Raw genomic sequence first — 144,179 nt, forward strand, 5'->3', positions numbered from 1 at the left:
GAGGGAGAGACGGACTGGCAGATAGGGAGGAGAGGCAGGCAGAACTTGCATTGCACAAGAGGTACAAAGCAGACTGCAAATGTATCAGAAGCAAGACATCAACCATGTACAGTCACATCTGGTGCTCCCAGGACGCCGACACATGGCTCTGCAGTGTGAGCTTTTTTTAATGTGTCCATTGCTGACAACAGTGTTGCCATCTGCAGCCTATGCAGTCAACGCATAAGTCGCGGTAAGCCCAACACTTACCTAGGGACGACCGCCATAAGAAGGCACCTGAACTCACATCACCGAGCCCAGTGGGAGCAACACCGTCAGAACCCACAAAGCCACACTCCAGGCTCTCACCGTCCAGCCACTTCTCCTTTTCCTCTCTCCTCACAATTGTCCTCCACTCCACCTTCCATAATGCCGTCGTCACGTTGTTCTGGAAAAAGGCAGGCTTCTGTGGCCCAAATGTTGGAGCGGAAAAACATGATGACGCCGGATAACCCTCTTGCCCAACGTTTGACTGCTGGCTTGTCGGAACTGATAGCCCGCCAACTACTGCCATATCAACTGGTGGACTCGGAGGCCTTTCGTAAATTTGTGGCCATTGAAACACCACAATGGAAGGTCCCAGGCAGGAAATGTTTCTCGCAGAAGGGCATTACAGAGCTGTATGGCCATGTTCAGCGGCAAGTGAATATATGTCTGGCACACAGTGTTGGTGCCAAGATACATCTGACCACAGACACATGGTCTAGCAAACTCGGGCAGGGAAGGTATATCACTTTTACTGCCCACTGGGTGAACCTTCTGACGGCCGTCAAGCATGTTACTTGTGGCACCCGTGTAGATTTGGTTGTACCGCCACGGATTGCATGCTGGCCTGCCTCTTCTTCTCCTCCTCCTCCATCCTCCCTCTCCTCCTCAGCTGACTTCTCCTTTTCCGCTGCTACCGTCTCTTCCGCTGCGCCGCCCTAGTTCCCAAGAACCTATTCCACATGCCAGGTGAGACGTTGCCATGCTGTGCTGCATCTGTTGTGCCTGGAAGCCAAGAGCCACACTGGTCCTGCACTCCTTTCAGCTTTGTGTTCACAGGCAGATCAGTGGCTGACACCGCTGAATTTGACAGTTGGTAAAGTGGTGTGCGACAACGGTGCCAATCTTCTGAGCGCGCTGAAACAGGGCAAAATAACACATGTGCCATGCATGGCACACGTCCTGAACTTGGCCGTGCAGCGATTCGTTGCCAAATACCCTGGGGTCCAGGACGTCTTGCGGCAGGCCAGGAAAATCTCGGGCCATTTCAGAAGATCTTACACCTTGCTGACATTCAGCGGCGACACAACCTGCCCGTCAGGCGTCTTATTTGTGACTGCCCGACGCGATGGAACTTAACGTTGCATATGCTTGATAGGCTGCTCCAGCAAAAACGTGCAGTTAACGACTACCTGTACGAATTCTGCGGCAGGACAGGTTCTGGGAGCTTGGGTTTTTTTCACCTCGCCAGTGGCTGTTAATGTGCGACGCATGCAGACTTCTGCGGCCATTCGATGAGATCACCAAACTGGTCAGTCACGGCCAGGGCGCCATCAGTGACATCGTACCTTACGCTTTCTTTCTGGAGTGTGCATTGCGTTGTGTCATTGATCAAGCCGTCGAGGAGCAGGAGCAGGAAAATGAGGAAGTCGCAATGTTGTATGAATTCCCAGTGGATGCTACTCCATTTGAGACAAGTCAACAGCAGGAGTCTGAAGAGGAGTCAGACGAGGATGGTGCCGGGGGGGATGAGGAGGAGCAAGAAGAGCATGCTTTAAACCTTTCTGGGATCCCTGGTGTTATCCGTGGATGGGGGGAGGAGATCGAGGATGACATTATCCTGGATAATGAGCTGTAAGAAGGCCACTACACCGCTTCCAGTTTAGTGCGAATGGGGGCCTTCATGCTCCAGTGTTTTAAGGGGACCTCCGTATAAAAAGCATAAAGGCCAAGAAACAGTACTGGGTGGCAACGTACTTAGACCCCCGGTACAAACAAAAAATGGTGGAAATGTTACCACAATCACAGAGGGCAGTCAGAATGCAGCACTTCCAGGCCTTGCTGCAGGAAATGCTGCATTATGCTTTTGTGTGCACTGGCAGAGGAATTTCCAGTCACAGAGAGAAAGTTGCGGGTAGCAATCCATCAGCGCCTGCAAGAAGAGGGTGGTTTGAAGATGTCTTGGTCACTTCAGATATGAGATCCTTCTTTCAGCCGAACCATTGACAGCTGTACCCTGGATCCAGCAACAGGGAACGCCTAGACCGACAGATTTCCGACTACATCGGGTTAACGGCCGATGTGGACGCTCTGAGGAATGATGAACCCCTGGACTACTGGGTGGGCAGGCTTGACCTCTGGCCAGAGCTTGCACAATTTGCAATGGAACTGTTGGCCCTCCCCCCCGTCCAGTGTCCTGTCCGAAACGACGTTCAGCGCAGCAGGGGGGATCGTGACCGATAAGCGCACTCGCCTAGCTCATGACAGTGTAGATTACCTCACATTTATAAAAATGAATGAGGCATGGATCTCTGAGGAATTCAACACATGTGACCAGTAGACCATGTTTCATTGAAATTCCTCATGCCAGGCCACAAATATCCGTCAGACCGCCATCCACCCACAACAATTCCTGGTCCTTGTCTTCGCTAAATACAGCGGCATAAAAGGCATTTCATGTTTATTGAATGCCAAATTTTTGTGGCCTTTCAGGGCCGACAATTATTTTTTCTGTGAATGCCTAATGTACCTCTAGCCACAGAATACAACTTTCTTTGCTGTCAGGTAAACTCATGTGGGCTAATTTTTGGGGCCTATACAGGCCGACACTTACTTCTGTATCCTGTGAATGCCTAATGTACCTCCAGCCACCAAATACTACGTTCTTTGCTGTCAGGTAAACCCATGCGGGCTAAGTTTTGGGGCCTATACTGGTCGACACTTACTTCTGTATCCTGTGAATGCCTAATGTACCTCCAGCCACCAAATACTACGTTCTTTGCTGTCAGGTAAACCCATGTGGGCTAATTTTTGGTGCCTATACTGGCCGACACTTACTTCTGTATCCTGTGAATGCCTAATGTACCTCCAGCCATCAAATACTACATTCTTAGCTGTCAGGTAAACCCATGTGGGCTAATTTCTGGGGCCTATACTGGCCGAAACTTACTTCTGTATCCTGTGAATGCCTAATGTACCTCCAGCCACCAAATACTACGTTCTTTGCTGTCATGTAAACCCATGTGGGCTAATTTTTGGGGCCTATACTTGCCGACACTTACTTCTGTATAATGTGAATGCCTAATGTACATCCAGCCACCAAATACTACATTCTTTGCTGTTAGGTAAACCCATGTGGGCTCATTTTTGGGGCCTATACTGGCCGACACTTACTTCTGTATCCTGTGAATGCCTAATGTACCTCCAGCCACCAAATACTACGTTCTTTGCTGTCAGGTAAACCCATGTGGGCTAATTTTTGGGGCCTATACTGGCCGACACTTACTTCTGTATCCTGTGAATGCCTAATGTACCTCCAGCCATCAAATACTACGTTCTTAGCTGTCAGGTAAACCCATGTGGGCTAATTTTTGGGGCCTGGAATGGCCGACACTTCTTTATCCTGTGAATGCCTAATTTTTCAGTCTGGAATTGAAAATCAATGATTCTGTAAAGGTTCCGCCAAGTTGTGGAATGGATGCGGACCCATTTTACAGATGTGTGAATGGACCCTATATGTATCTGACATGTATTTACCGGCTGCTGTCAGTTCTGGCTGATTTATGAAAAAAAACAAAACATTTTTTTGCTGTAAAAAAATTAATAATTTTTAGGGCAACTTTTCCAATTGCAATACTTCTGTTATGACATTGTCCATGTGCTGGGACTATTTGTGCATAGCAGGTAAGTCTTTGGTGGCTGCAAATATGACCTAAAGGTTTTTAAAGTTCGCCTCCCATTAAAGTCAATGGGGCCCGTCACAAACTTGCGGTTCGAAACTTTTGAGAAAATTTGCGGCTGACGTTCGCTAACCGCCCCGGCCGATGTTTGTCCATCACTAATCAGAGATATGACACAATCATTTTTGATGAGGAATTTAATAAGCCTAATCACTGAAACCATGTATGCGGATTGATGCTTGTGGCTTCCAAGCAACCTGTAATAAATTATATGTAGCATGTAGGCTGCCATTGCTGACGTTGCCTTCTGAAAATTTAAAGTTGACTAGCCCTTTAAGCTTCACATTAAAAAAAGAATGTTGTGCCCTTAGGGCACTTTAAAGAGACTCACTGTTGAGTTGTGTGCCCTTAAGATGAGGAATGTGTTAATTTTATTGAATAGAGTAACCTACAATTATCCTGTAGTGTCTTGTTTATCACTTTAAAGGGTGAGAGGAAAAGCAAGCTTTTTATTTCAGAGAAGAGCAGTCCACTATACAGTAAAAATACCTCCAGTACCTTCTCCCTCCCCCTACTCCTAGGGGTGTATTTGTAAAAAAATAAACACCCAGTGAACATGCATGTATATTCGTTCTAGGAGAATGGGGTAAAAAAAAAAAAAAAAAAAAGAATCTTCTTGTATTTATTGACTTCTAGTGGCAAAAATAAGTATTTTCTATTTGAAATCAATTTAAAACATTTATCCAGCACACAAAAGCCTAATAAATTACTTTTTTGCCCTATTGTCACAGAACAAATGTGCATGCACTTTCACTGGGCAAATTAGAAGACGGACAGCAGAAAAAAGGCCAAGTGGTCCATCCAGTCTGCCCCATTTTTTAAAAAAAATATTTTTGTTTCTGCTTTTTACATTTTTGTCTGAGTATACTGTAGAACCACATTTGTTCCAATGTTTGAATCTACTTACTGTTGTCTGACTCACTACCTCTGCTAAAATTCTATTCCAAGCATCAACTACTGAACAATTTTGAATTTCCCTCCTGCTAGTTTGAGGTCATGTCCCCATGTTCTTGATCTTGGCTTTATATTGATAATACTGCCCTTCCGGACCTTATTCACTCCTTTGCTTTATTTAAAGGTTGTAATTGTGTCTCTTCTTTCCTTTATTTCCTCCAGACTGTACAGTACATATTAAGTTCCTGGAATCACTTCTGATATGTTTTATCCCTCAGACATTTCACCATTTTTGTTGCCCGTCTCTGGACTCTTTTTTTTTATCAAAATCTTTTTGTAAGTGAGGTCTTCAGAACTGGACACAGTATTCTAAATGAGGTCTCACTAAAGATCTATATAGGGGAATCAGGACCTTTATTCACCTGCTGGTGACCCCTCTAGTGAAGCATCCTAGAATTCTATTCACGTTTCCCACTACATGGCCACATTGTTTCCTAATTTTGAAGTCATCTGAAAAAAAGTACTCCTAAATGGTTTTCCTTTGTAGTTCTAGACAACACTGTACTCCCAATATTGTATTCTATTAAGGAATTATTTTTCCATTGGTGCATTATTCTACATTTAGAAACACTAAACTGCAGTTTCCACTGCTTTGACCAATCTTCCAGCAATGATAAATCATATTCCATGTTACAGACACCTCCAGGGATGTCAACCATATTACACACCTTTGTATCATCAGCAAAAAGACACACATTCCACACCAAACCTTTAGTTATATAAATTACATATAGAATAAATAGAACAGGACACTAGTTACTGGTTTCTGTTCCGAATGAACTCCAAACCACCCAAGGTTTAAGTTCTAGCTTGTGCAACCTTTTTATAAGATTATTCTGTGGGACTGTATCAAATGCTTTGCTAAAATCAACACCACCACCCTGGTCCAAAACATTAATGGTATAGTAAAAAAAATGTAATCAGAATAGTCTGACATGATCTGCCCTCAGTAAAGCAAGCTGTTTTGGGTCCAGTAAATTGTGTGTTTTTAAAGAGGAAGTAAACCTGTAAAGACAAAGGCATAATGAGCTAGTATACTACATGTCCGGCTGTTCACGGCATAGAGCTCTGAAGGAACGGCATGGGTGGCCGTTCCTTCAGAGCGCATGCGCCGATTACGTCATCTGCTGCATGCACTGTAAATATCTCCTAAACTGTGCATGTTTAGGAGATATTTATAGCACCTATAGGTATGCCATAATATAGGCTTACCTATAGGCAAAAGACTTTAAAATGGGTTTACAACCACTTTAAAAGACTCCATTAGCTTGACTACAACAGATGGTAAACTCACTGGCCTCTAATTGCCAGCTTCTACCCTGCTACCCGTTTTGTGGATCTGTATATTAGTAGCTGTCTGTCAAACATGGGAAAATTATTTTCATAGAAGAGGTACCTTGATGCCATCTTAGAGCTCTGGGATGAATACCATCAGGACCAATTGCTTTATTAAGATTTAACTATTAAGAGGTCTGTATGCTACACCATTTCCAAGGAAAGATCCCTCTCCAGTTGGAAGGCCGACCCTGAGGGATTCAAGTATTTCATTTGTTTTTTGAACCAACGTTTAGTCTCAGGCTTGGTTCACACTTATGCGATGCGGGAAGGCTGCAAATTTGCAGCCTGTTCCCGCATCGCAAACGCACCCTTGGCAGTTCACACTGCCATATGCGATACGCTGGGGGTGTCAATGTAATCTTAACGACACCCCCAGTTTGATCGCATATCGCTGTGCGATCTTACAGTTCGCAAAGGATCGGATTGCACAAGTGTGAACCACTGTGCGATCCGATCCTGATGCGGCTCAAAAAAAGGGTCCTGTGCGTCTTTGCTGCGGGTGCAGTGCGAATTTAGCCATACAGAGTGTATGGCTGAATTCGTACCGCACACCCGATCGCATATAATGAAGGAGCAGTGCGCTCCGATATTATATGCGATCGCTGCAGCCGCACATATGTGAACCGGCACTTATGCAATTTTTTTTTTTTTTACATATATGACAACTCCATCTTCTCTCTTTCCTATTCTCTCTTTCCTGTATAGTGTGTACCCTGCATGTTCAAAAAACTCCTGAAATCCATACTAAGAAGCTTGGTGCCTTTGTGTGAGGGATGCAGACCATCTCTTTTGTACAGCTCAATATCAGACCACCTGCAGGCATCATGGCTAACATAACCAAAACCTTCAATTTTGCACCAATCTTTTACCCAACATTGAACCCTGCTATATAAAGGACTTCTTCTTGTTGTGCAATATGTAGAAGTAGGACCTCTAAAAATTTAACAGTACACCCTAACTGATGAAGATACTGGCCCAAATTCTGAAAATCTTTCCGTATGGAACACACATCATTCTGGGACAAATCATTGCTGTCTATTGCTATGCATATTTTTTATAAATAAACACACCCATTAAAGCGTATGTAATAGAAAGTGTATTGTTATATACAGTATTTTTGATAAGTTAAAAAAAATAACTTTGATTTTGCCAGAAATATTGTGAAATTATAGCTTCCTGTGCCCTGTTAGTGTGGTGCTGATTGTTATAAGTTGCGTTGTTCTCAGCTATCTCTATTAACTACAGAACCAAACCCCTCTAAATTATGGAGATTAGAAGAGGGTTGGAGTTTCATACTCCTCTTTTGTTCCTGTTGTGATGACACAGAAGGGTGAGTAAGTGTTGTCATCATAGGAAGGAAAGTGTGTTACTAGCATTTTGAAATGCACTCTAATGCACAAAGGAACAGTTGCCGTTTGTCCTGCACTGTACTGTATGTAATGATGACAGCAGGAGGGGAATTGATATGACCAGGCAAGTGTGGAGGAAGCCTGTTGGACCACAGGGTAAAATAAGTAATACTATCTATATCCACCCTACACTAAAGCTGGTCAGGTGCTTAGTGAATTTCAGCTGATTCCTAATGAACTGTATACAATTCCATCAGTGGGTACCACTCCCTCCCCTCACCCCACATCCTTTGATTGAAAGATCGGAGCAGTCGAATGGAAAATTATTGGTTAAACAGCACCTGCATCCAGTCTGATACAGGCACTGTTCTGACAGCCAGCAGCACCTTTACATGTCCAGCTTTAGCAAGCATCAGATCTTAAATATACATGGGGGGATCTGGGCACCCAGATGTAATTTTATTATGATCAGAATTTCACTATACGTGATCCTAAGCCAAATTATAATTTGACTCCCAACCTCCTGAATGTAGTTAACTGAATCCAGAAAGCTAACTCTGGGTACTCTACCTACCTACACACAGAATGTATCAGAGCACAAAGAGTAGCATCAAAAATGATTGATCAGCACACCTTAAGAGAAGAAGTCACCATGGCCCAACAACTTCTGCTGATCAGGAGGTGTTTGATATACCTGTAAACTGAAATCTTTCATGCATGTTGATGCTGCAGGTTGCTGCTCACAAGGCAACCTGTCATGGAAATGATGTAGGCTTGTGGGCGGGGTCAACTGTGATGGTGCACGTGGGCGTACCTCTTGCGCGGAGATCACTTATCAATGTCCAGGACCAGGCAGAGACTGCAATCATGTGGAGATTTAAACATTAAAGAAGTTCAGCGACTTAGAGATGTAGTGATAAAGTGCAGAGTTCCTCTGAAAGTGACTTGTCCCATGTCACTACACATTGTATGCATCCATTGAAATAGTTTTGCTATCCCAAAATAGAAAAAAATCATATAGAATATCCACACCAAAACACATAAAGCAGCTGCTTAAGCAATTAGTGACACTAGATGTCCAAATTGTCCACGATTCACTTGCTCCACCAATGTCCCCAATCACAATTCGTAGTGCTTCTACCACTAGGTGACACCAAGTATTGAAGCCTCTTACCGGATCCTGTGGACCATCATATAGTATGGTCAAATGGCCAAATCCTTGGGCAATTGGTTTAAAAAAATTGCATATAGCAAAAAAAAAACAAATACACTTGCTGTCCCAAAAAGCAGCAGGCTGTGTGGCTGCACTGGACTCTCCCGCCGATCAACAAGCGTGCATAAATACGAAGCGTCGTAGCTACGCCTAACTAGTTTAGTCAAAGAGATGATTGGCTTACCCACTAGTAAGAGCACTGGTGGAGCAAGTGAATTGTGGACAATTTGTTTCCTTTGGACTTTCCTGTTTCACATATTTTTTTCTTTTCAGCCCTTGTGTATGGGCCCTTGTGGACACTTTTTATTTATTTGGTGTGATTTATTTTCCCATGTTTTTCACCTAATAAGTTTGATGTCATTATATTGATTCGCTTCGGTGTTTTCACAACATTAAGTTCTTTTTTAGCGCTGCTTCATATATTTATCACTACCCCAAAATAGTCCTTAAGGATAAACAGGATGAGATGGAGACTCATGCTCGGATGATCCAGTACTCGGGCATCCAAACATCCAATCAAAAAGAAAAAAATCCAGCACCACAATGTCTCAAAAATAAAACATACGATTTTATTAAATCCATACAATAAAAGGAATCAAAACCTGTTGTACTACAGGTATTGATTTATTTTATTGGATAAATTTAATAAAGTCATATATGATTTATTTTCGAGACATCTAGGTCCTGGATTTTTTTCTCTTTCACTGCACACTGTACTTGTATGTTTGCATTAGGAGGAATGTGTTGAGCCTGTGCCCACTCCACCAGTCCAGTGTACCTCAATTACATTACCCCCAGTAACAGAATGATGTCCCGCTGAGCACCTAGCGTGGATCTCATGTGTTCTCTCACTTAACTCTTCCCTTCCCATACCTTGTGACCAGGCCATAGATCTCCGTAACGCAGGTTTGGACCTGGTTGCTATTGGATACCGACTGCTAGGGAGGGAGTCAGAGCTTCGACCTCCTCACTACCGGAGGACCTGTCACCTTACCAGGTACCACGCTTAACAAATGCCTTGTGTCCTGAACTTGCACTTGGTTACTCATAGCAACTACACTCCTTCTCTGTCTTGCCGATTTAACCTCTATTTTAGTAGTGTTACTTCATACCCCCTAGTGCAGGGGTGTCCAAACTTTTTTCAAAGAGGGCCAGATTTGATGAAGTGAACATGCGTGAGGGCCGACCATTTTGCCTGACATTCTTTGGACCATTAAAATTTAATGCAAGTTAACTATTTTATGCAAAGTTTATTGTAAACGCCATACTTTTCCATTTCGTCACATGGAAGACAAATCTAAACAGGTGTTATGCCAGTTATCATGGAGAGGGCGCTGGTCCCGTCATACTAGCGCCAAATTTATTTGTGTTCTTTATTGCTCCCTTATCAGGCTAAAGCCTTGTATACATGTTCAGATTATCAAACGATCTTGCGTCCGATTTTTGTTGCATGCTAGTCTCATATGGAAAGTGAAGAGGTTACTTTCATACGAAAATTCCCGTACGACAGAATTCAACTTCAGAAGTGATGTCACGTGTTGAATTGTTTTGTACGTGTTCTTTCATTTCTGAGCATGCCTAGTCTTGCTCTTACCATTTTTTTTCGGACGAAAACTGTACTAATTAAATGAAAATCGGATGTTGTGTTGATGTACGATAAAAAATGTATAGTCTGCACATACAGATTTTGTCATCCGAAAATTCGTAATCGGCTGTCGAAAGCATCATACTAACGATCCGAAAATTTTACTTTCGATTTTCGTATCGTGTGTACGGGCCTTAAGTCTGAGGCCATATTGAGCAAGGGGTATAACGCTGGTGGGGACGGGCAGGGGGTTTTAACATTTAGTGTATTCACAAGTAACATGGATGTTAAAAGATCCAGAGATCCCAGTGGTCCTGAGCAGCACTCTGGGATTCACAGGGGCCACAACAATAGATTTTTACAAATTACCTGTGGGGCCATATTAAAGCGGCCTGGGGCCCGCAATTGGCTCACGGGCTGGACTTTGGACATGCCTGCCCTTGGGCTTTACAGATCCAAGTTCTTTAGATACATCAGTACCAACATGCACCCCATTGAATAACTTCAGACCAGGCTCATAATGGTTAATATAACTTTACTGGAGAGATGCAGCATAACAGTCCAATATGAACAACGTTATGTTCCTAATCCTAACTAGAATAATGTAGTGGCCCAGGCATATCTCTGTGAGGTAAGGGCCCATTAAGGAATTGTTCATGGCTTGGATGTCCTCCAAAATCCCCAGTTTCTTTAGCAGTGGCATCATGTGCTCACAGATAAGGCTCTTGGACCCACCGATACCTGCATTTCCTCTCTCCGGACCCTAGCTGGCTGGCTCAGGCAAAAAGCACAGGAACTGGTCTAAAAACATCTAACTCCTTCGTTTGCCTGGGCCAGCTGCTGAATAACTAAACTGTACACATTTTCAAGCAGCCATCAGGCTTCCTCATGGGCAGTATCCAATAAGCGGCTGTAGTATCCAGAATATATTATATTCACAATTCCCATAAGCTTTATAGAGATTCTCTTTAACCACTTGCTGACCGCTCACTCGAGCTCTATTGCGGCAAAGTGGTTAGTTATCGTCCAGCGACGTAGACCTACGTCGCTGGACTCCTCCCCTTGTGGGCGGCGCACGCGTGCCGCCGGAGGCTCGCTCCCGCTGTATTCATTCACAGCGGGAGTCGGGCCAGGAAAGGAGCGGTGGCGATCGCCGCTGCTCTTCCCCGATCGTCGGGGAATCGAGTTTGGAGATCCGCCCGCTTGTGTAAGTGACAGACAGTGACAGATTTCAGGGTTCAGCATAGCTGAACCTTTGATCTGTCCCTGTGTCACTCAGTCACCTCCCCCCACACATGTTAGTAAGCACCAGGCATACATTAACCCCTCCCTCCCCAATAAAATTAACCCCTTCCCTGCCAGTGTCATTTTTACAGTAACAGTGCATATTTATAGCACTGATTACTGTAGTAATATCACTGGTACCCCCAAAAGTGTCAAAAATGTTAGTCAAGGGTCCGATCTGTCCGCCGCAATGTCGCAGTCCCGCAAAATAAATCACAGATCGCAGCCATTACTCGTTAAAAAAAAAAAACACCAAAAATGACAGAAATCTTTCCTGACAGACTCCATGGCAGCACACGTATGGGTAGGCTCCGCCTCCTCTCCTACCCTATAGGACCCCACTCCCATAAATTTTTGCTCCAAGCCAGGAGCCGTGTTCCTTTTTTGTCCTCCTTCCGCAAGAGAAGTCTTACCTTATAGGATGCGTTTTCTTACATACCTGGTGGCGTGTGGCTTTCCTGGATGATGCCTTTCTACCTTAGTCCAGCAATCTCAGTACTACTGGGTGGACCCGGGCAATTTGAAATGATGCCGGAAGATGCCATAAATCCTGAATGAGAGGTGGGCTGCATCGCTTGGCCAAACGTCCTTGCTACTAGCGGGAGGCCCTTATGCCCTGACGCACACGCTAGTCTCCGGTTGAGGAGCGTTCCAGGTCCTTCTGTCGGTATTGGTGGTAATGTATTGCTTACTTTATACTTTATATCGTTTTGCTTCCTGGTTAGTATGGCGGCTGGAGCGCTCCTGCGTTCCAGGCCGTCGCTCTCGGCTCCTCCCCCTGCCTCCTGATTCCCAGTTGGGTGTTCATTGCGAGGCTTGGTTCCTAAGTGGTCTGCGCTTGTGCGCACGCCACTTCCGGTCCTCCATGACGCGGTGGCGTCGGGGGGGGCGTGGCTTTACGGCTCCCGGGAAATTTAAACGGCTGATGGAGCTGTCATTCTTGGGATGTCTGTGGGCTTTTGCGGCGGCCTCCCCACGCTGTGTCTCTGCCTGTGTTTGGTAAGTCCTGTGCTGGGTCAGTCCTGCTTGAATGGGGGAGGGGAAAGGCGGCTATGGGAAGGTAAGATTGAGTTCTTACATCCTTCCTATTGCAGGTTATCTCGCTGTGATTTGCAATGGATGCCTCACCGCCCCCCGGTGGCCAGTCCCTGCGCAACAGGTGAGCTTTAGCTTTTAACTCTCGCTTGTCTGCCAGCTGGCTTACTGTAGCCTGAGCTTTTCTTTCCTTTGTTTTCAGCCCTTTTAGGTCTGACCAACGTCCTGCATCGGGATCAAAGGATAGATCACCTTCAGGCCATCACCATGCATCATCCAAATCCAGGCACCATAGATCCAGATCTAGGTCTAGGCGCCATGATGATTGTCCAACCCGGTCTTCCCGACATGCTGACCGCCCCGCACACAAATCTTGCTGGGGTTGTAGGGCTGTAGTCCCTGAGGATAGATCCTTGTGTGATGCCTGCTATTCTCGGGCAATCAAGGAAAAACAAGTCCCAGATCCACCAGTGGAAACCCTGGTCAGGCGGATCGTGCAAGAATCCTTAAGGGATTGGGATTCCAACCGGCTGTCTGGGCATACAACTGATACTCCAGTTCTCCCTCAGAGGGAAGACGTAGAGCCAGGCACTTCCCAGCCGAGTCGCTTCTCGGATTCCTCTGAAAGTGAGGATGACCTAGAAGACCAAAGTTCAGGTTTTGATTTTGCCATGATCTCTCCGCTAGTAAGAGCGGTAAAAGAGGCGTTAAAATGGGAAGAGCCAGCAGACTCCCCAGCAAAACAGAAGAAATACTTTAAACATCTCAAGAAAGAACGGGATCATTTCCCTTTTCTGAATGAGCTGGGGGAAATCATTACAGACGAATGGCATGGAGTTGAAAGAAAGAATTCCTTATCGTCCAAATTTTCCAGGTTATATCCTTTTAAGACCGACAAAGTGAAGCATCTTGATTCTGCACCTACAATAGACGCAGCCTTGATGAGGCTAGTCAAACACGTTACCCTACCTTTGGAAGATTCCGTCTCATTTAAAGATGGTCTGGATAGACGAATTGATACGGATCTCAAAAAGATCTATCTGTTAGCTGGTATGACCTGCAAGCCAGCCCTAGCCCTTGCAGCCACATCCAAAGCTATGGAGGCTTGGGTAGATAACGTGGAGACCACACTGAAAGGTGTCTCAGAAGAAGCAGCCAGAAGCTCGGCTGTGTATGAACTAAGGTTAGCAACGGCCTTTTTGGGAGAGGCTTCCATTGATATCATTCGCCTGGTGGCGCGGGTCATGCTCTCTTCTGTCACGGCCAAACGTGCTTTATGGTTACGTCCCTGGCTGGCCGATCCTGCTTCCAAACAAGCCTGGTGCAGGATTCCGTTTGAGGGTGCGTCCCTTTTTGGCAACAAGCTGGACAGTGCCATTACCCGTGCCACTGGTGGTAAATCAGGTTTCCTCCCTCAGGATCGCCGTTTGTTTGACCGCAGAAGATTTCAGCACAAACCAAGTTCGGATCGATCCAGAGAAGCTCGATCTTACAGGCCTGGACGTGAGTTCAGAAAGAATTGGAAAAGATCTCAACCTACAGGTCAGAAGTTCAACAAGGGAACACCTTCTAGTGGTCGGGAGACCACAAAGTCTTTTTGATATCAGGCCTGCTCAAGCGTTGCGAGTAGGCGCTCGTCTACGTCAGTTTGCGCACGTTTGGGCAGCCTCGATTACGGACCAGTGGACCGTCAAGACTGTGTCTCATGGTCACGTTTGGTCTTTCAAAGAAACTCCAATTCTGCGGTTCATCCCTACGGCTCTACCTCGCGTGGAAGAAAAGAAGTCAATTCTTCTGTCATACGTAGATTCCCTGATCTCTCAAGGTGCTGTCATCCCAGTTCCGGCCGAAGAAAGGTTTCAAGGCCTTTATTCACCTCTATTCATGGTGCTAAAGAAAAACGGTTCTTGGAGACCGGTCATAGACCTGACTCATCTGAACTCTTTCATAAAGAAAGAGAGGTTCAGGATGGAGACACTCTTCACTATCCGCCAAGTGGTGCAACCAGAAGATTGGATGATCTCCATAGATCTAAAAGATGCCTATTTCCATGTCCCAGTGGCAGCAGAACTACAAAAGTTTCTTCGCTTTGCCGTGGGTCAAGTGCATCTCCAGTTTACCTGTCTCCCTTTCGGGCTTACCACCTCACCTCGAGTCTTTTCAAAGGTCTTACTGGCTATTGTAGCTCTGATCAGATCGAAAGGGATCCGACTGTTTCACTACTTAGACGATCTGCTTCTTCTTTCTCAAGACCAAGCACAGATTCTGCAACACAGATCTCAGGTAATCTCCACCCTTCAAGAATTCGGGTGGCTCTTGAATCTGGAGAAAAGCCATCTGGATCCGTCAAAATCCTTGATCTTCCTGGGGGCACTCTTCAACACCTCCAGAGGCACCATCTCTCTTCCAGTGGAGAAGATTCCGGTGATCCGCAGCAGAATACAACCGGCAATGTCAACTCCTTATCTTCGGGCATCACAGTGTCTGAAAATAATAGGGACCATGGTCTCCACGGCCCCCATGGTCAAGTGGGCACAGTGGAGGATGAGGCCCTTTCAAATCGGTTTCCTCCGCCAATGGAGCTCTGGGAATCCAGACACTCCTGTACGGATAACATCCTCTATGAGGGCGAGTCTGTCTTGGTGGCTACAACGGGAAAATCTCCTGAATTGTCATTCGATCGTTCCCGTTCCTTGGATCGTTGTGACATCGGATGCCAGCCAGACGGGCTGGGGTGCGCACTGCCTGTTAGAGGTGGCCCAGGGCAGGTGGGACTTTCCCACCCTCGGGTTGGTCTCAAATGTCCTGGAGCTTCGGGCAGCTTTTCGTGCCATCATGGCTTTCCGTCACTTGGTGAAAGGGTCCTCGGTCCTTCTACGGCTAGACAATACGACGGCAGTCGCATATATCAAGAGGCAAGGGGGCACCCGCAGTTCCTCCCTTCTGGAAGAAGTGAAACCGATCATGGCATGGGCCCAACGGAATCTTGCCAATCTATCAGCTGCTTATCTTCCAGGAGTCCAGAACGTTCAGGCAGATTTTCTGTCAAGAACCAATCTAGACAACAACGAATGGTCTCTTCATCCAGAAACCTTCAAGTGGGTCATCTCTCTGGGGATTCTTCCGGAAGTAGACCTGTTTGCCTCTCCAAACAATGCCAAACTGACGAAATTCTACTCGAGATGGCGTTACCCCCAAGCCTACGGGGTAGATGCTCTGACGGACCACTGGAAGTTCCACAAAGCATATGCTTTTCCCCCGGTCCCAGTGATATTCAAGTTCCTGCAGAGACTCAGGAGAGAGAGGGTAGAAATCATAGCAATTCTTCCGTTTTGGCCAAGGAGGCCCTGGTTTCCTCTGCTGCTCCAACTGAGCTTTCGGGATCCTGTTCCCCTGCCATTCAGGTCGGACCTTCTATCTCAGGGTCCAGTGCTGCATCCATGCCCAGCGCAGTTACATCTCATGGCATGGTCCTTGAGAGGGAAAGACTAAAAGCTCTTGGCTGTCCAAGTGCGGCAATGTCCACAATGATGAGTGCCAGGAGACCGGGCACCAACAAAGTCTACGAGAGGATCTGGTCTAAGTTTGAGGATTACATGTCTAATGAGTCCGATTTCATCACTAATCCTAAGATCCATCACATTCTGGGGTTCCTCCAGACAGGCTTAGACCTATCTCTGGCTGTTGGCTCTCTCAGAGTACAGATCTCAGCAATCTCTGCCTTCACGGGGACCTCATGGGCAAAACATCCTCTGGTCCGGCAGTTTTTCAGAGGTGCGTCAAGAATGAGACCTCCCAGGAAACCCAGGTTCCCCAAATGGGACCTTCCACTAGTCCTTGAGTTTCTCTCAACAACAGTTTTGGAACATGGAGATTCCTTCTTCCTTAAGAATCTGTCTATGAAGACGGCCTTTTTAGTAGCCATCACATCGGCTAAACGTGTCTCTGAAATTAGTGATCTAGGTTGCAAAGAACCTTTTCTGACATTTTTTCCTGATCGGGTTGTCCTGGTCCCTATGCTAGGGTCCAATCCGAAGGTAAATTCAGTTTTTCATGTCAACCAAGAGATTGTTTTACCTACATTCAAGTCTCAAGATGACCAGAGTACCCATCCGTTGGATGTGGGCGAAGTCCTTCAAACATACTTGAAGTTCACAGCTTCCTTTCGCAAGTCAGACTATCTATTTGTTCTCTTTTATGGAAAGAACAGAGGCAAGAGGGCTTCTTCCAGAACAATTTCTAGCTGGATAGTTCAGACCATCCAGTGGGCATATAGAGCCAAGGGACTGGCTCCTCCGGAAGTGGTGACGGCTCATTCCACCAGAGGGATTTCTACGTCTTGGGCGGCTTCCCTTCATGTTGCACCAGATGTCATTTGCAGAGCGGCCTCATGGTCCTCAATTAACACTTTCATGTCACACTATTGTGTTGAACCTGCTTCTTTATCCTCAGTTGATTTTGGTTTAAAGATTTTGTCTGTTGACGGTGCAAATTAAACCTATTTCTGTTTGACCAGCAGTTGCCCACCCGGGTGTGTATGGCTAGTTATTTCCCATACGTGTGCTGCCATGGAGTCTGTCAGGAAAACGGAAAATTTATATCAATACTTACCGTAATTTTCCTTTCCTGATAGAACTCCATGGCAGCAGGAGTTCCCTCCCATCTGCTGGAGTAGTCTATATATGGAACACGGCTCCTGGCTTGGAGCAAAAATTTATGGGAGTGGGGTCCTATAGGGTAGGAGAGGAGGCGGAGCCTACCCATACGTGTGCTGCCATGGAGTTCTATCAGGAAAGGAAAATTACGGTAAGTATTGATATAAATTTTCCGTTTTCCCTTAGTTAGTAAACGCAATAACTTTTGCGCAAACCAATCAAAATACGCTTATTGTGATTTTTTTTACCAAACATACGTAGCAGAAAACAAATTGGGCAAAAATGTAAAAAAATTTTGATTTTTACATTTTTTCGGGGGCAATTTCATATAAAAAAATGTGAAAAGTATTGTTATTTTTTCAAAATTTACGCTCTTTTTTTGTTTATAGCGCAAAAAGTAAAAATCGCACAGGTGATCAAATACCACCAAAAGAAAGTTCTGTTTGTGGGAAAAAAAGGACATAAATTTCGTTTGGGAACGGCGTCGCATGATCGCGCAATTGTCAGTAAAAGTCACACAGTGCCGAATCGCAAAAAGTGGCCTGGACGTATGACAGCAAAATCCTCCGGTGGTAAAGTGGTTAAATTGGCCAACATACGATATCATTTTGACTATCGCTCTGGTGAATATCTCCTATATCACATGTACACCATTTTCCTTAAGGTCTTACTAACACCTTTATCCATTACTGGACACCCAAAGCATCCCTTGCTTTTCTTCAGAGAGAGTTTATACATTTTATGGTTTAATTTACCCCCCAATTTTCTAAGGGTCAAGACATTTTGACAATTTTTTTTTTAACAAATGTTACTATGCTATTTATATGTACCATGCTCCTCGACCTTTTCAATAAAAATAAAGCACAAGGGAATTTTGTAGGCTGGCAATGCTGACTCTCCTGAAAATGTTAGTTGCCAAGCTTCATAAAATGCTTTGGCTTATGCACTTTGAGGCATTGACCTGGAACAAGTACAGACAAGGGGATTTCTGACTCTTGTCTGATTCCTAATAACTGAATGTTTATAGTTCCACAGAAGTCAGTCATTCAACTAGCGCTTCCAAAAGAATTTAGCTTTCATAATGCTCTGGTGTTTGTCAAACACTTCCCTGTGTTGCTTCATTGCAAAAAAATACCCTCCTTCCCTTTTTTTTTTTTCTCCAGAAGGAGGGTCCACAGGAGATTAGAGAGTAGAACTGTGTGTGTGGGGGGGATAAAGTATTTAAACCGGTGCTGGTGACAAACAAAGAGGAGTCCTGCAGACCAAATTCTATGCCCTCTTATTATAGGGTGCTAAAAGAAAAAAATCACACTCAATGGCACCAAAGTCACTGTTTCTACTGCTCACAGCATGGATATTGGCCATTCTTCATGCTTTTACAGGTCAGTAATTTTGCATTTTGTCTCTGTTAGAGAATTTATGTAGGGCTGATATGCACTATTTCTGGAAAGCATTATCACATGCATTTCTTTTCCTGTGCAATCCAGCCACTTGCATTGGACCACTCTGCAATTAAGCTTTCCATGCAATATTTGATTAACTATTACAACCACACATATAGCAATATTGGTTGGGTTGTAGGTACATTCTGGTTGCATTCAAAGCTGCTAAAAATACATTACAATGAAAGTGAACCTGTACTTTACAAAAACTAAAAACTGGAAACTCAATAAAACATCAAGATTCATAAATGTGCAAAACAATTCCAAAAAGATCTTAAACTGCCTTTAGAATTATTACTGAAATCATAAATCGTGTATGAATATTGATGTATATGCTATATGAATACAATATAATAATTAAGCCGGTGTATTAGAGAGCAGCACACATGAAGGAAAGTGGTTTAGATGCTTTTGCACCAACATTTTATTTTTTTTATTTTTGATGTGACCTATGGCCAACGACAATTATCTAAACACAGTAGCAACTGGTTTACTTGTATGGGTGAAGAGGAAGGGGTATTCCGCACACTGGTATACAAAACTCCCCAAGAAATATATTTTCCTACTCATGTGATTGGCTCACTGATATTCTCAGAGCTATTTGTGTTATTACAACACTGTCACTGATCACCCATTATCAGCATTCAGTATGTGGAAAGTGACCACGTAATAAGGTAGGCATGACTGCATACATTTCTAAAATCCTTGAACTGTATGTTACTGATCAATAAAGTTTTTTTTTTTTTTTTTTGTCTCGGTAACACTTTGGGGTTGATTTACTAAAACTGGAGAGTGCCAATTCTGGTGCAGCTGTGCATGGTAACCAATCAGCTTCTAACTTCAGCTTGTTCAATTAGGCTTTAACCAAAAAAAAAAAAAAAAACCTGGAAGCTGATTGGTATCTATGCAGAGCTGCACCAGATTTTGCACTCTCCAGTTTTAGTAAATCAACCCCTTTATGTAATAAGGTAACTTTAGTGTGCAAAATATAGTATCCCATTCCCAAGCCACAATGTATAAAGTACAATAGCCCAAGTCGATGAAGAAGCAACTGGTTTTAATTCTTCTGATTGCAGTAAAAATGTATCAATATTTGTTCTTTATTTTAGTTAGTTTATTTTAATGTGGAACAAATCAAAGCAACTATGAAAATCAATCACTTAAAATTGAAAGAATCCACCTCCTTCCATAGTGGAACTTTGCCCATAACAACCTGATAAAAAAAGAATGTTCTTTAGGAAAGTACATACATTCCACAATAATATTTATGCTACCAAAATTAAGGTGTGCTGTAAATTGCCTCCAGCTTTGCTCCTGTTTCTTTTTACTGGAGGCTCCCATTTTGTTGAAGCCCAGAGCCCCTTGAACAGCAGTAAATCATAAAGCAGAACTAAACACATCGATTTTGACAGTTTCAAAAAACATTTTTTGAAAAACCCCAAAGCTAGAATCCTAGGAGTCTAGTGAACCGGTGCCCGAAACCCTGTTATATCAGGGGAGGTGCTTCCAAAATATGTATGCACAAAAACAACCACCAAAGGAAAAAGGCACCTACCAGGGCTAGTGGTATCACAATAATTTATAATGCAAAAAGAGAAAAACAGACAACACTAATGCAAATAACCTTCATTATCAAGGGACTCCCTATTTATCTCCCCCCTCTCTTCCTCCCCACTCCCCCAACTCCACCCGTACCCTCACAAAAGCGCCCCACCCCCACCAAGTCACCCAGCCCTACCCTCCAAGAACCCCACTCTGGTGGGGAGGGGTACTGACCTCCCCTCTGAGGACCCCCCTAACATCCACTGTGGATGTTGAACGGTCTATGTGTCTGAATGACATGCAATGTATGTTCTTAGTATTGGCAAGAAAACTGTATGTGCCGTAATTCTGACTGTATTGATGAAATGGATATATAAGAGACTAGTACAACTGTGATTGTGTCATTATCTTACACTCCTATGGGTATCTAAATATTCTGAATTGTGATTATTGATGCATCATTCCACTCTCAAAGGCTAATGTCAGTGTAGTTATCTGATGGAAATGCCATTCGGTCTTTTTTTTTTTGTTCAGCAAAAAATAAAATAAAAAACCCCATTAGTGATTAAATACCACTAAAAGAAAGCTCTATTTGTTTGAAAAAAAATGCTAAAAATGTAAAAAAATTGTCATTCAAAGTGCGACAGCGCTGAAAGCTGAAAATTGGCCTGGGCAGGAGGGGGTGCCAAGTAGGCAAGTGGTTAAAATAGAAATGAAAGGCAAAACATTTTGTAAAGATATAAAAATAATAAACATTATAAATACCTCTTTTCCCTTTTTTATAAGTGATCACATTCCCTTTGTTCTCAGCTGCATAAGAGCTGGGGGGAGTAGAAGCAGCAGTACACTGAGCTTCCCAGTGAATAGCTGTGTAGCAGGGGTGTGTCTAGACAAGTCTGATCATTGGAGGAGACTACACTGAGTTCCCAGCATAGCTAGAGGACTGTGACCATGGTGTGTTCTCCTGCCTAGTGTGGTCAATTTTTAATAGGTAAGCATGGGGACTGCCAGGTACACCAGGGATTTTACATAAAGGAAGCAATACAAAGAGAACAGGATACTTTCTCGGACAAGTACATGGTATAGCAGGCACATATCAGGAATATGAAGTGTGAGGTAACAAACGCTTTATAGCAGGAAATTATTTAATGTAAAAACAACCTACGATTTCGTAGCATTGGAAGAGAATACTATATTATAAATAAATAGCACAGGTCTGGACTTGTTGTGTTGTCTTACACATACTTGTTATCTACTGATTAGAAACTTGGCCAATGTAAACTTTTGTCACAAAAACCAGTTCTCTCAATTCATGTCGCAATCACGCTATATCACTGGACTCTGATCTGAGCAAAGCCAAGGTTTCTTGTGACACTTGTCAATACGGCAGCTTATACATTTTTTTCTGAAAGAGACAGCTAAAAAAAATTGTAAAAGGTTTCATACACCTATGAGCATTTTCATACTGATAATAAACTCTAAACAGTGTTTTGACCCAATTGCCGGCAACTCGAAATGGTGCACTTCATGGCAAAAGCTTAGCATGACTTGGTGAAATTGTGCAAAGGTCATCAAGTCTAATGCACAAAAAAACATAAAAGCTCATGTCATTAAGCATAGTCAAAAAGCATGCTGAGCAGACAGGGCCAGATTAACGTAGGGGCTATTGGAGCTGCAGCTCCAGGCCCCTACCTTTATATAGGCCCCAGGTTGGCCATATTCACTGTTACCGCTCTTCTGTCACTTGTAAACACAGAAGTCTGGCTTCTATGCTCGCTTCCCCAGGCAGCTCCCTCAGAACCTCCCCACACAGCACGAAGGCCGGACAAGGAGGGACAGTTGCCGATGCATGGATGTGTTTATGGGCTTCAGAGACAGCATCCCATGTTGAATTAGGCATGCATGGCTGCACCCTTCCTCCTCTGGGTGCATACCAAGGCACGGCCCTTAAGGCCCTTCAAAATCCTCAGCACCAAGCCCATGATGCTCTTAATCCGGCCCTGTGAGCAGACACAGGAAGTTGTAGCGTGCACTTAGCGAGTGACGAGAGATGCCAAAATGCCATCACTTTCAGGATCTAAGAGAAGTGCTACTGTGCAGTGTCTATGTAAATACATTGTATAATATCACCAGTGCTAATATTTACACCTAACATACGGTGCAAGAGAAATGATAATGATAATGTGCAGTCTCATGCCTCCCAACTTTTTGAGATCGGAATGAGGGACACCTATTATCAAAAGTATGTAGGCAAAGGACGCACCCGCTGCCATGTCCCCTTTAAGGAGAATTATACAAAAAAACACCTCCTGCCCACCCACCATCAAATGACGGTGGAGCGGTGTGGCTCTTGTTCTGGGATGACGTCATATGACGGCGCCCCAGAATGGCCGCTCTCGTGCAGGGATAACTGCTGCGCTGTGTTCCTAGGATGTGGCGTGACCCCGATCTCAAAAAATTACGTGGCTCTTTACCCATGTGTACAATCACAGCCGGTCACATGTAAATGCGGAAGTGCCGTTTAGTGACTCTCCTTGTCTCACACTGACAGAGTGTGTAGCGAGGAGAGCCGATCAGCGGCATCTCCTCAAAGGGATGACCAGTACAGGTAATCAGGGCACTGATCATCAGTGCCCTGATTACAGTAAAGCCCCAGCAATGCCCATCAGTGACACTAATCAGTGCATATCAGTGACCCCAATCAGTACCGCCTATCAGTGCTCATCAGTGCCGCATATCAGTACCACCTATCAGTGCTCATCAGTGCGGCATTTCAGTGCCTCCTCATCAGTGCTACCTAATCAGTGCCTTTCAGTGCCTGCTCATCAGTGCCCACCAGTGCCGCCTATCAGTGCCCACCAGTACTGCCTATCAGTGCCCACCAGTGCCGCCTATCAGTGCTGCCTATCAGTGCTCATTAGTGCCACATATCACTGCCACCTATCAGTGCCCTTCAGTGCGGCATATTAGTGCCTCCTCATCAGTGCCACCTAATTAGTGCCTTTCAGTGCCGCCTCATCAGTGCCCATAAGTGCCACCTCATCAGTGCTCATCAGCGCAGCCTCATAAGCGCACATCAGTGAAGGAGAAAAATTACTTATTTACAAAATTTACTGACAGAAACTTTTTTTTTCAAAATGTTTAGTCATTTTTCTTTTTTTTTTTAGTAAAAAATAAAAACCCCAGTGGTGATTAAATACCACCAAAAGATAGCTCTATTTGTGTGATAAAAAAAGATAAAATTGTCATTTGGGTACAGTGTTGCATGACTGCACAGTTGTCATTCAAAGTGTGACAGCGCTGAAAGCTGAAAATTGGCCTGGGCAGGAAGGAGGGGAAAGAGCCCAGTGGGCAAATGGGTAAACCCATAAGTGCTTTTTTTTTATTTTTTACCACTATTACTCCTAATTGCTGGCTTTACCAATGCAGCAATTTAGAAATTGAATGAAAGGTTTAGCACTGGGAAACACTTTTTGAAAGATAAATAGTGTATTTTTTATACAACTTTTATAGATCAGACCAAAATGAGGGACAAATGAGGAGGAAAAAGGGGCAGAGGGACAGGCCCTTGAAATCAGGGACAGTTAGTATCAGTGGCGGCTGGTGCTCCATGGGCCGGGGGGTGGCAAACGGACCACACCAGCCTGCACACCATACCCCCCCCGGTTGCCAGCTCATTCACCCTGGACTTGTGGAGGGCAGGCAGGCAGCAGGGGCGACAGCGGTTTCCCTCTCAGTCTTCTGCGCCTCCTCCCTCCTCCTCCTCCTTGGCCAATGGCATGGCTTCTCCTTTCGGCCAATCGGGAACCAGGACCCGCTTCCTGATTGGCCAGAAGGAGGATCCGTGTTACAATAGTGAATATTCATTCGCTATTGTCACACAACTGGGTGGGCTCAGGGCGCAGTGATCTGCGCCCCGACCCCGCCCTTTTGTTAAGCCTGTTAGAGCCTCTGGCTCTAGTCACGTGCTTCAAAAAAAAAAAAACCCTATTGGAATCCATGCGTCCAGCACCCTGCATGTAGATTAGGGGGCCTGACACATGGACAATGGGCCACCACTGGTTATAATCTATGCAGACTGTATATATAGCTATTACACCAGCAGTAATAATTACACATACAATACAAGAGAAAACTTATTGTGCAGTCCAAATACAGATATAACACCAGTACGAATATCACCAAACACATGGTACAAGAGACATTGTATTGTGCAGTATCCATATAGATATTATACCAGTACTAATATTATTACCTAACATACAGTAAAAAAGAAATTATACTGTGCAGTCTCCATATATAATACCAGTACTAATAATATCCCTGAAAATTATACTGTGCAGTGTCCACGGCAAGTGGATTTGAGAAGTGATACTATGTCCGTACAATATTGAGTCCATAAATACAGAATAGAAAAAAAATAATCAAACACTTTGCCCAATTATGGTCAACCTCTAAGCAATACTCACTTATACTTACCTCCCACATGCTTCCCCACCTTTCTGTTGCTCCATCGATGTCTTTAGTAAATACCCAGTACATACATATGTTTGAAGCAGTACCCCGGCCTAAGGGGTCACACAGTCACCCAATAAGGAGGAAGAAGTTGATTCCCTGTGTAAGCACTGACGCCAACTGACATGGAGCTTAAGGATTGTTAGACTCCCACCTTCGACAAAGGAACACTCTATAGGGGGAGCATTATGAAGGTATGTATTAGTGGGTGTAGGTGAAGATTCCTACTGACAACCCACAGTGGACAAAGTGGCAGACTTTTTAAAATTGCACCTAGCGTACAGAGCATTGGTACTGTGCACGCTCCATATGTATAGAACTATGGACTCCACTCTGACAGCGCTGAAACTCACATAGATTGGAGCACATGCCCCTCCATACCCAGAAGTATCAGGAATCTCCTTTAGCTTCCAGTGCTGAATAGCAACGGTGATAGAGGGAAGGCAGAATGTTCTAATGGAGATGGTTGGTAAGGGGGAAGGTGGAAAGAAGAAAACCCGTTATTTTACCCTGGATGAGCAGAACCCAAGTTTGCTTTAACCACTTCTGGACCGGAAGATTTTCCCCCTTAATGACCAGGCCATATTTTGCGATTCGGCACTGCGTTAACGGACAATTGCGCGGTCGTGCGACGATGTACCCAAATAAAATTGATGTCCTTTTTTTCCCACAAATGGAGCTTTCTTTTGGTGGTATTTGATCACCTGTGCGATTTTTATTTTTTGCACTATAAACAAAAAAAGAGCGACAATTCTGGAAAAAAACACAATATTTTTCACATTCTGCTTTATAACATTCCCAAAAAAAAATTTAAAAATCAAAATCTTTTAACATTTTTGGCCAATTTGTTTTCTGCTACATATTGTTGGTAAAAAAATTGTAATAAGCATATTTTGATTGGTTTGCTCAAAAGTTATCGCGTCTACTAACTACGGGAAATATTTGTCATTTTTTATTGTTTTTTTTCTTTTTTACTAGTAATAGCGGCGATCTGCGATTTTTATGCGGGGCTGCAACATTGTGGTGGACAGATCGGACCCCTAACTGACATTTTTGACACTTTTGGGGGGACCAGTGACATTGCTACAGTAATCAGTACTAAAAATATGCACGGTTACTGTAATAATGACACTGGCAGGGAAGGGGTTAACACTGTGGGTGATCAATGGGTTAAATGTGAGCCTAGGGGAGCGATTTTAACTGTAAGGGGGCAGGGCTTATGGAATGACCATAGAGACCTGTGATCCTATATACTGTAGAAGGATCACAGGAGCTCTGTGATCATTCCAGAGAGAAGAACTGTCAGCTGTGTTTACAACATCCAAGGATTAAGGTTTAAATCCAAGGATCGCAGACGTTGAATAGCGGATTGCATTTGCATTCCCTTTGGATTTTTATCTACAGCGGATTGCATTTACCAGGTCATTTAGCGCGTTGGGAGAGGCGGATATCAAGTCACATTCAGAGCCAGTAGAAGGACGGATCCCTAGTGAAAGTGGAATGAATATGCAGATGGGGTCCAAAAGTACCCAATCAGCATATATGGGGCTGTGGCTTGACAATAGTTAAGGAAAAATTGTCAGTTTTTTAAAGTAGTAAGGTTATTGGTCATTAAACATAGAAATACAATTGGTCAGTTAAAGGGATGAAATAGATTGGTAAAATACTGGTCACTAAAAGGTAATTGGTCAAATTTGAATACCGTTATGTTAATCAGTTGCCTATAAAAGAAGAAGTTTAAGTGAGCCCTGGCTCAGTCAGCGGGAGCAGAGGAAGAAGGTTTTTGCCTGTGACTTGCCTGGATGGAGTCGCTTTTGAAGCAGTTGGTAGAAAGAGCGAGCAGTGCTGATGGAGAAGCCTGGTTGCGGAGGTGCCTGTCGATGCAGCCTGAATCGGTCGTTGCCGGGACATCGGATCCGCCATCTTCGTCGCCTGCTAATGACGTTCTTCCGGCCCCCGTTGACCTAGGAAATGACGCATCTTCAAGCCGGCAAATCGGTAATGTTGGACCTCGGTGACGACTTCCGCGGTCGTCATATCCGCTCGTCGGCCGAAGATGGAGGAGTCTCTAGGAGATCTCTACGGCTATCAAAACGTCCACGGAGGTTCGGTCCGGTTCCCGTTTCTGCTGCGAGAGGGGCAGCGAAGAGGGGGAGGGATGAAGCTCCGGTGGATGGTCAGAGAGCGGCAGTTGCTACGAGTACAAGGTCGGTTGTCCCTGATCCTTCATCGACGGTGATTCCGAGGGTTCAACGGTCGCCTTCTCCTGGTCCTGCGGTCACTAGTGGCGCAGGTATTGAAGGTGAGCCTCAGTCTAATGCTGTGATGCATAAATTTTTTGACATGTTTCAGTCTTTTTGTGACAAGTTAATGCCTAAATGTAATGTTGTTAACCCTGCTTGTTTATCCGATGTTGCTGGTAATGTAGTCCCTAATTTACATGAGGTATGGGGTGATTGTAATGATGTTTTTATTCCTGCTGGTGAGATGGCTAGTGGTAGTGGTGTTATGGCCAGTGTTTCTCCCCCCTTACCTTCTGTTGCTATTCCTACTCACCATTTTAAGGAGGCATTGCCGTGTGCTGTTTCCCCATTGGGGTTTCATCTTAAAGATGGTGTGAAAGAAAAAATTTGGAATGGGGATTATGTGGATGTTTTATCCTTGTTACCTAACTTTAGACCTTCTAAATTTGACGGTGACAAAGTACATGAGGACAAGCTTACACGTTCATTTAACAATTGGTTACAGGGTTTCTGCATCTTTGCGAGTGTTTTGGGGGAAAAAAGACCTGAGCTGTGTAGCGGATTGTTCCAGCACCTGGAAATTATTTTGGAGGCGTATAAGAGTTTTCCAGGTCTGGGTTGGTATGGTTATGACGAGTCTTTTCGACAGAAATTATCTATTTACAAGTCCCTGACTTGGGGAGTTAAAGACGTTGGGCTGTGGATTAATCTTTTGTTACCACAAAAGCCTGTCGTTTGTCCTAAAACAGGGACTTTGGGACAGCACCATAAAGGTGTATGTTTCGGTTTTAATGACAGCCAATGTAAATGGCCTAATAACTGCAGATTTAGGCATGAATGCTCTTTTTGTGCTGGGTCACATCCTGCTACTAAATGTTTTAAGAAGGCCTCAGGTATGGTGGCTCAAAATCCTAGAGAAAGTCTTTTTCTCAAAAGCGGAAACTCGGGTGAGCTTGGTAAAAATGTTACCATGGCTACATCTCTACCCAGACAGTGAAAATGCCTTTTTGCTTTTTCAAGGTTTTGATTCTGGTTTTTTTCTACCTGCTTTTACAGGTTCAGGTTGCATTATCCAAGCTAACCTGCCTTCCATTGCTTCCTTTAGTGAAATAGTTAGTCTAAAAATTGCTAAAGAAATTGAGCTGGGTAGGGTGTCTGGACCATTTGCGGATCCACCTTTTGAGAATTTTCGTATATCCCCGTTAGGCATTATAGCTAAAAAGGAGCCTGGGGAATTTAGGGTGATACATCATTTGTCATATCCAGATGGTATGTCCCTAAATGATGAGATCAGCCCTTACTTATGTTCGGTTACATATGCAACTTTTGATGAAGCGTTAGATAAGATTAGGATAGTGGGGTCTTCGGCTTTGTTAGCTAAGGCAGATGTGAAGTCAGCCTTTAGGCTGTTGCCTATACATCCCAGTGCTTTTAGCTCTCTAGGTTTCTTTTTTGAGGGTTTTTACTACTTTGACAGGTGTCTGCCGATGGGGTGCTCCCTATCCTGCGCTTATTTCGAAAAATTTTCTACCTTTTTGGAGTGGGTGGTATCTTATCGGTGCAATTCCTGTGCAATTTTGCACTATTTGGATGATTTCCTCTTTATGGGTTCTGCTGGTACATCTGATTGTTTGCGTATGTTTAAGGAATTTCAGGCGGTTTGTGCTGAATTCAATGTTCCGTTGGCCGAAGGTAAGTCTGTTGCTCCTACGACTTGCCTTGAATTCTTAGGCATTGTCATTGATACTGTTACTATGGAATTTCGTTTGCCTTTAGAAAAAATTTCAAGGTTAAAGTTTCTTTTGCATTATGTTTTGAGCAAACCTAAAGTGAGACTTAAGACAGTCCAGTCTCTTCTTGGTATGTTGAACTTTGCTTGCAGAGTATTGCCTATGGGTAGAGTTTTTTCTAAAAGATTGTATAGGGCCATTTCTGGTTTAGTAGGGCCTCATCGTTTTATAAGGGTTGTTTCTGAGATTAGAGATGATCTGGTGATTTGGTTACGGTTCTTGGATGAATTTAATGGTTCTTCCTTGTGGCAGGACTGTTTTTGTTCGTCAGTTGCTCTTAATTTGTTTACCGATGCTGCTGGTTCCCATGGATATGGTGCATTCTGGGACGGACGTTGGTCTGCTTGTAAGTGGCATCCTACCTGGATTTCTAGGGGACTTACCTCTAGTATTGTATTGTTGGAACTATTTCCAGTTGTTGTTGCATTGGAATTGTGGGGCCATGAATTTCGTAACAAGCGCATTCGTTTACATTCAGACAATAAAGGTGTAGTGTTTGCAGTGAATTGTTTGGCTTCTCGTTCTCTCCCAGTGATTTCTGTTTTGCGACATATAGTTTTGTTGTGCTTGAGATTTAATATTTGGCTTAAGGCTAAATATGTTCCTGGGTTGTCTAATGATGTCGCTGATGCCCTTTCTCGTCAGCAGATGGACCGTTTCCATGCTTTGGGGCCAGGAGCGGATGTTGTTGGCCTACCTTGCCCTCCTCACCTTTGGAGCCTGGTATGAGCGCAGTTGATTCAGCTATTTGTAATGCGTTGGCACCTTCTACCTGGCGTGCTTACCATTCTTCTTGGGAATTGTGGCTTTCTTTTCTGCGTGAAATGAAATTTGCCCCTAATTCTTTTCATGAAAATGTGGTGCTACAATTTTTGAATTATTTGATGCAAAAGAATTATTCCTACTCTCATATTTTGAAATCCTTTTCTGGTGTTTCATTTTTTGCTAAACTGAATGGAGGTCCTTCTTTTATGGACTTTTTTTCAGTAAGGACCGCGTTGAAGGGGTATCGCAGGTCGGTGGTCACACATGATCGGAGGTTTGCTATATCTCTGTCCCTTTTGGGTCAACTTTGCACAGCGGTTGACACAGTTTGTTCTTCCGCATGTGAAAGTTTGTTGTTCAAATGCGCATTTTGTGTCTGTTATTCCGGCGCATTCCGAATTTCGGAGCTGTTGGCTACTGCTAAGCATGCTGCTAATGGCTTGTTTTTTTCGGATGTGTCTATTTTAGATGGCAAATTGCGTATTTTTCTGAGGCATAGTAAAACTGATAGGTTGGGGAAAGGCAATTGGGTGTCTCTTCGCAAGTGTTCTTCTGGAAATATTTGTCCGGTGTTATGGTCTATTGCATATGTTAGGGTTCGGCCTTTGCCTTTCCCCCAATTTTTTGTGCATATTTCGGGTTCCCTTTTGACAGTTTATCAGTTTAATTCTGTTTTGAAACGTTGTCTGTCGTTTTTGCACTTAAGCCACCTGCCAATATCTGCACACTCTTTCAGGATGGGTGCTGCTACTACTGCGGCTAAATTTGGCTTTTCTTCAGATACCATTAAAGCTATTGGCAGATGGCAATCTGAAGCATTTAGATCATACATCAGGCCTAACGCATGCATTTAAATTTCAGGTACTCCTAAAGTAGTGTGGTTGATTGGCCACTCGTACATTTATTGGGCCTACAAACGTGCTGAGCTTCGTCCTTATGGAGTACAATTAGGATTTCCTTCATCAGAAATTCAACTTTTTTGGTTCAGCAACCGGGGAATGTCGTGGAGGTATTTGGCAGCCACTTTTGATAGACTTTGCCTTCAGTGGCCTACCCCTGACATATTTATTGTACATTTAGGGGGCAATGACTTGGGTTTTAGGAAGTCAGTGGATCTTCTTTTGAATATTAAGGCAGATTTTTTGTTTTTTCATTCTATTTTTCCTCATTGTTGTTTTGTTTTTTCTGAAATTGTCCTCCGTCTCTTATGGTTTTCCGATGACTATGCGTTCTTGGAAAAAAGTAGGAAACGGATTAATAGAGCTGTTTCCAAATTTCTACCTTCAATTTCGGGTTTTTCTTTTCGACACTCTGATCTTGAAGGTGGGCTTTTGGGATTTTATAGGTCTGATGTGATACATTTATCTGACATAGCTAATGATATTTTAAATCTTGATATACAGACTTGTGTTGAGAAGGCCGCTGGCGTGGTGGTGGTGCCAAACACATGAATTATGTGTTTGGCTGGTGGAATGGTTTTTTATTTTAAGTTATTGGATATGCAGTTTGAACTCTTTGGCTAAGCTGCATTACATTTGTGTGTGGAGTTTGGTTGGTTCGAGCTCTTGAGCTGAACCATTTTAAGTATATATTGTATTTATATTTTAATAAATGGCCGCGGCCAATCAATCCAGCAAGTCTGTTGTCAAGTCTTCTTTTTAAAAAAAAAAAAAAAAAAAGGTATGTTTGTTACATTAAAGTTCAGGCCTACAGCACCATGAATATGCAGATGGGGTCCAAAAGTACCCAATCAGCATATATGGGGCTGTGGCTTGACAATAGTTAAGGAAAAATTGTCAGTTTTTTAAAGTAGTAAGGTTATTGGTCATTAAACATAGAAATACAATTGGTCAGTTAAAGGGATAAAATAGATTGGTAAAATACTGGTCACTAAAAGGTAATTGGTCAAATTTGAATACCGTTATGTTAATCAGTTGCCTATAAAAGAAGAAGTTTAAGTGAGCCCTGGCTCAGTCAGCGGGAGCAGAGGAAGAAGGTTTTTTCCCTCCCTCCCGCCCCCATTTGTCGCGGTCATTTTGTTTTTGTAAATTCCTAAATTGGAATGGTTTTGTATTTTAAGTTATTGGATATGCAGTTTGAGCTCTTTGGCTAAGCTGCATTACATTTGTGTGTGGAGTTTGGTTGGTTCGAGCTCTTGAGCTGAACCATTTTAAGTATATATTGTATTTATATTTTAATAAATGGCCGCGGCCAATCAATCCAGCAAGTCTGTTGTCAAGTCTTCTTTTTAAAAAAAAAAAAAAAAAAGGTATGTTTGTTACATTAAAGTTCAGGCCTACAGCACCATACAGCTGCTTGCTACAGACATATTGAAAAGGCATCGTCTACCCCATATTCTCTGTGCTGATTCCATCGACCATCTGGTAAGAGGCTAATCCTACACCGTAGCACAGGGTGGTTAATTTGATTATCTCCTCCTTCCCAACACTATCAACAGAGTTTTCTCTGCCTTTTAAGTTTATCCACCTGGTAAGGAGGATAGTGTGTTGGTGGCGGGATCTTCAATCACAGAGCACTGGCAATATACTTTACCTTTTCAACATTTATTACTTGGTGAAGAGATTTTTGTGGACTTTGGAATTCATATCACTTTTATGAGTTATTGCACTTATAAAGTTCAAGGGTTATAAGTTACATCACTTGTAACACTTGGTGGAAGTTTGGACTTTTGATCAATTTATTCACCTGTTTTCACTTGATCACCATTTATGTAAGATTGTACATCAATTGCATATCATATCACATTGTGGATTTAGACATTTATTACTTTAGCGCACCTATTTTTTACACAGTGTTTACAACAACTGACCGTACTTCTCTCTCAGTGGGGAGCGATCGCGGGTGCCAGGTGGAATTTGGAGCTGCCTGCCCCATGCATCGGAGTCCCCGCTGCCGAGTGGGGTCAGGAGCTTGCCGCCAGCGGTGCGTGCTCGCCCCCTACGTCAGTTCGGGCAGGAGGGCCAGCCTGTCGCAGTATATATGCGGTGGGCGGTCCGGAACCGGTTAAAGAGAATATTTATTTAAACCAAAACCTTCCAATAAGAATTTATGAGCATGTAATGAATTTTATGCATGTTATTTACATGTAAAATTCTCCCTTGTGTAGACATCCAAAGGCCTAGAGCAGAGGTCGCCCGCATGCGGCTCTTTTAAACCTTTGCCGCGGCTCCGGGGCGGATGCTAGCGAGGGGAGGAGGCGCACTGTGCGCCCCGACACTCCCCACTGTGGTGGGCGCTGTACTGGCTGTGACGTCGCATGGGGGCGGTGCGTGCGTTAGTTACGCACCATCCCGACGTCACCTTCCCGTCCTCTGTCAGATCGGAGGGCATCGGCGCGCGCATGCAGGTCTACCCTATTCGAGGACGAAGATGACATCCGTCCAGACTCCCGTCAGCAGCAGCGCGCCAGGCACCAGTGTGAGGTAAGTGAAGTGATGCCTCAGGGGGGGCCCACACACTGCATTGAAGGGGGCATGTATGGTGGTCACTACATTGTAAGGGGGCATGTATGGTGGTCACTACATTGTAAGGGGGCATGTATGGTGGTCACTACATTGTAAGGGGGCATGTATGGTGGTCACTACATTGTAAGGGGCATGCATGGTGGTCACTACATTGTAAGGGGCATGTATGGTGGTCACTACATTGTAAGGGGCATGTATGGTGGTCGATACATTGTAAGGGGCATGTATGGTGGTCACTACATTGTAAGGGGCATGTATGGTGGTCACTACATTGTAAGGGGGCATGTATGATGGTCACTACATTGTAAGGGGGCATGTATGGTGGTCACTGCATTGAAAGGGGGCATGTACGCTGGTCACTGTTTTGAAGGGGAGTGACAGATTGACAGCTGACTGCATGATCCTGTATATAGCATTATGGTAAGAAACAATATATGCAGTGTTATATTTGTTTTAAATGTCGCAATGGTTTTGCGGCTCCCAGTTTTTTTTTCCTTCGGAAACGGGTCCAAGTGGCTCTTTTTGTCTTAAAGGTTGCAGACCCCTGGCCTAGAGACTGCTGCTGGGTGCCCCATTCTTGGATGTGATGTCAGCAGCCTCAGCAGACTCAGGGACGATCTATTGTATTCTCCTTTGCTATTCCCCCAAAGGCTACAGCCGGCGGAGCGGTGGGGGAGCTGGGCCAGCACAGTGAGCAATTTAGACACTCCCAGAAGAGGAGAGGGCCATGACATACGAGAAGGGAGGGGGGTTTGCTAGGGAATTGACTCTCCCTGGAGGATTATATTTTCTATCTCAAAAGGCAAATCGCAAGTGAATAATGAAGAAAGGTATGGAAAGAAAAAATGCTGCAAGCAAGCACGGCTACCTTGGCATGAGGCAAGAAAGTCAACCCGCAAGGGGGAAGAAAATGGGGATTTTAGAGGTGCCAATAAATTTAACGTCAGAGCATTATTTAAAATATACAAATTTTATTCAAATAATTAATTTAAAAGGAATGAACCATAAAGTAGACAGACATACAACATAATTAAAATCAGTTATTTATTGCTGTATACATTCATGAAAACAATTCATATATATATATATTTATTTGCGATATTGTCGCAGAGTAGCAATCCCGACATGTTTCACCAGAACGTTTTTTTTAATGGATGTGTTTTGTGCTACTTCTAAAGTGAGGCGTTGCAGATTTAAAAAAAAACACATATATATGTATAGATATGCATCAGGTGCTATATCGGTCAACTGAATAATTCAGGCAGAGATAATGAAAAGTTTGGTAAACAGCAAACCATCCGTGTCTTGCAGTGTCGGTGAAGCACCGCAAGACTCGGATGGTTTGCTGTTTACCAGTCGATTTGATCAAGATTGGCGTCTCCCCATACAGATTTAGAGAGTACTCCTCCCATCTATATATACATATACCGAACTTTTCATCATCTCCGCCTGAATTATTCAGTTGAATGATATACCACCTGATGCATATCTTGATCTAACAACGTTCTACATATATATATATATATATATATTTAATCTGCTACACCTCACTTTAGAAGTAGCACAAAACATATCTGCTGAAGAAACAGTTCTAGTGAAACATGTCGGGATTGCTACTCTGCGACAATATCGCAAATATATACAGTGGGTACGGAAAGTATTCAGACCCCCTTAAATGTTTCACTCTTTGTTATATTGCAGCCATTTGCTAAAATCATTTAAGTTCATTCTTCTTCCTCATGAATGTACACATAGCACCCCATACTGACAGAAAAACACAGAATTGTTGACATTGTTGCAGATTTATTAAAAAAGAAAAACTGAAATATCACATGGTCCTAAGTATTCAGACCCTTTGCTCAGTATTTAGTAGAAGCCCCCTTTTGATCTAATACAGCCTGGAGTCTTTTTGGGAAAGATGCAACAAGTCTTTCACACCTGGATTTGGGGATCCTCTGCCATTCCTCCTTCCAGATCCTCTCCAGTTCTGTCAAGTTGGATGGTAAACGTTGGTGGACAGCCATTTTTAGGTCTCTCCAGAGATGCTCAATTGGGTTTAAGTCAGGGCTCTGGCTGGGCCATTCAAGAACAGTCACGGAGTTGTTGTGAAGCCACTCCTTCGTTATTTTAGCTGTGTGCTTAGGGTCATTGTCTTGTTGGAAGGTAAACCTTCGGCCCAGTCTGAGGTCCAGAGCACTCTGGAGAAGGTTTTTGTCCAGGATATCCCTGTACTTGGCCGCATTCATCTTTCCCTCGATTGCAACCAGTCGTCCTGTCCCTGCAGCTGAAAAACACCCCCACAGCATGATGCTGCCACCACCATGCTTCACTGTTGGGACTGTATTGGACAGGTGATGAGCAGTGCCTGGTTTTCTCCACACATACCGCTTAGAATTAAGGCCAAAAAGTTCTATTTTGGTCTCATCAGACCAGAGAATCTTATTTCTCACCATCTTGGAGTCCTTCAGGTGTTTTTTAGCAAACTCCATGCAGGCTTTCATGTGTCTTACACTGAGGAGAGGCTTCCGTCGGGCCACTCTGCCATAAAGCCCCGACTGGTGGAGGGCTGCAGTGATGGTTGACTTTCTACAACTTTCTCCCATCTCCTGACTGCATCTCTGGAGCTCAGCCACAGTGATCTTTGGGTTCTTCTTTACCTCTCTCACCAAGGCTCTTCTCCCCCGATAGCTCAGTTTGGCCGGACGGCCAGCTCTAGGAAGGGTTCTGGTCGTCCCAAACGTCTTCCATTTGAGGATTATGGAGGCCACTGTGCTCTTAGGAACCTTAAGTGCAACAGAAATCTTTTTGTAACCTTGGCCAGATCTGTGCCTTGCCACAATTCTGTCTCTGAGCTCTTCAGGCAGTTCCTTTGACCTCATGATTCTCATTTGCTCTGACATGCATTGTGATCTGGAAGGTCTTATATAGACAGGTGTGTGGCTTTCCTAATCAAGTCCAATCAGTATAATCAAACACAGCTGGACTCAAATGAAGGTGTAGAACCATCTCAAGGATGATCAGAAGAAATGGAAAGCACCTGAGTTAAATATATGAGTGTCACAGCAAAGGGTCTGAATACTTAGGACCATGTGATATTTCAGTTTTTCTTTTTTAATAAATCTGCAACAATGTCAACAATTCTGTGTTTTTCTGTCAGTATGGGGTGCTATGTGTACATTCATGAGAAAGAAGAATGAACTTAAATGATTTTAGCAAATGGCTGCAATATAACAAAGAGTGAAAAATTTAAGGGGGTCTGAATACTTTCCGTACCCACTGTATACATTAATTTTTTTCATTAATGTATACAGAAACAAATAACTGATTTTAATTATGTTGTATGTCTGTCTACTTTATGGTTAATTTCTTTTGAATTAATTATTTGAATAAAATTTGTATATTTTAAATAATGCTCTGGCATTAAATTTATTGGCTACTTTAAAATACAAATTTTCTTCCCCCTTGCGGGTTGACTTTCTTGCCTATTTTCATTGGAATGTGGTGCCTTTGAGTCATTCTCCAGGTCAACTCTTTTTCTTCCATACCTTGGCATGTGGTCATGTGACTAGGAAGTGACGCATGGTTTCCTTGTCACAGCAGACAAATAAGTTTGTGATAAATCTGCAACATATTATTCCTTCTCTTCCTCCATGATACCCCTCTAAGGGCTCTTTCACACGGGCGTTCCGTATGTCCGTTTTTCATCCCATCCGTTTGCGGATGACAAACGGACATAATGTATCTCTATGTAAATACGGATGTCATCGGATGATCATCCTCTGACATCCGTTTTTTGTCAGTTCAGTTCAGTTCAGTTCAGTTTTTTTGAACAGATTAGAACCCTATTTTTTCTTCCTTTCAAAAAACGGAACTGAAGCAAAAACGGATGTCAGTGGTGTCATCCGCAGACATCCGTATTTACATAGACATGCATTATGTCAGTTTTTCATCCGCAAACGGATGGGATGAAAAACGGACATACGGACCGGATGACACAAGTGTCATCCGTGTCCGTTACAAAAAAAAAAAAAGGACCTGATCGGGCAAAAAAAAAGGAACGCCCGTGTGAAAGAGCCCTAACTTTTTTTCAAAAGAGAGAAGAATGTTGCCAATTCTGTCCTCTCCATCTGAAAATATAGCTTGCCTGGCTGTAATACTGGTTTAAAGGCTTACGTAATTTACCAGTTACTGACCTTCAAACAGGTCAGGAGTTTTGACCTAACTCTGATTTCTACATGCTTGTACCAGGTGTGTGTCTCAAAGTAGTAGTTGAAGCCAGAGACAGCCAGGCAGCTAGCATTTACAGAAGTGTGTTTTGTAGCACGTGTCCCCACTAGAGAGATTTGCAACCACTTCCTATCCTATCCTAGAAGAAGTAAGAGTAAATCTATCAAGTGTAAAAACGTAACATGGGTTTTATCCCTACCCCATGCTGACCAAAATTGCAAAAAAATGTTTTGGCTTTAGCTGGCCATGGACTGGTCGAATTTTATTTTTTGATTTTCTAATTGTTAGCAGGGGTCAAATTCACATTTGCTTTAGCTGTAGAGACAAGAAATATCCAAGGAGTAGGATGGAAATTTTTTCTTAAATGGACAAATTTCTAAGAGTGTATGTGTTTTGGTTTGGCAAATTACATTCATTTTCAAATTGAAGGTAAAAGCAAAAAAATTATAAAGTACTATAACTTTCGTCATATCATCAGGGATGTACAAAGTCTGACCGTAGGAACACCACACTGTTTTCTTTACAGAAAACAGTTTGGGGTTCCTGTGGTCGGATGTCATATGAACATTCTTCGTACATCCCTGATGATGTGACGAAAGTTATAGTACTTTATAATTTTTTTGCTTTTACCTTTATATTCTCCGTACATCTCCGCTAAACAAACTAAACAGGTAGCTAAACAAACTTTTTAAAGTCACAAGAAACCTGGAGCTTGGCTTTAAGTTTGGGCTTCTAAATGATTGTTGACCAGCCCAGTATGGTTGACCATTCTAAAGCCACGCCAAAAAATCGTACTTTTCCTACTTTATTATCTGTCTGACATTATCGATAGTAGCCAAGACAAGTGAGAGGGCCTGAAAATTTACACGCAGAAGTCCTCCAGATCTATAAGAAATTGCTGCCTAATGCAATCTGCCAGCTTCCATCCTAAAGAGTAACCCTTTAAAAAAGGGCAGTTGGACTTAACGGTTTTGCATAACAACCTGCAAGGGTGAACAAAGCCTTCATTATTTTAAGCCTGCATTATTTTAAGATTAGCAAGCAAGCTTCATGCCAAATTGCAAAATCTTATTATTGTATAAGGAAGTGTTTAAAATAAAGCTTACACAATGATCTGGAGGTATGTGTTTCTTTGTAATATTGTCTTACTAGTTACTAGCCCAGGGGAGAAACAGATTAATATTGTAATAAATATCCCAGTATCAGGTAAGTCCACTTAAAGTGTTACTAAACCCACAACAGTAAAATCAGTGTGTATATGCAGTAAATCATGCTTGTTATACTCACTGTGGAACCTAAGGGGTTAATCCTCTGCATTGTGTAAAAAAGGCTGTTTGATCCTGTATGTGCAGATCCTCCTCTTCTTCCACTGACTCCAGAACATGCTGAACATGCTCAGTTTGGTGTGTATTGCTAGAAAGGTGTTTCTTTTTTTTTTTATTGGGAGAGTGCATGTGATCAGCACAGGGCCAATCAGGAATGTCCAGACAGAGGGTCAGGAGCCCTGCAGCCTCATAGGAAAGCTCAGTGCAGTATTAAGTCTCTTTGTACAAGCTTCACCAGGAACTGATAGAAATCAGAAGAATGCTATATACTGCTGATGGGAAAAACGGAAAATTGATATCAAATACTTACCGTAATTTTCCTTTCCTGATGGACTCCATGGCAGCATACGTTCGGGTAGGCCCCGCCTCCTCTCCTACCTCATAGGACCCCACTCCCATAAATCTTTGCTCCCTTTCAGCATCAGTGTTCTGTAACTAGCCTACTCAGGAATTGGGAGGGGACTCCTGCTGCCATGGAGTCCATCAGGAAAGGAAAATTACGGTAAGTATTTGATATCAATTTTCCGTTTTCCTGACAGACTCCATGGCAGCATACGTTCGGGAAATAACTCGCTATACACTCCCGGGTGGGAAGATGCTGAACAAAGAAAATTTTAATTGCCACTGTCAACTGACAAAACTTGTACGCCAAAATTAACAGAAGATAAAGCAGCAGGTTCAATACAATAATGGGAAAGGAAAGTATTGACAGATGACCAGGATGCTGCTTTGCAGATCACGTCAGGCGCGACGTGTTTGGAAGCTGCCCAAGGCGTAGCGACGCTTCTCGTAGAGTGAGCTGTAATCGCCTCTGGAGGAGCCAAGCCCTTCGCTCTATACGCCCATTGGATAGCCTGGACAATCCAAGCAGCCACAGCTCTAGAAGATGCACGCATTCCCTTCTTTTTGCCATGGAGCAGAACAAAAAGGAAATCCGATTGGCGAAAGGAGGATGTGGCCTCCAAATATTGACTTAGAGTGTTGCCCACGTCTAGAGGATGGACTGAAGATTCCTCATCAGTTCTGAAGATGGGAAGAACTATCTCAGCATTTTCGTGGAAGACGGAGGTCACTTTTGGATTTGACCCCAGCATAGGGATTAGGACCACCCTGTCTTGAAAAAAGGTCAGAAAAGGCTCTTTGTGACCCAAATTGTGTATCTCAGAGACCCTCTTAGCGGAGGTAATGGCCACCAAAAATGCTGTCTTCAACGTAAGCTCCTTGATAGACATGGAAGCAACGTCCTTTGACGAAAAAAAGTCCAAAACTAATGGAAGATCCCATTTTGGAAATCTTGGCCTTCTCTGAGGCCTAAGCCTGACTGCGCCCTTAAAAAAAATTGCTGAATCAGATAATGACTTGCCCACTGAATTCCGGTGAAGGCTGAAATGGCGGACACTTGCACCCGGAGAGAACTAACTGAGAGGGACAAATCCAGACCAGATTGCAAGAAACTTAGAATCTGCTGAATAGTAGGTGTACCTACTGGACCTGACCTCTGGGCCTGATGACTCATGAACCTGGCCCATATCCTTTCATATACCCTGTTGGTGCTAGGTCTTCTTGAACTCAAGAGAGTCGGGATCACCTCTTCTGGACATCCGAGAGCTTCCAACCTCCCCCTCTCAAGAACCACGCCCTGAGGTGCAGCCGTGCAGGGCATGGGTGCAGAGTAGGACCCTGAGATAGAAGGTCCGACCTGAGAGGTAGAGGAATTGGATCCCTGAAGCTGAGAAGGGACAGCAGGGGAAACCATGGCCTGTTGGGCCAGAAGGGGATTATTGCCACGATCTCTACTTCCTCCATCTTCAGTCTCCTCAGGAATTGGAGTACTATTGGTACTGGTGGAAATGCATAAGCAGACTGGAAGTTCCATCTGTCCGTGAGGGCATCCACTCCGAAAGCTCGAGGATCTCTGAATCTCGTGTAGTACTTCCGAAGCTTCTTGTTGCGTGGACTCGCAAACAGATCCACTTCTGGCGAAATCCCCAGGGACAGCACCCAGTTGAACACCTCCTGATGGAGGGACCACTCGTTGTTGTCTAGTTGGAAACGGGATAGGAAGTCTGCCTCCACATTCAACACTCCCGGAACAAAGACCGCTGAAAGATTGGCCAGATGATGCTGAGCCCATGTCATGATCGGCTCTGTTTCTTGGAGGAGAGATAAACTGCGTGTTCCTCCCTGCCTCTTGACATAAGCCACTGCCGTGGTGTTGTCCATCCTTAACAGCACTGAAGCCCCCTGTGTTAGATGGTGAAAAGCCTGGAGTGCTTTGAAGGCGGCTCGTAGTTCTAGAACGTTGGACACTACTCCGTGACCTGGGAAGTTCCATCTGCCTTGTGCCACTTCGGTCAGACAGTGGGCTCCCCAACCGGTACTGCTGGCATCGGAGGTTATCGTTATCCAGGAAATCGGAGCGATTGAGTGGCAGTTGGTCAGATTTGTACGACGTAACCACCAGGGAAGGCATCCCTTCATGAATGGAGTCAGGTGAATAACCTGTGACAAATTCTCCGTCGTCCATTGTTGGAGAAACCCCTTCTGGAAGGGTCTCAGTTTCCACATAGCCCACTTCACCATGGGCGAGGTGGCTACAAGCGTCCCTACTACCTTTAGACACTGACGAGCAGTGAGACGAGAGGCAGCGAGAGCGTGAGACACCCTGCTCTGGACTACAGGAATTTTCTCTTCTGGCAGGGAAATGGTGCACTTCACCGTGTTGAACAGTGCCCCGAGAAACACCAGCGACTGCGTAGGCACCAGATGGCTCTTTTCTAGATTCAGAATCCAACCGAATTCCTGAAGCGTAGATGTCACTTGCTCCAGATGTAAGAGTAACTCATGTCTGTCCTGGAACAGAAGGAGGAGATCGTCCAGATAATGATGCAATCTGATGCCTCTGGTCCTGATGAGAGCCACAACTGCCAGCAAGGTCTTGGAGAACGTGCGAGGCGAAGTTGAGAGCCCGAAGGGAAGACACGTAAATTGCATGTGAGCATGACCCACAGCAAACCGGAGGAACTGATGGTACTCTTTTGCCACAGGAACGTGGAAGTACGCGTCTTTTAGGTCGATCGATGCCAACCAATCTCCTGGGAGAATCGAATGTTGTATGGTGACTAGGGACTCCATTTTGAACCTTTCTTGATGGATAGACCTGTTGAGAAATGTGAGGTCTATTACCGGACGCCAGGTGCCGTTCTTCTTCTGGACGAGAAACAGAGGTGAATAGACTCCCAAACCTCGTTCTGCCTCGGGAACTGGCACAACAGCACGCTGAACTAGTAAGGAATCCACATAAGCGAGAAGAATCTTCTTTTTTTCTGCCGAAGGAGGAAGTGAAGTTGCGACAAACCTGGGTTTGGGAACGTTGTCGAACGCCCACGAATGTCCCTGGGACACGATGTTTAACACCCAGGGATCCTGGATCGAGGCCGCCCAGACATCCCGAAATTGGAGCAACCTGGCCCCTACCGGGAAGGCCTGGACGGGCCCAACCTCAAAAGGATTTGGTGGCCTCCCGGTCACCAGACGAAGAGCCTTTAGAGCCTTTCTGGAAGGTGGATTGCCTTGACTTCCAACCTCTTCCGTAGGACTTGCCCGGTCTGTAGCTTCGTGCTTCCCTGGCACGATTGGTAGTTTGTCTTCTCGGAAAAGAGCGCTTCTGAGCGCCTGGGCGTTTATCCTGAGGGAGGAACCCAGACTTTCCACCCGTGGCCCGAGATATGGCTGCATCCAACTTGTTCCCAAAGAGGGAAGAACCCTCAAACGGAATTCGGCACCATGCCTGTTTGGAAGCAGCATCAGCAACCCAAGGCCTAAGCCAAAGGGCGCGTTTAGCCGTAACTGAAGCCAGCATAACTCGAGCCAAAAGGCGAATGGTGTCTAGAGACGCCTCCCCCAGAAAACCCGCAGCCATCCTCAGCTCCTGGATTGGGGAGCTCTGGAGCACTTCTTCCGAAACTCCTGCAAGGGTGCCCTCGAGGGCATTAATCCAGACTTCCATGGCTTTTGAAATTGTAGCCAAAGCCAAGGCTGGCTTACAGGCCATTCCAGCCGAAAGATATGCTCGTTTAAGGTCAGCGTCAATCCTCCTATCCAACGGATCCCTAAAAGAGGCTGTATCCTCCATTGGAAGGGTGACATGCTTGACCAGACGCATCACAGCTGCATCCACACTTGGGGAAGATTCCAGGTACTTCACCTTTTCTTGTTTAAATGGATACAACTTCGCCATTTTTGTGGTCAGGGAATTTTTCCTTTCCACTTTGCTCCACTCTTCTGTAATTATATCTCCCAGCTCCCCTAGGAATGGAAAGTCCAAGCGCTCTTTGCATAGCTGCTTGAAATATTTTCGTTGTTTCGGGGAGGAGACAGCTGGTTCTTCCCAATCAAGGGCTTCTCTCACCGCTTTTACTAGAGGGGAGACAAGGCTGAACTCAAAACCTGAACCGGAGACATCTGAATCAGAATCGGACTCTGACGGAAGGATAGAAGGATGGCTGGGTTGGGAGGACTCAAAAGGATCCTGAACCAGAAGATCTCTTTCCGGAGAGCGGGATGGCCCTGCCGAAGTACCCGGCTTCTGTAACTCAGCTAGAGAGTCTTTGAGGACTCTACGCACCACTTCCTCAATATGATGGTCCGACTTCTCCCTTTCACCCGTAGCTTGGGCATAACAGGGTTTACACAGAGAAGAACCATCCGTTACTATGGTACCACATCCCCAGCATTTCTTCCCGTGCGGGCGCTCAGAATGATGTGTTGAACCAGAAGTTTTGCCATCACGTCCCCTATTATGGGGGGAGTTGCGTCTGGACCTAGATGAGGAGTGCCGGTGATGCGACTTTGAACGTCTGTCATCGCTGCGTGCGCTAGGCTGCTGATCAGACCTAGAAGAGCTGGAGAGAGAGATATATAGCAATACATAAGAGCAAACACAGAGACCTTCCCCCCCCCCTTAAATGCCCAGCACATACCTGGTATGAGCGGGCTGGCCACTAGGGGGCGGAGAAGCGTCCATGATCACACCAACAGAAGGTGAAACAAAAACTCTTCCTACAGCCAGATATAAAAAAGGACACAATCTGTACCACTACTCAAGAGAAGCAAAACTGCCAAAAATCCCTTTAAAAATCAAGGTTCTTACCTGTAAACTGCCAGTCAGAGTCTGGGGGAGGCTGTATCAACGTGCCGACCTTCCCACCAGCTCTGACAGACAACAGGATTTAAATATGCCGCCTCGCGGCACGGCGAACGCTACCGCGCATGCGCGAGTGACGTCACGCGTCATCCCCGTGCATGCGCACCGAATCCCGTGCCCGGCGGCTACCGCGCATGCGCAGAAGCGCCGCGCAACCCGGAAGCGGCGGCCGCAGACGCGGCCACGGCGAGACCGGGAGCCGCCGGACACAGAAAGCAGGGAACAGAAGCGGACCGGAACACATGTAAAACCCAGCCCGCACTCAAACCAAGTAAGTAACATCCTAAGACACTGATTCACACAAGGAATAAGCACTGCAATACAAAATAAAGTAAAAGAGATGTCCCATAACAGGGCTTACCACCCTGCCCAGAGCAGAGAAGGGTCCCAGAGGCGCACCACCGGTCCATTTCTTCGGGCAAATACAGGCCACTCGGGTCCTGGGTTAAGTAACACTTTAAAACTGTTGTAGCCATCAGTGGACCTTTGTGGGTTAAAGCTGAAGTTTTACTTTTAAAAAAATCCCTACGGCTTTAGTCACATAATTTACCTGTAACGTACGATGTCCCATAATGTGTAGGCAGTGTCAGAAGTATAAACTCCAATAGAGGGGAGGGTACTGTGTCTGTTTATGAACTTAGAGAAAGGGATTTTATGGTGAGTAACAAAAAATCCAGTTTTCTCTTACGTTAATTAACGGACACAGCTCTTCTGATTTCTGACCTTAGGGATGTCCCAAAGCAGTACTTTAACCACTTTACCACTAGAGGATTTTGCTGTCTTACGTCTGGGCCACTTTTTGCGATTCGGCGCTGTGCGACTTTAACTGACAATTGCGCGGTCGTGCGACGCCATACCCAAACTAAATTTACGTCCTTTTTTTTCCACAAACAGAGCTTTCTTTTGATGGTATTTGATCACCTGTGCAATTTTTACTTTTTGCGATATAAACAAAAAACAGCGTAAATTTTGAAAAAATAACAATATTTTTCACATTTTTTTATATGAAATTCCCCCCCAAAAAAATGTAAAAATCACATTTTTTTTTAATTTTTGGCCAATTTGTTTTCTGCTACCTATGTTTGGTAAGAAAAAATCACAATAAGCGTATTTTGATTGGTTTGCGCAAAAGTTATTGCGTTTACTAACTAAGGGAAAGATTTCTGTAATTTTTGGTGTTTTTTTTTTTAACGAGTAATGGCGGCAATCTGCGATTTTGTTTGCGGGACTGCGACATTGTGGCGGACAGATCGGACCCTTGACTGACATTTTTGACACTTTTGGGGGTACCAGTGACATTACTGCAGTAATCAGTGCTATATATATGCACTGTTACTGTAAAAATGACACTGGCAGGGAAGGGGTTAATTTTATTGGAGAGGGAGGGGTTAATGTATGCCTGGTGCTTACTGACGTGTGTGGGGGGAGGTGACTGTGTGACACAAGGACAGATCAAAGCTCCTAGCCGCAACGGAGGGCTCCCGCGCACGTGCTTGTGAGTGACGTCATTGCGGCACCGACCACTCACAGCGCCAGAGCCCGCAAACCCGGAAGAAACGCTAAAGGAACATGTCAGCTCCCTCAGCAGTGACCGGCGCCGCTGTGGGGCTTCATTCTAAGGTAAGTATTTCATAATGTGCTAGTATGCGATGCATGCTAGGACATTATGCTGTTGTCTTGCAGGTTGTTTTTTTTTTTCATAAGCAGTTTGCTACCACTTTAAACAACAGCCTGTAAAACCTTGCAGCCAAAACAAGCTTTCGAAGATGCAAACACATCAAAATTTTGCAAAAGTGTGCACAGAGTCAGGTAGCAACCTTGCAAATGTGAGACACAGAAAAGGCATTAATTGCCCTAGGAATGTGCTGTAACAGGAAAGGGAAGAACCCTTCCCTTAATAGCATATGCCTGAACAATAGTCGGCCAGGTCCAATGGGAAATAGGGCAGAGGAGCCCGCCAGGCCTTTTCTTGGGCCACCCATGAACACAATAATAGAATTTGACCTAGAAGGAGGCCATATCAGACAGGTACACACAAACCGCTCGGACCACATCCAAAGGAGTACAACACACTCTCATGAGAATGTGATGGCCATGGACACAAGAAAGGCAGGACAATGCCCTCATTCAGATGAAAATCTGACACCACCTTTGATCCCCCAAGAAAGGGGAAAAAGACTTACTTTTAAACACTTGGCAGAAGAACTGGATTGCCTATAGAAGAGAGCTGGTTTTATACCAGAGGTGACTCCCCATAGTTGGTGCTGTGTTCTTTCCTGCCTAGTGTCCTACTTCGGTAGGTAGCACTATAAATCCCTACGGTCAAGAATCAGAAGAGCTGTGTCCATCAATGAATGTAAAAGAGGGCTGGTTTTATTGAAAACATTCTAGAAATGTTGAACTGCAGTTCTAGGTTTCTAAATGCAAAATAAATACACAAGAAATCAAATCTTCTGATAGCATACAATATTGGGGGTACAGTGTTGGTTAAATCTACAGAGGAAGATTTGGGAAGGATTATTTCAGATTACAAAAAGAGCTCACAGTGTGATTAGCCAGAACAGAAAGTAAAAAATAAAATGTGGAGTGCATCACAATAGAGGTCACAGCCAGAAGCAAGGAGGTTGTAGGCCAGTTGCCTATTCCAGCTTTAGTTAGGTACTGCCCCAGGGTTAGAGTTTATTATGTTTATTGGGTCTTTCTTGGTGGGCTTATTGGGTCCAACCCACTGGTTCTGTGCATTTTAAAAGAGATAGGGGTCCGTATCCTGGGGCCGTCGCTGCTGCTTGCTGTTCGTGGTTACCGCTTCTGCCTTCAGGATCCTTCTACATTATAGGAGGGTTGCTGGGACCTGCAGTCCGCCCTGAAGGTACCAGTTCTGGATACTACCACTATGGACTCAACCAGTTATGGACGCTTTCCATTGCAGCAGGTACCCTAAGCAGCCACAAGCCTGAGTTAGGGACTAGGGATGTTAGGGGGAGACTGTGCACTTTGTTTTGGAACTGTAATGCTGAGAGTTTCCAGTAAAGCTTTTAAAACTTTGTCCTTGCCTAGTCTGAAGTTACTAAAGGAGTGTAACTGGCACACATAGTCTACAGCTTGGGTCAAACACATTGGGTTATGAAGACAGCAGTACAAGAGTTGATGTGGTACAGAAAACAACAAGTGGTTACCAAGGGTAACAAAGCTTTAGCAAGCAGCCTGTTGTGAAGTGTGTACCTGTGAGAGGTGGGACAACCTCTTGTAGCGAGGGAGTTTTTGTGGGCATTATCTCCCCTGGTGGTCTGTTTCCCATAGTATCAGGAGCAGATCAACACTGCAAAGGTCCTCAGTTTGTGCACAGGTACGGAAGAGCAAGAGTTAAGTGCGTGCGCATGTAGGCAGGAAGAGGTTACGGCTGCCTGTATACACTGTCCCAGTGGGGAAGCTAAGAGTTAATTGTGTTCTATTTGGCGGACTTTGCTGGGTCCAGCACACTGGTTCCGTGTATTATAAAAGGAGCAGGGGTTCATGCACTAGTACGCTCAAGCGGAAAAAAAACAAGGAACAGCCAGAGTCGGGCGGAGCCTGGGAATGTGAGGATTGGAACACTGATGTGCTGTTATCGGAACCTGGAGACTCAGAGAATTGCCGAAATTGAAGTAGAACCCACTATGGACTTATTCAGTTATAGACTTAACCTAAGCGGGTATGCTGGGGCAGTAGCAAGTCTTAGTTAGAGAATAAGGATGTTGGGAAAGTGTTTCCACCCATTTTTTAACTGTTGTTATCATCATGTTAATTTATTCAGTAAAGCTTTGAAACTTTGCCTGCTCTGAAGTTACTAAAGGGATGCAATGCAAGTAACCGGCACACACATAGTCTACATCGTGGGTCAGATAAAGCACATTTGGGTACGAAGACAGCTTTAGAAGAGTTAAACACAAAGTGATTCCATGAAAGTGATTGCCAAGGGTAACGAAGATTTTACAAGCAGCTTGTTAAGCGTGTGCATGTGGCAGGGGAGATAACCTCTTGCAGCGAGGGAGATATTGTCTTCACTCCTACTGCAGCGATCCATCTCCCATAGCAATGGATGCAGATCTGCCCCACTGGGCCCTCATCCTGTTTACAGGTATAGAATAGTTAAGTGAAGTGAAGTGCATGCATTGGGGGCAGCGCAAGCTGCACGGACCCCATAACGTTACTGGGAGTGAGGTAGCGGTGATACACTGGTCAGGTGGGGAGGGCTTTGCGTGTCCCTCCTAAATGCAGCCATGACAGTATCCATTGACACGGGACAGGAGAGTTAACTAAACTGCAGTCATACAGTTAAATGTACACAGTTCTCAGCACAAAAGTAAAGAGGCCCAATGTGCAAGGTGCCTAGCGTAGCCCAGAAGAACCCACCGCTGGGTAGGCCTTTCATGTGAAATAACAGCAAGGTGTCCCAAGCACTAAGCTCTATTTGGATTTGCACTGTCCCTATAGTAGGGCCCATCCAGTGCAGCCATCACAGTTAGTATATGGAAGTACTAAAATAGGCAGGCAACAGAACAGACAGCGCTATCTGGGGGGATGATGACCACTATTTCCTTGTAAATGATGAAGGCCAAGGGAAAGTCTCAATACAGTTTATTGCACATTAATTGCATTAAAACCTTTAGTCAATAAAAGCCAATACAGTACTGGGCCGGTGGGTCCAGATGTAAGAGGGTTGATGGCTACTTGAACCAGTGTAGCAAGGTAGAGAAAAAACCGCCCTGGTGTGCAGGCTTGCAGCCTCTCGCAAAGAGCCACGGGAGCCAAGCTGGGTCCCTCTGGCTCTCCCGTGTGACATCACCGCAGCACAAGGCAGAAGTACTGGACCGGAATGAGATGCCTGTTTACCAGCCTGGAATGCAGAGGGAAGAAGACATGATGACGCGTTTCGTGCGCATGCGCTTTGTCAAGACCCTTCGTGCCCAACAAGGAGGGGAACATTGAGGAGGTATTACCTGCCAACCCTTACAGGCGCATGGAGCCCATTCTAGGCGCATGGCTGGGCTCCATTCCTTTACTGGTAGTGAGGTAGCGAAGATATGCTGGACAGCTAGAGAGGGCATCGGCTCAGTGTGTCCCTCCTAAATGCAACAAGTGAAAGTAGTGATGTACACTAACATGAAACGACCTCCACCCTGTCCTAGGGCATTAGTGAGTATGGCACAAGTAAAGGTCAGTGACCCTATCCATTCCAAGGTCACCTGTCCTCCATCTATCTCATCAGAATGCATGTGCTCCCATTGTGGAGACTCTTTAAAGGTAGAGTTAGGGACTGCAGATATCAGGGTGCCTTGGCGCGGCCTGCAGCTTACGCATGTATTTGCAAATGTGTGCAACTAAACCCCTGTTTTTAACGCATACTGTAATGGGCCATACACACTATAAGATTTTCTGAAGACTTTTTCCTTTAGACTTACCAAAACCATATAATATGAGGTCAAACCTAAACACTTTCAATTTGTATGCAATCTGGCAGGCCCTTGCACTACATAGAAAAGGTAAATCTGAAGGAAATCTAACCACAAAAGTTGAATAGTGTGTATCCAGCTTTAGACAGGTTAATTTGGCTGGTTGCTGGCTGGTTGGTAAGTAGTGACTGGAAATCCCTTCGTTTTTGACCCTATCCAAGGTGCCTAGCGTAGCCCAGAAGAACCCAACCCGGGGTAGGCATCCTATGTGACCCACACTTGGCACCCAACAAGGATGGGAACATCGAGGAAGTGTCACCTGCCTACCCATAAAAGGTCCTGATTCCCCTATAGATCTTTAGTTATTACTAGAGGGATCACCAGCAGAAGAAAGTCCTGATTCCGCTATATAGATCTTTATTACCATTCCCTTATATAGCTCATTAGATATCATCCACCACAAACTTTCTTAGTGTCTTCTTATCCATGTTTCACTGGAGTGCCCTCTAGTGGATGGGGGCAAGATTGCACTGACTGGTAAAGCTCCACAATAAGGGGTGGTTCACACCAGATGCAGTCAAGTGCAATTTTAATGTGCATCAAAATGCATGCAGTGTTTTCTTTGTATTCCAATGGCCCTAGTTCACACCAGCAGCTACCTCCATTTTGTCAATAAAGGACCAGGCTGCACTGTGAATAAAGTTCAGGAGGGCAATGATTTCAATATGAAGTTAAGGTCAAGAACACTGGGACTAATTGGCAGGAAGAAAGTTCACAACTTACCTGAGAAAGTATTTTACTGAAAGAGTAGTTGATGCTTGGAGTGGACTTCTAGCAGAGGTAGTGAGTCAGTCAACAGTAAGTGATTTAACCACGTAGCGACCGCCTACCGCAGTTTTACTGCGGCAGGCAGCCGCTCCTGGGCAAAGCGACGTAGTACTACGTCGCTCGCTCGGGAAACTCTAGGGGGCAAGCGCGCGCCCCCGGCTGCTCCCGCTTGTCAGCTGGGGAGCCAGTGCGTGTGACCAGCGGCTCCGATGCCTGCTGGCCACTCGCGATCTCCCGCAGCTGAGTGAGAAGGACAGACGGCTGATGTAAACACAGTTGTCTGTCATTCTCCCTGAAGTGATCACAGAGGCTATGTGATCCTGCTATATAGGATCGCATGTCTCTGTGATGATCTCACAAGCCACGCCCCTCTACAGTTAGAATCACGCCCCTAGGGTCACATTTAACCCCTTGATCACCAGTACAGTTAACCCCTTCCCTGTCAGTGTCATTTTTACAGTAATAGTGCATATTTTTAGCACTGATTACTGTAGTAATGTCACTGGTACCCCAAAAAGTGTCAAAAAATGTCAGTTAGGGGTCCGATTTGTCCCGCAAACAATCGCAGATCGCCGCCATTACTAGTAAAAAAAAAAAATGACACAAATCTTTCCCGTAGTTAGTAAACGCAATAACTTTTGCGCAAACCAATCAAAATACCCTTATTGCAATTTTTTTTTTTCACCAAAAATATGTAGCAGAAAATAAATTGGCCTAAAATGTTAAAAAATTTTGATTTTTACATTTTTTTTGTTTAGAGAATTTCATATAAAAGAATGTGAAAAATATTGTTATTTTTTCAAAATTGTCGCTCTTTTTTTGTTTATAGCGCAAAAAATAAAAATAGCACAGGTGATCAAATACCACCAAAAGAAAGCTCTATTTGTGGGGAAAAAAAGATGTAAATTTATTTTGGGTATAACGTTGCACGACAGCGCAATCGTCCGTTAAAGTAACGCAGTGCCGAATCGCAAAATAGGGCCTGGTCATTGAGCAGCCAAATCCTCAGGTCTTAAAGTGGTTAAGCATGCATGGGATGAACATAGATCTATAGTCAGACAAAAAAGTCAAATAAGGGCAGAAAGTTAATGGACCACTTGGTCTCTTTCTGCCATTGCCCTTCTGTGATGTTATCATATGTGTGCGGACCTGTGTATATATACTGACAGTGTCAGTAGGTTAGTGGACCACGTCTGTAATTTTTTTATTTTTTTATATTATTTTATTTTTTATAGTTTTCTTTTTTTTACATTTTTTTTTACAATATTTTTAGGAGCCCGGTTAGCAGGCTTTGGTGAAATATCAGGGGTCTAAACAGGGGAAATCTGTGACACACAGGGGGATTGGGGTGTCTGGCACGCCTATGGATTTTATGTTTATGTTATAGCACATTGTAAATAATGATGTATTATTGTACCATTGAATTAAACACCTGTTTTCTGTTTAATAGGGGCAGACGATGTTCATTGTTATGCTGAGGCTAATGAGGTGACAGGTGAATGCGAAGATTATCTTGGGGAAGGCGTGGCTGAGCATGATTGCTGTCTGAATATTAAATATGCCTTTAAGCGGGATTCCCAGTCTCCATGTCAAGCCTGCCGGTAAGTGGGGTTAAAAAAAAGGTTGTCTGACAACAAAAGTTGCATCCACATTGTCACTTGTTTTCTTCCTTAGTATTGCTGTCCAATCCCCTTACCTCTGACTTTATCTCTTCCTTGGCTCTGGGCGGCTAGTCATGTGCTTCCATCTGCACTGTCCCATCCCCTTACCTCTGGCTTTATCTCTTCCTTGGCTCTGTGCGGCTGGTTATGTGCTTCCATCTGCACTGTCCCATCCCCTTACCTCTGGCTTTATCTCTTCCTTGGCTCTGTGCGGCTGGTCGTGTGCTTCCATCTGCACTGTCCCATCCCCTTACCTCTGGCTTTATCTCTTCCTTGGCTCTGTGCGGCTGGTCGTGTGCTTCCATCTGCACTGTCCCATCCCCTTACCTCTGGCTTTTTTTTTTTTTTTTTTCCAACAAGTTTATTGAAGAGTAATGAGGTTAACAACATGTAATTATACTTTTCACATTGTATGTAGAAATAACAATCCTATCTGATCCAATAACATTATAAACGAGTAAGTATCAATTTACATTAGGCAAAAGAAATAATCAGATATCAAGGAAAACGTATGCTGTAACACGTATTAATACAGGAATGATAAAACTGAGGCGATTCGCCCTTTAGAGTGCGAAGTTTTATGTTGAATCAACATAGCCCATGAAATATGGCTGTTAAGGGCTAACTTCTTTTTTTTCGCTTAATCAAGCTAAAATAACATAAAAAGAGGAAGTATATCAAAGAGGAAGTAGGGGAGCGGACCCTCTGACCCGCATTGGGTCCGCAGGGAAGGGGGAGGAGTAAGCTAGAAAAGTGAGATGGAGAAGAGGGGAAGGGAAGGCAAGGAAAGTGGGTGGAGGGGAGGCGGGTAAGGACCGAAGCAACTTATGTGTCTAGGTCACTATAAGAATCATGGCTATAATAACTGATAATACGGAGGAGGTGGATTAACTAATTATTAAATGAGTTAATAAGCTGTTCATATTCGGCGGAATATCGGAAAATGATCCAATCTTTCCATATTTTGAGATATTTGTTTGGAGAGTCATGTACTGTAGAAATTAGCTCCTCCATTTCGGAGATTTTGTTAATCTGTGTGAGCCAAGTGTGTAGGGATGGGACTTTCGTGGTACCCCATAGTCTGGGGATGCAAAGCTTAGCAGCATTTATCATGATCATGGGAAGGGATTTGAAGTACTTAGGAGGCGAGTTAGGGTGAAAGTGCAATAGGAACTGAGCTGGATGTAATTGTAAGTCTTGGGTGGTAATTTTGAGTATGTAGGATTTGACCGTATTCCAAAATGGCTGTATCAGGTGACAAGACCACCAGATATGTAGCAAATCTGCATGAGATTGTTTGCACCTCCAACATTCATTTGGGATAACTTTGTTATATTTGTTAAGCAGGAATGGGGTGCGGTACCATTTGGTAAGTATCTTATAATTATTTTCTTGAATGGATACATTTATTGATCCTTTTAAGATGTTACGATATATTTTTTCCCATTGGGGGTCCGTCAGAGTTAAGTCCAAATCGATGCCCCAGTCATTACATAGTTTGCCAAGTTGTATAGGGCAGGAATCCCATAGAAGGGAGTGTATAGCTGATAGCTGGTGTCGCTGGGGTTGTTGAAGTGCACAAATTTGTTCAAATTTGGAAAGAGGTGCCTCTTTAGGATTTTTTTTCAGGCGTGCGGAGACAAAGTAATGAAGTTGTGTGTATTCCCACCAGGTCAATGCGGGACTAAGTAAAGCATTTTTGAGATCTTGAAAGTTGGGAAATTTCCCATTTTGTAAGAGGTGGAAAATGCGAATCCCTATGTCATTGGGAACCGAACGTAGGGTGTGTGAGGATTGACCCGGTGGGAATTGCGAGTTGTCTAGTAAAGGGGTAAGGAGGCTATGTTTCCGGACTAGTTGGTGTTTGGCGTTTGCTGTATGAAAACAACGAATGGTGGGACCTATTAACGGGTGTTTTTTTAGGGAGTCCTGTAAGGAGGAATAAATTAGCCAAGGGGTACTTTGAATGGGAATCGGAGAGAGAGAGTCTTCCAATTCAACCCAATCCTTTTTGTGCTTCTGTGAGTGCCAGTCTGCTATGCGTAAGAGGTGGGATGCTTGGTAGTACAAGTAGATGTCTGGGATTCCCATTCCACCTTTGGATTTGGGTCTGGAGAGTGTCTCAAATTTAATACGAGGGGCTTTGTGATGCCAGATAAAGGATCTGATGGCCTTTTTTAAAGAGGAGAAGAAGTGTAAGGGCAGTTGAATGGGAATTGTTTGTAGTAGGTAGAGGATACGCGGAAGCACATTCATTTTAACAATTGCAGCTCGACCGAACCAAGAAAAGTGTACCTTATTCCACTTTTTAAGGTCTTGGAAAATATCCTGAGAAATAGGAAGATAGTTTTTTTTGAATAGGTTATTTAGATCAGTGGGGATTTCGATACCCAAGTATGTGATGGTATCCGTTTTCCATTCGTAGGGGAATGATTGTTTACACTGTTCAACTATTGGGTCAGGGAGGGATATGTTAAGTGCTTCCGATTTGGATCTATTTATTTTGAAGTTAGAAATGTATTGAAATAATTTCAATTCTTTTTGTAAATTGGGGATTGAGATAAGGGGGTTGGAGAGGAACAGCAGGACATCATCTGCATAGGCAGCAATCTTATATTGGTAGAGTTGGAATGTACACCGGAAATGTCAGGATTAGTTCTAATACTATTGAGAAGGGGCTCAAGTGTGAGTATGAATAGAAGAGGAGACAGGGGGCAGCCCTGACGGGTTCCATTGCTGATGGAGAAGGCATTCGATAGCGAGCCGTTAACACGTACTCTGGCTGACGGGCTGTGGTAAAGTGCAAGTATAAGGGACATCAATCTGGGTCCCAGACCAATTGACTGGAGAATCGCTTCTAAGTAGTCCCAAGCCAGCCTATCGAATGCCTTCTCTGCATCAAGAGATAGCAGAAAACCGGTCTGTGAGGAAGAAGAAAGAATGTGGTGTATGTTAAGGGCTTTAAGTGTGTTGTCCCTAGCTTCCCTGCCAGGCACAAAGCCAACTTGGGCAGAGTCAATCAGGGACGGAATGAAAGAAAGGAGGCGGTTAGCTAGTATTTTGGCAAATATTTTCAGATCTACATTGAGCAGTGAAATTGGACGGTAGTTTTGAACTCGTGTGGGGTCCTTTCCTGCTTTTGGTATAACGGAAATATGTGCTTCCAGGAGTCTGGAGTGGCTGGAATTCGAATTGGAAAGACTGTTGAATGTTTTCAGAAAGGGTACGGCCAAGATATCTGCAAAGGATCTATAATAGGCTAGAGAAAAACCATCAGGGCCAGGGCTTTTCCCTGGTTTCATTTGCTTCAGAACCAGATTAAATTCTTCACTCGTAAGTGGACCATCAATGTTGGAGGACTGTTGATTGGTGAGTGGTTTGAAGCCGTTTTGAAGTAGGTAGTCCCTGATAATTTCAGATCTAGAACTATCAGTCGCTTGAGGTTTGTGTTCAGGTGGTAGGTTATAGAGAGAGGTGTAGTATTGAGTGAAAGCTTGTGCAATTTCAGAATTAGAGTGATTTTTTTTGCCTGTGGAGTCTGTTATGCAGTGGATGATGTTCTGAGCTCTTTTTGCCGCCAAGGCCCTGGCCAAGTATTTACTGCTTTTATTGCTAAATTCGTAGAATAGCTTTTGTGATAGTATGAAGCGCTTCCTGACTTTGATGTTAAAAAACTCTCTGATCTTATTCCTGACCTGAGATAACTCCTCTAAATGTTGAACAGCATGCGATCGTTTATGTGTGAGTTCCAGTTTCTTAGCTTGCGAGAAGAGCTCAGAAATGCTTTTTTGTGCTGCTTTTTTCCTATGTGCCCCCATTTTGAGCAGTGTACCCCGGATCACGCACTTGTGGGCCTCCCATATAGTGGAGGGAATCATGTCACATGTATCGTTTGTTAGGAAATATTCAGATAGTTGAGATCTAATTATTTCCGCGTTTTTGGGATGCATAATAATAGACTGGTCAAGTCGCCAGATTTTTTCATGTTTATTAATTTGAGGGATCGCAAGTGTGACAGAGATAGCACAATGATCTGAGATACACATCGGATCTATAGTCGCTTTTTTGAGTAGATGAATGTCTTTTTGCGTGATAAAGAGGTAATCCAACCTCGAATATCTGTTATGTGGAGTGGAGAAGAATGAATAGTCCCTGCCGGACGGATTTAGTAAACGCCAAGTGTCGTGTAAGGACAAATCTTGTAGTTGTTTCTTGACCTGTTTAAGTGCCTTGTACGGCATAGATGAGGCCCCGGTTGAAGTATCCACTATGGGGTTAATTGCAAGATTGAAGTCTCCTCCGAGGAGGAGACATCCCTCTTGGAAAGATGTAAGGATTGTGGACATTTCTCTAAAAAAACTAACTTGTGCTGTGTTGGGTGCGTAGATATTAGCCAAAGTCAGTGGAGTGTTCCACAAGGAACCCTTCACGAACACGTACCTGCCCTCTTTGTCAATCAGGGTGTCCGTGATTTCAAAAGGGATGTGTTTCGCTATCAGAATAGAAGCCCCCTTGGTTTTGGCGAGACTGTTAGTCGCGTGGAACATCAACGGAAATTCTCTGACATGCCATTTCGGAATACGGTCAGTCTTGAAATGTGTCTCCTGTAAAAACACTATGTCTGCTTTAAGAGAATGGAGGTAGAGGATTAGTTTGGACCTTTTTTCGGGAACATTAAGTCCTTTAGTGTTAAGTGAGATGATTTTAAGATGTTTGAGTGCAGGTGTGTAAGATGAAGTAGCCATGATGATGAGGATCGCAAATGGCAAGGGAAGGGGGGTGGAAAAAGACGAAGGGAAAAAAAAAGGGGAGGGGAAGCGGTGGTTTGGGAAGCAAGAAAGAAGAAAAAGAAGAAAAGAGCAATTCCCCCTTAAAGTAGGAGGGGGATCACAGGCCAACAGCAGAGAAAGACCTGCTTTTAACTGCTATGGGGATAGATAATGTTGGATTTAGTCAGCTCAAATGTGAGCTGTGTGGGAAGGTGGTAGGAAGCGTGCGGTGTCTGGAGGGTACCAAAGATCGACCAAAACGTGGGAAAAACCCATAGTATCCCCACCCGACCACCTAAATAAAAACTTATTAGGTGTTCATTTCTATGAGGTAACATTGAACCTGGGATAATAGCAATATAGGAGTAAAAACAACATTATAACTGGAAGGATAATTACCTTTGGCAAGTATAGACAGCACCATCATTATGGCATAGGTCGAGGTCAAGAGAGGAACTGAGTGCACATACCTGTGTCCCGAGAGGAGCACTGGAACATATCACGCAAGAGTAAAAGTTTCTGTTACATATGGTCAGAAGATAAGAAATAGGGAATGAAAAGAACAAAAAGAACAAAAAGTTAAAAACTTTGATACCATATTAGTATACAACCAAAACAACTTGAGAAATATTGCCATCTAGTGGCATCAATCGGAACTAAACCACAACGGTGATCTTAAAGACACCCATGGCAGTGGATCCCGAGTAAATGCTCCAATGCTCCTCATCCGAACCAATATTAAACTTAGACTAATAAAGAAAGGTATATGATTCTGGGTAAAGAACTAAGTAGAACCAAAAACCTGACTCGTCCTTCAACCAGGCACTTACAAACCCTTGTGGAACCGCTGCAAATCAATGAGAAGTATAAAACAGCACATTAGTTCTTGAGAAACATTATGCATAGGAAGAAAAGAGAGTAGACCCGCCCCCCAAGGTCCCAAGAGAGTCCAGGGGTAGCCACTCCCAAGTCCTTGTGAGCCGCTTCAAATTGGTAAAAAAAAAAAAAAAAAAAGGGGCTCGCATGAATGGGTTTTCTTCGGGTGTCCAATGTGAATTAGAGTCGTGGTTTAAAGTGCTAAAAATCTGACATCACATTTGTACTCTTGGATACTGCTGCAGAGCGTTCCTAAGGCTGCAGAGCGTTCCTTTAGTAAACATCCTCTCTGACGTTCGATGAAGAAAACAGTGTGGATGTCATGTACCGGGGCGGAGTGGAAGGAGGTGAAGCAAGAGGAGGGTATATTCAGTATATGCGAGGTCTCCTATGGGCGGGAGATGAAGGAGCGCTGCCCTGGTTACGGCCTTGCCTGTACCCTGGTGAGGCGGGACGATTGGGTGAAGGTCGGCGTCTTCTGATGTGTTCAGGGTCCTCTTGATGATGAACATCCATGTCCTCTATTTGCATATTAGGAAGTTGTCTGCTCACATGTGACCAACCGGGAATCTCAATTAAAGGAATGCCCAGAGAGTTGCAAAAGGTTGCTGTATCTTCAGGATGTCTGAGTGAGGCAAAGCGACCCCTAGAGCCGGCAAACAGACAAAACGGAAATTTCCATTTATAGGGAATTTCCCTTTCTCTCAGGATATTCAATAATGGACGTAAGTCTTTGCGCTTTTGCAAGGTTATTGGGGAAAGGTCCTGGAACAGCTTTACCTCAGTGCCCTGATAAAGTATGCGACCTCTTATCCTGGCGTTATGGAGGATCTCCTCTTTTAATTTAAATTGCGCTAGACAGCCAATAATGTCCCTTGGAGGATCCGAGTCCCTCCCTTTAGGTCTTAGGGCCCTGTGGAGCCTCTCTATTTCTATTGGGGTATCGGGTGGTCTTCCCAACAGGTCATTAAAGATTGTGAGGGCAGTTTGAGTCAGTTGGGCAGGTTCTATCGATTCGGGGAGACCGCGAATGCGAATGTTGTTTCGACGACCTCTGTTCTCAAGATCCTCCAGATGTCTGTGGAGGTCTCTGATCTGGGAGGAATGATCAGATATCTCTCTCTGTGCACTCAATATATCTGCATCTTGCCTGTCAGTAATTTCTTCCACCTCTTCCAGTCTATCAGTGATGTTATGCATCTCTTTTTTAAGGTCAGCAATGGCGGCTGAAAAGGTAGCTGAAAGGGTAGATTTAATGTCGTCTGCTATGGCTTTAAGGTCTTGTAGTGAAACACAGTGTGAGGATGAAGCATGACCAGGCATATCAGTGCGCACAATCTGAGCAGGTGGACAGACAGGTGGACAGAGTGAGAGGTCACCAGGAGAAGGGGTTTTTGGTGCCTGTGGAGTGTGTGTCTCTTTTATCTGCATGCTGTTAGGTGCTGCCAGTGCTGCTGCTTGTGCAGTTTCTCCTGTCAGTTTTTTAAACATATCAGGAACCTGGATCCCTGAACGCTGTTCTTGATCCCGTGGGGAGCGAGAGCGGGTTGAAGAAGAAGATCTATCTCCTTTTCCCATGGAGAAGTTTTAAGGTTACCTCAAATGCTGCAATATCAGGCGGACGGGTGGGGGAGCCCCTTCTTTACATATTCCCCGCCATGCGTGATTAGCGCAGAGCTGCCAGTGAGGTCAGAGAGGGGTTAGCGGGTGTGCAGGACAGTGGCCAGTAGGATTAATAAAAATTTAGGTGCTATTACTGGGTCTGGTGGAGGTTTGCTGCTTGCTAGATGAATCTGTCCCCTTCTGCAGCCAAGATGGCGGACTGTTCTGTGCTGTGTATGCTGCCTGTTATAATGGGGCCTTGCTGCGGGGAGCTGGAGGGGATGGAGAGCTGAGGGGGCACCCAAAAGGATGGAGGAGGGCCTCTAGGCACTTCGGTCTTACCGGATCCAGGAGCCGGCGGTCGCGGCAGGCAGGGCTTCTAGGCGAGGCCCCGGCTTCAGTGGTGAGGTAGGCCTCAAAAAAACGATCCTCTAAAATCCGATTTTTTGACCAAATATAGATATATATCAGTCCTGGTGGTCAAGGTGGGTCCCCCCAAGATGTTTATATCCCCCAGAGAGCGGGGATGGAGGAGGATTGGAGAGGATTGAGTTCGGGGATAGTGGAGCTCTCCTCGGACACGTCCGTCCCGCACGGCTTCCGGTCACGCCCCCACCTCTGGCTTTATCTCTTCCTTGGCTCTGTGCGGCTGGTCGTGTGCTTCCATCTGCACTGTCCCATCCCCTTACCTTGGCTCTGTGCGGCTGGTCGTGTGCTTCCATTTGCTCTGTCCCATCCCCTTACCTCTGCCTTTATCTCTTATTTGGCTCTATGCAGCAGGTTGTGTGCTTCCATTTGCTCTGTCCCACCCCCTTACCATCGGTAAGCCGGAAACAGATCTGGTCCGTCAGATGCCTGGGCAGGAAGCCGAGTGAAGGCAAGATAGCCCCCACTCAGGTCTATGCCCTTGGAGGACTGCAGCAACTTCTGATGTCACTTCCGCCTCTCGGGCTTAAAGGGATTTTTTTTTTACTTTAAAGTAAAAAATTACATTTTTTTTTTTTTTAATGCTTTTAGGTAAATTAGTCTTTTTGTCGCTAGATCTCTCAATGAAGAGAACCTGTCATGCTTACATGCTTACATTCCTTGTAATGGGAATAAAAGTGATAAAAAAAAAATTAAAAGGACAGTGTAAAATAAAAAGTAAAAAAAATAAGATATAAATATCCGAGCCCACGTGCAGAAGTGAACACATACAGTATCTCACAAAAGTGAGTACACCCCTCACATTTTTGTACATTTTTTATTATGTCTTTTCATGTGACAACACCAAGGAAATGACACTTTGCTACAATGTAAAGTAGTGAGTGTACAGCTTGTATAACAGTGTAAATTTGCTGTCCCCTCATAATAATTCAACACACAGCCATTAATGTGTAAACCGCTGGCCACAAAACTGAGTACATCCCTAAGTGAAAATGTCCAAATTGGGCCAAAAATGTCAATATTTTGTGTGGCCACCAATTTTTTTCCGGTACTGCCTTAACCCTCTCGGTCATGGAGTTCACTAGAGCTTCACAGGTTGCCACTGGAGTCCTCTTCCACTCCTCCATGACCACATCACGAAGCTGGTGGATGTTAGAGAACTTGCGCTCCTCCACCTTTCATTTGAGGATGCCCCACAGATGCTCAATTGGGTTTAGGTCTGGATAAATGCTTGGCCAGTCAATTACCTTTACCCTCAGCTTCTTTAGCAAGGCAGCGGTGGTCTTGGAGGTGTGTTTTGGGTTGTTATCATGTTGGAATACTGATCTGTGGCTCAGTCTCCGAAGGGAGGGGATCATGCTCTTCTTCAGTATGTCACAGTACATGTTGGTATTCATAGCTCCCTCAATGAACTGTAGTTCCCCAGTGCCTGCAGCACTCATGCAGCCCCAGACCATGACACTCCCACCACCATGCTCGACTGTAGGCAAAACACACTTGTCTTTGTACTCCTCACCTGGCTGCCGCCACACACGCTTAACACCATCTGAACCAAATACGTTTATCTTGGTCTCATCAGACCACAGGACATGGTTCCAGTAATCCATGTCCTTAGTCTGCTTGTCTTCCACAAACTGTTTGCGGGCTTTGTTGGGCATCATCTTTAGAAGAGGCTTCCTTCTGGGATGACAGCCCTGCAGACCAATTTGATGTAGCGTGCAGCGTATGGTCTGAGCACTGACAGGCTGACCCCCCCACCCCTTCAACCTCTGCAGCGAAGCACTCATACATCTATTTCCCAAAGACAACCTCTGGATATGATGCTGAGCACATGCACTCAACTTCTTTGGGGGACCATGGGGAGGCCTGTTCTGAGTGGAACCTGTCCTGTTAAACCGCTGTATGGTATTGTCCACCGAGCTGCAGCTCAGTTTCAGAGTCTTGGCAATCTTCTTATAGCCTAGGCCATCTTTATGTAGAGCAACAATTCTTTTTTTCAGGTCCCCAGATAGTTCTTTGCCATGAGGTGCCATGTTGAACTTCCAGTGACCAGTATGAGAGAGTGAGAGCGATAACACCAAATGCTCCCTATTCATACCTGAGACCTTGTAACTCTAACGAGTCACATGACACCGGGGTGGGAAATTGGCTAATTGGGCCCAATTTGGACATTTTCACTCAGGGGTGTACTCACCTTTGTTGCCAGTGGTTTAGACATTAATGGCTGTGTGTTGAGTTATTTTGAGGGGACAGCAAATTTACACTGTTATACAAGCTGTACACTCACTACTTTGCATTGTAGCAAAGTGTCATTTCTTCAGTGTTGTCACATGAAAAGATGTAATCAAATATTTACAAAAATGTGTGGGGTGTACTCACTTTTGTGAGATACTGTATTTAAGTCGCGGCCGCATATGTAAATGGTGTTTAAACCACACATGTGAGGTTTCACTGTGATCGTTAGAGCGAGAGCAATAATTTTAGCACAAGACCTCTTTTTGACCCCAGATCTCTCAATAAAGAGGACCTGCCATGCTTATTTCTATTACAAGGGATGTTTACATTCCTTGTAATAGAAATAAAAGTGATAAAAAAAAAAAAAAAATGAAAAGGTACAGTGTAAAAATAAAAAATAAAAAGTAAAATAAATAAGAAAAAAATGTAAAGCATCCCATCCCTTTTAAGTACCATAGTTTGTCGCCATCCACGAATGTGAACAATTTTAAAGCCTGACATGTTAGGTATCTATTTCCTTGGTGTACCCTCTATTTTCACATTATTCAAAAAATTGGGCTAACTTTACTGTTTTGTTTTTTTATTCATTAAAGTGTATTTTCCCCAAAAAATTGCACTTAAAAGGTCACTGTGTGGCATAAAATATTGCAATGACCGCCATTTTATTCTCTAGGGTTTCTGCTAAAAAAAAAAACATATAATGTTTGGGAGTTCTGAGTAATTTTCTAGCAAAAAATACTGATTTTTACTTGTAAACAACAAATGTCAGAAAAAGGCAAGGGTCAGCAAGTGGATAATGACCAATCAGATTTTGCCTTATTGTTTGCTCTCAGCTTCTGTTTATCTGCATTGCATTGGCGCCATGTTTAAAATATGACCGTCTCTCCCAGTCTAGCAGGGTGGTCCCAGTGGGGTGAATGGAGCCCATGTACTGTATCGTGCCTTAGAGGAGTTCAGAAAAGAGAGAGAGTCTGCATAGGTCAGGGCGACTGTGATGGGAACAACTTGGAGGTCCGTTCCTGCTCATTGCAAGATTGCTGTCCTCGTGAGTATGAGCAAATATTGACTGCTGGGGCAAAATAAGTGCATATAAGTTTATTGTATATCTCTGATTATCATGCGCTATGATGAAATACCTATCCTGTAGAAGCATGTCACAAAACAAATATTAAAGGCCTTGGCAGACTGACATTTAAAAACACATGGCCAAACAATGGCTCTGCCTGAACAGTGGCCTCCCTTCCTGTTTTCTGTATAGCATGCACGTACACTGCTCAAAAAAATTAACGGAACACTTTGAAAACTCAGCCCTGCCCCCTGGGGAGTGGCAAAGTGTACGCACATCCTCCTCACTTCTGTTGCCCTGAGTGTTGTTAAACCCACTTGACACTATCAGTTCCGACATATTGAATGATTGGACACTACTAGATTGCGGTAAAATATCAAATTTACTTGTCTTTAAATTGTGTTTATAAGAATAAACAAACAGTTTCAATAGAACATTCAATATAAAAGATAAATAATCCAAAGGAGATCCTGAGTCCTCAACCCAGAATTGGATGTGGTTCAGCACTCAGAATCTGAAAGTACAACCCAAAGTATAAATATATATTGCTATATAATTGAGGATCAATGCATCAATATTCTGTCAATAGATTATTCCTCAAGTATAATGCGAGAGTGACTACAAAATCAGTGCTTTATTGCAATAGAGAATAACTCCAAAATAATACTAACTTATCTCAGTAACTCTAATATCCTGAAACTAGGCTATACATCAGAGTGCACTCTGTATCCTTTAGGGGGCCCCCATTACTTTAGATTGCAAGAATCTCCTGAATGAGCAAGGCCGTGCTAGTCTTCACCGGCAAAGGTATCCTCAGCCAATCCAGGGAAAGTATTTGTAATCCAAGGTAAAGGTGATCATCAACTGTAATCTACCATAGGAGTAACAATTACCTGTAAGCCAAACTGGAAGGGGGGAATAGGTTCCTGTATTCAAACAACTGATACCCAATCTAGAACTGGTAAGGTGGGGTGAGGCCTTCTGATCCGCCACGCACTATTCAGCAATGCAGCGTCCTGTGGCGACCGTTATATAACTAGTGCAGCCTTCGGTTTATACTGCGTTGCAGACCCACTCTGGCTCAGTCTAGTAATTACAGTATTTACTTCAGATCGGACCTCTCAGACCCAGTATGATGAAGTCTGTATCCCGCAGTCCACACCACCAGCGTCCCGCTCTCCTCAGAAGCACTCGCAGTCTCTCTGAGCTGAGCATCTCTCCACTCGGCCTGCCACCCAGCTCCGCCTGCACACCGCTCTCTCCCTCTCCGGTGTCTGTCCACTAGGCCTCCGGCCTATCCTTCTCTGCACACCACAGCAGCTCTTCCCCTCCTCACAGCATGCTGTCCTCGAGGCAAGAGAGCGAATCTTTGTCCCGCCCCCTTTATATAGACACTCCCATCTGCCCCTGCGAGTCCCAATTCTCCCTGGAGGATAGTTCAGTCAAACAGATCGTCTGCAGTCTTCACTCCTCCCAGAACTACATCTCCCATAATTCAATGGTCCGTTGCCTTGTAGAAACTTTAATAACAAACAGAACAATATGAACAACTCCAGGTGGAACCTGCGACCAAGCTGCATCCTCCCCCCACTTGAACATCTTTTGTCCCCAAAGATAATAAAGTCTTCAGGAAAGAGTTTATCCCATTATTAAGGTTTAATTAATCACCTTATGTAGAGTTCATGGTAACTGAAAACTGGCTAATAAAAGCACTATCTAGCAATTTATTATACAGATTATCTGACAAATCTGGGTCACTCTCGCAAAAGGCCAGCAAAAGATCAGTGGCCCCCTGCTGAGGAAGTTGTGGTTTTGACGTTACGCGTACGGGGGAGGATCCTGCACATGCTGTAGCACCCATATCGCTGTCCATGCCCGCACTGGCTGAGTGCCAGTACATGTGAGTGTTTTTTCGTTTCATTTACCCCAATAAAGTATACGGTACAGAGAGCACTAGATCACTGTATTTATTTCACACATGTATCACATTATGACGGTGGAGAGAGGAGTGTGAGGAGGCGACCACCCTATCCACTTCAGTGTGTCAGCGACACTGCCGATCTTTTACCCGAAGTACCTTTATACAGAGGCAGGACAGGAGGAAGTCACCTTTCCACACCTACTGGCACCTGTGTGTGCAAAAAGCGGGTTTGGCTCATTATAATTTGTGAGCCAAACCAGGAGGTGAGCGGCCAGCATTACCATTTATGCACCAAGGCACTTTTTAGTATTCAAGCACCAGCACTTGGTCTTTTGATATTAACACAGAAGATATCACCTATTTTTTATGGACTTTTGTGCACTTATTTCTAATTCACACCAGTGTATGCATATGCGTGACTTTTACTTGCACGAGCACCTATTGTGACAACAGTCATTCATTATAACTATTGTTTTATTCACCGATATAGTTTTTATCACCTGGAATTTTTTTTCACATCAAGAGCACTTGCACTTTGATTGAGATACATTTTTATAGTTATTTAATCATTTACAGATATTTACATTTTTTATTTATCCTTTGGCGCTACATAATTTATATATAATTTTAGGTGGATGTATCTCTCGCCGCAGTCTAGATGATATTCCACTGTCAGACTCAGAGTTATTCTCCATCTCTTGCAAATCATGGCTCATTGATGATCCCTGAGAGTCTTCAGAGGAACTCACTTATCCCATCAAGTTAGGTACCCCCGAATCCTGACTCCCAATCGGAGCCTCTGTTTAATCCGTTAGGGAATGACTAAGTTCTCCATCAACAAGTTCTTCTTTCTCAGGGGAAGGGGAATCAGCAGAAACATCCCCACTAGATGGCTGACTTTCAGGAATCACTACTATATCCTCTTCCAGCGGAACTGGCCCCTTACAGCTACAGGTACACTGGGCCCCTGAAGTGGGGCGGTGGGCCAATCAATGACTGGTGGAGAAAAGTCAGAAGAGGAATCCTTCTCAGGGGATGGCCAGTTGGCCACCACCAATCAAAGATAACTCCCTCATCCTCACTATCTTCCTCCTCTTCCAATAAACTAGAAGTCCGAGGATCCTGTGAAGGCGGAGGCCGCAACCTAGGGGCTCTAGGAGTATCTTCTTCTTCCGTCCACTCCATAGATGTCCTAACTGCTTCAGTGATGGGTAACAAATGATTTCTATGCCATGCTTTAAGGGGTCCCACTTTACCCTCTGGATGAATTTGATAAACAGGCAATCCAGGGAGTTTCTTATGGACAATGAAAGGTTGTGGGGCGCCAGCGGTCAGCCAATTTATGTTTTCCAGGTACCCCCAGATTTCTCAAGAGCTGGCTGTAGATCTTGTACTCGCACCTTCAAATCAAAACTTTTCTTATTCCGCTGTTCTCGACTGGCAGAGGTCTCCACAGCTTTCTCGTGAGCCAGCTTCAAATTTCATCTGAGTCTATCAACACAGCTCTTGTATGAAGTTTGTGAGGTATGATCCACTGAAGCCCCAAAAGCCAAGTCTATGGGTAAACGGGCCTCTCTTCCAAACATTAATAAGAAGGGTGAAAAGCCAGTAGAGTCATTAATGGTACTTTTGTAAGCATGTACCAATACTGGAACATATTCACTCCACTTTTGCTTCTTTTCATGAGGCAATGTCCCCAACATGTTCAGCAAATTCTGATTGAACCTCTCTGGCTGAGGGTCTCCCTGGGGATGATATAGAGTGGTTCTGGACTTTTGTATATTTAGCAATCCACACAGTCTCTTAATTAATTTACTTTCAAAATCTTGACCTTGGTCAGAATGCAGCCCTTGAGGTAGGCCATAGTGAATAAAGAACTTCTCAACTAGAACTTTGGCTACAGTGCTAGCCTTCTGGTCCCGAGTAGGGAAAGCCTGAGCATACCTGGTAAAATAGTTGGTCACAACTAGAATGTTACTATGCCCACCCAAATCAGGCTCGAGACACAGGAAGTCAATACACACCGGCTCTATGGGTCCATGACTCTGTAGGTGACCCATGGCAGCAGCTCTGCGAGGCAGTGTCTTCCTTTAAATGCACCGAATATAGGAATGGCAATAAGCCTCGACTTCTTTTCTCATGAACGGCCAGGAGAATCTGTCTCTCACTAGCTGAAAAGTCCGGCCAGGTCCCAAATGACAATGGGAATCATGTAGAGCCGCCAGAACAGTCAACCGGTATTTCTTTGGTAACAACAACTGACACACTGCAACCAAATCTTCCACAGAGTTCATTCGATAAACTACCCCATCCTTCATCTTCATCCTCTCCCAGTCCTGATGGACCACTTTAGCCCCCACAACGGAACTCTCTATTAGGATCTTGAGGTTATTTGTCTTCAGGGCCCTCTGCACTCCTGCTCCCAGGGGGTCTTCTCCTTGAGCTTTCTTTACATCCTCTTTAGACAGTGGAGGAAGTTTTTTGCTCCTCACTTGAGTTAAATCACACTAGCATCAGGGCACCCCCGAAGGAGAAACCCCTGCTACCTCAGCTCCCAGGGCTCCTTTTAGGCAATAGTCTATCCCTTGACAAGTGGCCTGCACTCCTTCTGAGGTTAGGTGCACCCATTCATGTTTTCCTCTGTCAGCAGGATGCGGGCGTCTAGATAATGCATCCAATGATAAAAAAGTGGTTGCTAATAAATATGTAGACAAACACTCACCCAGCGCTGAATAAAAAATTTAAATTAAACATAAACAATTAATATTATGCAATCTAGGTGCACCAAAGCAGCTTCTGTAATTACATCAACTTGTACCAAAGTGTAATTCCTCTCTCATGGCCCGACAGGCACCTCCCACTCAGCAGCGCTATTGTGTATGCTGACACATTGAAACAACCCCCAAATGAGGTCTGTGATGCAAAAAGGGCTGATGTACATAAAGTATATACTATCCCACAAAGAAATAACACTGTGAAAAAATGGCACAATATATCAAGTCTCTTAATATATAAAGTCTCTTAATATATCATGCCGATATTGATCAAGTCCTTATTAAAGATGTTAAAGGAAGTTCCTTACTCCCCCGTGTTTGAAGGTAATGCTCTAAAGGGTTAATTCCTCCACCACACCTCCTGTGCATCACCCATAGACAATGGGCACTCACCGGAACATATGGGATAGAATGCCTTGTACACCAATATTCATCTCCTTTCTCATTCCAAGATACTCCTTTACACCTGTCCCCAGAAGCTCCTATAGAAGTAGTTGCTCCAAGATCTGTAAGCCGCCTCACTCCTCACTCAGGCAATTCCCAAACGTGTGTGACAAGCGTAATGCAAAGAGAAAGATGGGCAAGGAGCACCCATAGCGTGATACCGTTTTAAAATTTTAATAGATAAACAGCACACATAAAAGTCCCACTCCCCCCTTAGTAATCTCCTTACATTTAAAACATATGTAACAGCAGGCAATTTAAAACCACCAAGATCACTGTACCGCTTTCCCCGTCCAGGTTACCATGGGGACCGCATGCTTATGCCCTGACGTGTTTCGTCATCATGACTTCAACAGAGGGCGTAAGCACGCGGGCTGGTCTTGTCCTATATACTCATATGCGGACACTCAATTTGCATTTCACCCCTCCTTCAAGAAGCAAGCCAAAACCTTTGTTCAAAATGACATCATCTAAGCGATATATGCCTCTACTAGGATCAGAATAACTACTGTAATCTCCCAGTCAGTTTTGTAACTTATAAATATACGGCACATATATATGTATATCATCCATTCACTAGGACATGTTTTATGTCTCATCCCGACTTAACTCAAGGGTAGCACCTACTGATGGATATTGAACAATGCATGCCTGCATTGTTCAGTGACAGAAGTATGCCACTCTTACAACAAAAGGTAAAATTTAATAAAATAGTGGCTTTTTCCTCAAACAACCACGAATTAAGGTGATCCATAATCAGATACCAAAACCCATAAACCATCTATATTGTATGATTATTATTAAAATAGGACAATGCTGGATTTGATAACAAGATGTTATAATTACTCAGGTATTTTATTCTTTATTGCTATGTGGTCATCTCATGTATCTCCATAGCCAACAAGAAATGCCAATCTAAACGGGATTAGCATTAGGTAGACTCGGGACACTATGGCGGAAAAATGTGACCACACATAAAATTCTCTGAATCTAATAGTTGCTTAGAAAACAGTTTAGATCTAGGTCTATGTTTAACCCATTTGGTGCCAGGGCATTTGTCAAATAAATCCACTGAGTCTCCTTCTTTGACAACTCCCTGACCCGGTTAGATCCTCTCCAGGCCTGGGGCATCTTTTCAATACCCCAAAACTTGAGTCCTGAGGGTCCCTTCCATGTTTTTCCCTGAAATGCAGGGGGAACACTATGATCTTTGTACCTGATGGTGATTTTATAAATATGTTCAGCTACGCGTTTGTCCAAAGTTCTTTTTGTGCGGCCTATATAAATAAGGCCACACGTGCATTCCAATCCATAAACCACGTGTGTATACACAAGATATAAAATCTTTAATTTCAAAGGATTTCCCATTCGCTTTGGATATAAAAGATGTTAGACGTGTATAATGGATGTTAACTTGTCACGGAACCATGAACCAGACGTACAACAACAGATAAGTGAAAATAAGAAAGCTTTATTGAAAAACAAGCTATAAAGCAAAAGTCCAAACGGATGGCGAAACCGATGCAGAGTCTTTGCGAAGCCTGGGGTCAGGAACCAGGAGGGTAGTCAGACGAAGCCGGGATCAGGAATCAGCAGGGTAGTCAGACGAAGCCAGGATCAGGAATCAGCAGGGTAGTCAGACGAAGCCAGAATCAGGAACCAGCAGGGTAGTCAGACGAAGCCAGGAACAGGAACCAGAAGCAGCAGCAGTCTTAGAAGCATGTGAACACAGGAGGACCAAGCAGGGAACTGAAGCCACAGACCTCCTATATATATGAGCTAGGCATCCAGCTCCTCCCAGTGGGAAGGAGGAGCCGCAGGGTGGGAGGCTACAAGAAACCCAGAAACCAAGATGGCCGCCAGCACATGTCAAACGAAGGAGAACAGCAAGAAGGTAAGACCATGACATAACTTGACGGCAAGCCCTACATCTTCTACAAGCAAAAAAAAACGGATTTGTTCAAAAAAATCTTGGGCATTTTAGGTGGATCCAGAACCTTTCTAACTATTCTGTCTCCTATAGTTGGGTCTCTTCTGTAAATAAAGACCGGGTTCTCAGGCACAACCTTCCCCAAAATCTTGTCCATTCGTAAAATGTTCCAATGCTTAGTGAAGATATCTTCTGTTTGTTTATACTGGACATTATAATCAGTTATGAATCCCCACTGATGTTTTGTCTTCACAGTTTTCTCTTTGATACCCAAACAAGAATCCTGAGAAATTAAACCTACTTCCCTTATTGTTTGGTCAATCGATAATGATTTGTATCCTTTTTCAACTAATTTATTCTTAATAATTCGTGGCTGAAGGGCATAATCGTGGTCAGTAGTGCAATTCAGCCGAATCCTCAGCATTTGCCCTTTAGGAATATTCCTTAACCAACTTGGGTGGTGCCCACTCTGTGTAGGCAGATAACCATTTCGGTCTGTGGGTTTAAAATATGCCTTTGTTGTTAAAGCGGAGTTCCGGGCTCAAAAACCAGTTTGGCCCATTTGGTTGCTGTGAATGCCCTGAAAAACAAATGGATGCTCCCGATTTTTTTTTTTCTTTACTCACCTTGTTTTTGAAGAAAGTATACTTACCTTCCTTCTACTTCCTCCCTCTGCGGCTGCGGCCCATGCTGTCTCTTCCTGTTTGCGATGACTCCTGGGAGCTGAACGTCATCGCTCCCAGGAGTCAATGCGCCTGCACCAGCCCCGCTTGTCAGGGCATGCCCAGAAGCTGTGCAGGGATGACGCGCAGGCACCGGAAGTGACGGGGGGGCGCATTCTGGGAGCGCTGGAGAAGAAATTTTCAAGGTAAGTATTTCTTCTAAAAGGTAAGTGCGACCCGGGACAGTTCAGAGGCTGTCCATTGTGGAATGTACTAGCCCTGACTGTCCCTGGGGTATTTTTATCTAAATTTCACCCCCGAAGCCGGAACTCTGCTTTAAAGTGCGATTTAGAATTGTAACACTCACATCCAAGTAGTTAACAGTTTCTCTGCTCCATGTGAAATCCAATTTAATGTTTTTTTCATTAGAGTTTATTCTGTTGGCAAAATCCTGTAGGGATGCTTTTGAACCTGCCCAAATAAAGACGAGGTCATTAATGTATCTTTTATACATCAATAACTCCTCCCTCTGATGTGCATAGATTTTCATATCTTCCCATTCTCCCATAAATACATTTGCGAGACTGGGCGCAAATTTCGCGCCCATCGCAACTCCTCTACGTTGAGTGAAAAACTGACCCCTATACCAAAAATAATTATGGGACAAACAGAAATCTACAGGCTTTGGTGCTCACAACACTATCTTGCAGAAACCTATCTAAATACTTACCCACCCTGGCCGTTACCGACCCAATGCTTTTTACAATGGGCCTGGCTGGTGGGTTGATCTGATCCTTATGGACCTTCAGCAGGATATATACAGTATATTGAGTATTCTGCTATAACTTGGGACCAAATACTTTTTTTCTTTTTTTGACAGAATTCTCTTAGCAAACCGAACTCAATAAGGTTGTTTAGATCTCTTCTATATATTTAAGTGGGATCTTTCTCCAACAATCCATATGTATCTGTGTCATTAAGCATCTCTGTCAATTGATTATCGTAATAAGATCTACTTAAGATTACTACACCTCTGCCCTTGTCAGCAGGTCTGATGACCACCTCCTTCCTTTTCTCTAAGGACTCAATTCCCACCTGGATGTATCTGGGGTTGGCGTTTCTTATAGGTTTTATAGCTTCAAGATCTCTAATAATCAATTGCTTGAACACATCCACATTATGGTTAGATGATTGTGGAGTATTGAATTGTGAGCTATTCTTTAGACCACTATCCACCCCCACTGTAGCTGAACATATTTATAAAATCACCATCGGGTACAAAGATCATAGTGTTCCCCTGCATTTCAGGGAAAAATATGGAAGGGACCCCTCAGGACTCAAGTTTTGGAGTATTGAAAAGATGCCCCAGGCTTGGAGAGGATCTAACTGGGTCAGGGAGTTGTTAAAGAAGGAGACTCAGTGGATTTATTTGACAAATGCCCTGGCACCAAATGGGTTAAACATAGACCTAGATCTAAACTGTTTTCTAAGCAACTATTTGATTCAGAGAATTTTATGTGTGGTCACATTTTTCCGCCATAGTGTCCCGAGTCTACCTAATGCTAATCCCGTTTAGATTGGCATTTCTTGGTGACTATGGAGATACATGAGATGACCACATAGCGATAAAGAATAAAATACCTGAGTAATTATAACATCTTGTTATTAAATCCAGCATTGTCATATTTTAATAATAATCATACAATATAGATGGTTTATGGGTTTTGGTATCTGATTATGCTTGACCTTAATTCGTGGTTGTTTGAGGAAAAAGCCACTATTTTATTACATTTTACCTTTTGTTGTAAGAGTGGCATACTTCTGTCACTGAACAATGCAGGCATGCATTGTTCAATATCCATCAGTAGGTGTTACCCTTGAGTTAAGTCGAGATGAGACATAAAACATATCCTAGTGAATGGATGATATACATATATATGTGCCGTATATTTATAAGTTACAAAACTGACTGGGAGATTACATTGGTTATTCCGATCCTAGTAGAGGCATATATCGTTTAGATGATGTCATTTTGAACAAAGGTTTTGGCTTGCTTCTTGAAGGAGGGGTCAAAATGCAAATTGGGTGTCCGCATATGAGTATATAGGACGAGACCGGCCCACGTGCTTACGCCCTCTGTCGAAGTTGTGATGACAAAACGCGTCAAGGCGTAAGCACGTGGTGTCCATGGTAACCTGGACGCTACGCCGTATCACCCGGAAATCGGAGATAGTAGCCGCGTGAAGCGGAGAGGAGACAGGGAGAGCGGTACTGTGATCTCGGTGCTTTTTTAATTGCCTGCTGTTACATATTTTTTAAATGTAAGGAGATTACTAAGGGGGGTGTTTATCTATTAAAATTTTAAAACAGTATCACGCTATGGGTCCTCCTTGCCTATCTTTCTCTTTGCAATACGCTTGTCACACAGTTTGGGAATTGCCTGAGTGAGGAGTGAGGCGACTTACAGATCTTGGAGCAACTACTTCTATAGGAGCTTCTGGGAACAGGTGTAAAGGAGTATCTTGGAATGAGAAAGGAGATAAATATTGGTGTACAAGGCATTCTATCCCATATGTTCCGGTGAGTGCCCATTGCCTATGGGTGATCCACAGGAGGTGTGGTGGAGGAATTAACCCTTTAGAGCATTACCTTCAAACAAGGGGGATTAAGGAACTTCCTTTAACATCTTTAATAAGGACTTGATCAATATCAGCATGATATATTAAGAGACTTTATATATTAAGAGGCTTGATATATTGTGCCATTTTCTCCCAGTGTTATTTCTTTGTGGGGTAGTATATACTTTATGTACATCAGCCCTTATTGTATCACAGACCTCATTTGGGGGTTGTTTCAATGCGTCAGCATACACAATAGATACACTGCTGAGTGTGATTATTATGCAGGTGCCTGTCGGGCCATGAGAGAGGAATTACACTTTGGTACTAGATAATGCATCCGCATCCAAATTTCCTTTCTCAGGCTGATACTTCAAGCTGAATTGGAATTCTGAAAGTGCTGCTAGCCATCTATGTCCGGTAGCATCCAACTTGGCTGTAGTTAGTAGGTAAGTCAATGGATTATTGTCAGTCTTGACCACGAAGTATGCTCCATAGAGCTAGTCCCTTAACTTGTCCACCACAGCCCACTTGAGGGCCAGAAATTCCAATTTATGGATGGGGTAATTCTTCTCAGATGGGGACAGACTGCGACTGATGTAGGCAATGGGGCGCAGCCTCCCTTCAGCTTCTTGGTATAACACCCCCCCAGTCCATCTCTAATTGCATCCACATGTAACTCGTACGGCTTGGCCAGGTCTGCATATGCCAAGACAGGAGCTTTGGTGAGATTCTCCTTTAGCCTCCAGAAGGCCTGTTCACATTTGGTGTTCCACTGAGCTTGAATGGACTCTTTGGACCCCCTAGGTCCCTTCTTGGACATCTCGCCCTTCTGGTAAGGCAAACTCTCTTCAGCAGCTCATTCAAGGGTTTGGCGATCTGTGAGAAATTCTTCACAAACCTTCTGTAGTAAGAACAAAATCCCAAAAAGAATCTCAATTCACATTGGTAGGCCTTGGCCAAGTAGTGACAGCTTCCAACTTCTTCAGGTCAGTGGAAACTCGCGCTGCAGATACCACATGACCCAGGTATGTAAAAGACATCTGGTATAACTGACATTTCTCCAGGGATAACTTTAACCCTTCCTCATAGAGCCTTTGGAACACTTTCTCCAGGTGGGCCTCATGTTCTTCTAATGTCTGCCCAAAGACAATAATGTTGTCTAAATACACAAGGATCAAATGCATGTCACCCACAGTGTTTTCCATGAGCCGCTGAAAGGTTGCTGGGGCTCCCGCCAGCCCTTGTGGCATACGGTTAAACTCGAAAAACCCCAACGGGCTGATGAAGGCAGTCTTTTCTTGATCATCCAGGTGCATTTGTATTTGATAATATCCACTCTTCAGGTCTAGTACACTAAACCATTTGGCCCCAAACAGGCACTGCAGAGCATCTTCTATCCGAGGAGTAGTGTACTGATCAGGAATAGTCCTGCGATTCAGAGTGCGATAGTCAATACGCATTCTGATAGTCCCATTCTTCTTGCGGACCACTACTATGGGTGAAGCATAAGGGCTGCGAGACTCCCGGATGACGCCCGATCTCTTCAACTCAGACAATTGTTCCCTAAGATCCTCCAAGTCACTCAGTGGCATCCTCCAAGCTTTTTCTCTAAAGGGCTTGTCTTTGCTGAGGCAAATCCGATGGTGGACACTCTTAGCACAACCCACATCATAATCATTTTTAGAAAACAGCTTCTCCCATCTGGACAACTGTGTCTTCATCCGTTCCCCCCACTTAAAGGGAACAGCTGGGCGTCGAGGAGAAGTATCTTCTGATCCTTTCATCTTGTCTTCCTCTTCCTTCAATTCTTTAACGGTGAGGCAGCACTCACATGCCAGAAGACCACCCTAGGCTTCAGACTGACAGGCTGGGTTGTGACATTCCGGACACTAACAGGAATCTTCCCACCGTTCTTGCGTAGGACCTTTGTTGGGACTATTTCTGGGACTAACTCAATCCCGCTGTCTTCTCCTAGCAGGTCCCCTTCCAACATCACAAAGGGGCCTGACTGGTCCCAGGACAGCTTCACCACAGCCTCCATGCAGGTCCTCTCTCCGGCTGCCGGAGCTTTCCCACCTCCTCAACAGGGGTCCTCTGCTCTTGTAATACTCGCTGAAAGGCTTGCCTCAACTTGGGATGCACCTCTTCCTCCGATGAACCCTTGGCTAGCCTCCGACGAGCTTTAGTATTGAAGTCTCTCACCCTCCTGGGTTCAGTTTCTTGAGGAAATTCTATTGTCTGTACTTTACTGACTTGGTTCTTGGAGTTCTCCATACCTTCTCTTGAACTCAGGTGGTCCCCACAAGGGTACGGAGGCATTGGGGAGGGACGGGGAAGAAGACCCCCCCCCCCGCAGCGACTGTGACCATTATCATAACTACTGGAGCTCAGGCTTCCAGAGGGACTCTCAATTGGCTCCTTCACTGAGGTCCCCTGAAATTTTCCGCCTTCTTGGTGAAAACGAATTTCTGTAACGCTTTCAATAATTCTTCCAGTACTTCAGGGCTTAGGCCCTGTTTTGGGCACTGGGCCGAAAGTGTCCCATTTCTCCACAGGTGAAACATCCTCTCTCTCGGGAAGGAAAAAGATTGGATCCCTTAAAAGTTCTCTGTGTCTCAGGGACCTTCCCTTGGGCCTCCATTACTTGCATGAGGGTCTGGCACATCTGAGTCTGTGCCTGGGCCACCTGAAGCATCAGGTCTGCAGAGGGTGAACCATCCTCTGACTTCTTCTTCTCTGCAGTATCTTCCTGGTGAAGCACCTCCAATTCCACTTCACTCTCATCTTCCGAGAGGCTATTTTCTACCCTCACTAACCGGGCTGTAGCTCTCTCCCTTTTTCCTTCATTGTTTAGCAGCTTCTGAGAGTCCCAATGCTCCCTGGGAGGATAGTTCAGTCAAACAGATGATTCGCAAACCTTCACTCCTCCCAGAACTACATCTCCCATAATTCAATGGTCCGTTGCCTTGTAGAAACTTTAATAACAAACAGAATAATCTGAACAACTCCAGGTGGAACCTGCGACCAGGCTACATTTATACTGATATGGACTGGGTAACACGTTAGGAACGGAAGGATGGCACAGTCTTTAATGGAAATTAAATTGATCAACCTACAGAGGGCTGATCTCAAAGACACCCCGAAAATCAAAGTGAAAAAATGCAGCAGGGTAGTCCATTTTGCTGAAATTTCATTGCAGCAACTCAAAATGGTAACCAGTAGTTTGTATTACCCCCCACTTGCTTGTATGCATGCCTGACAACGTCGGGACATGCTCCTAATGAGACGACAGATGGTGTCCTGGGGTAGTTCCTCCCAGATCTAGACTAGGGCATCACTGAGCTCCTGAACAGACTGAGGTGAAACGTAGTGGCGTTAGATGGGCCGAAACATAATGTCCCAGAGGTGTTCTAGTGTATTTAGGTGAGGCGAGCGTGGGGGGTCATTCAATTGTATCAATTCCTTCATCCTCCAGGAACTGGTTGCATACTCTCGCCACTTAGGGCCGGGCATTGTCGTGCACCAGGAGGAACCCAGGACCCACTGCACCAGGGTAGGGTCTGACAATGGGTTTAAAGATTTTATCCCTAATGCCTAATACCTAATGGCAGTCAGGGTGCCATTGTCTAGGTCTGTGTGTCCCTCCATGGAAATGCCCCCCCAGACCATCATTGACCCACCATCAAACCAGTCATGCTGAACATGTTACAGGCAGCATAACGTTCTCCACGGTTCTCAAGACCCTTTCAGGTCTGTCACATGTGCTCAGGGTGAACCTGCTCTCATCTGTGAAAAGCACAGGGTGCCAGTGGCAGACCTGCCAATTCTGGCATTCAGTGGCAAATTCCAATCGAGCTCCATGGTGTCGAACAGTAAGCACAGGGCCCACTAGAGTACGTTGGGCACTCAGGCCCAGGGATGTCCCTACCATGGGTCCCCCTGGGTTCATTGGACCCAGGCAGCACTTGAAGAGGGGTGGCAAATTGACTCCCAAGATTTTTTTTTCCAGCAGTTTTGTATGTCATCAGTTTTAGGCGCATTACTGGCCGCATTTCCCCATCTCATCCTGCCACCTGTATTGCAAACTGATGAATATAAGGAGGCAGAACGTCCCTCACATGATCATGGCGCAATGACGTCAGACATCAGCACACTCCATCTCATGCAGGGCAGGCTAGATCTTCTAGGCAGTGGGCACTGCAGACACAGGAGTGACAGGAGGACTGAGAACAAATAATTGGTGTCTTGGTGTCCGGTCCACTGGTAAGGTATGGAAGGATATAACAGTATATATAATATTTTATAAATGTTATATTTATATAAAATAATGAATGTGGGGGGCCATTGTTGGGCGTGTATTTTTTTTTGAGGGGGGGGGGGGAGGCAGCATTTCATTCTTTGACCCAGGCAGCTCAATGTCTTGGGCCAGCCCTGCTCAGGCCACCCTCATGAAGTCTGTTTTTGATTGTTTGGTCAGAAACATTCACACCAGTGGCCTGCCGGAGGTCATTTTGTAGGGCTCTGGCAGTGCCCATCCTGTTCCTCCTTGCACAAAGGAGCAGATACCGGCCCTGCTGATGGGTTAAATACCTTCTTTGGCCCCGTCTAGCTTCCCTGGATTAACTGCCTGTCTCCTGGAATCTCCTCCATGCTCTTTAGACTGTGGTGGGAGACACAGCAAACCTTCTGGCAATAGCACCTATTGATGTGCCATCCTGGAGGAGTTGGAATGACTGTGCAATGCCTGTGCAACCTCTAGAGGGTCCAGGTATCGCTTATGCTACCAGTAGTGACACTGACCCTTGCCAAATGCAAAACTAGTAAAAAATTGTCAGAAATGACGAGTAGGGAAAATTATTTCAGTGGCCTCCACCTGTAAAACCATTCTTTTTTGGAGGTCGTCTCATTGTTGCCCATCAAGTGCCCCTGTTGTTATATCATTAACACCAAAGCAGCTGAAACTGATTAACAACCCCCTCTGCTACTTAACTGACCAGATTAATATCGTAGGAGTTTACTTGACTTGATGCTATACTCTGATTAAAGAGTGTTCCTTTATTTTTTTTGAGCAGTGTGTATGTAGTGTATAATAGACAGTTATGGAGACAGCCTATGTAAACTTATTTCATATTCACTTTTTCAAAACATTATAATAAAATGTCAATAATGAAAAATATTTGTTGATCTTTGAATGGGCTTCTAAGGCTTAATTGTAAGCTCTCTCAGGACACTGGCAAGAGTGCACCTGCTGCTAGACCATAGACATTAACCACTTAAGGACCGGAAAGGTTTTACCCCCTTAATAACCAGGCCATTTTTTGCGATACGGCACTGCAATACTTTAACTGACAATTGCCCGGTCGTGCGACGCTTGACCCAAATAAAACCGATGTCCTTTTTTTTTCCCCATAAATAGAACTTTCTTTTGGTGGTATTTGCATTTTTAATTTTTTGCACTATAAACAAAAAAAGAGCGACAATTCGGAAAAAAAAACAAAACTATTTTTTACTTTTTGCTATAAAACATTCCCAATTAAAAAAAATAAAAAAATCATATTCAATTTAAGCCAATATATATTCTGCTACATATTTTTGGTAAAATAAAATCCCAATAAGTGTATATTGATTGGTTTGCGCGAAAGTTATTGCGTCTACAAACTAGGGGATAGATTTATGTCATTTGTATTTATTTATTTATTTGTTTTATTTTTTTTACTAGTAATGGCAGTGATCAGCGATTTTCAGCAGGACTGCGACATTGGGGTGGACAGATCGGACACCTAACTGACTTTTGACACTTTTGAGGGGACTAGTGACATTACTATAGTAATCAGTGCTAAAAATATGCACTGTTACTGTACTAATGACACTGGCAGGGAAGGGGTTAACACCAGGGGCGGTCAAAAGGTTGTGTGCTCCTAAGGAGTGATTTCTAACTGTATGTATCAACTCACTAAATGAACACAAAGACCTGTCTTCCTAAATAGGATCCCTGTGTTCATCTCTGACAGAACAGTGGTCTGCCCTGCTTACATAGGCAGACCGCCATTCTGTCTCCATGGGGAGCGATCGCGGGGGGATCCACTGATTGGCTCCCCCTCTGGCCAATTGGCACGTGGGCGCGTCCCCACTATCTGTTTCACGAAGTGACATACAAGTACGTTGTTTCGCATAAAGAACTGCAGCCGTAAAACTACGGCGGCTGGTTGGCAAGTGGTTAAAAGGTGAACATTTTCCTAACAAGCAGTACACGCGTGTATCACTGCCCCCTAGAGGACTGCTAAATTCTTCACCTTTTTGGGTCCCTCTGGGTTACCGTTAGCAATTGTATACACAAACTTAACACTTTACTTTTCGGCTCAGTGACCTGTGTTTGGGGTGTCGTTAGCATTGTACTGACACCTGCTGCAGATCACAAGTGAAGTAGGATTTGAACATGGTGTGGGAAACGTGCACAGAAGGTGGGTTTCACACACCGGGTTCCAGTGTGAACCGCCACTTAGTTATCTACTCACTTTTTAGAAAAGCTCACTATTTATTTATATTTTTTATTTACACTTGCAGGTAGGGGTGGGGATAAAATAGTTGGTTGAGCTACTGTTTTAACCCCTCCCCCCCCTTTAGCAGCAAGAGCAATTGGATCAGGTTGCACACATGCCCTGACAAAACTTCCTGCCATATTCGGTGGGCAGTACTACTGCCAAATGCAACTCCTTCAAGCAAATGAGACTGAAGCACAACCTCTCTACAACCATGTTTAATAATGCTGACTTTTAGGGGTTAAAATGGTTACTGAGAAGCTTCCCAGCCGCATGTCAACTGCCATCTGATTCACCATAGATCAGTTAATAGAGGAGTGGCAAGGGCTGCCAGAAAAGTGAATTAGGTTTAAATAGGCTGTTTTTTAGTGCCCCTGTTGTGAATTTTGAAGATGAGTTTATCCACAATGCAAATAGCTCCAGGGGTTTATAAGGCTAGTTGTAAAGGTAATTGTTTAGAATATGTAAATACTTTAAAGTGCATAGTCTGGCAATGAGTTCACTTTAAGGTAATGGTAAGAGATGTGTGCTATCTTTTACACTATTTATTTAGCTCAAAACTCTATACAAGGGACTCCCATCTTGTTAACGTTGCTGCAGGCAATGACAAATAACAAATTCCTGGGAAATCTAGAGAAAAGAGAGGCATTGCAGTCAATTAAGAAAATAATACAGAAAAAGCAAAAGTTTACCTGCAACTTGTTCATTCTGTGTTTAGACTAATTAACTCGAGGGAAACAAATTGCATGTGTACTAATTTATGTAATTACACTGACACCCCTTGTCAAATAAAGCAAAAGATATACAAATTGTGCTTTCAGTATATCACTACCTCTTTTAGGATCACTTAACAGTTTCACTGACGTTTTTGTATTATGGAATATTGTTGATTGACAGAGGCTGGAGGCTGGTCACAATGGAGCGCATGGTCTGCCTGCTCTGTGACCTGTGAACGTGGACAGAGGAAACGCACCCGGCAATGCAATAGTCCTTCTCCATTGTGCGGAGGGTCATGTCGCGGTAATAATGAAGAGGTTGAAAAATGTGACACCCTTCAAGTCTGCCCAAGTAGGTGACCCCAATCTTTTAATACACTTTACAGTATACCATTTTTATAGCTTTGATATGAGCACTACAATCATCGTAAGGATCAGCTCCATCCAAAACGATTGTTTTCATTTTATGCTCTCATCTCTTAGGAACTGGTGAAATAACCTCAGGAGAATAGTCGGTTCCTCTCATCTCTTTTATATATACAAATGTTGGAGTTGTGTTCCTCCCTGTGGATTCTAGATAAAAAAGAAAAACATGACTTGTCTGTTAGTCAGTGACATCTTGTTGTGAGCCGATGGAGAAATTTGCCCATTATGGTCTCCAAATATAAATAAAATGGTGGGCCAGTATTTTGGAAAATAGCACCTGTCATCTCCCTGGGAACTAGAGATATTAAAGTGACCCAGATGACCTTCAGGTTTAATTGCTGACCTTCTCAATATGCTAGTTGCCTTGCTGTCATGCTTAAAAAAAAAACAGTTGGATGCCGTTCTGATTCATTATTGACATCTGTGAACCAAGTAAAAGCTCCTTCACACCCCCTTGTGGAATCTTCATAGAAATATATTGAGTGTACAATTCACACAGAGGAACTAGGTAGCTGTGCTTACAAGAGTCAAAGTACCAGAGGTGGTGGAGTCAGATATCCTCACTGGGGTCTTCAAACTTCAATTTGTAGAAAAAGGCTGTGTTTGACTTTGCCAAAATTTGGACTTAAATTACATGACAATGTAAAGTAATAATGGCTTTTAGATCTTTTATTGCATTTTTTTTTCTCCCACCAGCTCATGGGCAATGGGGTGCCTGGGGAGGCTGGGGCCTGTGCTCATCCAGTTGTATTGAAGAAGGTTCTGGAATATTCCCAACTCAGTCCCGATTCCGACAGTGTGACAACCCAAGCCCTTCAAGCAGCCCCCCAGGAAATCAATGCCCAGGGAGTAATCGTGACTTCAAAGATTGCACTGGCCTTCCCTTTTGTCCAGGTGAGCAACTAACTCTTAGGGTTGTAACAGTCATATTTCTTGCAGTGCTCTCATGTCCTCAGGATGGTGTCGGGGAGGCATGCACAGCCCCAATATTGCCAACCAGGCCTGGACTAGCCATAGGGCACACCAGACATTCACCCGGTGGGTCTGGGCCACCAAGCCGCATGTCCTGGTAAGAGTGGTTTGTTGGTGTTGGACCGCACAGTGGGAGGTGTCGTCGGCTGCGGTTGCCACTCGCCTTCAGCTGTGCGACCATGCCTATGTCTCCTCTCCCAGTGTATCGTAAAGATCTGTATCCTCAGTATACCTGATGTAAGGGGAGTACTATGATAGAAGCAATTGATCAATGCGAATACTCTGATAGGAGCACCTAATGTAAGGGGGTACTCTGGTAGGGATACCTGATGTATGGGGGCACTCTGATGGGGATACCTGATGTAAGGGAGCACTCTGATAGGAGCAACTGACTATGGGAATACTCTGATGGGGGCACCTTATGTAAAGGAGAACTCTGATGGGGATACCTGATGTAAGATAGTTCTATTTTCTTTTACTTGAAACTTGGATGTGATTGACTGACTTACTTTTAAGTTTTATTAAAGAAAGATGCAAACCTCGGCTGGAAGAAAATTTTAGTGAGCGGACCTCCTAGGTTTTTAATTCATTTTTCCCTTTTTTATGCCTTAGATTAGAGAGGCAATTGCATTTTCTAAACCTGATTTTTGTTGCTAACTATCCCCTGTTTTGAATCCAGTTTAATGAAGTTTAAACTAGGAAGCTGCACTGGCAGACTATATGGTTAGAGAATAATTCCACCTTTTGCAAAAAAGTAATTAATGCACCGATTTTGCAAAAAGCAAAAATGTGCATTTATAAATGTATTCAATTTTTTCCTGCAAAGTATTGCAATTGCGATCAGTGGACTGAGGGTGCAATGCTCTGGCTCATGCAGACTCTTCCTCCAACCCCTGGTCCAAAGAGAGATACAGACCTTCAGTTAAAGATCTAGGGAAATATTAATGGACTTTAATAATGGACTCCATTAAGAACCATGGTCCCTTTGCTGCAGTGGCCTATGGGACTTGTTTTTTCATTCACACGTTCCTGTAAATGATTGATTTGGCTATACGGGCGGAGCCATACACAGTTTGTTGACTTCAAATCTGACAGGAACCATTGGAGAGAAGGACCCTGTAATTCTGTAAGTGTGAGTGCCAGTTTGGGGTTGGGGACTTTGCCGGCTGAACATGTTTTTTGCTACACCCTAAATATGGGTCTAACATGAAATATGGTCTGAAAGGTGGAGTTAGCCTATAGTTAGAACAGCAAAACCAAACTTCAAAACATAGCAAAAACACCAAAAAACTCTGTTGTAATCTTGAGGAAAATTATTTCTGCAATTTTCAATTAAATGAATGAATAAGGCTAGATTTAGGGTTAGGTGAATTATCATCAAAGATTTCCATTACAGAGCAGAAAGTCTTTATAAATTGTCAAGATCTATATGCAAAATATATTTTTCCTTTTCCTTGTAAATTGTATTCTCTTTTAAATAGAACTGTCTATTAGTATGTATTGCCATTTAGCGGTTTCCTCACTGCCATCCTCATGATCTGTGTATGGTTTCCATAGTTGATGGACAATGGGGAGCGTGGCAGAAGGACTCGGAGTGCTCAGTCACCTGTGGTGTAGGACGGGAGGGGCAGAAGAGATCTTGTGATAGTCCAGCACCTAAATATGGAGGAAGAAATTGCATTGGATCTCCTACCAGACATACTGTCTGCAATACACAACAGCCTTGTCCAAGTAAGTACCCCCGTAGGAGCTACTAGAAAGATGCCTAGGGTTCTTTTTCCCAACAGTAGCCCCATTGCCAGGCACACGGTCACAGTCACTCTTCGGGTCAATCCAGGGGTGTTCTTTTTGGTGGTTTTATTTTTGGGTAACTTGGATGGGGTTAGGGAAATGAATGGGATACTCCTCAATCTACAAATAGAAGGACACTTGTCTTGTATAGAACTTTGAGCCTGTAACAAACTTGAGGATTGTAACATTCCTCTGGTGAACAGTCCAAGAAAAGTCCTTTCACTGGGAATTAAACAGACTAAGCTCTTCAGGACGCTGGGAGTGGGGACTATGTCCCATTTACACACACAGATTACTCTAACTTGCGAGGGATGGCCTCAGCTCACAGTCTCTAGGATCTCTCTTCAGTCTGAACTCAAAAATTTCCATAGAAAATTGGTTGCCAATATCCTTGCGACAACTTTCTCTTGTGATACTAGACTAGATCCTCAGACGACAGTCCCTCAGTCAGCTCTCTGTGATTTTCAGGAACGCAGGTCTCCAGGTAGCCCACCTAAGGCCTCAACACCTTGAAGGTACATAGCAGGGGGGCCTAAGGCGGCAAGTAGCCTCCCCCCTTAGGCTGTGACCTCCTTCTAAGGAAAAAGACTCCCCTGCACTCTGTCACAGAGTATTTATACAGGCTCCTAGCTACCATCTGGGCGACCCTCATGAGGGATTTGCCAGGGCTGTATGAATATTTAGCTGCTGGTTAGACCTTCTCTGCCCACTAATTTCCAAAGCTTTCCAGACTGATTGGGGGGCAGTCAATCCTGCAACTGCTGCAACACAGAACAGACCAAAATAATCAACACAGCCACATTGGTTACAGTGAGCCAAACTAAATTTGCCTAACAATAAACAGCAGCTCCACTGAGTACAGTGAGCCATAACTAAATGTCCCTTTTCTAACACCTATTCACCTAATCTTAGCAGTTATCCAGGAAGGTGTTACATAAGGGATATTTGGAATGCAACTCCTAAAATACTAATTTGAGGTGTTGTGTACTTGCTGCAAAATGACATAATATATGTTGGATCCAAGGAAGGTTTTTAAGCATCTTAAAGGGACAATTAAACGAGAAAAATCACCTCCTGGTGCCTCCCTACAGGGACGGATTTAGACCCTCTGCAAACCTATGTGCATTTAAATGATGACCTTTTTGTGAAAGCTCTGCTTCGTGTGTCATGTGACTAATACTAACATTTCAGAATCTACTATTGGATGCAATATAAGATCTGCTTTATATATAACTGTAGTGACCTCCAAACCAAGGAAAGGAAATATGGGTTCATGTTTTCCTGAACTGTAAAAAGCCTCATAACTGCTCCTATCTTCCCCTGTAGCCCTAAATTCCCACATCAGCCTATCTTCCCCTGTAGCCCTAAATTTCCACATCAGCTAAAAGCCTTTATACAATGGGGGGCAGCCACAACAATCAATAGTAGGAGGTGGAGTTTGCGGGGACAAGTTCATCAAACAGAAAATCTGGTCAATATTTATATACCAATATGCCTAGGGATTTGTGGAACCCTGGTGTTGATCTGATGTGCAGGAGCTTAAACATGCATGCCACATGGTTCAATGGTTGTTAAAGCACATATTCTTCAGTTTAAAATCACTTTAATAACCCTATTGGGTTATAAAAAGATCCAGAATAAAGGTCCCTGCAATAGAAGAGCTTTTATACTTATGGAACGCTACCCCCACAGGAGCCACTGGTAAGTTTGGGTCCTCTGCTCTCTCTATCCAAGGGCAGACTGGCAACCTTCGGCCCAGGGGGCAAGTACAAACCAGAGGCCCTTGGTGCAGCGAATCCCCCCCCCCCACTCTTCCTCTTTCCGTCCTCCTCCTGACCCCAATTCTAGGGTGAAGCCCTGCTTCAGGTACTCTCTACTCACTGGCTGAATCTGGGTTCCCAACCTGGCAAGCAGGGGGCAATTGGGGGGAGCTTGGACAGCTCGGTTGGGGCTGGCCAGGGGAGGAGAGTCTCCAGTGGGGCATGGATCCGGCCTCTGCTCTGACACAGTTTACACCATCAATGCTGGGGAGGGAGGCCTGTGCTCTGTCCTTGTCTTCATCCCACACTCAGTAGGTCAGTGGTGGGAACTTTTTACTTCTCTTCACCAGGAATCCTTTAGGCATGTCTGTGGCAGAAGCGGTGAAGCCTGTTTACAGAACATAAGAGTGGCCCAGGGGGCAATTGCCCCCCTGCCCCCTGGCCCAGTCCTCCCCTGTCTCTATCCCTGGGCGAGGCCTCACCCTCACTGACACTATTAGAATACCTTAACTGGGAACTCCCAGAATACGTACAAAGATTGCACACACTGCCCTTTAAAACTATAAAAAGACTGTATTGGTAGCTGTACTGTATATCACAAATATAACAAAGCACTTTGGTGCATCAATATCAATGCACATAAACAAAACAAAAGCAGATACAATGCATCCAACAGGGGAACTTCTAGAATCAAACGCAGTATATACTGTAGTACCAGGAGTGTAAACAATAGCTCTCTGTATGAGAGGTTACACCTCAAGTGACCAAGGAAGATTTTAAGGAGAGGGGTTAGAAGAAATAGGCTAAATCCCTTGAGAACTCTCAAACAAAGGGGTTCGGAAACTTGTACTCAATAACAGCAACCCAGTTCAGCCCTCAGCAACATTGGGGCCCTTTAAAATTTTGGCGTGCAAAAAAGGTGAAGATGGAAACTAAAGTAAAGTCAGTGTTCTAGAATATAAATGGCTATAGGCTCTATATTTGGCTTTGAGGTACTGATGGATGAAGCAGCAAGTGTGATAAAGCTCTTGTAGCAAAAGGGAGCAATGGAGATGTGGCTCTTTGTCAAGTCTAGACTGAAGGAAAGGTAACAGATAGTTATAGTTTTAAAGTAGATCAGAGACCCTCTTACAAAATCCCTCTGCTATAAGTAGTTTGTGTGGTGGGGGGCTCCCTTAAGCAGTGGCACAGCAGACCAAGGCAGATGGGATGATGACCTGGACAGCAATTCTGGATAGCAGGTTGCCACATTCAAAACAACCCCCTGGTTCTGTCGTCCAGCACTCTCCGTCTGGCACTACCCAGCTTAGCACAGCTTGACTCGACACAGCACGGCTTGGCACAGCATGACTCTCACTCCTACCCAGTTGGCTCGCCTCCCCCAACTGCCTGGCTTCTTCTTTCTTTCATATGGTCCCTCCTGTCCCCAGGTGCTTATGGGTCTTGTAGTTGCAGCCCATGGACAGCTGTAGTTAGGATCCTTTCTCAAGACTATCTCCCAGAGTGCTCCCAGCTACTGTAATCCATTCACAGTTAGGAAAGATCAATGGGCAGCACAATCTTGTGAGAACATAGTTATGCAATTCAGAACAGGGCCTAATAGTACACTTCTCCCGTGGCCCATGTCTCCTACCTCCCTTCTGTCCAGCTCTGCAGCCTGTCAGTGTCTTTGGCATGTGAGAGGATGCAACGTGGTGCGGCGGCAGTACCTTACACACAATCCAGTTGAAAATAGACAGAACTTGTATTGTAGTCAGATTACAACAATTCAGAACAAGCCTGGCTAAAGGCAGCCCAACCGGGAACACAGGTAGAGATGTGCAATTTGTTTCTGCCCAAATATAAATTTGGACTAATTTTTGGTTATTCCGAGATTTGGATGTATTTGAATCTCCAAATTAAGTAATAATACATTTAATTGAAATTTGTTTAATTATGTTTAGTATATTCTTATATTGTATCGAATTCCAAAATTTCTGAATAATTCCAAATCAGATCGATCGAAAAATAATCAAACGATTTTGATTTCTATGTGAAGAATAGCTTGTTGTTAAGAATAAGCCGAGAAGCCGGTAACCCTGTCCTTAACAACTGATTACTCATCAGTGGGGAAGCCCACTGACAGCTTAAATGTAAGCAAAAGAAAGTCGGCAATGAAAAATTCAGAAAACAATCAGCGTGGGTTTTTGAGGTGTGGGGCTCTGCTCCTCCATCCCAAAGCACCTTGCCCCCATATTGATGACAAGGGCCTCTTTCCCACAACCCTGGTCGGTGATTATGTGGGTCTGCGGGCAGGGGGGCTTATCAGAATCTGGAAGGGGCCCCCAGATCCCAGCCCCCCCATGTGAATGAGTAAGAGATACATAGTACTCCTACCCATACACCAAAAAAGTGTAAAAAGAGAGTAGACCTCAACATGAGTTTTTGACAAGTCCCTTAGTCCTTTATTAAAAAATTTGAAAAAAATGTCCCCCATGTAGCTCCATCGTCAATCACAGCACCCGCCACACCGCCGGACCCGAAAAAAGAAAAAAAAACTTCCAGTCTGGTCGAAGGCTCCCGCCGTCTGCCTGCTCCGCCATCTGACATTACCTAAATAACTAAGGGGCAGAGTCACCCAATGACATCATTAGGTGACCCCCGTCCCCTTGTGACATCATTGACCGAGCATGCCTCTGGTCGATGGTGTCACAAGAGGGAGGGGCCCCCTGGTGATGTCGCCAGGTGGCTCCACCCCTTAGCTATTTAAGAACTGGCAGATGGCGGAGCTGGCAGATGGTGGGAGCCTTCAACAAGACCGGAGTTTTTTTGCTTTTGTTTTTCGGGTCGGGGGTGGAGGTGGGCGATGATGCATCTACACTGGGGGACATTTTGATAAAGGATCAAAAACTTGTGTTGTGATTTTATTTATACTTTTAGGTGAATAAATAGGGGTACTATGTATTCACATGGGAGGGTGGGGCGAATCTGGGGACTGCCCCAAAGCACCCCCCCATGTTGAGGGCATGCGGCCTGGTATGGTTCAAGGAAGGAGGGGCTGCACGCTCGTCCCCCCTTTCCTGGCCTGCCGGGCTGCATGCTCGGATAAGGGTCTAGTAAAGATTTTTTTTGGGGGGGGGCGACCCCACATGTTTTTTTTATTCATTTTGGAGAGGGGTTCCCCTTATAATCCATACCAGACCCAAACAGCCTGTATGGAATAAGAGGGGTCTCCCACGCAGTTTGTTTCTGAGTTTTTCATTGCCGGAATTCTTTTGTTTGCATTTTAGCTGTCAGTGGGGAAGCCTGCTGACAGCTGATGAGTCATCGGTTGTTAGGGACACGGCGGCAGGCTTCCCGTCCCACTCAATAACAGCCAGCTATTCTTCACATAGAATTTGAATCGGCCAATCTCTTTTTGTCTGATTTGAATTCCAATTGCTCTGAGAATTTGAAATTCGTTAGAAATTTTTGTTTAACTGAATTAAACTTAACCAGGGGTCTTCAAACTATGGCCCTCCAGTTGTTCAGGAACTACAATTCCCATTATGCCTTGTTCTGTTTCCGAATGTCAGAGTTTTACAATACCTCATGGGACATGTAGTTCCGCAAAAATTGGAGGGCAGTAGTTTGGAGATTCCTGAACTAAACGAAACTAAACAAATTCTGAAATGAATCAATGAAACAAAATTTGTAACATAATGAATCTATATGAAACAAAACAAATTTAGCATTCTGCACATAAACACAGGTTAACAGAAGATTGTAGAAGAGCAAATCTCAACTGAACTGACAGCATCTGTCTTGAGGGACAGAATGCGGCCTGGCTGGTCCAAGCCCAAGTGGGGAGGTTTCCAGAAGAAGAGGAGGATTCCTATTGTATGGATACCCCCTAGAGGTTTGCTGGATTTTGGGTCCCCCTATTCCTGCACAGCCAGGCAACACACATTTTCAACTCTCATTCAGTGACAAGAAATCAGTCCATGGGCTTGTTTTTGTTGTTTTATTGGGGAAAACAACTTGGATAGGGTATAGGGATTATGGGATGCCTAACCTGACTCGAAGAACAACAAATGAGGACAACTTCCTTCTTTATGTACAAAAAATGACTTATCTCCAAATGTATTCCTTCTGGAACAGCAACAGTCTTTCAGAAAATGGCAATGAAAACTCCCTTTGGTAGGAGCTCTGTGTCCCCTTAGTGGAAATTTAGCAAAGTCTCAACTTGCAGGAGCTCTATGTCCCCTTCTCTCAAAAATACCAGTCCACCTGGTTGCTTAATTAAATGTCCCAGGGCAAGGGATTGGGTTTAGCTTGTTGGCACTGTCCCAGAAAGCTTGATAGATATTGCATCAGACAGCTTTCTCCCTTTTAGGCCCTGAAAGTGTAGAGGTACTCATACTGTCCCTGGAAATCCTGCTGCTTTGGAAGAGACTGCTGTTCAGACCTACTGCTGTCCAGGTCCTTTCTTGCAAAAAGGGTGTCTTGAAGAAGAGACTGTGGGGGTAGTAGAGATCCCTCTGTCCTTTTCTCAGCTCCCAGCCTGGGAGCCAGGGTCCCCACCAAGGCTACACAACAGAGTTTCCTCACTCCATCTCCCGACTCTACCGATGAAGGGGCTCCACAATATTTATGGGCTGATCCAGCCACCCTGCCAGACCTCCTGCCAGGGGTTTGTTGAGATTCCCATAAATATGCAGACCAGAACCTCCTGGCCTCCACCCACTAGCTTCTAGAAAGGTCTCCAAGCTTCTAGAACCAGGAGGAGGTACCAGAGGCCTGACCTGTACAGCCCTCTAGTCTGATCTACAGTAACCCTAACCAATTCAAAGACTAACCCAGCTACATGAGTCAGAAACTAAATTTGACTACACTAGTTTGCACACTAGGGGGTGCTACACTATACTTATAATGCGTGCCAAACACAGGAGCCAGGGTTTTAAATATACTCTGTCTGACCCAAGATGGCCACCAGTCACATGGGCTGTCAGCATCCAACCGGATCACTTCTCCAGTCACCTGGGAAACCAAAGAGGAACCATATTCCTATTGACTTCCTCACCCTCTGCACTGCTGCTGCAGTTGAGCGCCACCTGCAGTGGAAAAAATAGACTGCACTTGCCTACAGGCATGCAACATTTCCGGGAGAGTCATAGTTCTATCCTTCGAGCCCTGCATTATTAAAATTAATCTGACAGCCACTTGGAATAAAGAAGCATCCTTTTCATTGCAGTGGTTAGTTTCCAGTCCTCTCAACATCCTAAAAAAAGGTATTTTCTGTAGCAATGTATGGTTCCTTATAGGCGGTTCCGTAAAAAACCCTCTGTATTATCATGGTTCCCTCTCTTTTTCCTTCCTTGTAGTTGATGGGGAATGGACCAATTGGGAAGAATGGACAGAATGCAAACGTCTTACAGGAGATCTGATTAGATGTAAAAATAGAGTAGCGCTGCAGTACAGGAAACGCCAATGTGTCGGTACAAGGTTTGAAGGAAAGTGGTGTGACGGTGATGCCAGAGAAAGCCGAAGTTGCTACAACGCAGATAGATGTTTCTGTAAGTTAATTGATTTTATTTTTCTTTGGGCCTACAGGCTGCATGTTTTGTGTGCTGCTATGTTAAACAATTTTGCAGAATATATTAACCCCTTGCCACCCAACCACAGTATATTTACTACAGGCGGACAGCAGCTCCAGGCTAAGCAACGTGCAGGTACATCATGACTTACTTTCTGGTTTGTGGGTGCGCTGCTGGGCCCCCTGCTGAGCTGTGCTGTGATTGGCCACAGTATGAGTTTGTAAGCATGTTACAGCCAATGATTTTGGATGTATGCCTGCTGATCGGCTGTGGCCAATCACAGCACAGACCTAGTACACGCTATAGGATTGTAAAAGACCTGGATCACCTTTGGGTGACCCAAAGATAATAGTAATGAGGCGTGCATAGCGTTCTGTGATGAACAGTGGCTGTAGCCAAATTGTGTTAACAATGGGGGGACTTAAAGGGGCAAGGTTAAAAAAAAGGCAAAAGCATTCCTTTACCCATAAAATATGATTCAAATAATAAAATGTCACAGAAATGGTAAGGTGAGTCCTGCGCTGTCTGAAAGGAGCGATAAAAGGGGTGTGGAAAATCCCAGATGCTGCTAGTACCAGGACTGGTAACCATACAGTGTTAGAAATATAAAAAAGTGGGGGGTACTGCGCAGTACCCCCCACTTTTTTATAATAAAATGTCACAGCTAAAATACGAACCTAGCCTACCCTAAGAGTGGACACTGTCAGTCAGGAGAGCAGAGGACAGTGTCAGTAGAGTAGTGAACGGATTCAGTAGGGCAGTGGACATGTCAGTAAGACAGTGGACGGTGTCAGTAGCCCAGAATATGGTGTCAGTAGAGCAGTGGACATGTCTGTAGAGCAGTGGATAGGTCAGTAGCCCAGAATATTGTGTCAGTAGAGCAGTGGACGTGACAGTAGAGCAGCTGATGGTGTCAGTAGAGCAGTAAATGGTATCAGTAGGGCAGTGGATAGTATCAGTAAGACAGTGGACGGTGTGAGTAGAACAGCTGACAATGTTAGGCACACAGGGGACATGTCAGTAGGCCAGAATATGGTCTCAGCAGAGCAGTAGACGTGACAGTACAACAGATGATAGTGTCAGTAGGGCAGGGAGCCGTGTCAGTAGAGCAGTGGACGGTGTCAGTAGAGCAGTAGACATATCACTAGGGCAGAATATGGTGTCAGTAGAGCAGTGGACATGACAGCAGGGAAGATGATGGTGTCAGTAGGGCAGTGGATGATGTCAGTAGGGCAGTGGATGGTGTCAGTAGCGCAGAGGACGGTGTCAGTAGAGCAGTGGATGGTGTCAGTAGAGCAGTAGACATGTCAGTAGGCCAGAATATGGTGTCAGTAGAGCAGTGGACATAAAAGTAGGGAAACTGATGGTGTCAGTAGGGCTGTGGATGGTGTCAGTAGGGCAGAATATGGTGTCAGCAGGGCAGAGGACGGTGTCAGCAGGGCAGAGGAAAGTGTCAGCAGGGCAGAGGACAGTGTCAGCAGGGCAGAAGACTGTGTAAGTAGAGCAGTGGACGGTGTCCGCAGAGTAGAGGACATGTCAGTAGGCCAGATTATGGTGTCAATAGAGCAGTGGACAAAAAAGTAGGGCAAATGATGGTGTCAGTAGAGCAGTGGAAGGTTTCAGTAGGGCAGTGGACAGTGTCAGTAGGGCAGTGTACCTCCATCCAAAAACCTGAATCAGCTCTACTGAACCAAATCCCCGCCTGAAATGTTCAAAAAGTGGCACTGTACATTCTACAACCCTTTCAAGCACCTTTTAACCACTTGCTGACTGCCTAATGTACTTTTACTATGGCCAGTTGGCTCCCCTGAGCAAAATCATGTACCTGTAGGTCATTACTTGCAGGGGGCTCGAGAGGGTGCATGCTGATTGGCTAGAGGGGGGAGCCAATTAGCCTGGTCCGCCAGCCACCAGCCATCGTTCCCGAGAGACACAGATTTGCGGTCTGCCTATCTAAACAAGGCAGATAGCCATTCTCACAGGGAGGAAGACAAAGATCTTGTGTTTCTGCTAAACAGGAACACTGATCTCTGTCTTCCCCCAGTCAGAGCAACCCCCACACAGTTAGAAAGCACTGCCAGAGAACACATTTAGCCCTTTGATTGCTCTAATGTTAACCCCTTCCCTGCCAGTGTCATTAGTACAATAACAGTGCATTGTTTTAGCACTGATCCCTGTAAAAATGGCACTGGCCCCCAAAAAAGTGTCAAAAGCATCAGTTAGGTGTCCAATTTGTCCAACGCAATGTCAAAGTCCCACTATAAGTCGCTGATCACCGGCATTACTACTAAAACATTTTTTTTTTAAATTCTTTAAAAATACCCCATCGTTTGTAAACGCGAAAACTTTTGCGCAAACCAATTAATATACACTTATTAAAGGTTTTTTTTTTTTTTTTTTTTTTAACCAAAAATATGTAGCTGAATACATATTAGCCTAAATTTATGAAGAAATACAATTTTTTACAATTTTTATTAGATATGTTTCATAGCAGAAAGTAAAAAATATATATATATTTTTTTCAAAATTTGATTGCCCTGTCACCCAGCCATTGCCATGTACAGTGACAGTGTACAGTGTTATCACTGATCACTGTACTAGTGTCACTAGCGGTCAGTTAGTATCTTTCCCAGCCAGTGTCAGTTAGTGCCAGATTACCCACCCACTATCACAGTCACACTATAAGTCCTTGGTCACCGCCATTACTCGTATTGTGTCTGTACAGATCAGTATCTTAATCACGATCAGGACTATATCAGTGTCCCCAATAGTATAGTGTCCCCAAGAAAGCAGTTTGGTTTTAACTAAATACATTACCACTATAAAAATGTTTTATTTAAATAAAAGAACAATATACATTATACCCACAAACATATGATGTATACACGCATATCAATAAAAATGGAAGCAATTGCCTCCAAGACTGCTGGGAAGCAGCAAGACCTTAGGTTGTGATATTAAGGATCACATAGACCACTCATTCTCCCGCATACCACTTGAGCTCAGGATAAATACTGTTTTTAACTAAATACATGTAGCAGGAACATTTTGGACTAAAATAATGACGAAATTGAATTTTATTGGAGATTTTTTATATCAGGAAGTAGAACATAACATTTTTTTTTCAACATTTTCTGTATTTTTCCATTTATATAATAAAAATAAAACACAGTGTTAATCAAGTACCACCAAAATAAAGCTTGTGTAAAAAAATGATATATATTTATTTTCCATATAGTGTTTCAAGACTGCACAATTGTCAATTAAAATAGCGCAGTACTAAATAAAAAATGCCCTGGTCATGAAGGGGGTAAAACCTTCCAGAGATCAAGTGGTTAAAGAGTCAGTCCAGCTAAAGGACTGTAGGAGTGAAGTATGGTGGCCTGAGTTATTCCCGGTGCCATCATTCTTTATTCTGTTCATTTCTACTTGGGAGTTTTTTGTGTTCCCACCACCTTTGCGTGCTCCAGCTTCTCCTGTTATGTTCTTCATGATATAAAATAAATATAAAATTCAGCAGTTAACTACTGAAGCTCACAATCATCTGTGAGCTTGGTGCCAGCTTTAAGAGGCAAGGACTTGCTGATAAAAGTGATCCGGCAGCTCTAGAGCCACCCAACCACTTTTAAAGGGCTCTCAAAGCACACCCCTCTCCTGCTGGCAGCACCCGCAGTGGTTCCCAGGCTCTTCCATTCCTCTGGGGAGTTTGGGACTGTGGGAAACCGCTTCCCCAGTTAAAGCAGGATAAACATCCATTCCCCAGCCCCCCCCCCCCCCGGAAGCAATGTGTATTATGTCACTTCCAGGTTTACGGTTGTCATTCCTTGTCTATTGTAGCTGAGGCTGTAGCTATTCAGAGACGATCTGTGTTTGAATAGGTGCATTAGAGGGCAGGGGGACATTGGGGGTCTAAAAGACCCCCCAACATCTTCATAAAGAGTACCTGTCACCTGCCCATGCTATCACAGCCCCCTTGCAACAAAAAATAAAGTCACAAAAAATAAAGTTAAAAAAAAAAAAAGTGTAACAAAAAGAAAAAGATCTATATAAAATAAATTCAAATAATTCAAAAAAATTTTGACCACGCACACACCCCATATAAAAAACACAGCGTAGGGTGAGCACACGTACCGCACATTTGAGGTATCATCGAGCATGTTGCAATGACAGCAATCATTTTAGGGCCATAATTCATAGGTAACTCTAACCTGACAACCTGTAAAAGAGAATTTTGGGTAGCATTTTTTTGCAATTCCATTGGTGTGCATAGTTTTAGGACCTGGCCTGTTTGGTATTGATCCACTTGAGGCAACCCAACCTTTTATATTTTACCACAAAATTGGGTATAATATTGTGTTTAATTGGGTATAAAGTTATCCATTTTAGTGTATTTTTTGTTGTAGATATGTGTTTGATAAAAAAATATCTTGCAACATAAAAAATTGCCACTACCACCATTTTTTTCTCCAGGGTCTGGAGAAACAAGGTAATCCCTCTACACTGTCATATCCCCTCCAAATCTGTTTCCTTTTGTATCTTACGGTCTTCACCACGTTCCAATCACAGCATACAATAAAAAAAAAAAAATGCCAACAATATAATAACATTTTCATAATTTAATTCAAATAAAATATTATATTTGCTCACTGGCATCAATGCTAAAACCCATCAGTAAAGAATTTTTAGTTTCTTTACCCCAAGACCTTCATAATCAGTTTTCTCCCACAAGTCCTCCACTGCCATGGGGTGTAACCTTAGTGCAAAACTTTATTGTGTAATATTTATTGTTACAATGTCAGCACTTCACTGTTATATAATAATCAGGATAATTTATATATGTATTGTAATCATATGTTATGCACTTTGTGAAGGTACGGGTACACTTTACTATATCTAATATAGACAAGATTGGTGGACGTGCACTGAGAGAGAGGAACAGTAATGCATAATCATTGTGTAGCACTCTTAAGTAGGAAGCAGAACCTGAATATGATGTGCACATATGCCTGCACCAAAGTACAGTAAAATTACAAATTAAACCATTAACACTTAGGAGTCTATGTATAAAAAGTTTGTTGAACGAATGTGACACACATCCACACCGCTCCAACAAAACTTGCCCTATTCTGTGTTATATCTATCTTGTATAATAGTGGCAATAATACCTTTCCTGACACAAGCATGAAAGCATAAACGTATGGGTATAAGCTCCGCCCCTCGCCCAATCGTGACTGGTTATACTATTTAAATGAGTCACCTCCCCCAAGGCGGCATTCTTTTTGTTCCTCAAACGCTGGTTATTACTATGGAAAGAAGATTTTTATTTTTGCCCTTACCTTGTCGGGTTCATATGGCCAGCCACACAGGTTCAGCCTCTCCTGTGTCAAAATTCCCTCCGTTCGGGTGTAAACCGCCTATACGAGGGAAGCCTCCCCCAGGTCCAGGCACTGGGGGTCGGATACTGGTCCCTGGGGACAGGTAAGCAACTCCTCTTATGACATGGGTTGCTCTCCCCTTCTTTCTGGCTCTCCATGGCTGTAGGGTTCCCTCAGGCTGTTGACATCATGGATGCGCTGTTTGTGCTGCAGACTAACCTATCCAAAATGGCGCCCGGCAGAAATTGGGGGACACCTGAAGTGTGGGCAGACCCCCCTCCCTCCCCCCACCCCCTCTTTATAGTGGGGAGTATGAGACAAGCCAGGTGCACAAGACAGGAGAAGGTGCAAGCAGCAGAGGCCAGGTAAGCGGAGAGGATCCAGGGTTGCTGGGTAACATGCAATATGTGGTATACCCCTGGTAAGAGCAATAGGAGAAGCTCTTGAATGGGAAGAGGAAATCACACAACTCACAAAAACTAGAAAATATTATCCACAATTAAAAAGGTTGTTGCTCTCATTTGCGTTGATTGAGGAGGTGAAGGATATTATCTATGATGAATGGAAGAAGACAGACAGAAAACCGTCCTTATCCAACAGGTTTGAGAAGATGTATCCCTTCAAGGAAGAAGAAGTCCATGCACTGGAGGTGCCCCCACTAGTGGATGCAGCTGTCATTAGATTGGCCAGACATGTCACATTACCTATGGATGATACAGTTTCCTTCAAAGATGTTTCAGAAAGATCGATAGATATAGAGTCAAAGAAAATATATGCATGCGCAGGAAGTGCCTGCAAGCCATCATTGGCACTGACATCAGTAGCCAAGGCAATAACAACATGGGCAGAGAGCGCAGAAGCGGAGTTATCCTCAGAGACCGGAAGTGCTGAAAATATTGAACAAGATCAAACTGGCGGGCGATTTTGTAGGGGAAGCGGCAATCGACCAGATCGGCAATCGACCAACATCTGCCGAAGGTAAACAAACCATTTTATCGGAAACAAGACATCGTTCTCCCAACAATGCAGAGTGTAACAAAGGGTTTATTTTCATGTTACAAATATTCATTTATTGGCAGGTTCAATATATTTACCCTTTCAGATTTGTGGATGAAGTACAATAATTAAGACCACACACAAGTAGTAAAGTAATAAAAAGATTTACTAAGCTACGATTAAAGATGGAACACAGATGATAATATAGATAAATACATTTACAATCCAGGGAACCCTTCAACTTCGGAAGTCATCAGAAAGTTTTGGAATCGACAGTCTCTGCTATATCCAGGCACACTCGCTATGTCCTGAAAGAGGTTCTGACTCAATCTTAAGCTGGTATTGTATTTATGATTGAAAAAAGGTGCCAATAAGCTGGTTTTGTCCAGTTCTATCAAAATAATAACTATAACGGTCCTGAGACAATGTGACCATCTGTGAGGTCAGAAAGATCAATGTATGCAGGAATGAGAGAGCCATTCACTATACAGAAATGTGTGTGTGTGTGTGTGTGTATATATATATATATATATATATATATATATATATATATATATATATATATATACATACATACATACACACACAGAAGTGATGAACTTTTTAACTATCAAACGTAATAACAAATAATACCAAGTTCTCTGTAAATCAATTATGAATATAGACCCATACTACATTAATAGACCCGTACTAGAGAGACACATCTAATCAGATGCACAAGTTAGATGTCGAGTCTCTCTTGGAAGTATACATACAGAGAACAGCCCCTTTCAGAAGAACAGAAAACCTGTTTGTCATCCCAGGTGGGACAAGAAAAGAGCTAGGAGCATCTACCAGAACACTTGCGTTGTGGCTGGTCAAGACTATCAAGAGGGCTTATGAGGCAAGAAGTTTAGAACCTCCAACCAATGTGAGAGCTCACTCGATGAGGAGCCTAGTGGCATCCTGGGCAGAGTTCAAGGGTGTATCCCAAGAAATAATATGTGGAGCCGCAACATGGTCTACATATAGCACATTTTTGACTCACTATAAAGTAGATCCGACAGCCTTAACTACTGTAGAGTTTGGTCGTTCTGTACTGGCAGGAGTTAACAATGAATAAAATACTTCAGCATACCCTCCCTTACAACAAGTTTTTAGTACCTGTCTATAATTAAGGATGTACTCCCTATTATATTAGAGTAGAGAAGTGTACTAGGATGATAGCTTAGCAAAGCTTCTGGAATCATCACAGGACCTCCTGTGGCATTAAAACAACAAGGATTTCCATGCAAGGATTTAGCCATTTCTTCAAGTAGAACATCTGGATAGAGGCATAAATAGGGGGGGGATACTCTTTAGTCAACATGAATAACTACAGAAAATCAAATAAACTACTAGATAAAGTCTCCACCCATTTTATTTATTTTTGGACCCTTGGAGGTGTTAACAATAATATTCTTGTCATTTTTAAAATTCAAACATAAGTCCATAAGCATGCAGAAACAAAAATGTTTTTTAGCAGTAGTTTTCTTTACAATACCTATATATTCAATTGAACAGCTTTTCTCAAACCCAATACTGCTGCATGATTCAATAAAACAATAAAGATCCAAATCCCAGATTGGATCCAGAAGTGACCGGAAGCAAAAACACCTTCAGTTCCTCTTATTCTCTGGACCCAAGTGGAACCAAAGGACCCAAGAACATAACACTTTATCTAAGCACATATTCTGCATCAGAACCTTTTTTCTGCAGTCTTGCAACACATGATTATCATAAGCAAATGAAAACAGTAATAAATCATAAGCAATATACCAATTGAGTGAAGCAAAACCAAAAAGGCAGTCACTTTAAGACTGTATCCACACAAACTTTCCCACTTGCAATTATATGACATAGTTATACAGTATAATACAAGTTTTGTTGGAGCTCCACAGATGTGTATCACATTCATTCAGCAAACATTTTATATATAGACCCCTTACTGTTGAATTACATTGCGTGGATTGATTTCACAACCAGAAACCATAAAAAAGAAGAAGAATACCCTTTGAGAATACCAGGTTCAGGTCAGGACTCTCTCTGTGCAGGCAAGTCAAGTTGGTCAACCCCAAACTTGCTCATCCATGTCTTTATGGACCTTGCTTTGTGCACTGGTCCAAATCATTTGGTGGAGGGGGGATTATGGTGTGGGGTTGTTTTTCAGAGGTTGGGCCTGGCACCTTAGTTCCAGTGAACGGAACTCTTAAGGTGTGAGCATATCAAGACATTTTGAAAAATGTCATGCTCCCAACTTTGTGGGAACAGTTTGGGATGGCCCCTTCCTGTTCCAACATGACTGTGCAACATTGCACAAAGCAAGGTCCAAAAAGATATGGATGAGTGAGTTTGGGGTGGAGGAACTTGACTGGCCTACAAAGAGTCCTGACCTCAACCCGACAGAACATCTTTGGGATGAACTAGAGCGGAGACTGCAAGCTAGGCTTTCTCATCCAACATTAGTGCCTGGCCTCACAAATGTGCTTCTGGAAGAATCGTCAAAATTCCTGTAGACACACTTCTAAACCTTGTGGACAGCTTTGCCGGAGGAGTTGAAGCTGTTATAGTTGCAAAGGGTGGGCCAACTCAATATTGAACGATACGGAGTAAGACTGGGATGCCATTAGGGTTCATGTGCATGTAAAGGCAGGCATCCCAATACTTTAGGTAATATAGTGTATGTCTAATGTCACTTCACAGCGTAACAATCATTCTAATCAAACTCTTTACCTACCGCAGACCCTTTTTCTTTAAAATAACATTTTTACGACTAATTTCTACAAAAGCCACTTTGGAATTTAATTGAATCTGACCTTGTTTTATGTTAGACCCCTATTTAGACTGTAAAATGAAACATGGTCACTGGCCAAAGAAATGTGTATGGCATATTTTTTTAGGTGTTCAAAATGCTTATGCTTTGCAATGTTTTTAGATAAAAACCTAGGTACCTGGACAGAATGGAGCGAGTGGGGACTTTGTTCCTCCCCATGTGGACCATCTGAGAGAAAAAGATTCAGAGAGTGTTTGCCAAACCATCCAGATTACCCGTAAGTCATTCCTACAGTATCCAACTGTGTCGCCGTTCTTTGCCATCTGTGTGATAATTCTGCTGCTTTTACTGAAAAAGTAACATTACTGATTTAAAGGTAGACTCCAATTAAAATTGAAAATTAAACCTTGAGGAGAGCATAGCCATCTGGTTCTCCTCACTTCCTTTTCTCTGGTGATCCTGGAACCTGCCTGCTAGTGATGATGGAACACCCTGCTTGCTGCCTCTCACATACAGGAAGCCTGATTTAAACAGTGCTAAGAAGTTTCTTGCAGTCACCAATCAGATTCAGTCCTGCCCTGGACGTTTGAATGTGATTGGTGATGCATTAGGTAGATAGAGAGGAATTGAAACTGGTCAATGAGTACATTCCTATTGACCTTCTATGGAGCTGGGTATGCTTTTTCTGCAGGTGAACATACAGAACTAAGATTAAAGTGGTTGTAAACCTCAGACATGAAATATGAACAAAGCATATCCCTCTATAGCGTGTCTCCATTAAAAACCCTAAGGGGTTGATTTACTAAAGGCAACTAAATTTGCAGTTGCACTCTGTAAGAGTAGTTGCTCCAGAGCTTAGTAAATGAGGGAGAGCTCTGATGACTTCCATTATCCAGTCATGTGTAAGGAAACATGCTGTTTTTTATTTTCTTTGCACGTGATTGGGTATTTTTTGCAAAGTGAAGCTTTACCCCATTTACTAAGCTCTGGAGAAACTGCGCTTGCAGAGTGCAACTGCACTTTGCAAAGTGTATAGCCTATTTGCCTTTATTTAATCAACCCCTAAGTTTCATTTCTGTCTGCTGCTTTGTTCCTCTGCTATCAGCTTGAGTCACTTCTGACATTTTTTCCTGACATCAAGAGAAAAAAGGTGACAGGGAAAGGATCTCCAGCAGATTGGCAGCCTCAGCTCTTTTCCTGTGTGCTGTGTGGAGGTGGGTGTGCCCCTTCCCTCCAATCGGCTCCCAGAGCTCTCCTCGCTGAGCTCCTACGAGTGTACAGTAACTTCAGCTCTCTGCCCTCTTTTTTCTTAACTCTTAGACTAACTTATAAATTCAGCACTTTTAATGGATGTAGAGAAGAGAAGGTTGCAGATAAACAGATACAACTTATGTAGGAGGATGTACAGTATTTCATCTCTGCATATCACCTGAGGATAGTCCCTTAATTGGTTATATGTAAGGGTTTATAACCATTTTAAGCGGAATTTGTATGCTCCCCATATCTTAAAAGTACGGGGAATTTTCTTTTCTCTCCCAGTAACAGCAAGAGTAGAGGGGGAGCAAAGAGCAAAGTGAGTATAGGCAGGTTGGTCTCTGGAACTTATTGAATATTTTCTTTTTACTGCATGGGCAAATGTTTTGCTTGTGTCCATCTACTAAGTTTACTTTGCGGTATAAGCGAGGAAGCTCAGACCTCCTGCAGTAAATAAATGTGCTTTTACTATACAAATATGCTGTACATACAAAACGATTACAATATTGGGAATACAATACAATACTGACAGATATAATAAGCAAAATGAAGATGCCTAGCAGATACACAGAAACTATGGTCTATACACAGTAAAAGTATGCATAAAAGTTACTTAACTCAGGTTACTGTGTGTTCATGATCTGCGTAACAATGAGGACCCAAGCTTCTATAAGCAATTGGTGGAGATCAAGATCAGGCGAAAGTGTCATCAGGTATAGCTTCTTCTGTTCTGGCACAGACCTTCCTTGGTGCTAAGGCATTATGGAATCCCGTCCAGCTTATGCCTGACAACCTTTTCTATGTCAGGTTGTCAAGTTGTTTTTTTGTCGACAACGGTTACAAACTTGTTTACCTTAGCTACAGAGACAACAGACTGCTCCAACTGTATTTTTCAATTAGAGAGGCATTCTCAAATTCTACCTCAAGATGGCACTCTGATATCATACATGTCATACTTTATATCAATCTGTTGTTTATTACAGTTACACAACAATAGACTAAACAATAGTCAACTGAAATACAACAATGGTATCTAAGTTCCCATTGTTTGAGGACAGCCTGCGTAATTGTTACCAAGTCATCAATTTGAGAAGTATCCACTCAAACACAGACATATTTCTGTTTCTTTGAAAAACTACCAAACAGATTGTTCTATGTCTACACTATAGTCTGAGATGTAAAATCATATTTCTATAAAATGCAACACAGCAAGGTACATGTTAAATTTAATAAGGTAGTTCAAAGATCAGACATGATGAGCTATTTTCTGCTTTCACTGGAGCACCATTTCTTTAAGGAGTATTAAAGTAACATTCCTTACATTAAGTAATTGTACACAGGCTTAATCACTGACTCAAAATGCTGTATTAGTATTGTTGAAATATTTTGTATTACTTTGAAAATGTGTGCAAATTCTTAGTCCTTCTCTGTAGCTTCTGCTGCTTTCTTAGTATTTCCTGCTTTTCATAACAGACAGCAGGAGTTATACATCAGCTTTCTGCTGATTGTAAAAGTAAAAGAACACATCTCACTCATCTTTTAGACATGCATGTTCCAGGGAGGGAGCTGGCTACTGAATAGTATAATATAGTTGCTTGATTACATTCTCAGACCTGCTTCTGTAACAGTTATCAAACAACTGTTCAGCAAAGCACAGCTAAGTTTTGCATCAACCAGTAGCCAGCAGCAAGGAACATGCTCGTCTATAGGGATATAAGGGATATACTCTTCTCACTCAGACTTACTACTCAACACATCACTTACACTCTCCGCTTTCAGTGTATCTGAATAGGTGGCTACAAAAGGATATATTGCAAGAGGAATAATATTAGACACAGGCATAAAGGAAATTAACGCTCCCAAGAAAATTATAGTTTCAAGGTATTTATGGGGACTAAATGTGCACAGAATTTTAAAGAAATGGGATGCAATGAGTGTTAAAACTTGAAGCATACAAGTCATTTTTGTGTTTTGATTTTAGTTAGGCTTTAAACCAGCCTTTCTCAACTAGGGTTCCTCCAGAGGTCGCTAGGGGTTCCTTAGGCATTGAGCATCTTCTGCCTCTCAGATAAGTTCCCATTGACACCATTAATCTTTTTAGCTATCTGTAAGAGGGGAATTCTGCCCAATGACCACCAACGTAAGGATCATTCTTCCCAATGACCACCAATCTAGGGATCATTCTTCCCAATGACCACCAATGTAAGGATCATTCTTCCCAATGACCACCAATCTAGGGATCATTCTTCCCAATGACCACCAATGTAGGGATCATTCTTCCCAATGACCACCAATCTAGGGATCATTCTTCCCAATGACCACCAATGTAAGGATCATTCTTCCCAATGACCACCAATGTAGGGATCATTCTTCCCAATGGCCACCAATGTAAGGATCATTCTTCCCAATGACCACCAATGTAAGTATCATTCTTCCCGTTACCATTGCACTAAGGTGCAGTGAGCTGAAGATATGGTAATCATCAGCAGGGGTTTTCAAGGGTTCCTCCATGTTTAGGCTGCGTTAAACTGTGGCCCATGGACTTAGCTTCCTTTACATTATTGCAATGTTTAGAACAAATGAGAACTCCAGGAGGAATATTTTTGTTTAAGGATTCACACAGTTCACAAATCCTTTCACTAGGAAATGCCAGTGATGTCATATTTCAGAAGATTTCATGGGTAAGATGTTGTACAATGTATTAAACATAGAGCAGCAGACAAAAATATAATTTGTTCTTGTACTGATTGTGTGTGGCATGAACTCCATAAAATGTCTATCTCTTTTTCTGAATTATATACATGAAGAAATACAATTTGTAATTTCAAAAGGCTGTGATGTCATGACGTGCTATCACTTTTAAACAAATAGTGGAGTTTTTCTTTACTCTGGCTGTCCACCCTTTCTTCCTCACATTAGGTTGACGGTGGAAACACCCACAAAATTTGTGGATGTCTTTTTCTGGGGAAAACCCTTGTTTAAATGTGAAGCAATTGATGGACAAACAAATCGGGTGGAGGAGACTGAACAGTGTGAAAACACCCCGCCATGCATATAAGGTGAGAAACGATTGGTTCACCATTGAAATAAGACAAGATGTAGTCCTGCAGCCTCAGTAGTGGTTATGCCGAGTGCCAAAAACCACAGAGATCACTTAAAGAGGTGCGCCCAGATGTATCTGCCTAGAATTGGCTCCCATGAGCCATTATAAGTTCATTGTCAGTAAAGCCAAATAATGGAGTAAATGTAAACCTTTCATAGGTAAGCTTAACAATTGTATTAATTTATAACCAGAACTTTTTGTTTTGGTTGTTTTTTTTTTTATTAGTGGACAAGGGTTAGAGCAAATGTCAGCTATCTATATCAGCACTGGGGAAAGTAAAACTGGCCATACACTGTATAAAATTCCCCCAGTGGGTTGCCCTGTGGGCCCAAAAGCAGGAGGCCGACAGCACCATCCACTGCAAGAAGTTTAAAGGACCTGAGCGGCAAATTGTCAGCCAAAAATTAGCTGCTTCAGGTATAACACAACTTTAATAGGCACAGCGGATGATTCAAAATCATATAAACTGTCAGTGCGTGGGCAGCATTGGGGCTCTTACCAATGGGCAGAAGCCCTTGCCACCCACTGAAAAGCATTACATGGTGGATCACTTTTCAGAGAGTGTTTGCTCTTCACCTCCTTTAACCACTTGCCTACCAGGCGCTGTAGTTTTAGTGCGGCAGGTCGGCTCTGTACAAGTACGTCATTTCGGGACCGCTAGTGGGGTCGCACACGCACCCATTCGCCACAGGGGAAGCTGATCAGCGGGGTCGGCATTCGCGATTGCCGCCGGGCACCCGCGATTGCTCCCGGTGGAGACAGAACGGCGGTCTGCCGTTGTAAACACGGCAGACCGCTGTTCTGTCAGTTATGAACACAGGGGTCCTGTGTTCCTCTTATTTAGGAACACAGGTCTCTGTGTTCATACAGCAAGCCCATACCCCCTCCCCCACAGTTAGTAAGCACCCCCCCAGGGACACATTTAACCCTTTGATCGCCCCTGGTGTTAACCCCTTCCCTGCCAGTGTCATTATTACAGTAACAGTGCATATTTTTACCATTGATTACTGTAGTAATGTCACTGGCCCCCCCAAAAATGTCAGTTAGTTGTCCGATCTGTCCGCCATAATGTCGCAGTCCCACTAAAAATCACTGATCGCCACCATTGCTAGTAGAAAATAAATAAAAATTACCTAAATCTTTCCCCTAGTTTGTAGATGCGATAACCTTTTCGCAAACCAATCACTATACACCTATTGGGATTTTGTTTACCAAAAACATATAGCAGAATACAAATTGGCCTAAAATGATGTAAAAATTTGATTTTTAAAAAAATTTTTATTGGGAATGTTATATAGCAAAAAGTAAAAAATATTGTTTTTTTTTTTCCAGAATTGTCGCTTTTTTGTTTATAGTGCAAAAAATAAAAATTGCAGAGGTGATCAAATACCACGAAAAGAAAGCTCTATTTGTGGGGGAAAAAAGGATATCAATTTTACACAGCGCCGCACAACCACACAAATTAACGCAGTGCCGTATCGCAAAAAATGGTCTGGTCATTAAGGGGTAAATCCTTCCGGTCCAGAAGTGGTTAACCCTGAAAAGCGCACTTCAGGGCGCCACAGGATGCAGTTGCCGTGCGGCCTTATTCACTTAAATGAGTTGTATTTGGCTGCAGTGCTGCCCACCAAACACAACCAGGGTTATAATTTTTGCTATGGCATCTGTACAGTCCAAAGTGGCTGGATGTACTTCTTTAGAAGGTAAAAGTAGCTAACTGCTTGTTTTTACTGCCCTATGGCTGCCAGCGTGAATGGGGCTTAACCCTCTTTTTCTGCCAAGTTACGTCCAACAGAAACCCAACAGTAATGGAAAAAAAATTTTTCACCTAAGCTGGCCATACACTGTCATTGTTTTCTTTTTTTGAGGCCCACGTAACCCTTTCTTTGTTAACTTCAGCCTATATAATCAAGTATTTTAAATGCCTATTTGCATGTTTTACCTTACTTATGTGTTTTACCTTACCGTAAACATTTTTTTTTATTAAAGGGGTATTAAACACAAAACCAAAAATGTATTATATCATTAGATGTGGTGGTTGCATTCGTTTTATTTTATTTGGCTTTTTTCTTGCTCTGTTTTCAACTGGTGATCTGGCCAGTATCTCACCCCCTATATTTTTGCAACTGTAGGAATGAGCTAGGAGGTATGGGGCAGACTGACAACTCATGGGGCCCCCGGGCAATAGGAGATAATGGGGGCTCCTGTGTCACCACAAAAAAACTAAAACCACACCCACACAAAGCCTTACCTCCATATTGCCAGGACAAGACATTTTGGACTCTCTTTATGTAGTAATGTTCAGTGACAGGACACACAGCAGTCTCTAAGTGTAGAACTATTTGGTGACAGGACATTTTGGAGGCTGTGTGTAATAATGACATTGTAGAAGTTCCTTTGTTATATAAAGTCTCCTCAGAGAATTTTGTTGTCAGAAGATCCTTTGAGGGAGGACACACGCACTCAAAGAGAGAAGGACATTGTGAGGAGGAAACACAACATTATATAAGCTCTGTCAACTCAGAGGAGCCTCCATCCCTCATATCCGCTCAGAGGAGCCCCCATCTTCTCACATACACACTCTGTCACTCATATCTCCTCATAGACAGCCTCTGTCACCTCAGAGGACCCTCCATCTCCTCACAGACATTCTCTGTCACTCATATCTCCTCATAGACAGCCTCTGTCCCCTCAGAGGACCCTCCATCTTCTCACAGACATTCTCCATCACTCATATTGCCTCATAGACACCCTCTGTCACCTCAGAGGACCCTCCATCTCCTCACGGACATTCTCTGTCACTCATATCTCCTCATAGACAGCCTCTGTCACCTCAGAGGACCCTCCATCTCCTCACAGACATTCTCTGTGACTCATATCTCCTCATAGACAGCCTGTCACCTCAGAGGACCCTCCATCTTCTCACAGACATTCTCCATCACTCATATCCCCTCATAGACAGCCTCTGTCCCCTCAGAGGACCCTCCATCTTCTCACAGACATTCTCCATCACTCATATCGCCTCATAGACAGCCTCTGTCACCTCAGGCGCAGCTTCCATCCCTTATTTTACCTCAGAGGGAGCCTCCATCTCCTCGCATTCAGCTTTCTTTGCCCTCACAGAACTTTTTCGGGAGAAGGGTTGCCCCTCTCCCATCGGTCTAGACTGCTGAATCTGCGGCCTGGACCTCGCTAATGTAGCAGGTTTTTTGCAGGCATTGAGCCTGATGTGGGTCTGCCATTGTTACCTGTTACCTCTCCAGCCCATGTGAGCTGCGACCCTGGGTGTGAGAACATGGACAACTCCGGCATCTTGGTTTTGTGGTTTTTATTGTATTTAGGGGATGGGAGGTGGAAATGAGTGGGATACTCCTTTAGCCTGAACTAAATATACTTGGGACTTTATCCAAGAAAAATTCCCGTTGGCGCTGCTTTGACGCCAGCCGACGCCAGCCAATGCTCACTGAGTCTCAGAACACACTGTAGCTTGATAGATGGGCTGGATCCTCGACTTTAAGTCCAGAAGATCCAGGACTGTGGATATTAGACTTACTGACACTGCTGCACTGCACAGTCACTGACTACTCCCCCCAGCCTGGCACTGGATTGAGGTAGTTCGTTGTAGGTTCCTTTATGGCTGCAACTCTCTACTGACACTCTGTACAATTCAGGGCCCCAACCGCAGGTGCCCCTTTTAACCTTGAACTCTTCAGGGTCCACTGACTACGAACCCCCTCTGTAACTTCAGCGCCCTCAACCTAGGTACCCCCTTTCTCAGCTAGCTGACGCTGGATCCCAGAACCTCTTCCGGAGTGGTCCCGTCTGACGTTAGGCAGACCCCCAGGGGCAATCCTCAGTACTCACAAACTGTGTAGGCTTTCCTGGGACTGGACCCCTCTCTCTCTCTCCGCAGGTTCTCAGCACACACATTCTCTCCCTCCTGGGACTCTGCTCCCGCCAAAGACACTGTGTCACGCACTTCCCCCAAACTTATACCCACTCCCAGAATCCTTTGCAGTACAATCTGCCTTCTGGGGTAGTTACAAGCCTGGATGTGTCCTCTGATTGGGCTTCCTCCACTGCCCTATGAGAACCCCCTCAGCAGGCACATCTGGAACCCATGACACCCTAACTAAACAAATCATGGCCCTGCTGTTAGGCAGACAAGGTCCACTATACATTTACCTAGCACCTACCTGTAGGGTGCTACACCCACCCCACACCAAAATGAGTCAGGTCCCTCTGACTCTGAGGCAGCCGCCTCCTATCAAAAATTCTGCCAAAAATCAGGAATATCTCACAAACCTGCAAAGGGGGAAAAGGGAAAAACAAATTTAAAAATAAATGAGCGTGGAAAAATATATCTTTACACTCTGCTGTACATGTATGATACACAGTTTAAGGTGCATGGTAACTGATGCACCCCCCCACCAAATGAACTTACCTGGTGGAGAACAACAAAGAAAAATACAGTGCAAACATCCTGACTGTCTAGCTCTAAGGTGGTCCCACCTGTATAGAGAAAAGGAAGCAAAAACTAGTCAACTGCATCACATATGAACACAAGCCTAACGATCTGAACAGTTGAGTGGAAAGACCCTCCTTCATTGGATGTAAGGGCGACCTTTCCACTCCCTCCCTGACTGCCTCTGCCAACCAGTGTCTTGACACGCCGGGATCCTCCTTTAACTGGAAGAGCTTGTCCCCTAACACTAGCTATCTAAAGAGAGTCCTCTTTGTTGAAGTGAAACGCAGAGCCCTCTGCTGTCCCTTTAAGCACTTCAGTGAGGAAACAGGGCAGGTCACAATCTCTCATGACCTACAGTCCTGCTGAGTCAGGAAAACATCACAGGGGTCCAGCAGGGGACCCCACACCAAAGTTCTTGGACACTTGAACTTTGTAGCAACCTTTTCATCTATAGAGACTGTGGATGAAGTCCCACACAGCCATTTGTAATCCACAAAAGATCCTGGCCCGATGGCCCAAGGGACCTAGCATACAAAAATAGCTTTCCAGAAGACCCGGACCCGATGGTCCCAAAAGGTCTAACATCACAACACTTTATTTTCTGAAAGGACCCTGGCCCGATGGCCCAAGGGGTCTGTTTTAACTTCAAACAGGTGTAAACTTGAATTCAGCATTATGTCACTTAAACATTTCCTTGGTCAGTTGTGGTAGCCGGCCGGCCACACAAATGTTTCCTTTGTTTGCTCCTGAAACTCCTCCTTTTAATGAAATGCTGACAATTTTCAGATGTAATACTCTGGATGGGTCACTTGGACATACTCCCCTTTCTCATTTTTGACCCGAATGGACCAAGCATGTCTTGACCCATCTGGGCGATGGACCTCCACCCTGTCTATGTAGATGGAGCGCCTGTAATACCACTGAACTTTAACCTTGCTGACTTTGTCTTTTAGTCCCTCCTCTGGGGAGTCGCTGTAAGGCTTAGGGACAAATAGGTAGTCCCAAAAAAGTTCATAGCACCAAAAGTCCCTGTATTTCTCCACCAATAGCATTACTTCCCTTGGTGCATAAGGGTAGTCATAGCCATATACCAATGCAACCTTTTTCTGCATCCACCGCTGCATCCTGGACAACTGGGGGAGGGTCCTCCGGTCACCCCTCCCTGGTGGAGAAAATGGGGTGCATATTCTCTGTATCATCTCTTCATACGCTGTAGTTTGGTCCCTGGCCCTAGCAATGTTCCCTGGTGGGGTAAGGTCTGGGACCCTTGTAACGTAGGCGTCGCAGAACCCCAATTTCTGGGCCAGTTCCCCCCTTTCAATGGCTTCCTTGGCCTCCTGGTCTAAGGGTACAGTCACTTCGGGACCTGGGGAGCTGCTCCCAGCCTCTGATCCCCATTCCCATTCGGTCTCATCAATTGATCCCCAATCATCCATGCCTTCTTCAAAGGACCCGTACTTCATGTAAAAGGATGGGGAATCAACTCTAACAGGGCATCTCTCTCCCTCACTGCTGGTACTGAAAGATGACACCTGGGTGGCTTCTGTCTTGACAGGCTGTGGAACATTAATAGGGGCGGATCCCGTTATGGCCCTCGCTGTAGGTATCTTTGGCCACTCCCCTATGGTTTGGGTGGACACGGATCCCCTACCTATGGAGCTCTGCGACAAAACTCCATTCCCGCAGACTGTAGGCCCACTGACTGCTGGCAGGAACTCCAGCTGCATCATCAGCCTGAACATGCCCCTTCCTGCACCGCGGAGGAACTTTGATTCGTTCCCCGTCACCTCCTGACTGAGGCCGGTCTCCCACATAACAGTAAGCTTCCTGAGACGGCCCTCACCCTTCTCTGCCCTGAGCAGCAGATCACCACATTGCCCACATTGAACCTACGCCTGCACTTTTAGAGTAATGGTGGCATATTGGGGACATACCACTCCAAGGAACTCTCGACCTCCTTCGGTGCATAACGTGAGTCTGCCGTCTGGCACCATCTGGATACCGGTATCCCAGACAAGGGGGGGGGTCAGGCAGGTGGATCTGCTCCTGGCTTTGCTCCGCAGGGTTTTCGCCCATGGTGGCAGTGATAGCGGGAACACTCTTCGCTCCTCTCATGAACGACATGCCTCCTTCTCCTACACGTGTCTCCCGCACGGCCGCACCCGAAGGAGGGGATATTAATAGGGTCCCCTGGATCACTCCTGATTGGCCCGATGTTTCCGCTATCTCCACCCTTTCGCCTATTGGGCGGTTACTCTTCCCACTGGGCAGACCTGCACGTTGCACACTTTCCTGCGCAGTACTGTAACTTTTCCCCTGCCATGCTGCTTCGCTGAAAACCTTTGGGAAGTAACTGCAAAGCGGATTGTGTCACTTGCTAGACACACATCTGCCCATCTCAATTGCACTAGGGCCTCCACTATGCTTTTCCTGACTGAAGCCAGCTGTCCCTTCTTGCTTGGCAAGAGTAGCATCCTGCTGCCGGTTGCACGGCCAATACTCCTCTTCCTATCCACACACGTGCAATTTTCATCTTCCATACTGGCTCTGGGACTAGCCCCCCTGCCCTTCTCGGCATGGCCGACTACAATGCCCACAGTATGTGTGCAGCAACTATAAAGAATAAATGTCCCGCTGTCAAATGCACAGTCAAAATCCTTCCACATAGCGTGCACCACCACCAGGCCCCTGGCACCTCTCTTCCCGTGCCCCCGGCCTCCATGTTCACTGTCCATACTAGGACCTCTGGCTTCCACTTCTCTGTCCTCCCCGGGACCCTTGACGCCACCTTCACTGCCCACCCTGGGACTTCTTACTGTTAAGCAGTTGCAGCACTCATACATCCGGACACACTTGCCTCCTGCTCTCCATTTCCTGATAGCAGAACAAATTTCATAATCCATATGAAAAATCTTGGTCACTTTACAGTCTCTCTTGGAGCATTTGCATTGCCACAAGCATCCCTCCTTGTGGGATTCCAGCCTCAACCAACTCTCCCTGCCTCCCGCAGTTGCAGTCTCACACCCGGCCTGGAGCTTGAATAGCAATTCCGGACACAAAAATTGACTTTTTTGACATTTCCTTTTGCCTTGGGCCCAGTAACTAATGGCAAAATCCAGGACGAGCCCCCAAATGTAGCAGGTTTTTCAGGCATTGAGCCTGATGTGGGTCTGCCATTGTTACTGGTTACCTCTCCAGCCCATGTGATCTGCGACCCTGGGTGTGAGAACTGAGACATGGACAACTCCGGCATCTTGGTTTTGTGGTTTTTTATTGTATTTAGGGGATGGGAGAAGGGAATGAGTGGGATACTCCTTTAGGCTCAACTAAATACACATGGGACTTTATCCAAGAAAAATGCCCGTTGGCGCTGCTTTGACGCCAGCCGACGCCAACCAACGCTCACTGACTCTCAGAACACACTGTAGCTTGATAGATGTGCTGGATCCTTGACTTTAAGTCCAGAAGATCCAGGACTGTGGATATTAGAACTTACTGACACTGCTGCACTGCACAGTCGCTAACTACTCCCCCCAGCCTGGCACTGGATTGAGGTAGTTCGTTGTAGGTTCCTGTATGGCTGCAACTCTCAACTGACACTCTGTACAATTCAGGGCCCCAACCGCAGGTGCCCCATTTAACTTTGAACTCTTCGGGGTCCACTGACTATGTACCCCCTCTGTAACTTCAGGGCACTCAACCTAGGTACCCCCTTTCTCAGCTAGCTGACGCTGGATCCCAGGACCTCTTCCTGAGTGGTCCCCTCTGACTTTAAGCAGACCCCCAGGGGCTATCCTCAATACTCACAACCTGTGTAGGCTTTCCTGGGACTGGACCCCTCTTGCTCTCCGCAGGCTCTCGGCACACCGGATCCCCTCAGCTCAACTCAGCACTCTCTGGGCTCTCAGACGACACCCCGAGACATCCGCTTCCTCAGACAAGGGGAGAGACAGCCGTTCTCTCCCTCCTGGGACTCTGCTCTCGCCAAAGACACTGTGTCACGCACTTCCCCCAAACTTATACCCACTCCTAGAATCCTTTGCATTATAATCTGCCTCCTGGGGTAGTTACAAGCCTGGATGTGTCCCCTGATTGGGCTTCCTCCACTGCCCTATAAGAAGCCTCTCGCAGGAGCCAGTGGGGAGACTTCCCCCTCAGCAGGCACATCTATGTCGCGGCCGACCGAGCACCAAGCTGAGGTCTGCGTGTGCTCGCTGGCCAGACTGGGGTGACCACTGGATCTAGATTATCCAGCCCATCGCCCAGTCCGGCAGTTGATTGTAGAACTCACAGGAAAAAACCAGGAGAAAAAAAATTATATATAAAAAAATTTGCCTGGACCAGAGATCCCAGCAAGGAACTAGGTCCTTACTCCTGACTATGCAGAAAAACCTAAGTACCTATAGCAGGGAGAGGGAGTTTACCCCCTGGGACTGCCCATAGGCGTAGCCAGATTCTTTTTCTACCCAGTGTCCTACTCCTGTAAGGGGCAGTATAACCCAATGGTTATGAAGATCAGAAGCTGTGTCCGTTAATGAAAAAAAGAGAAAAACAGATAAGATGGATTGCTCAGTCTTTCTTCTGCCGTCACTTTTCTAGGTTTCTAAGAAAGAAAGCCTTAAAAAGGAAACTAATGCAGCTATCACATCTAAGAATTGGTAAGCTGCAATAATATACTATAAATGTTTTCTTTTGGGTTTAATACAACTTGCAATGTGCCTCTAAACTTTCTAGGGAATGGACACAAGAAGGTGTGCAATTTATTATGTGAATTTCATTACGTGAATATTCGTCTTCCTGTAATATTTTAACAATCATTATGTTTTATTGTGTTTTATAGATGTTGACGACTTGTACTAGTTTACTTCTTTTATGGTTGCTTTCCCCAACTGAGTTTCTATAATGTTATACTATGGTGACAGAATATAATGTACCTGTAGCAGTCCTAGAGAGTTGATGTGAAGCGGAAAAAGATATTCTACAACAACATTAAATATTATACCAGGCAACTTTAGGGAATCATTTTTCCCCATCTTGATCCACCCAAACTCTGCACATCTAAACCACATCTGTTTGTCTAAGTTCTACCCTAAGCAATACAAAAACTACCCGCCATGCCTCAATCACCACCGTTATGTATAAATGAAATAAGGTACATTTTGTAACACAATTAAATGGCTGTCTGTTGTTCTCACTAAGTCCGTTTGTCAATCTTATGAAGACAAATGTAAAATATATGAACATGTTCTGCACTTGGTTCATGAAAATAAAGATTTGCTTTGGTATTTTCTCAGTAGAGAGTGTTTGTGGAATCATTGTTAAATAAATACATTTCCAAATCTTGCACAGCTCTAGTACAAGTTAAGGTGGCCATTGTAGATTTTTGAACATTTGTTGACTTTGGAATTAATATAATTTCCTGAATGAAAACCACATTCACTGTTAGAAATTAGTTTGAGTACATTTTTCCATCCTGCTTCTTCAAATTTGCTCATCACTGCAGTGAAAAATTAATGTCAATTTGACCCTACCCAGGTGCTTTCCCATTCTGACTGAATGTCATATGACGCCCGTCACATTGCGCCACTCGTGCGCAACGCCTCAGGGCACGCATTATGATGATCAGTGGTGAGCTGTGTCTGTCGGACACAGTGCATCACTGATCAGGGTAAAGAGCCAATGACGTAGGCTCTTTACCATGTGAACAGCTGGGTTTACACATGTAACGACACCCTGGGTATGAAAGGGGGTTACAGTCGTTTAGGACATTCCATTCCCAAACACATAGACAACTACCGGGCACTCCACTAAGCCAAACAAGAAACCCATACAAATAATCCCCCCCCCCCCCAAGTACGAGACAAGGCTCTGTATTGAGGGTCAAGCAGGAATCAGACTGTTTATTGAAAAGGAATACATGCTTTATATACACGTTAGAAGTAATGCAGTCACTACATTAACAATGACCCAAATACCTACCCAAAACATCACACAATGGTTACATAACGAGTCCCCAATACACATTACTCTGAGTGTCAATACATCCCTTAGCAGACAACAGGTGAGTTCATTAGCACACTTAACAATAGGTGAATGGAAAGCCACCTCAGACAAGATTATCACAATTTACTTATTCAGACAAAAGCAACATCGTTAAGCAATAGACAGTCTCCACATTAAACTTCCTGGAAATCCCATATTAGGAGTTGTACTTCCTGGTCATAGATCTCACAATGTACAGGGGATAAAATCTTCATATTTCAAGAGAGACATCATTCCTGAATATCACTGTCCCATTTGGAGAAATCCAAACCATATTCTTAGTGCCCCCCAGTTTCTTGGTCACCCTGCGCCTAAAGTGACTCCCGTCACATATGGCTCCCTCCTTGTGGGACACTCCGGCAGACCTGGCTTGATCCTTCTCAGGTCAACTTGGGGATGTCCGGAAACTAGTCGGCCGGAGTGACATCTGTTTGCAGGGACAACCCATCAGCATTGCCATTTTGCTTACCGGGTCGGTAGCTGATGGTGAAGTTGTAAGGTTTCAGGGTTAAGCTCCACCGCAGCAACCTGCCATTGTCTCCTGAGACACGGTTAAGCCAGACCGATGGGTTGTGGTCGGTGACTAATGAAAATTCCTGTCCGTACAAATAATGGTTCAACTTTTTAAGTGCCCAAACCAGGGCCAAACACTCCTTCTCCACTGCCGCATAGCTCACCTCCCGGGTAATAGCTTTCTGCTCAGGTATGCGACAGGGTGTTCTCCTCCATCCTGCCCGACTCGGCTCAGCACAGCCCCCAGTCCAAACATGGAAGCGTCTGTGTGGACAAGGAAACGTTTGTTAGGTACTGGGGCAGCCTAGACAGGGGCATTTACAAGTGCCTGGTTGAGGGCTAGAAATTGTAACGCTCCTGCGTTTTTATATGGTGTGGATTTTAAGCTGCAGAAATAGTTCCACGTCAGTTGTCATGTAAGAGATATGCTGAGATACCATTCCCAACCTCAATGACTCATCATGTGTGGAAGGTCTTATTTCAGCCAGTAAATACACACAATTAGCAAGCTGGTTCTTAGAGTGACTTTATGCATGTGGTAACACAATGATGAAGGTTGAGGGATAGGTTGAGTGGAGGTGGTAGGTGATAGACACTTGAAGGTGAGACAGTAGCAGATGGATGCAGGAAGGTTTAGCAATGTTGTATGATAGCAGATGATAGAATAGCAGGTGGACATACAAAAGAGATCAACCCAGTGCAGAAAAGTAGCAGTAGTCTCAAGAGCTAGCAATCTAGTTTATGCAGATGTGATAAACAGTCTCTACTATGCAGAGCTAGATAGTGTAAGCTTAGTATAAGTTTATAGAGAATTCCCCTGCGGGGTACTTAGCACTATTAGCGATACAGCCGAAGGGTGGTTCAGGAGAGGCGGATGATCCAGTAGCGGGATACAGGGATCAGCGCAGCGAGGTTCCGTCAGCGAAGTAAGCTTGCAAGCATGGAAGCTTCAAGCAAGGTTAGCATCCAGATAAGGGTATTTGAACGAACACATGTGAGTGAGAACCGACGCCTTAAATAGCCATCTAGTGCGGCGCTGAGTGATGACAGCTCCAGTCTTAAAGGTGTATGCGCACCTTTCCAAAAGTAAATGGTAGGGCGCATACACTTGTGGAAAGTGTAATTTAGGGTACCAAAGGTACCGGAACATTACAATACCCCCCCCCTTAAGGCCTGCTCCTGAAGGCCTCTGGAGCTGGTTTGTCTGGGTATCTCGCATGAAAATTGCGGATTAATCTAGGGGCATGTATGTCAGAGGTGTTTAGCCAGGTGTCGTCTTGGGGCCCATAGTTCTTCCATCTAACCAAGTACTGAAGTCTTCTTCTGTAGATACGAGAATCCAGAATCTCTTTTATCTCGTATTCTTCTCCACCTTCAACTTGTACAGGAGGGGGAGGTGGAATATTAGGCCTTATTCCTTGGTCCGGAACATGGGGTTTTAGTAGCGACACATGGAAAATGGGATGGATTTTTAGGTCCATTGGCAATGTAAGCTGCACTGCAGCTTTTCCAATAAGTTTCTTGATTGGGAAAGGTCCCAAGAACAGAGGTCCAAGCTTTTTGCTAGGGATCTTCAGTCTCAAGTTTTTTGTTTAGAGCCAAACGAGGTCCCCGATAGTATACTGTGGAGAAGGTCTTCTACGAAGATCATAGTACTTCTTTTGTTGACTGTGAGCGTGTGCAATGGTAGTATTTAGTAAACCCAGAGAATCCTTTATTTGGGAAAGATAGTCTGAGGCTACTGGGTTATTTGAAGGAAGGATGCGTGGAGGGAGAATAGAGGGATGGAACCCATAGTTCAAGTAGAACGGACTCTGCTTGGTTGTACTGTGAGTTGCGTTGTTGTAGGCAAATTCTGCCAGGGGGAGAAGATCCAACCAATCATCCTGTTGGTAAGAAGTGTAACAACGTAAATACTGCTCGATGCATTGGTTGACTCTTTCAGTCTGTCCGTTGGTCTGCGGATGGTAAGGAGAAGTGAGCTTCCGCTCAATCCGTAGTATGTGACATAGTTCTTGCCAGAATTTAGAAATAAATTGGGATCCACGGTCAGACAAAAGAGTTTTTGGGATACCATGTAATCTGAAGACATGTTTCATCAGGAGTTCTGCCGTTTGTTTGGACGAAGGTAGTCTGCGAATAGCAATGAAATGTGCCATCTTTGTCAGATGGTCCACTGACACCAAGATGGTATTAAATCCTTTGGAAGGAGGCAATTCTACGATGAAGTCCAATGACAGAACCTCCCATGGAGTTTGGGGTATTGGTAGACTGCATAGTAGACCGGATGGTCTCGTAGTGTCAATTTTGGACCTGGCACAGACATTGCATGAAGAGACGAATTTTTGTATAGATGTTTTCATGTCAGGCCACCAGAATTGCCGAGAAATCAAATTGAAAGTCTTTGTCATACCCATATGTCCTGCCATAGGCACATCATGCGATAATTCCAAGATCTTGGTGCGTAGGGTAGGTGGTATGTAAAGTTTGTCGTTGTAGTAGATGAAGCCTTCTGCATCGGTAGTTAGTTGTGGTGGGGGTGAATCCAACCTTATACCATGCAGAACCTCTTCCTTCAAGGAACGGACAACTCCAATAATGCGTTTGTGAGGTATTATAGGAACGGAAGGAATTTCAAAGTAGTTTTCTTCAGTTAGTCGTGATAGTGCATCCGCCTTTTTGTTCTTATCTGCAGGTGTGTAGGTCACTAGGAAGTTAAACCTTAGAAAGAATAGTGACCATCGTACCTGTCGATGCGAGAGAGTTTTGCTAGTCTGAAGATATTGGAGGTTTTTATGGTCCGTGTATATAATTATTGGTAATTGGGTGCCTTCGAGTAAATGTCGCCAATTCTCCAGAGCCAATTTTATAGCAAGCAGTTCCTTCTCACCCACGGGGTAATTTATCTCGGGACTGCTCAGGGATTTAGAAAAAAAGGCGACTGGATGAAGTGGTGAAGTGGGGGTAGGTCGTTGGGAGAGTATTGCTCCTACTGCCAGGTTTGACGCATCTACCTCCAGAATGTATTGGAGGGATGGGTCTGGATGGCGTAATATGGGAGCGGAAGTAAACCTTGTCTTTAACAAGTGGAAAGCCTTATTTGCTTCTTCTGACCATTTAAATGGTATTTTTATGCTAGTGAGCTGTGTGAGGGGTCTCACAATAGCAGAAAAGTTTTTTATGAACTTCCTGTAGAAATTTGAAAATCCCAGGAATCGCTGTAGCGCCTTGCGTGTAGTTGGTGTAGGCCAATCCTGAATGCAGGATATTTTACTCATGTCCATCTCGATTCCTGTTTTGGATATGATGTAGCCTAGAAAGAGTACCTCATCTTTATGGAACAAGCATTTCTTCAGCTTCACATAAAGATTATGTGCAAGCAATCTCGATAATACAAGTCTTACATGTCTTATGTGTTCAGACAGGGTCCGTGAATATATAAGTATATCGTCCAGATATACCACAACACAGACATCTAGTAAGTCTTTAAAAATATCGTTTATAAATCGTTGGAAAACTGCAGGGGCATTGCATAGGCCGAATGGCATCACAAGATATTCGAACAATCCGTATCTAGTTCTGAACGCAGTCTTCCACTCGTGTCCATCACGGATTCGAATGAGATTGTATGCTCGTTTCAGGTTTAATTTTGAAAAATAGGTAGCTCCACGCACCTGCTCAATGAGCTCAGGGATAAGCGGTAGAGGATAGCGATCTTTTATTGTGATAGCATTCAATTTCCTGTAGTCGATGATAGGTCTGAGACTTGAATCTTTATTGCGAACAAAAAAGAGTCCTGCTGCTGTGGAAGAAGTGGAAGGTCTAATAAAACCTTTTTCCAAGTTCTCATCCAAATAGGTTTTGAGATGGGCAAGTTCATCCTGTGAAAGAGGATAAACATGACCGAACGGCAATTTGCTATTTGGGAGTAGATCAATGCTACAATCATAGTCTCGATGAGGAGGTAATGCTTGAGCATTTTTCTCAAGAAAAACCTCAGAAAGATCCTGATAACATAGTGGTGCAATCTCATCTGTCACCACAGACAGAATCTTCCCGGAAAACGGGAGGTTACACGTTTCCTCGCAATAACAAGAAGGGAAGGTCAAGGACCGTTTCTTCCAATCTATGGTTGGTTGGTGTGTGTGCAACCAGGGAAGTCCCAACACAATGGGAAAGTGGGGTGATGGTATTAAATCGAAGGTAGAAGTCTCCCTATGAGACTCGTTAATAGTGACTAGAAGTGCTTGTGTCTGATCGGTGATCGGACCAGAGGATAACGGAACACCGGTAATAAGACTTACTGAGACAGGTTTGAGTTTAGAAATAATAGGAATTTTATTAAAGCAGCAAAACATATATCCATATAATTTCCACAAGATCCTGTGTCAATCATGGCCTTAGTAGTAATCCTGTTCTGGTCCCACTGTAATGTCAAAAAAACAGAAATGTAGGGGTTAGTGAATGAAGTTGTCAATCCTCCTAGAGAGACATGTGAACACTCACCCTTCTTTTTGTTGACTAGGGGACAGACGTTTATCTTGTGATCCGGGGATGCACAGTACAAGCAGAGATTTTCATTTCGTCTTTTGGCTTTTTCCATAGTTGATAGCAGTGGGCGTATGGTTCCTACCTCCATAGGAACGGCCAGACTCCGAGAGGAAACGGATAATGGCATTCCCATCTTTTCAGCCTTTCTTTCTCGTAGTCTTCTATCTATGGTAATACTGAGTTGTATTAATGCATCCAGGGTTTTTGGCAGATCCGCTCGGGCAAGCTCGTCCTTAACGGCTTCTGATAGGCCAAGCCTAAATTGGGTTTTCAGAGATGCATCATTCCATTCTGAATCAAGGATCCATCTCTTGAACTCTGCGACAAAGTCTTCCACAGGCCTCCTTCCTTGTTTCAAGGATCTTAACTGAAGATCAGCAGTACTCTGCCTATTGGGGTCATCATATAGGCTAGTGAGCTCTGCCAGGAACAAGGCATAGGAGTTGAGAAGCTGGTCGTTTTTCTCAAAAAGAGAATCTGCCCAGGCTCGAGGATCGCTTGATAGGTAAGAAATAATAGTACAAACCTTAATGTGATCAGTAAGGTAGGTACGAGGTTTTAGCAAAAAAAGTAACTCACATGCGTTTTTAAATTCGCGAAATTTTTTGCGATCGCCTGTAAATACCAAAGGGGGATTTATCTTGGGTTCAGGGGACTGAGCAGAGGTAAGTTGTGTCAGTCTAATTACCTGCTGCGACAGAGCCTGATTGTCTTCTTTTAATTCAGCAAGTGCGTGTATTAACGCAGATACTTGCTGTTTTAATTGTGTCACCTGAGTGGTTATTTCTGGAACTATTTCTGCTGAATCCATTTTTAGGTTCGTTCAATCTGTAACGCTCCTGCGTTTTTATATGGTGTGGATTTTCAGCTGCAGAAATAGTTCCACGTCAGTTGTCATGTAAGAGATATGCTGAGATACCGTTCCCAACCTCAATGACTCATCATGTGTGGAAGGTCTTATTTCAGCCAGTAAATACACACAATTAGCAAGCTGGTTCTTAGAGTGACTTTATGCATGTGGTAACACAATGATGAAGGTTGAGGGATAGGTTGAGTGGAGGTGGTAGGTGATAGACACTTGAAGGTGAGACAGTAGCAGATGGATGCAGGAAGGTTTAGCAATGTTGTATGATAGCAGATGATAGAATAGCAGGTGGACATACAAAAGAGATCAACCCAGTGCAGAAAAGTAGCAGTAGTCTCAAGAGCTAGCAATCTAGTTTATGCAGATGTGATAAACAGTCTCTACTATGCAGAGCTAGATAGTGTAAGCTTAGTATAAGTTTATAGAGAATTCCCCTGCGGGGTACTTAGCACTATTAGCGATACAGCCGAAGGGTGGTTCAGGAGAGGCGGATGATCCAGTAGCGGGATACAGGGATCAGCGCAGCGAGGTTCCGTCAGCGAAGTAAGCTTGCAAGCATGGAAGCTTCAAGCAAGGTTAGCATCCAGATAAGGGTGTTTGAACGAACACATGTGAGTGAGAACCGACGCCTTAAATAGCCATCTAGTTCGGCGCTGAGTGATGACAGCTCCAGTCTTAAAGGTGTATGCGCACCTTTCCAAAAGTAAATGGTAGGGCGCATACACTTGTGGAAAGTGTAATTTAGGGTACCAAAGGTACCGGAACATTACAGAAATGCGGCTTCACAAGATGGAGACCACTGGACCTGCCTAGGTAAATTCTTGTTCGTCAGATCAGTCAGGGGTTTGGCACTATAATCAGAAACAAAACGTCAGTAGTACCCTGCTGTCCCCAAGAAGGCTAATACCTGGGTGTTAGTATGGGGTGTGGGCCAGTTAGCTACTGCCTCTACCTTGGCTGGCTCTGGCCTCTAGTTTCCACATCCTACTCGGTGTCCCAGGTACTGTAACTCAGCCATACCTAGATGGCACTTGTCTGGTTTCAAGGTCAGGCCTGTGGCACGAATCTTGTCCAGGACAACCCATACGAGAACCAGGTTCTCCTCCCATGACTCAATGTAGATCACAATGTCATCCAGGTATGCACATGCAAAATCCTGGAAGCCATCGCAGAAGCTTAATGAGCCTATCCACCATACGTTGGAAGGTAGCCGGGGCATTTTTTATCCCGAATGGCATGACCTTAAACTGGTACAGGCCAAACAGGGTAACAAATGCCGACTTGGGGATAGCATCCTCGGCCAGGGGAATCTGCCAATAGCCCTTACACAGGTCTATTGTAGTTAAATAACGTCCCCTGGCTATACGATCTAGTAGTTCGTCTACCCTGGGCATCGGGTAGGCGTCAGTGGTGGTCTTCTCATTGAGTCACCTGTAGTCCACGCAGAACCAGGTAGTTCCGTCTTTCTTAGGCACCAGGACTACAGGCAAGGCCCAAGGGCTGTCAGAGGTCTCAATGACTCCTAACTGAGTCATCTCCTATATCTCCTTCCGCATTCCTTCTCAGACTGCTTCAGGGATACGGTAGGGGGGCTGTCAAAGGGGTGCTTGTCCCGGGGTCTCTACTTTATGTACAGCCAGGGTCGTGCAGCCCGGTTCTTGGGAGAAAGTTGCCTGTTTCTCCCACAGAAGCCTCTTAGCCTGTTCCTTCTTTGTGGGGCTTAACCGGTACCCTAGCTGTACAAGGCTAGTGAGGTCAGTCTGGGGGTCTCTCTCTAGTAAGTCAGGGAGGGGTAAACTTTCTGAGTCGTCCGCAGCAGGGGCACATACTGCAGCAACATCCTCCTGCCATTCCTGATACTCCTTCAGCATGTTCACATGAAAGGTTCGCTGGATTCGTTCATCTGCACAGCTGGCAATAACATAGGTAGTATCACATACCTGGGCTACTACTTTATACGGGCCCTGCCAAGATGTCTGCATCTTGTCGGTCTTCACTGGCTTGAGCACTAAGACCTTTTTCCCAACCTGGAAGATACGCTGTCGGGCCCCCCGATCGTACCATCTCTTCTGTCTCCCCTGAAGATTCTCCCTTACCATCAGAGACAGTTGCTCCATGCGGTCCCTGAGTTCCAGAACATAGGGCACTATGGGGGTCCCCTCCTGCTCTGTCGCTCCCTCCCAGTGTCCTCTAATGAGATTGAGGGGTCCGCAGAATAACTCGAAGGGAGAGAACCCAGTAGATTCCTGGGGTACCTCTCTGTACACAAATAACAGGCGAGGCAGGAATCTCTCCCAGTCTCTGCAAGTGTCTGAAAAGGTCCTCAGCATTTGCTTGAGGGTCCCGTTAAAGCATCCGCAGAGACCGTTAGTCTGGGGGTGGTAAGGTGAGTTTAGCAAGGGCTTAATATTGCACACCTTCCACAACTGCTGGGTGAGCACAGTGGTAAACTGGTTTCCCTGGTCAGAGAGAATCTCCTTAAGGAACCCCACTCTAGTAAATATCTTAACCAGGGCATCAGCTACTGTCTCTGCTTTAATGTTGGATATAGATACTGCCTCTGGGTAACGGGTGGCGTAGTCCACCACGGTGAGAATATACTTCTTCCCGGATGGACTAGGCCTGGCCAAGGGACCCACAATGTCAACGGCTATGCTGTAAAAGGGCTCCCCAATAAAAGGCATGGACATAAGTCTGGCCTTAGGGTGGTCCCCCCACTTACCCACCCATTGACATATGTCACACGTTTTGCAGTATTGTCACACATCCTGGTTAAAATTGGGCCAGAAGAAATTCTGTGTAATCCTATGGGCTGTGCGACGGGACCCTAGATGTCCTGCTAGTGGTACATCATGCCCGATTCACAGAATCTCCAGCTGGTATTTCTTAGTCACCACCAGCTGTCTTTTCTGCAAAGGGGCTTTACTTCTTGAGGATGGCTTAGGGATCCTATACAGTCTATCCCCCCACCCATTCATAAAGCTCCCCCATCTATTCCTCCTTCTTGAGTATCTGGAGGGTTTCCCTCCCGAATGCCTCTGGGGTATCCCAGCCTAGGGGAGTCTTATCTAAGGTACATGTTGGGGAAGATAGTCTTACCTGGGTCTCAGCAGCGGGCGGGCCGGTTCCAGCAGCACGGGTCTGGGCACGGGTAGTTACTGGGTTGGCTTCAGCGGGGCCCATCAGGGAGTAAGAAAAAACTAGGGGGGCTAAAACATTCCCCAGTAGTACATCCGCTGGCAAATCCTTCATCACCCCCACATTCACGTGTCCCGAACCAATCCCCCAATCCGGGTGAACACGGGCAATGGGTAGCCGGAAAATGGTGCCTCCCGCTACCCTTACTGCTACAGTATCTCCGGTGTGTTGGCTCTCTGGGATGAGGTTCTTCTGTAGTAGGGTCATGGTGGCGGCAGTATCACGTAGGCCATTGGCTACCTTTCCATTAACCTAGACAGTCTGCCTGTGTTGCTGCCTGTTGTCCCGGTTAGTCGCTTGTACTAGATCAGTCTTGTGCAGGATGTCTCAATGTTCTACCTCCTCAATGCAGTGGGCCGCAGGCATGGGTGTGCGGGGGTTCCCCCCTTCTGGCTTTCTCCAAGACTGGGACTGCCTGGATGGATTCAACGGACAGTCTGGCTTTTTGTACCCTAACTGTTTACACCCAAAACACCTGATAAGTTGTGAGTAGTCCTGGGAGTTGAACCTGGGCTGCTGAGACTAATTGACCACTGGAGGTAGTGCTGTAGGGCGGTATGTCTGTGGTTGGTAGGCGGCAGCTGGAGGGGGTGCCCCTGATCGATAATCCACCTGAGCTGTTGTCCTGACTACAGGGTTATCCAGTTTGTGGGCGTCTGTGTATTCGTCCGCCAGGCGAGCTGCTTCAGGCAAGGTGCAAGGTTTTCGGTCCCGGACCCACTCTCTGACTTCCGGGGACAGCTTGTCAAAGAAGTGCTGCAGCAGGAACAGCTGCGGCACCTCTTCCCCGGATACTGCTTGGCATCCAGTGACCCAGTGAGATGCCGTGCGGTGTAGGCGGCATGCCCACTCTGTATATGAGTCTCCAGTCTGCTTGCTAGTCTCTCGGAACTGCCTCCGGTGTGTCGGCATACCTGGCCAAAAGTGCTTCTTTTACCAGCCCATAGTTCATAATATCCTTGTCTGGGATGGCCCTGAACGCTTCACTGGCCCGGCCGGACAATTTCCCAGACAAAATGGTACCGGGCACTCCACTCAACCGAACGACAAACCCATACAAATAATCCCCCCATCCCCCAAGTACGAGACGAGGCTCTGTATTGAGTGTCAAGCAGGAATCAGACTGTTTATTGAAAAGGAATACACGCTTTATATACACGTTAGAAGTAATGCAGGCACTACATGAACAATGACCCAAATACCTACCCAAAACATCACACAATGGTTACATAACGAGTCCCCAATACACATTACTCTGAGTGTCAATACATCCCTTAGAAGACAACAGGTGAGTTCATTAGCACACTTAACAATAGGTGAATGGAAAGCTACCTCAGACAAGATTATCACAATTTACTTATTCAGACAAAAGCAACATCGTTAAGCAATAGACAGTCAGTCTCCACATTAAACTTACTGGAATGCCCATATTAGGAGTTGTACTTCCTGGTCATAGATCTCACAATGTACAGGGGATAAAATCTTCATATTTCAAGAGAAACATCATTCCTGAATATCACTGTCCCATTTTGAGTAATCCAAACCATATTCTTAGTGCCCCCCAGTTTCTTGGTCACCCTGCGTCTAAAGTGACTCCCGTCACAACACATTTAATTTCCTTTCTGGCATTTCCTTTTCTCAGCGCTGTCAGTGTCTGAGGAAAGGAAAGCTGATAACTGGCTTTCCATTTACAGGGTACATTTACATTGATAGTCAGGGTAGCTGATTATCAGTGCAGCCCCATCAGTGCTTATCAGTGCATCATATCAGTGTCCATCAGTGCCCATCAGTGCAGCATATCAGTGCAGCCTCACCAGTGCCCATCAGTGCAGCTTATCAGTGCCTATCTGTGTAGCCTCATCAGTACCCATCGGTTTTACTTCATCAGGGCCCATCAGTGCAGCATATCAGTGCCACCTATCAGTGCCCATTAATGCTGCCTTATCAGTGCAGCCTCGTCAGTGCTGATCATTGCAGCTTATTAGTGCCCATCAGTGCCACCTCATCAGTACCCATTAGTGCCCATCAGTGCTACCTCATCAGTGCCCATCAATGCAGTCTTTCAGTGCAGGCTATCAATGCCTATCAGTGCAGCTTCATCAGTGCCTATCAGTACAGCCTCATTAATGCCCATCATTGCAGCCTCATCAGTGCCTAATAATGCAGCCTATCAGTGCCCATCAGAGTTAGCAAAAAATGAAAAACCCAGTGGTGATTAAATACCACCAAAAGAAAGCTCAATATTTGTTTTCATTTTGGTACTTTAAAATGGTTATGGGATTTTGTTCTTTGAGCATCATGGCTGTTTTTTAAACAAACCCCAGCTCTTAAACATTTCTGTTTTTTAGTTTGCCTTTGTGCACCTAAAGAGCATACATGGAATTACATCCTCTGCCCATCTGTATTTACATGTAGGATTATGGAATGTACAATAAAGCTGTATCTTTTGTCCTGCAATTTTGATACCTGAAGTTTCCCTCTTGAGCTCTTTAGGCTGTTGATAGCTGTGGCAGAAGGAACAGAGGGGTGCCAGACTAAGTGCAGCATTAAAATTGTTGATTTAATGTAAATAAAATTAATTGGCAACTCACAAAACAGATGAGATAGGCACAAAGGTGTATAGTTGTCAGCATTGGTGTCTCTCCAGGTAATCCTGGTATCGTGTCAGTCTCGAGCACAGACTGTGTTGCTGAGTGGAAACAGGAAACGCCCGGTCGCCACCCTAACCAGCGTGGAACGCAAGATGCCGCCAGGCCAGACATGACGTCACACAGTGGGCGAGCTTGGCGTGCTGATGTAGAATAGGCGGTAACGCGTTTCAGCAGACCTGATTGGCTGACGTACCTCTCAGTCTTATATATGGGAGGAAAAGCAGAGGAGCGGATGAAATTGGCTATCGGATATATCAATTAACAATAGAAAAACAGTTCATAAACTTTCACATCTTTCCTCAAGCCCATCCTTTTCATCTAAGAACTAAGATGTGTTTATATGGAGCTGGTATATATATTACAGTGAGATGCATTGAGAAGAGTGCACTATCTGGTCAGACACTAAAAGTTTTATGTAAGAAAAATATACTAGAAATAAAAATATACTAAATATAAAAATGCATATAAGAATAAAAATACAAATAAATATAAAATAAAGAAAAAAAAAGACTAATTTCTTATAACTAAAATGTATGTGAAAAATTATATTGTAAAAATATATGAATCTATACAAAAATTAAATATTCAAAATAAAAGAAAGTTATTTTATTTGTATTGTGTTCTGCCCCTCTGTACTTGCTTTTATTTACAGAGTCACCTGCTTCACTCTAAGGGTGCTGCCTCCAAATGCTACCTGAAAACTATGTTTTATGGACTCCTTTCATGGACTGATTCATTGGGTCATGCTGTTTTAATTATGTGTTTTACATAATTACATTGTATTGTATTGTGTATTACATACTAGAGTGTTATCACCAGACACTGCCTGTTCCTATTGGAGTGTTATCACCAGGCACTGCCTGTTCCTATTGGTCAAATGTATTGTCTTTATTTTGTAGTGGTATCAATATATGTTTTTAACACATCCCTCTAGCGCCACTGTACACTTTTGTTCCTTTGTTGATAACTGTGGTCCCGTAGTTGTATTGTTTTTTTTTAATGGGAGGAACTTTCTTGCAGTCTGTGTTGCATTCTGTATTATAAACACTAGATGGCAGCAGTGTGTTATAATACAAAATGTGCCAGACCTAACCTAATATTTACATAACTTCTAAATCCACTTTATATATATATACAGTATTTATATATAAATATATATACTGTATAGTGAAAATCTCTAACTATGGGGAATATAATTTTCTTGCTTCCTTTTAACGAGAGAGCAGCTAATGTAGTATAGTTTATTGTATTACATTGTAGTATAGTTTGTTGTATTACATTATATGTCATACTTCTAGATTGTAAGCTCTAATGGGCAGGGCCCTCTAATTCCTCATGTGTTGAATTGTATTGTAACTGTATTGTCTTCCCTCATTTTAAAGCACTGCGCAAACTGTTGGCACTATATGAATCCTGTATAATAATATAATACATGTAACATGCTATACTGTATAATATGTGAAAGTTGAAAAAATTGGTATTGCTTGAAAATGTTTATCTACTTGTTGGCTTGGCTTACAGAGAGTCATACACAGTGTGTCTCAGCCAGTTACCTGGTGTAAAGAGCCTTTTATTGTCTCTGAACTTGCAATTATTTAGATAATGTTAACAAGCAGAAAATAAACATTACTGTTTAGGTTTAGGTAAAAATTGGATTTTTGACTAAGGCTGCATTCACACTTGAGCATAGCGTTTTGGCGCGTTTTTTACCACGATTTTTACCGCGATTTTCAGGCGTTTTTGGAGGCATTGACATCTATCAAAACGCTGGTAATCAGCCCAAAAAGAAGTTCATGTACTTTTTTCAGCTACAGGCATTTTGCTTCAGGCGTTAAAATGCTCAGATGTGAACAGGGGCCATTTAAATGGCTGGGGTTTTACTTGTTGGGCGTTTTGGAATGTTTTTTTTTAGCGTTTTTGAAGCTGAAAAACGCTCAAAAACGCCCAGGTGTGAATGGAGCCTTACCGTAAAATCTATTTTTCTGATGTTCATTGACGGACACAGCTCCTGATATTCATAACCATTGGGTTATGCTGCCCCCTAGAGGAGTAGGACACTAGGCAGAAAAGAATTCTGGCTACACCCATGGGCAGTCCCAAGGGATATACTCCCTCTCCCTGCTATAGATACTCAGTTTTGTTACAAGCAGTGTCAGGAGAATTACAACTCCACAGAGGGGTGGGTGCTGTGTCAGTCAATGAACATCAGAGAAATGTATTTTATGGTAAGTCAAAAATCCCATTTTCTCTTTCGTTAATTGACAGACACAGCTCCTGATATTCATATTCATTGGGATGTCCCAAAGCAGTGTTAAACATGAGGGGTGGGAACAGCAATAAAATTCCAAGGCTAAACATTAGCCAACCAAACAACTGGACCCCACCTGAAAAAAACAGCACACACTCAAAGAGGATCAGGTCAGTGTAAAGAGCAGCCTGCAAAACCTTGCGGCCAAAAGAAACATCCGCAGATGCCAACACATCCACTTTATAAAACTTTGTAAAAGTGTGCACCGACGACCAGGTGGCCGCCTTGCAAACCTGCGTCACTAACGCCTGATGACGGAAAGCCCAGGAGACACTGAGCGCCCGAGAAGAGTGCACCTTGACAGGGAAATGAGGGAACCGGACTCCTGATGGAATAGGCCTGAACTACCGTCTGTCTGATCCATATGGAAATGGTCGCATAGGAAGAGAAAATGTATTTTTCTGCTGTAACTGCAGTCACTTACTTGTAATGAAGTGTGTCCCACCTCATGCACCATAAAATCACACCATACCATACCAAAATCACACCATACCAAATCACACGTTCCTGTGTCATTCCTGTGTCATTCTGGTGTAAACCAGACCTAAGGGCTCTTGCACACAGGTGCCGAAAATACCACATTGTAAGGCATTTGGGTGTTTTTTATTCACTGATCTAAATGCAACCCATTTGGGCCTGTATCCAGAGGTGCGCATATATTAGTAAACTAGCCCCATCTGGATGTTGCTAGTTGGGGTCTCATGATACTGTAATGGTCCATGGAGGCTTCCTAATGCAGTGATAACTGCTTAAAGTTGGTACCCTAATATTTACCTTCCTCTTGCCTTCCCCTTTTCTTTTTTTTTCTGCTTGTTTAATCTGATTATTCACACACATACATACACATGGGGGTTAATCTACTGAAATCAAATAGGCTGTTTACTTTGCAAGGAAAATTTGCCTTAACTTAGTGAATGTGGTAAAATGAACTTTGCAAATGTAGCGTTACCCCCGCAAGGGTAGCTGTATTAACTGGTTCCTCTCCGCTAGGTGCAGAAACTGCCTTTCAAGGTTTATTGCTTGAAGGAACTTTTAACAAGAGATGGGTTGGGGGCATGGGGTACTTCATAATGCTTAGTAGTAGTTTATAGTTAGAGGACAGTCTCTTCTAGTAGTAGGGATACCTAGTGCTGAACAGTCCAAGGCCCTACAGCTGAAGACCATGGAGCAAATGTTTGGGCATCTGGTTAGCCTGCACCACTGCACAGCTGTCGGTACCCAGTGCAGCGTCCAGGACACAGTCTCAGGGATCAACTTACAGTCACTGCTCACAAGTCTCCAGGACAGCTGCTTCCTTCCAGACTCCTCAAGGCATAACCCAGTGAGCGAGATGGTACCTCTCTAGACTAGTTCCCTTGTGTTGTGGTTCTGTGTTTGGCTCTGAACAAAGTCCATTTGGGCCCCTGATCCTAGCACCTCTAATGGCGCTTTTCCACTGCATGGAACCGAACGGTTTGGCTCGCTTTTGTGCTTTTCCACTGCTGGTACCGCATGGTACGGTGTTGGAACGGTTCGGTACGGTACGGCGGCGCTTTTCCACTAAATGGAACCGAACGGTACGGCTCGCTTAAACAGTACCACCTCAGTTGTGGTTCCAACAAGGCCGTACCAGTACCATATCCCACAATCCTTTGCATGCAGCCTTGACTGTTTGTCACTACTAGCCACTGATTGGTCAGAGAATCATTGTTATCCCACCCACTTACTTTAGTACTACTTTAGTGGAAAAGCAAACCATACTAAACCGTACCGAACCGTTCCAACACCGTACCATGCGGTACCATGCAGTGGAAAACCAAACCGGGCCAAGCAGGGCCAAGTAGGGCCGAGTAGAGCCGAGCCGGTACTTGCAGTGGAGAAGTGCCATAAGGCTTCCTAGAACAGCTTGTCTAGTTCATTAAAAGCCAGGCAGCAGATGCCCCTGCACCTCTGGAACCCTCCTGGGAAAAAGGATCCCTGCTCTCCAATGCCTCAGACAATTTATCTACACTCCAATCACCTTCTGAACACTTCCCCTCCAGGGATTGGCCAGAACTTGGTAAATATTCAGGTGGGTCAATTTGAATCTCCCATCCTAAGCTCTGGAAGCAAATTACATAATTACATACATAGTTAGTCTGGTTGAAAAAATACATAAATCCATCTAGTTCAACCAATAAATGGGAAAAGAAAAATCATAATCTTATATACACAATCCTATACCCGCAGTTGATCCAGAGGAAGGAAAAAAAAAACAGCAAAGCATGATCCAATTTGCTGCAGCGGGGAAAATTTCCTTTCTGATCCTCCCCGAGAGGCAATTGGATATTCCTTGGATCAACTTTATCTATAAATGTTAGTATCCAGTTATATTATGTACATTTAGAATCCAGGCCTTTTTTAAAGCAATCTACTGAGCTGGACAGAACCAGGTCTTGAGGGAGTTCATTCCACATTTTCACAGCTCTTACTGGGAAGAAGCCTTTCCATATTTGGAGATTAAATCTCTTTTCCTTAAGACATAAAGAGTGTCCCATTGACCTCTGTGATGACCTTAAGTGAATAACTCAACACCTAGTTCACTATATGGACCCCCTATGTATTTATACATGTTGATCATATCTCCCCTTCTCAAGATAGAATAAATTCAATTCCTCTAATCTTTCCTCATAGCTGAGCTCCTCCATGCCTCTTATCAGTTTGGTTGCTCTTCTCTGCACTTTCTCCAGTTCCCAGATATCCTTTTTATGAACTGGTCTTACTAATGATTTGTACAGCGGTAAAATTCTCTCTCTTTCTCTCTCTCTCTCTCGGCAGTTCATATCTCGCTTAATAGAAGAAAGGATTTTACTTGCTTTGGAAACTGCAGCTTGGCATTCAATGCCATTATTAGGCTTATGATCTACCAGAACACTCAGACCCTTCTCCACCATTGATTACTCCAGCTGTACTCTCCCTAGTATAGTGCCTTGAAAAAGTATTCATACCCCTTTACATTTTCCACATTTTGTCATATTACTTGCCAAAAGCATACATTTCTTTTATTGGGGTATAGATCATTATTGTGATAGACCAACACAAAGTGGCACATAATAGTGAAGTGGAAGAAAAATGATAAATGGTTTTAAAAACTTTTACAAATAAATATCTGAATAGTGTGACGTGCATTTGTTTTTAGCCTCCCTGAGTCAATACTTTGTAGAACCACCTTTTACTAAAATTACAGTTGCAAGTCTGTTTGGGTATGTCTCTACCAGCTTTGCACATCTAGAAAGATTGGATGGAGAGCGTCTGTGAAGAGCAATTTTCAAGTCTTGCCACAGATTCTCAATTGGATTTAAGCCTGAACTTTGACTGGGCCATTCTAACACATGAATCTGCTTTGATATAAATCATTCCATTGTAGCTCTGGCTGTATGTTTAGGGTCATTGTCCTGCTGAAAGGTGAACCTTTGCCCCAGTCTCAAGTTTTTTGCAGACTAAAAAGTTTTCTTCTAAGATTGCCCTGTATTTTGCTCCATCCATCTGCCCATCAACTCTTACCAGCTTCCCTGTCCCTACTAAAGAAAAGCATCTCCACAACATGATGCTGCCCCCACTATGTTTTATGGTAGGACGGGTGTGTTCAGGGTGATGTGCAGTGTTAGTTTTCTGCCACATATAGCGTTTTGCTTTTAGGCCAAAAAATTCAATTTTGGTCCCATCTGACCAGAGCACCTTCTTCCACATGTTTGCTGTGTCCTCCACATGGCTCCTCGCAAACTGCAAATGGGTCTTCTTATGGCTTCCTTTCAACAATGGCTTTCTTCTTCCCACTCTTCCATATTTATGGAGTGCATGACTAATAGTTGTCCTGTGGACAGATTCTCCCACCTGAGCTGTGGATCTCTGCTGCTCCTCCAGAGTTACCATGGGCCTCTTGGCTGCTTCTTTGACTAATGCTCTCCTTGCCCCGCCTGCCAGTTTAGGTGGACGGCCATGTCTAGGTTTGCAGTTGGGCCATACTCTTTCCATTTTCAGTTGATGGATTGAACAGTGCTCCATGAGATGTTCAAAGCTTGGGATATTTTTTTATAACCTAACCCTGCTCTAAACTTCTTCACAACCTTATCCCTGATCTGTCTGGTGTGATCCTTGGCCTTCATGATGCTGTTTGTTCACTAAGGTTCTCTACCAAACCTCTGAGGGCTTTGCAGAACAGCTGTTTTTATACTGAGAATAAATTACACACAGGTGTGACTTCTGAAGACAATTGCTTCCACTAGATTTTAGTTAGGGGTATCAGAGTAAAGAGGGGTAATACAATGTACGCCGCACTTTCCAGATACTTACTTGTAAAAAATGTTGAAAACCATTTATCATTTTCCATCTACTTCACAATGATGTGCCACTTTGTGTTGGTCTATCACATAAAATCCCAATAAAATACATTTACGTTTTTGGTTGTGACATGACAAAATGTGGAAAATTTTAAGGGGTATGAATACTTTTTCAAGGCACTGTATAATTATTCTTCAGGCTTTTTGTTTGTTGCTGAGGATAACTGGATAACTGCAAAGCACAAACAGGAACTGGTGGTCCTTTTTGTAAAAATCATTAAACCCAAACATTTGTGCCTGAGGTTTACGATACTCCATTAACCGCTTGCCGACCAACCTATAGCAGTTTCACTGCTACAGGGCGGCTGCTGTGTGCAGGATCATCTTTATTTTTCGTGATCCTGCACTTCCAGGTAGCAGGCATGAGTGTGCTTGCTGCCGGCGGGTTGCTCCTACTGTGATTATTCACAGCAGAAGCCGATGAGCGGGTTCGTTAAATAATTGTTTTTTGCAGTTTACAGTAGTGTCCTCTGATTGCCATGATTAAGACCCACACAGGGCTGCAACATGGGAGCGTGGAGGCGCACATGTAACTCTTATCCTGTGTTGAATAAAGCATCTCTCTTCATGTCTCAAGTGTTGGTCTATATCATTTCAATTACGTTTTAGCTGACAGGAGCCTGCTGAGCACCACACATTTACACAGAGATTTTTGCTGTAGGGATGAAGGCAGTAGTGCAGGGGTAGGCAACCTTTCAGAGGTTGAGATCTACCTAGACAACATGGAGGAAATCATAGATCACCGGGTAAGGTAGGGGAACGCCCTTTAAAAAAAAAAAAAAGGGCATCCGCTCCCCTTAACATCACCCCCCCCACAGTAGTGTCTTCTGCTTCCCTTTACATCATCCCCCCACAGTAGTGTCTTAGTGCTCTTAGTAGTGTCATAGCACTGCCCTCCTCAGATCACCTCCGGCAGCTTCTGCCCTCCATCCAGTACTTTCAATATGTACCACTCTGTGGTGAGGGAGGAGGGGAAGCAGAGGTTGCTGGGGGAAGGACAGGCAATGCAGGGCCGTGTTCCTGATCTACCTGTCAGCTGCCCAGGGTCGACTGGTAGATCGGGATTGACAAATCGCCGACCCCCGCTGTAGTTTTCCTGAACATATTAACTGAACATTTTTTATTTTCTCAATCATAAAATTTGGTCCACCTAAAAGTGTTAATTTGTTTGTTTTTGGTGGGGCCTGGCTGTGTCAAAGATTGTGTGGCACTGAGCACCATTGCACAGAGAAGAGCTCCACATGGGGGCTAAAGGAAATTAATCTGCTATGTGGGTTGCAATAAGGAGGAAGCAGTAAAGATCAAGTTCAATAAAAGTGAAGTTGTCCTTTAAGCTTTTTAGATATAATACATCATGTTTTGACCAGAAGGCATCTGCAGTCTGGCTGTTAATGTTCTCAGACAATATGGTCTACTCTGAGGGAACTTTAATGCATGTTCGAAGTGAGAACTGAATGCACACCTGTGCACATTTCAAGTTTTCAGGACTTGAAAACAACTGACAGCTATGGGTTGCTCCTAGTGATTGGAGCTAATCAGCATGGCTTCTGACCATGTGATCACCAAGACAGCTATAAAATGGTGAGAATATGTGTTTATTTTATTAAACAATCTTGCTGACTCGTGTACCTCATGTAAAAATATTGTCACGGTGAAGCAAACAGGTCAATACAATATTTTTATAATTAAAATAAAAAAAAAAAAATATATATATATATATATATATATATATATATATCTTATATATTTTTACATTTTTTGTCTATATGTCAGCCTATGCCAAACCCAAGTAAAATAAAATTTAGGTAGGCAACCAATGAATTCTAATTTTGCAAAATTTGTTTGGGTATTTAGGTTAACCACTTCCCGACCACCCACCTCCTATTTACTGTGGCAGGGTGGCTTTCTTGCGCAAACCGACATAGGTGGCCCCCACTTGGCAGCAGGGAAGCCGATGCACGGGGCAGGCAGCTCTGATTGCCGCTTAACACCTGCGATCGCTCCCCACTGAGAGAGAAGGACGGTCATCTGTTGTAAACACAGCCGACCACTCTTCTCCCTGAAATGATCACAGAGCTCATGTGATCCTTCTATATAGAATCCAGAGGGTCTCCAGCACCCTTGGCGAGGAGCTGTATCACCCCCCCCCCCCCCCCACCGAGAGAGAGAGGGGGGTTTGACAGAGAGAGAGAGTCAGAGGGGGTTTGACAGAAAGAGAGAGAGGGAGGGGGGGTTTGACAGAGAGAGAGGGGGGGTTGACAGAGAGAGAGAGGGGTGGGGGGTTTGACAAAGAGAGAAGGGGGTTGACACACAGAGAGAGAAAGCAGGGGGTTGACAGAGAGAGAGAGAGAGAGAGAGAGGGGGGGGTTTGACAGAGAGAAAGAGGGGGTTTGACAGAGAGAGAGAGAGGGGGGGGTGACAGAGAGAGAGAAGGGGTGACACAGAGAGAGAAAGAGAGAAGGGGTGACAGAGAGAGAGAGAGAGAGGGTGACAGAGAGAGAGAGGGTGACGGAGAGAGAGAAAGGGGGGTGACAGAGAGAGAAACAGAGGGCGGTGACAGAGAGAGAGAGAGAGGGTGACGGAGAGAGAGAAAGGGGGGTGACAGAGAGAGAAAGAGAGGGCGGTGACAGAGAGAGAAAGAGAGGGCAGTGACAGAGAGAAAAAGAGAGGGCGGTGACAGAGAGAAAAAGAGAGGGCGGTGACAGAGAGAGAGAAGGCAGTGACAAAGAGAGAAAGAGAGGGCGGTGACAGAGAGAGAGATGGGGTGACAGAGAGAGAAGGGGGTGACAAAGAGAGAGAGAGGGGGGTGAAAGAGAGAGAGAGTGGGGAGGGTGAAAGAGAGAGTGGGGGGGAGAGAGAGAGGGAGGTGACAAAGAGAGAGAGAGGGGGGTGACAGAGAGAGAGAGGGGGGTGACAGAGAGAGAGAGAGGGGGTGAAAGAGAGAGAGAGTGGGGAGGGTGAAAGAGAGAGTGGGGGAGAGAGAGAGGGGGCGACAGAGAGAAAGAGAGAGGGGCAACAGAAAGAGAGAGAGGGGCGACAGAAAGAGAGAGGGGTGAGACAGAAAGAGAGAGGGGTGACAGAGAGAGAAAGAGGGGGTGAGAGAGGGGGTGACAGAGAGAGAGAGGGTGACAGAGAGAGAGGGGGTGACAGAGAGAGAGAGGGGGGTGACAGATGGAGAGAGAGAGGGGGTGACAGATGGAGAGAGAGAGGGGGTGACAGATGGAGAGAGAGAGGGGGTGACAGAGAGAAAGAGGGGGGTGACAGAGAGGAGGTGACAGAGAGAGAGAGAGTGACAGAGAGAGAGATGGGGTGACAGAGAAAGAGAGGGGGTGACAGAGAGAGGGGGGGGTGACAGAGAGAGGGGGGGTAACAGAGAGAGGGGAGTGACAGAGAGAGGGAGAGAGAGAGAGTGACCGAGAGAGAGGGGGTGACAGAGAGAGGGGGTGACAGAGAGAGAGGGAGGGGCGACAGAGAGAGAGGGGGGCGGCAGAAAGAGACAGAGAGAGACGGTGACAGAGAAAGAGAGGGGGTGACAGAGAGAGAGGGGGGTGACAGAGAGAGAGGGGGGGGGTGACAGAGAGAGAGGGGGTGACAGAGAGAGAGAGAGAGAGGGGGGCTGGCAGAGAGAGAGAGAGGGGGGGGCTGGCAGAGAGAGAGAAGGGGGATGACAGAGAAAGAGAGGGGGTGACAGAGAGAGGGGGGTGACAGAGAGAGGGGAGTGACAGAGAGAGGTGGTGACAGAGAGAGAGAGAGAGAGAGTGACTGAGAGAGAGGGGGTGACAGAGAGAGAGGGAGGGGCGACAGAGAGAGAGGAGGGGCGACAGAAAGAGACAGAGAGAGACGGTGACAGAGAAAGAGAGGGGGTGACAGAGAGAGAGGGGGGGTGACAGAGAGAGAGGGGGTGACAGAGAGAGAGAGAGAGGGGGGCTGGCAGAGAGATAGAAGGGGGCTGACAGAGAGAGAGGGGGGCTGGCAGAGAGAGAGAAGGGGCTGACAGAGAGAGAGAGGGAGGTGACAGAGAGAGAGAGAGGGGGGTGACAGAGAGAGAGAGGGGGGTGACAGAGAGAGAGAGAGAGAGAGGGGGGGCGACAGAGAGAGGGGGGGCGACAGAGAGAGAAAGGGGCGACAGAGAGAGAAAGGGGGTGACAGAGAGAGAGAGGGGGGCGACAGAGAGAGAGAGAGAGAGGGGGTGACAGAGAGAGAGAGAGTGTGACAGAGAGAGAGAGAGGGTGACAGAGAGAGAGAGAGAAGGGGGTAACAGAGAGAGAGAGTGGGGAGGGTGAAAGAGAGAGTGGGGGGAGAGAGAGAGGGAGGCGACAAAGAGAGAGAGAGGGGGTATGACAGAGAGAGAGAGGGGGCGACAGAGAGAAAGAGAGAGGGGCAACAGAAAGAGAGAGAGGGGCGACAGAAAGAGAGAGGGGTGACAGAGAGAGAAAGAGGGGGTGAGAGAGGGGGAGAGAGAGAGAGAGAGGGGGGGGTGACAGAGAGAGAGAGGGTGACAGAGAGAGGGGGTGACAGAGAGAGAGAGAGGGGGTGATAGATGGAGAGAGAGAGGGGGTTACAGAGAGAAAGAGGGGGGTGACAGAGAGAGGAGGTGACAGAGAGAGAGAGAGGGGGGCTGGCAGAGAGAGAGAGAAGGGGGGTTGACACAGAGAGAGAAAGCAGGGGGTTGACACAGAGAGAGAGAGAGGGGGGTTTGACAGAGAGAGAGGGGGGTTTGACAGAGAGAGAAGGGGTTTGACAGAGAGAGAGAGAGAGAGAAGGGGTGACAGAGAGAGAGAAGGGGTGACACAGAGAGAGAGAAAGAGAGAAGGGGTGACAGAGAGAGAGGGGGTGACGGAGAGAGAGAGAGAGAGGGGGGCTGGCAGAGAGAGAGAAGGGGGCTGACAGAGAGAGAGAGGGAGGTGACAGAGAGAGAGAGAGGGGGTGACAGAGAGAGAGAGAGAGAGAGGGGGTGACAGAGAAAGAGAGGGGGGTGACAGAGAGAGAAAGGGGGCGAGAGAGAGAAAGGGGGCGACAGAGAGAGAGAGGGGGCGACAGAGAGAGAGAGAGGGGGGCGACAGAGAGCGAGAGGGGGGCGACAGAGAGAGGGGGTGACAGAGAGAGAGAGAGAGGGGTGACAGAGAGAAAGAGGGGAGTGACTGAGAGAGGGTGATAGAGAGTGGGGAGGGTGACAGAGAGAGAGAGGGGTGACAGAGAGAGAGAGGGGTGACAGAGAGAGAAGGGGGTGACAGAGAGAGAGAGGGGGTGACAGAGAGAGAGAGAGGGGGGCTGGCAGAGAGAGAGAAGGGGGCTGACAGAGAGAGAGAGGGAGGTGACAGAGAGAGAGAGGGGGGGTGACAGAGAGAGAGAGGGGGTGACAGAGAGAGAGAGAGAGGGGGGGGCGACAGAGAGAGGGGGGCGACAGAGAGAGAAAGGGGCGACAGAGAGAGAAAGGGGGTGACAGAGAGAGAGGGGGGGCGACAGAGAGAGAGAGAGAGGGGGTGACAAAGAGAGAGAGAGTGTGACAGAGAGAGAGAGAGAGAGGGTGACAGAGAGAGAGAGAGAAGGGGGTGACAGAGAGAGAGAGAGAGAGAGTGGGGAGGGTGAAAGAGAGAGTGGGGGGAGAGAGAGAGGGAGGCGACAAAGAGAGAGAGAGGGGTATGACAGAGAGAGAGAGGGGGCAACAGAGAGAAAGAGAGAGGGGCAACAGAAAGAGAGAGAGGGGCGACAGAAAGAGAGAGAGGGGTGAGTCAGAAAGAGAGGGGTGACAGAGAGAGAAAGAGGGGGTGAGAGAGGGGGTGACAGAGAGAGAGAGAGAGGGGGGGTGACAGAGAGAGAGAGAGAGAGAGAGAGAGAGAGGGGGGATGACAGAGAGAGAGAGAGGGGGTGATAGATGGAGAGAGAGAGGGGGTTACAGAGAGAAAGAGGGGGGTGACAGAGAGAGGAGGTGACAGAGAGAGAGAGAGAGGGGGGCTGGCAGAGAGAGAGAGAGAGGGGGGGTTGACACAGAGAGAGAAAGCAGGGGGTTGACACAGAGAGAGAGGGGGGGTTTGACAGAGAGAGAGGGGGGTTTGACAGAGAGAGAAGGGGTTTGACAGAGAGAGAGAGAGAGAGAGAGAGAGAGAGAAGGGGTGACAGAGAGAGAGAAGGGGTGACACAGAGAGAGAGAAAGAGAGAAGGGGTGACAGAGAGAGAGGGGGTGACGGAGAGAGAGAGAGAGAGAGGGGGGCTGGCAGAGAGAGAGAAGGGGGCTGACAGAAAAAGAGAGGGAGGTGACAGAGAGAGAGAGAGAGGGGGTGACAAAGAGAGAGAGAGAGAGAGAGAGGGGGGGTGACAGAGAAAGAGAGGGGGGCGACAGAGAGAGAAAGGGGGCGAGAGAGAGAATGGGGGCGACAGAGAGAGAGAGGAGGCGACAGAGAGAGAGAGGGGGTGACAGAGAGCGAGAGGGGGGCGACAGAGAGAGGGGGTGACAGAGAGAGAGAGGGGGTGACAGAGAGAAAGAGGGGAGTGACTGAGAGAGGGTGACAGAGAGTGGGGAGGGTGACAGAGAGAGAGAGGGGTGACAGAGAGAGAGAGGGGTGACAGAGAGAGAAGGGGGTGACAGAAAGAGAGAGGGGGTGACAGAGAGAGAGAGTGGGGAGAGTGACAGAGAGAGAGGGAGAAGGGAAGACAGAGAGAGAGAGAGAGAGAGAGAAGGGAAGACAGAGAGAGAGAGAGAGAGAGGGGGGCGACAGAGAGAGAGAGCGAGAGGGGGTGACAGAGAGGGAGAGAGAGAGGGGGGTGACAGAGAGAGGGGGTGACAGAGAGAGAGAGAGGGGGTGACAGAGAGAGAGGGGGTGACAGAGTAGGAGGGGGGCTGACAGAGAGAGAGGGAGTGACAGAGAGAGAGAGAGGGGGGGGACAGAGAGAGAGAGAGAGGGGGGTGACAGAGAGAGAGAGAGGGGGGGGTGACAGAGAGAGAGAGAGGGGGTGACAGAGAGAGAGAGAGGGTGACAGAGAGAGAGGAGTGCAAAGGAAAGAGAGAGGAGTAAAAGAGAAAGAGGGGGTGACAGAGAGAGAGAGAGAGGGGGGGTGACAGAGAGAGAGGTGACAGAGAGAGAGAGAGAGAGAGAGGGGGGCTGGCAGAGAGAGAGAGAGAAGAGGGCTGACAGAGAGAGAGAGAGAGAGGGAGGTGACAGAGAGAGAAAGGGGCGACAGAGAGAGAAAGGGGGCGACAGAGAGAGAAAGGGGGCGACAGAGAGAGAGGGGTGACAGAGAGAGAAAGAGGGGGTGACAGAGAGAGAGAGAGGGGGTGACAGAGAGAGAAAGGGGGTGACAGAGAGAGAGAGAGGGCGGTGACAGAGAGAGAAAGAGAGGGCGGTGACAGAGAGAGAAAGAGAGGGCGGTGACAGAGAGAGAAAGAGAGGGCAGTGACAGAGAGAGAAAGAGAGGGCAGTGACAGAGAGAGAGGGCGGAGAAAGAGAGAGAAAGATAGGGCAGTGACAGAGAGAGAAAGAGAGGGCAGAGACAAAGAGAGGGCTTGACAGAGAGAGAGGGTGTGACAGAGAGAGAGAGAGGGGGGTGACAGAGAGAGAGAGGGTATGACAGAGAGAGAGAGGGGGCTGACAGAGAGAGAGGGTGACAGAGAGATAGAGTTACAGAGAGAGGGGGGTGACAAAGAGAGAGAGGGGGAGGGTGACAGGGAAAGAGAGTGGGGAGGGTGACAGAGAGAGAGAGTAGGAAGAGAGAGAGAGGGAGGAGTTACAGAGAGAGGGGGGGGTGACAAAGAGAGAGAGAGGGGAGGGTGACAGAGAGAGTGGGGAGGGTGACAGTGAGAGAGAGTGGGAAGAGAGAGTGGGAGGGTGACAGAGAGAGAGAGAGAGAGTGGGAAGAGAGAGAGAGGGGGGGTGACAGAGAGGGGTTGACAGAGAGAGAGAGAGAAAGGAGGTGACAGAGAGAGAGGGGGGTGACAGAGAGAGAGGGGTGACAGAGAGAAAGAGAGAGAGGGTGACCGAGAGAGAGAGGGGGGTGACAGAGATTGAGAGAGGGGGGTGACAGAGAGAGAGAGGGGGCAGTGACAGAGAGAGAGAGAGGGCAGTGACAGAGACAGAGAGAGGGCAGTGACAGAGAGAGAGGGCGGTGACAGAGAGAGAGGGCGGTGAAAGAGAGGGCAGTGACAGAGAGAGAAAGAGAGGGCAGAGACAGAGAGAGGGCTTGACAGAGGGAGAGGGTGTGAAAGAGAGAGAGAGAGAGGGGGTGACAGAGAGAGAGAGGGTATGACAGAGAGAGCGAGGGGGTGACAGAGAGAGAGAGAGAAGGTGACAGAGAGATAGAGTTACAGAGAGAGAGGGGGTTGACAAAGAGAGAGAGGGGAGAGTGACAGAGAGAGAGAGTGGGGAGGGTGATAGAGAGAGAGAGAGAGTGGGGAGGGTGACAGAGAGAGAGGGGTTGACAGAGAGTGAGAAAGGAGGTGACAGAGAGAGAGAGGGGGCAGTGACAGAGAGAGAGAGGGGGAAGTGACAGAGAGAGAGGGGGGCAGTGACAGAGAGAGAGGGCGCTGACAGAGAGAGAGGGCACTGACAGAGAGAGAGGGCACTGACAGAGAGAGAGAGGGCGCTGACAGAGAGATGGGGGGGTGACAGAGAGAGAGTGGGAAAGGTCACAGAGAGAGAGTGGGGAGAGAGAGAGAGAGGGGTGACAGAGAGAGGGGGTAAACAGAGAGAGGGGGGGTGACAGAGAGAGAGGGTGACAGAGAGTGGGGAGGGTGACAGAGAGAGAGAGGGGTGACAGAGAGAGGGGGTGACCGAGAGAGAAGAGGGTTGACAGAGAGAGAGAGGGGGTGACAGAGAGAGAAGGGGGTGACAGAGAGATAGGGGGTGACAGAGAGAGAGGGGGGTGACAGAGAGAGAGTGGGAAAGGTCACAGAGAGAGAGAGAGAGTGGGGGGAGAGAGAGAGGGGTGACAGAGAGAGGGGGTGAACAGAGAGAGGGGGTGACAGAGAGAGAGAGGGGTGACAGAGAGAGAGAGAGAGAGAGAGAGAGGGGGGACAGAGAGAGAAAGGGGTGACAGAGAGAGAGAGGGGTGACAGAGAAAGAGAGAGAGTGGGGAGGGTGACAGAAAGAGAAAGGGGGCGACAGAGAGAGATAGAGAGAGGGGGGCGACAGAGAGAAAGAGGGGGGCGACAGAGAGAGAGAGGGGGCGAGAGAGAGAGGGGGTGCAACAGAAAGAGAGGGGTGACAGAGAGAGAAAGAGGGGGTGACAGAGAGAGAGAGAGGGGTGACAGAGAGAGAGAGAGTGAGAGGGGGGTGACAGAGAGAGAGGGTGACAGAGAGGGGGGGTGACAGAGAGGGGGGTTACAGAGAGAGGAGGTGACAGAGAGAGAGAAAGGGGGTGACAGAGAGAGAGGGGCTGACAGAGAGAGAGGGAGTGACCGAGAGAGAGGGAGTGACAGAGAGAGAGGGGGTGACAGAGAGAGGGGGGTGACAGAGAGAGAGAGAGAGAGGGGGGGTGACAGAGAGAGAGAGGGGGGGTGACAGAGAGAGAGGAGTGCAAAGGAAAGAGAGAGGAGTAAAAGAGAAAGAGGGGGTGACAGAGAGAGAGAGAGAGGTGACAGAGAGAGAGGTGACAGAGAGAGAGAGAGAGAGAGAGAGAGAGGGGGGCTGGCAGAGAGAGAGAGAAGGGGGCTGACAGAGAGAGAGAGAGGGAGGTGACAGAGAGAGAAAGGGGGCAACAGAAAGAGAAAGGGGGCGACAGAGAGAGAGAGGGGGTGACAGAGAGAGAGAGAGGGGGTGACAGAGAGAGAGAGAGGGGGTGACAGAGAGAGGGTGACAGAGAGTGGGGAGGGTGAGAGAGAGAGAGAGAGAGAGAGAGGGGTGACAGAGAGAGAAGGGGGTGACAGAGAGAGAGAGGGGGCGAGAAAGAGAGAGGGGGTGCGACAGAAAGAGAGAGGGGTGACAGAGAGAGAGGGGGTGACAGAGAGAGAGAGAGGGGGGTGACAGGGAGAGAGGGGGCAACAGAGAGAGAGAGAGGGGTGACAGAGAGAGAGAGAGGGGGGTGACAGAGAGAGAGAGGGGTGCAAAGGAAAGAGAGAGGAGTAAAAGAGAGAAAGAGGGGGTGACAGAGAGAGAGAGGGGGGGGTGACAGAGAGAGGGTGACAGAGAGAGAGAGAGGGGGTGACAGAGAGAGAGAGAGGGGGTGACAGAGAGAGAGGGGGGTGACAGAGAGAGAGGGGGGTGACAGAGAGAGAGGGGGTGACAGAGAGAGAGAGAGAGAGAGAGGGGGTGACAGAGAGAGGAGATGACAGAGAGAGGGGGGTGACAGAGAGAGAGAGGGGGTGACAGAGAGAGAGGGGAGGATGACAGAGAGAGGAAGATGACAGAGAGAGAGATGGGGGGGTGACAGAGAGAGGGGGGGTGACAGAGAGAGGGGGGTGACAAAGAGAGAGGAGCGGTGACAGAGAGAAAGAGAGAGAGGGAGTGACCGAGAGAGAGGGGGTGACAGAGAGAGAGAGGGGGGGTGACAGAGAGAGAGAGAGAGAGGGGGTGAAAGAGAAAGAGCGGGGCTGACAGGGAGAGAGATAGAGAGATGGAGGGGCAACAGAGAGAGAGAGAGGGGGTGACAGAGAGAGAGGGGGGGTGACAGAGAGAGAGAGGGGTGACAGAGAGAGGAGGTGACAGAGAGAGAGAAAGGGGGTGACAGAAAGAGAGAGGGGGGTGACAGAAAGAGAGAGGGGGTGACAGAAAGAGAGAGAGAGAGGGGGCTGGCAGAGAGAGAGAAGGGGGCTGACAGAGAGAGAGAGAGGGA

General features: G+C 44.9%; 1 protein-coding gene across 1 annotated transcript; it reads left to right on the forward strand.

The window, feature by feature from the left end:
• Window positions 1-18,657: 18,657 nt before the first annotated feature.
• LOC309559646 (properdin-like) lies at window positions 18,658-113,920 on the forward strand. The gene is made up of 10 exons (XM_082262993.1): window positions 18,658-18,778; window positions 51,647-51,797; window positions 62,656-62,810; window positions 80,620-80,790; window positions 81,561-81,758; window positions 83,394-83,567; window positions 90,730-90,921; window positions 100,267-100,381; window positions 104,278-104,417; window positions 113,770-113,920. The coding sequence occupies exons 1-9, from the start codon at window positions 18,712-18,714 to the stop codon at window positions 104,414-104,416; spliced, it is 1,362 nt and encodes a 453-aa protein (XP_082119119.1). The 5' UTR covers window positions 18,658-18,711; the 3' UTR covers window position 104,417; window positions 113,770-113,920.
• The last annotated feature ends 30,259 nt before the right edge of the window (window positions 113,921-144,179 follow it).

Source organism: Pelophylax lessonae (genome assembly GCF_965119305.1).
Source record: "Pelophylax lessonae genome assembly, chromosome: 7".
In the NCBI taxonomy this organism is placed as follows: Eukaryota; Metazoa; Chordata; class Amphibia; order Anura; family Ranidae; genus Pelophylax; species Pelophylax lessonae.

Bases quoted from the DNA above. Each gene is read 5' to 3' on its own strand.
- LOC309559646 (XM_082262993.1), top strand. From the start codon at position 18,712: ATGGCACCAAAGTCACTGTTTCTACTGCTCACAGCATGGATATTGGCC. The intron at 51,798-62,655 runs GTAAGTGGGGTT...CGTCTCTCCCAG, and splicing joins TCTCCATGTCAAGCCTGCCG to TCTAGCAGGGTGGTCCCAGT. The intron at 83,568-90,729 runs GTAAGTACCCCC...CCTTCCTTGTAG, and splicing joins TACACAACAGCCTTGTCCAA to TTGATGGGGAATGGACCAAT.